The sequence below is a fragment of the Mytilus californianus genome, unplaced genomic scaffold (genome assembly GCF_021869535.1).
Source record: "Mytilus californianus isolate M0D057914Y unplaced genomic scaffold, xbMytCali1.0.p SCAF_4, whole genome shotgun sequence".
Lineage (NCBI taxonomy): Eukaryota > Metazoa > Mollusca > Bivalvia > Mytilida > Mytilidae > Mytilus > Mytilus californianus.
The window spans coordinates 81656444-81789108 of NW_026262690.1; the positions used below are offsets into that span (position 1 = coordinate 81656444).

A 132665-nucleotide genomic window follows, 5' to 3' on the forward strand; every position below is an offset into this window, starting at 1 on the left:
ACACCTAAGATGTGCATTATCCAGATTATAGCATAGTTAGAAACAAAGAGATTTTGCCCATGTCATGTGTTAATTCAAGTTGATGTTTTCAAGGACAATGTAATTCAAAGGGTTGTTAAAAAGAGCGATAAGTTGAAATCGTTCAGACCTAGAATATTCAATCAATATATGAATGCTATTAACCCCCTCAAAACAATGGATCTATTGGTCTACATCGGGTTATCTATATGTATAAATAGCTCATCTTTACCGAAATGTTTTTGCATGACTCTTGTAAAAAAGATAATCAAAATATGTAGTTAATCAGAAAATGTTTTTAAAAACTGTTTTGATTTTAAATTCTTAAGATGTAAGTTTTCAAGTGCTAAAAATAATTTAGCGTCATATCTATAGTCAATATCATTAAGCAGAGAATAACATTACGATTACTTAATTCGTTATTTCACTTAGGTTTCACTTGAATAAAATGAATAATACAATTTTTCAAAAGGAAATTCTTTTACATTTGTAGAACTTTTACTACAATGCAGGAAGTTCCATTTGAAATTATTACCTGGAAAGAAAAGTTCACACCCAAAACTAAATACAAGGTTCTGTAGCATTTTGTCATCATTCATTGCCTTACAACCTAAGCTTATACTAAAAACTTATACTTCCCCTTCGTTTTCTCTGAGTCGTCCTGATAATTTGTTTTGATCTCTTTTCAATTGAATTTATTCGGGTAAAAATCACATTTGTGAAAGAGTTATATTTGTAAAGTGCAGTTACTGATTGCAAATAAAAAGCAAAACGAAATTTTAATCTAAAATGTGAATGAAATAAAATTGATTGCTCATCTGGTCAAGAGGGCCATAATAAAGCAGACTCATCATTATTATTAATCAGTCGACACATTGAATCTATTAAAAATGGTTAATTCATGACAGACTTGCTTTGATTTGAAGTTTTTGCATGATTTCATATCACCTGGATGCGAGTATTCTTTAAAACAGTATAATTTCCTCTACAAATTAAAAATAATTTTTACTTTCTTTGGCTTTCATGTTTTTCTTATTCTTAACGCAAGTAAATTCTCAAAGTTATTCAAAGACAGCATTACCATAGGGCTCATATTAGGGAGCATTTAGTCTTGAGAAAGATACATATAGTATTCATTTTGATAAATGATCAGATAAAACATTACAAGAAGTTTTTAAATACAACACTCATTTTATTCAAGTGTTACCTACGTGAAATAGAATGAAGTAATCATTATTTTTTCCTCTGCTTAATGATATTAGATATGATGCTAAAATCCATTCAGCACTTGAAAACTTACATCTTAAGAATCTAAAATCAAAACATTCTTTAAAAACATTTTCTGATTAACTACATATTTTGATTATCTTTTTTACAATAGTCGTGCAAGCAAAACATTTCGGTAAATAATCAACCGAATCGGTATATGTTAATTTACTGCACATCTCGGTTACTTTTTGAGCCGAATTCTGAGGTCCTTCGATTCAAGTAGAGTTGTCTAAAGTGTGCAGTAAAACTAACATATTCCGACTTGATTGCTCAATTACTATTTTCTCATAATTTTTGTTTACAAGGAAAACACATTGTGTGCTATTTTCTTTCCGGAAAGTGGCAGCTTTCCAACTAAGAAGGACCGTGCAAAGCTCCCACATACCTGGATATTATTTTGATTCTACCCAGGAGAGGTGTAAAAGATTTACATATGGAGGATGTAAAATAAATTCAAACAATTTCAAAACAATAAAGCAATGCAATAAGGCATGCAAATAGTCAGGTACGATTTTCCGTAGTAACACTTTTTGGAATGAGTAACACAATTTTCAATGCGTTGTACCTCGGATATGGCAGAGGTATTTATAAATATCATTTCAGCTGAGAACCCATGAACGATTACTGTATGAACTAAATAAGTCATTTGGAACATGTTGCATTATATGATATAGATATATGCTCATTTATGAAGCTGAACATGTGCAAAAACTTTTCGCTGTGTGTAAACGATCGGTAGAAAAATGTGTCTTCGATCGATAAAAATGTCAGAATTCTAAATTAAACACAGCGCAGCAAACTAAGGGTTTAGTAACAAGAACCATAATTAAAAGGGACAATGATGTGTTCAAAAGTCAAATATGTTTTGCTGCAGATCAGTAAATTTCATATAGGTGGAGACAAAAAAAAATCCATTTTCAAAAGTCTAAGCATAATACGACATTTTTAACCCCAAACATGTAACCTGAATTTGAAACAAACAATCAATTAATCCCATTTACATACAAACAAAACAAACTTTAAGTAATAGAAACCTAAACAAAGTAATCTCTCCTTTAACAAACATGTTACTAGTATCTCAAATCTAGCGTCAAAGAATAACAATATTTTGCCATGATAAAAACTTTCAAGTTATCAAAATAATACATAGAAATATTTGTCAAAATAACAAACTAAAAGCTGGAAAACAAACATCTGCAATTTTTTTTTCCTTTTAACTTCGGGACAACATGCTTTCTCCAAATTCTTACATTCATTAAAATTATATGAAAAACATCAAATTTAATAAACACTTTTATTGGCATCTAATTGAATATCTGTATGTAGCATAATATTAGCACGGATAAAAAATCAAACAAAAATAGAAACATTGTATAGGTAAACATGTAAATACTTCAATATTTAATTCTATTATTTCTCTGTCTAATGGGACGTGTGTATTTAAATTTGACATAATTTGCTTTGGAAAACAATGAAAAATATTTCAACTATAAATTCCAAGTCAGATATTCCATTGAATTAAATATTTGATTGATACTAGTTACGAAAAAGGAAAATACAATCTTAATCTGAATGGACAAAGTATGAGAAGACATCAACTCGGCCTCTTGAATTCAAAAATCAAAAAGTATAGTAAATCTACCAAATAACATTCTTTAGATGACCATAAGACGTTATAAACATTATACGGTTTATATTTTTAAATTTTGTGTTACATATTTGCATTAGGACTCCAAACCTGCTGCATTTATTGCACAACTGCAAAAACTGCCGACATAGCCTCATTAGAGATCTTGTCTTTCATATTTAAATATAAGCCAAGGCTTCACCCAGAACAGATATTTTACTACATTTGATGTATTTTACAAAGATGTTAGTGTAGTATCTTTTATTTTGAAATATTATCAATTCAGTTTCAAATTTTATGTTTTCAATCATATGAAAATTTTTCTAAAAACTTAAAAAATTAAACCAACTATGCAGATACCTTATATTGCAATGAACCAACTCAAAAAGGTAACTATATCCATCTAAATAATTCTACATTCTCAAAATCACATAAAGCATAACGTGAAAAATGAGGACGTTCCATAATTCGAACCTTTTCAAACATGATCCATTATATATGCCTAACCTGAGATCACCCCAAGTTTTTGGTGGAGTTCGTGGTGCTCAGTCTTTAGTTTTCTATGTTGTGTTTTGTGTACTATTGTTTGTCTGTTGGTCTTTTTCTTTTTTTAGTCATGGCGTTGTCAGTTTATTTTCGACTTATGAGTTTGAATGTCCCTTTGGTATCTTTCGCCTCTCTTAGCAGCGAAGCAAATACGTGTACAGAAAAATTTAAACCAAAGCATTCGAGGCTTTTTTATTATAAGCTATCTTAATGATTTCAACATCAGCTGATAAAAAAAATAATTGTAACACCCGTTCACAGTATCTGAACTTGTCAAGCTGACGTTGAATTGGCCAAGCTGACTTTCCTGGTAATTAATTCTTAATAAACATCATAAAAAGTTGATTTCTGACAATTTTGTTTAGCATTGTTTCTATTGAAATTTACGTTTGTTTGTGTTTGTTTAGTCATAGAATACATTTAAGAAGGTCTTAATTTAAACATCGACATTTTCAAGTTTTTATTTGTCGAACGCAAAAAAAAAAAAAAAAAAAAAAAAAAAAAAAAATTTCAATAGGAACAATGTTAAAAATATTGTCAGAACAATCAACTATTAATGTTTGAATCTGTATTTATATTGAACAGATTGATACTATATCACTGATATTAAATAAATACACACATGCAGTTGTGTTAGTTTATACATGTATTTTCATCTACTTAGAAGATAATTTTTATCTTCAGGTAAATTAATCAATGAGTAATGGATTTCTCTTAGGAGAAATTTAAAGGTCTCAGTGAAAAAAACTACACAGAGAACAATAGCTATTGTATTTATTCAATAAGAAAAAAGAACTAACAAAAGTTTAAATCGACAGATAAAAAGTAAAATAACAAAAATACCGAACTCCAAGGAAAATTCAAAACGGAAAGTCTCTAATCAAATGGCAAAATCAAAAGTTCAAACACATCAAACGAATGGATAACAATTGTCATATTCCTGACTTGGTAGAGGTATTTTCTTATGTAGAAAATGGTGGATTAAACCTGGTTTTATAGCTAGCTAAATCTCTCATTTGTATGGCTGTCGCATAAAATTCCATTTTATTGACAACAATGTGTGATAAACTGCAAATAATTTTGTGGAAAATTTCCATTTCTCTTGCAATAATATATCTTTAAAAACAAATTTGTTAACGTTTTTAAGAAACATATATGCTTTAGACTTTAAGAACACATGGTGCTAAAGGGATCTGTAAGTTGTAAGTGGGACTTTAAGAACAACAAGCAATGTTCAAACATGAAATGTTACATCAAACAAATGCTATAATCACCCCAGTATAACGTTCATAAGGAATCGTGCATAGCTATGAATTCCACTTTCGTCGATAAATTGGCTGGAACTGATGTTCAAACCAAACTTGAAAGCCATCCTAAGCGGAAAAAAACCTGCATGCGCAAGTGCATGTGATGATATTATGTCCTTTCCTACGATCTGTAGTGGATTGAGGGTACAGTAACAACTGACATCAATACTGTCCACCAGTAGGCGACCACTGTACGTCAATGGAGCATAAATTCCTCTTCCTTCTACCTTATGTATAGACGAAACAATAGCCATGGTTACTGTTTGACGGTTATCATAACTTGTGAAAAAGCTTAATTCATCTCCTGGTCTAAGATTGGAAGCATGTTGTGGGTTTCGACTCTTTCCCACAAATATGATATGCTCCGGAGTCAGTGTAATTATGCCAAGGTCATGAACAATCTGAAGAAATTTAAACTGACCGGTCTTTACTTGATGAATCCATGCAGTTACCTCGTCTTGTGCAAGTGTTCCATTGTTGTCCATGGTCAGGATCTTGTCACCAACTGAAAGATGTTTTATTCGTTTTAGCTTTCTATTATGGAGCATTACAAGAGAATCTTCATGGAAACAACCGCCACCATTGCTATTGGATGGAGCAGCGTTATTCCTATTATCAACTGTTGGTTGGGTATAAGTAAATTCACCCTTCAAAGCTAAGTTCATAGCCATCTGCATTTTTGTACCTTTTTCTGGACTAACTTCAGATACCAGATGATATAAAGGTACCAGGTCAAGAGAACTCCACAGAGGAACTGGGGAATACTCCAAAGACTCTACCCATGCAATCCAATCGTTTCGATCAATGTTTTCCAAAGACGTTTTATATGTTTTTCTGTTTCCACCGCTCCAATTTAAAGATAATGAATGAATGGTGGAAATATTTTTCTTGATGTTACTTTGTTCTTCTTCTTTTGAAAAATCCAACGCTGCATCGTTCTGAAGAAAAGACATTTTAATTGCCAATGCAGTTTGTGCGTCTTCAAAAGTGCTGTTGGCAGACTGCTCCTTCACTACCTTAACCTGACCAGTTAAAGATCCTCCTATGTATGCACCAGTAACGACATACATTCCCCACTTGTCAAAAAAAGCTTTCCACTTCGACAGATTGTTTTCATCTATTAGGTCATAGTCTGCAGGAAGAGCTTTGACATCAGCTTTAAAATTGTCAGTGGTTGTATACGGTTGCCGGACTTCTACTTGTTGAATTCTGTGTTCTACTAAGAATGATGACTTATCTAACGTTTGAGTTGCCGAATTGCTGGATACACTGCTTTCATTATACCCACTTCGAAGTTGTAAATTAAAGGATCCGAAATTGACGCCTCCTTCTGTATCTACATGTAACTCTCTTAATCGCTGGCTTACATAATCATTATTATCTTTAATCGATTCACATTTGATTTCAAATGAGGCACATTCTTTCAGCTTGACATTTGCAGGAAGTCCATATTGAATTTTGTCATTTTCTTGCATAACTAATGGTGAAAATTGAGTTGCTGAATCTTTAAAAATGTTGTAACCCTTTCCTACATGGTAATCAAAACCAGCACTCTGTTCGTAAGATAAACCAAAAACTTCTTCTAAAATTTTCTGCATCTCCTTGGTTATTCTGATTGGATACATTTTTGCCATTAAGTTATTCATTGACATGCTCTGCAGATCATCTGTTCTTGAAATACCAAGATCTCGAAATCTTACTTGGAGAATTAAGATACCATTATCAAGCGTCTTCACATTTTTCTGCTTTTTGTAATTCTCTAACATGCTACCTACCTCTGATGTCGAAACCATTACTACCGACTGGAGCAAAATTGTATGCATTGCTTGGGTATGTTCCGGTTTAACTGCTGAAGCAGAAACAATTTGTCCCGTCTTTACGCTCTTGTCCAAGCCTTTTCTAAAACAAACTGCGACAGCTTCATGTCCTATTTCATCTTTTGCTCTGTTTAATATTCTTTTACACGCTTGAAATAATATCTTTGGCTGTTTGTCACCGTTTGGCAGGAGATACCAATCACCATCAGGCTCTAGATCATTGTCTTCAGGTTGGTTTTCTTGTACCACAATCTCTGGATTAATTCCTAGATGAACTTGAACCATAGCTTGAACTTGTGCTTTCTTCAGTTCTACCTTTTCTTCCCAACGTTTTGGGTTTCGAGCAATAGAAGTAGCATGTGTAAGAACTACTACAACATTTGGATTGCGATTATCAATCGCATTGACATTACTGATGCCTTTTAACATTTTCGCAAAATTAGAGCTTTCTCCTTCTATTCTGTTGTCCTGGATGTTCAGTACTATCATGACCAAATTTGGATAACTCTTTCTAATATGCGGATGAGATTCCAGAAAATATTTTATAGACATGATATTTTTTGCATCTTGTTCAAGACCATCGGTGTCACAAAATCCAGGAGTATCTATAATAGATAGCTGAAGGTCTGGAATTCTCCATTCAGTTGATTTCATTTGCACTGTATATTCAATTGTTGAACGTGTCTCTGACCGGAGTTCGCTGGTTTCGGCAACATTTGTTTCGAAAAGGTAATTAACTGTGGAACTTTTCCCAGCACCGCTTAAACCAACAAGCAATACGAAAACTTGATTTGGCGATCGTTTCATCTTCATTGCAATATCAGCCATCTTCATAGCAGGATGACGCTTACCCCTTCGAAATAAATCATGTAATTGTTTTTCATTTACTGGCAACGACATCCACTCATCTTTCCTGAAATATGATCGTTAAAAATTAACTATTTTCTTAATCAATTTTCATAATCAATTTTCATAATCAATTTTCCATGCAACAATCAATCAACCAATCAATCAATTTCATCTACACTAAGAAGTCAAATGGTTCGGAATATCACTTGTATTGTATGTCATTACTGAACTTTCAATTCGATTCAAAATGAAAGAGGTAGGGCCATTTTCCCGTGAGTTTTTTTCATTTGATTAGCTAGGTAAATCATGTTTTTAAATAGCCCGATAGATGCTAATTATAGTATATGAAAACACGTCACATCATCTATTTTCATACCTTGAACAGGTATTCCTACAATAATCAAGGCCAAGACTATTGTTGTTTTTTTTGTTTATCAAAACCAATATTGATTTTGTTTGTTAGTGCCCTTGAGGAGCATTAAAATATGAATTATCAACTAATAGATATTCGAAATTAGTTTTGTATTAAAAAAACATGGTGCTTCAGTTAGCGTGTTAATGTTGGTAGGTGATTTGTAGCGTACATGTATTTCACAGCTTCGTTTAACTTAAAACTAACAAAATATTAAACAAGAATGTGTCCATAGTACACGGATGCCCCACTCGTACTATCATTTTCTATGTTCAGTGAACCGTGAAATTGGGGTAGTTTAGCATGAAAATGAGAAAGATCATATCATAGGGATCGTGTGTACTAAGTTTCAAGTTGGTTGGACTTCCACTTCATCAAAAACTACCTTGACCAAAAACTTAAACTTGAAACGGGACAGACGGACAAACGACGGGACGGACGGACGAACAAACAAACGAACGGACGCACAGACCGAAAACCGAATGCCCCTAAGTGGCGCCTAAAAAAGGGGGGACAGATTCAACACTTTCTTGATGTTTTACCTACAGTCACGATTGGTAGTGTAATTGATTTTTTCTGTGGTGTTGTTTCATTTTCTGATGACTTAGGTTCCGGTGTAGGGACGGTGGTACAATATAACAATGCCAGTACGTATCTACACAGTTGGTTAATTGGCGATAAAATTACTGTCTGCATTTGTTACATATCATACCATTTTCTAAAACGTTCTTGTTCAAGATTTAGAAAAAATATTTTTGTTGTTTTGAAATTTTTCTGATATGGCCTTTTTTCGTTATGTGTATAACACAAACAACATTTGGGCTTCATTGCTATATAATCAATTCTCGTGTTATTGGTTATGTACAAGCACCTACTTCAGTGTTACTCTTTGAATTAAACAAACATCCGAAAAAATGTGATAGAAACATAACATTTTAATATTTCAACATAAAAAATGAGAAAAATTAGCGTGAGATTTGAACCCATCTTAAAAACAATCCATTATTTACAGTTTTAAGCGCTACCGATGGAGCCACGGCGACGCTTGAAAATATAATTGATATTAAGCAGCTATATAGGTAAACTTTAGTGATGTTCCACTTTTTATTAAAAAAGTTGTTCTTTAGGTATTAAGGACACACTAAACCAATTTCATTTTTGAGGGGGAAAGTTGTATAAATTACAACAACAACAAAAAACATAACTTTGTTTTGGTTTGAAGTGTCCTCCTAGGGGGATTCCCTGTTTTTCCAACCTAAAACACGGTAAATTCCGCATATTTGACTTTCATCCTTTTTTGGAGGTTAAATTAACTATTTTCCACACATAACATAATACATAAAAATCGAGATATTGACCAAAAAACATTTTTATTTCTTGTTTTTATCGTAAACTTTATTCTTTCAGCACTTTTTGTAATTGGCCCTTCTGTGAAAAAAATTCAGGGGAAATTGGCTTTACCTCTTTAATGCGAAATAAAAATGAGTACATGTTTACAGGCTTGCTGAGCTAGAGACCGTGATTGAATGATTGACGGAAATAGTACAATCATTGTGTTGAATGAAAAGAAAAAACATAATGAGTTTGTTCAAGCCGTTGCTAATTGTGCGAGTATAGTGAGCTTTCTTTATCAAATACAAATCGATACAAAAGTGTCACATTAACATAAATGGAGTTATTACAGATAAGAAACGTAGTGTGTGTTTGGAAAACTTGTAACTCGAAAGGTAAAGCTAGCACGAGTCATAGTTACTCCATGCGAACCATTTAAACGATATTTAGACCTTCTGAAAGTTTTTGAACAGCAGTATACTACTGTTGCCTTTATTTGATATGATATAAGTTTTAAACAGACGACACCAGACACACTGGAGGAAACTTGAACCAGAAGCACTTTATCGGGTCAATCGCACAAGAGGCCCGTTAAATGGGTTATAATCAAGCCTTGATGTGAATATAGACTGGTTTACTTCCACTTGTTACACATGTCAAAAAAGTATATAATATATATAAAAAAATACAGTAAAGTATTTATGAAAGTACAAGTACAAACAGAAGAATAATATTAAAACCACAGCAAACACGCGTCGATGTAACGTAAACGAGCTCAAAACGCTTTATTAGTACTAAAAAATTGAGCAACTGGTTTTTGCATTTTGGCAAATGTGAAAAATTGTTTGAACTAGAACTATTTCCATTGATATTTCTGGAGAATATTAAGGCTAAATACAAATAAATCACTATATTTATAATTATATTAGTATCTTACTTCTTTTGTTCCATCTGGTCAATGCAACTATGTATTCAAAAGCTCCTTACCATTCAGCTTTCTACAAAAACATCAAACTTAAAATGATTACTACATGAATAGATTACAGTACTTACTTAATACAAAGTTATGGAATATATGTTTCAAAGTACTGACGGATATGTTCCACTCGTAGTAACCACAAACTCGTTTTTTCCTCGAATGTGACACATCGAATAAGACGTACCTTCGGGTTTGTACTCACATGAACAATCACGCGGATTCCACATGTGGGGTAGGACTTTTTACCCTTCCGGAGCACATGAGATCAACCCGGATATTGGGAGGGCTTGTGTTGCTGTTTAGTTTTTTGTTTTAAAAAACATATCAAACGAATGGAAAACAAGTGTCATATTCCTAAATTGTATTGTCCCTTCGGTATTTTACGCCTCTCTTTCATTCGACTGCATGAATATCTAATTTACAAGTAAGAAACTTTTGTATTTGCAGACTTGCAGCAGATCCATTTAAGGATGTTAATTATTGATGTCATAATATTGAAATATCATTTGAAAAAAAGGTTGCAAAACAGTTATATTAAACTCAATTTATATACCTATTAAAATTGCTGCAAGTTTTGTTTATTCGACATCGATGTTCGGATTTGAAAATATGGATTTAAGTTCGACCCTAACATATGTTTAGACTTTAACCATACGAAAGCCATCAAATCGTACTGGAAGTAGAATCCATGCTGAATGTAGTGTTTATGATATTATAATTGAACAGTGCCTTCTTTGATGCATCCTAGAAATACACGTAACTTTTTTCAAATATTTTTAAAAAGTAATGTCCAAGTCAATATGCAGGACCCTTGACACAAAAAGTATACTCTGATAACATATACCCATATTGGTCAATCAATTTTCCCCAAATTAAGTTAAAAAGGGGGTGTGGTCAGTGAAAAACTATGTGAATTAAGTTTTTTTTATCCTAAATTGAACTTTCGATGTCGTCCCTAAAGTCATATGAATATTCAATTAAAAAAAAAAAATTGAACAGATTTTATAATTTTGATCATGTTGAATGGCTAAGTATTATTATAAAACAAGTGTATTTGAACTTATTATTATAAAAATCTTCCTGAATGCACTGCTATTGAATTACTGTCTTCACGTACACTTATTCTCCAATATTTCCTCGTAAGCAGTGGCCTTAACTACGATAACTCTCGTTTGAACTTCGGCCTCTGCACAGCACAAGAGATAGGGGAAACCTCAGATAAAAGAATATAATATAAACAAATGTATAAGAAATAATAAAAGTAGTTATAGAAGTATTATTAAATGACGCAACCACAAATTCAAAAACAGGTAAGTCCGCCTAATATTTAGAAATTGAGGATGAGGGTTAATGGAGGACAAAATTTACGACATATCATCGAAAGTTGATTGATCGTTTATCTGTGTCAGACATCCCCAATTGTATTAGACACTATCCCGTATTCATTTTTCCGATTGTCACATTACCAAATGCTACTTATCTACGGTATTTGATTAGCATTGAAAACCAAATATTCGAAAAATTTGTGACAAATCTATTTGAGAACATTTATGCCTGGTGGTAGAAAAACCTTAGTATTTCGAATGATTTGAAAGTTTTATGAACAGTTAATTTACTAAAAATGACTAAAATAGTGATACCCTCTTGAACGCGACCTCCAAACAGAATATTTGCTTGTAGGAAATTATTGTGTAAGTTTGGTATTGAGGATAGTGAAGGCAAGTCCAGCTCTTCATCTTTAATGAAATTCCAAAGGAACATAAAACCAAACTTTGATTGTTCATGATTTCCTTTTAAGTAAGTATCGTAGGAGTAAATGTTGGGTTTCAGAGTTTGTTGCCAACACCTCATCCCTCTTCCGTCAGATACTATTATGTGATTTACGAACAATAAAGTTATTGTTTTCGGCTTTGTCTGCCGGGACAATATAATTTTTGATGTAGGTAGGACAAGTGCTTCGGATTATATACGAATCAAGAATTTGAACAGCTGCAATCGTGACGTTGTCGATTTTGAAATTCTACAACACATGTTTGCAGTTGAAAAAATTTAGGGTTGTTATGGGTATGATATTTGATTTGTACAGACTGATCTTTAAAGTAAGGAGGTATTTTAGATATCTCTGATTTCAGACGAAGGATATGGCTTAAGCGGATGCGATCACGTCCTTTATTTCGGAAAAGTCTGTGCTGAATAACATTCAAAATAGTAGCTGTGATTTTGTATGGACAGCAAATTCTCAACATTATATGTACCAAGAATTAAATTTTGAAAATGAAATAACAAATCACGACCATTAACGATTGGTCCAATTTGGGACAGACACATGCATGACGCGATTTAATGTAGTTCTCTAAACCTCCTTGTAATCTCGATCAGTAGAATAACGAAATAAAAAATAAAACATAAATGATTGATACAAGTACAGGAAAAACAGAATACCTTGAAATACAAGTATAATGGAAAAACAAAACCCACAAGTACCAGATTATCATATAAAACAATAGTGTATCAGACAATGCCTGCACATCCTGAAGGGAAGTGCCTAAGTACTTAATGAAAAAAATTACATTTTATAAATTAGATTATTTGTGCATTCGTTTGAAGTACTTTCTGTGATATTGTGTGATTGGTACAGAATAATCTTTGAAGTAAGGAGGTATTTTAATTACACTGATGTATGATGAATTAGAAAATAGTGTTAGACATCCAATTTGTTTCTGAACCCAAATATACAACTAAACAAACGCAAGCTGACACACCTTATCACCTCGTAAAGTAACTCTTTCATGTTGTATGTAAAATATTACTAGAGAAATCATCATTTTAGCACATCCCCATGAGTTTTTTAATCAAGAGAAATTATTGTTCTTACTTTTAGGATTGCCTGCTTTTTCAGGTGTGCGCTTGCAATTAATTTTTAACTTGGCTATTTACAACGATCAATCGTTCTTTAGGTATTTTGTAAACACTTTTACTGTGTTAATATTGATACACGTAGTAAAGGTTTTGCCTATTACAAGCTATAACCTACCTAAATGATAGGGAAAATATTGTCTTTGATATATCTTTCATCAGACGGATGGTAAATTTGTTCGTGGATGGTCTTTTTATGCATTTAAACCAAATCCTTGTTTTCTTTTTGGGAGTTGATATCATGAGAGGCCAGTTAAGTCATTGTCTTTTGTCTCAGTCAATTTGGCAAGAACTCATATTACTATCTTCCTGGCCGCTAAATCGACATTTCTTTAACATAAATATATAATATTTTGAATAAATAAGATACAAATATACAATACCTCCAAAAATCAAGTATACACAACACAAAAGGTCCTATATAAACATTGATAGTACACGTCACTCTTTATCTCTAAATAGGCTTGATAAACCTTATACAATAATCAATTATCATCGAAGTGAAATTTTATTTTAGTGCGAAAAGGACATAACTTAGGTCAGTTCATATCTTAGAAATCAACTTAGATTTAAATCTGATACGATGACAGTAAGTGTAAATGACATACTTTATTGAGAGAGACTGCTATATACCTCGCAAAACATCCTTTTTTGAAACTTTTATTTACGGCAGTAAGTTACTTAAGATCTGAGATATAAACTCAATAGCTAAACTTAATATAAATCTGTGAGGTGTAAAATATCTACATTTTGTGAGATTTTGTTATGCCGATATAGATGCATCTTTACACAAAGATTGATTAGAGGTGATTTATTATCTGATAATTGAATTCGAACATAAAACTTTATTTTACTTATTAGACGAAAAATGTAATCAATGCCACAGAACCATGGCAAATGGGTTATGTGACCTTCATTGTATCCCACAACGTCAGTCCCTCAAAGATTGCAATCAAACATCAAATTATTAACTTAATTTTAACACAAAGAATCAGACATAATATTCCATATAACGATGGAGAAGGTGTATCAAGTCTAGAAGAAAAGTATTTTAGAAGAAACTTTATCATAACGTATCAACTGAAATACGTATTTATTATACACAGGAAAAATTGTATGTTTATACTCAAGCATAGGAAATTGGCAATATGAAAACTAAAATAATCGAGTGCCACAGATACAAGTTTTGAGTTGTCAATCAATGTCCTTTTTAGAATAAGATATAAATACCTTCAGATGCAGCAGTGGTTAACCATGTTCAAATACCATACAAGATACAAATCACGGATAAAACAACCTTAAAACTGATGGAATCGCAAGAACTAAAAAAAAAAGTACAAGGCCTGATGCGTTAACGGAGCAAGGGTCTCCTACTATACATAAGTCATCCCCCTTTCGAATCACAAAATGTCACAATTGGGATATGAAAAAAAATTGTAATCGACAAATTCAACGACTAATCTGGTATCTAAAAATCTATGACCGCGAAAACATTTTTCTACTGACCTGAAACACAGTCATATCGTATCGGTCATCCAATTCGAGATGGTGACTACAGGAAAACTGAAACATTGGCTATTGCCTTAGAAAAATTTCAGTGTTTAATCAAAGTTCATTTGTAAAAAAGATAAAGGTATAGATACGAAGAAGATTTATATTATATAAATTTTTCAAGTGATGTGAACTCACACTGAATTACTGCGAGATAAGACACCATTAAAATACACAGTTACATGTCGGCCAGAGGTTAGGAGAATCCACTTTGTGACGAAAAATTTTGAATAGTATTTGACTATTCATCAAAATGAAAAAAAATATTTTTAAAGAAGTAAGGATTATTATTATTATAGACACCAAAATACAGGTTTGTCAGTTATTTCAACAAATAACGCGCGGCTGGCGTCGAAATAATAAGCATCTATGGTATCTTAAATGTGTGTATAATACAAAATCTATCGTGTAATAAAATTGAGAATGGAAACGGGGAATGTGTCTAAAAGACAACAACCGGACCAAAGAGCAAAAACATCCCAAAGCCACCAAGGGGTGTTGTATGCTTACTAGCAGACAATATGAACTCTGTCATTGTACAAAGTTTTAATTTCTATTTTTTATACATTTTAATAGTAGTTAACGAATTACAGGTTATTTCATCAAACGATAAATATATATTACGAACTGAAAATAATGAGTATGCTAATATTATTTTGAACATGCAATATACTGTTTGAAATTTCACTGTACTTTATTGTTGCACAATGAGCAAATAGACGAAATTAATTGTTACGATCAAGGAAGAGGTTGCATAACAATAATGCTATCAAAAATTAAGTTTTAACTTTTAAGGCAGAGTTTTTTTCTTTCGATACAGTATTTAATATGTAAAGAGTTTTCTTGTTGTTTATTTTTACACTACCGTTATTGATAAACCCAAACTTATCATCTTGTACCTTCGTAAAACTAATTTAAAGTGAAAATAATGTTACGCGTAGGCAATATCTTTAATAATACATTCAGTTTTTGATTTAGTATTTGGTGTGTAAATTGCTTGATGTTAGATAAAAAGTATACCATATCAGATACTCATATTTATCTACCCTTGATGATCATAATATCATTTTAATTGTCATTATGGTTAAAAAAAGTCTTATTTTGTACTGATGATTCCGGAAACTGATCTGAAATCTTTGTATTGTTATCCAATTACTAAATTCGTATTTGTATTCCGTAGTTTTATATGCTGTTTTAACATTTGTTATTGATTATACAATTTGAAAAAGTAATGTTAAATAATATAATGTGGCTCTCAGAATTAATGAGAACTATTGGCCAATTTATGCATTTTATATATACGCATATATATCCACATTTGCAGCAAAATTAATTATTTCATGTGCTCTTTTCTTGGCAAATGGCAATGAATAGTGAGAATTAACTCTTTACTACATGTATGTCATTACAATATACAGTCAAACTAAAAAAAAAAAAAAAAAAAAAAACAGCTAAGTGTGGAAAATAATTAGGTTTTATGCTTATTTGATAAAAAATACACTTTATTAATTCCTTGCGTCTTTATACGTCTGTATACGTAGTGCTTATTTGATATTTACTTTCATTTTCACTAGGATATGTCAAAATACCATCTTTGGACATGTATAAGTCATTAAATACCACCGAAAACCATGACCCAGGATGATACCGCAAATTTCTGTAATCGCAGACAATCGTAAGTTATTGTTTTCACTCCTATGATCTCTAGACTTTGTTTTTTTTTTCTCTCAAAATAGTAGGTTTCAAGAAATGGATCGTACTAAAGGCTTTTGGAAACGATATGAAAATACATAATTCGAAGTTATACAAAGACAGAAAGCAAATATTTATATAAAAAAGTCAATGTTATTTTTGCATTGTTTTATAAATCTTATATTTATATAACTTTTTTCAGACACATTGAATTTAAGACATTTAGCACGTGAACAGACATTTCTCAGTTCACAGTAAAAACAAAGATATATAATTTTGGGTATGGAACGTTTAACCAGTATGGTTACATAAGTAAAAAAAAAAGATCAAGGACAGTTTTATTAGTCTTATAATGAGCTGTTTTTCTTTTTAGTGGACTAAAACAGTCATTCCTCTCACGTAACAATAAAGAAAATCATACGAGGGGAAAGGAGTTTGATTACTTCTGCAGTTTGAAAAAAAAACCCAGCGAACTTTACACTGAAACGAATTTTATCTGCAAATTAACTTTCAAAATTCAACAGAACCTTGAACAAAGTTAAACATTAAAATTTAGCATGTTTATGGATGTAACATTCATGTATAATTCTATAAAAATATTATAAAAATAAAAGTTATCGACTCACCATTAAGCGAAAACAAAAATGATTCACTACACACATTCGTCACGACTATGCCATTATTTTCATAAGTGTTTTATCTATCTGTATCATAAATACACATATGGTCACACTTGCGCAATACGATGTACTTAAATAGAAATTACCGTGTAAACTTGTATTCTGAAAATCCGTATTAGCCCTACGAGGACATTACTAACTTTAACAGTTTTAATTTTTGAACACTATTTCAATCGACGTGCATTTAACAACTAAATGTAAAATAGAAATGAGGAGATGTGGTAAGATTGCCAATTAAACAACTATACACCAGAGACCAATTTCAAAGACGAAGACTTAAACAAATACAGGCCAATTAGGAAACCCCGCAGCGTATAATAAGCTTTTAAGGGCCACAGCATGAAAATATTTGAACTATTTAAAAGAGAAAACCAACGACAATCACTGGATTACAGACTCCTGTCTTTGGACACGGACATCAAGAATACGGTTGTGTCAAATATGTTAAATATATATTCAACTGTACATCATTAGAACAAATGGTAAAAACAGTTCGAAAAGTATTCAATATCAGATAGGCACGAAACAGGTCATTAAATGCCTTTATTCGCATGCCATCTCATCAGTTTAACACTAGCCTACTTTAAGCAAGATGTTGCAAGATAAACCCTTCATATTGAAACGGGTTTACTGAATATCGGCGACGAAAAGAAGAAAATAGGTTTATTAGTTTACATTTACTTTTTAAAGGAAACTGAAACCTCCACCTTGCCTATCTACAAAATAAATGCAAAAACGTTGTAACACATATTATGAAATATATAATATACCGTACGCAGGACACGTTTTTCTAAAATACCCTTGAACAGGTTTGCTCGATACCAATAGAGTTGATAACCAAATTAATGGGAACAAATGAGAGCAAAAGGACCAAAATTGTTTTAAAAAATAACCCAAAACAGTTTTTGGTAAATTTGGCCTGAGAGAATTGCAACGTTATTAATTATATAATATATAAACTAGAAGTGTACAGATAAATGAAACCAGTAAAATACAACTATCAACAAGACAATGATAATACCAACCTACATAAGAAATCAGAGACTGCACATACTAGGAAAAGCGGGGTCAATATGTACTAGCTATTATTCCTTTCATTTAGAGGGCAGTCATATTGTTCCTTGATAACCTATTCCAGAAGCAAATAGGTCTTGCATTTTAAAACCTGAACAAGTTGACAAGTAATAAACAGGTTATTCAAGATTAAAAAGTGAAAGAACCCTATCGGGTATTCACACAAAAATAAATGAGATAATTTGAAGGGCTGGCATACTGACCAGGTTTTAAATGGCACAACTGCAAAAGCAAAATAACACTAAAAGTAGACATTGGCACTTCTGCTCTCGCTTAATAAAGTTGAACACTCCTAATTCCCATTCGAACAAAATTTTAAGACAAATTGAAAAAAAGGTCACTTTTAAATATTTATTACTTTTATCAAGCCATTGAATTTTTTTTTATGTCATGCGTTTTTCTCTCAGTCGAAAACATTGACTTCTTAGTGGAAGATGGTGAAAGATTAGACCTTATATTTAAACTGATTTTACTGAATGTCGGTTATGAAAAGGAAATTAGTTAATCTAATTCACAAATGCACTTTATTTTCTTTCAAAACATATAAATTTGACAACTTTATATTTTCTTCCAAAACATTTAATGGGTTTTGAATTGCGTTTATAGTAGCTTTTACTATATTTTTTGATGTCATGCTCTTTTCTCTGAGTTGAAATTATTGACCTCTTATTGGAAGATGGTGAAAGGTTAGCCCTTATATTGGAACTGATTTTACTGAATGTCTGTTATGAAGGGAAATCAGTTAATCTAATATACAATATGCACTTTATTTTATTCCAAAGCATGATTTTGACAAGCAGTTATTAAGTTCGGAAATGTCATGAGATTCACTACTTAAGTTATAAGTTCAAGTTATGTATTTTCATCTGAATAATTGGGTCTTGCAGTCCTTCTTTTGATTGGCAAACAATAGTTCAAGTTTTCAATATATCATCAGCCAACATTATTTTACTCCTTTTTCACCAAACGAATGTTTGTATGGAGTCTTTTCCAAATATATAAACCTTAAATGGGTTTTGAATTGGGTTTATTGTAGCTTTTTTAATATATTGCATAAATATCAATATTTATTGATTTGAAACATACAATGTATTTAATCATTCAATACGACAGTTTAATTAACAATTGTTAATGAAACATGTATGGTGATACATTAAAATGATTCAGTTGAAAATAATACATTTATTTAGAATGCAAGACTATCTATCAAACTTTATTTATAATGAATTCAAAAGAGATGGAAAAAATAGTATTTTAGATTAATACAACTAAACAGGTGACTTGATAAATATAATTCAAAGTTGTTACTTAGTAAGTTAGAGTGTACTTAATTAAAGCTTTCCTTGTATTTTTGTTTTCTAAAAATCAATTACACCGACTTCAAAAATAGTATCACTATGTTTAATCAACAGTATTATCAAAATTCATGTATTCATTATTTGAATTACCGGATAGGAAGTGAGGATGTGAAGAACATATTTGATTGAAAATAGAACTTGTACAAAATGATATGATTTTGCGTTAAAGGGGAATTAGCTACGAGATATACAAAAACAAAATAAAAATATGATTTTATTTTATTCATTTATTAAAGAAAGTGAAATAGCGAATTAAAAATTCGCTTTCAGCAGCCAGTTTGGTTCAATTTTGTCAGAATAAGCTAAGAAACATCGCTGATGAATTATTCACTTGCAAGTGAATAATTCGAACTCATTGCACCCGTACTCATGTGACCTTCTATTTAACCCCTTATCTAGAGATGGGTTACGTTCAGCTAGTAAAGGAAAAAGAATGTCAACATTGAAAGTGAAACACGGGTAAAACATTTGGTTGACTGATTCAATCCACAAAAACTAATTCTTATACAGGTACATATTTGTTTAACCTATAATATAAAAAACCAAACAGACCTAGAAAAATCCAATTACACGTGTTTGCTATCTATTTATATCTATATTTATGTTTATAGCAGATTATACGATCGTCCGCAGTCTTCGGAGATCACCTCGATGGTTAATAAGATGGCTCCAAGACTAAAATACACACGAAAATTTGATACATATTATCGAGTCCATTCATCGTTAGTTGTTTATTTTAGACTTATTTAGATTTTGAATATACGTTTTAGTATGTTATAAATCAAATATGAGAATTTGAGTCTAATCGGTGAACATGAATTTGAAGCTAATGTCCCTTTAATATGGCTGAAACGTATCTATAAAGTTTGACTGTATACCTTTAATGAGAAAAACGGTGTCACTTGTGTGAAAGGAACTGCTTACCCGTTCAAGTACTTGAGTTTGGTCCCAGTTTTTTGCGGGTTTTACGGTGCTCAATAGTTTTAGTTTTCAGTATAGTTTTTGTAACTCTTTGTATCCTTCCGTCCTTTTTCTGTTTGACATGAGGTTGTCAATTTTTCTCCGACTTTTAAAAAAAATAATTTATATATTCATAAGCTCATGATTCGTATGTGTTTCAGTACTTACATGATTCATAACATGCTTTTCTTAAATTCTCCGTTGTTATACTAAGGAATTGTTCAGGATTTAAGGTTTCATCCCCCCAGGAAGAGTTGACCTTGGCTATGATTTGCGCTTCAACTTAGTACTTTATGTTACCTTTTAAAGGAGTTGATTCACTAACTCACAATTTTGGCCCTGAAAATCTGAAAATTTTCATTGTGATAATGTAGTGAACATTTGATTAAAACATATGTTAAAATGTCCAATTGTTCAGTTAAAACATATTTTCACCAATTGCGTCATTAATGACGTATTTATGACGTCATAATGAAAAAACGAATTTCGTAAAAACCTGATTTTTTGCAGAATTCTGCAATATTTATGACAGTTTTCTGAAAAATTAACAGTGGCGCCAGACTTCGACAACAAATATTTTTGCTGAAATATTTTCTATAAAGCATATTCATTTCTTTTCAACAAAAAAATTCAATGGGGTGGCCCCACATACAAAATCATGAAAAAAGGTGCAAATAGTTGACAAATTTGTAGAAAATTTGTCGAAAATGAAATCTATTCCTATTTCCGGCTCATATATTTATAATAATGAAGCAGATATACAATTTTCGTATTATACCTTTGAATATCATACATTTAGCAATACATACTAATCAGATTTACTTTGATAATCAAAGTTAATAAAAAAAAAACTTTTTCATGGCCTTTTTTGGGTTTTTTGGCTCTGCTCCTTTGTCTTATTTGAACGTCGCTGATGAGTCTTTTATGGTCGAAACGCGCATTTGGTGTACATATTTGTAAACCTGGTATCATTGATGAGTGTTTTTGGTCTGTTAAGGTCTCTTTGTAGTCATATACAAATGTAGCTCCTCATCTATTTAAGTACTACTATATCCTGCGCCTTCAAATTTTTAAGTTTGAGCTTTCTTGATGAAGGTAAATGCAGACTAGCGCTGCTGACGTACGACATATATAAAGTGTTACTTTTACTTACACTGAAAAGTTGAGATAACAAGTTGAGATATATACCTTGTTTATTATTTTTTAATAGGTTTCACATAAAATTTTAAGTTAAAGAAAATAAAGTCAAATGCAAAGTATATTTAATCAGATGTTTTTAAAATCAATATCGAATTTTCAAATGGCTGTTCTGTCTAATTATGAGGCTTACTAAACTTCCCAAATCACCAAGAACATGCAGTATAGCTTAAAGTATTTCCTTACCTCTGGTTTAAATTTATATTGCACCCTGTAGACATTGTTGCATTTTCAATACAGAATAGAAGTACACAAACATAGATAAGAATGAGAAGTGAAGATAATCCATTTACTATATTTCTTAAAAAAGTATACGTAGCTCAACAAATTGAGACGATAGTAGAATAGTTCAAATTTCATAAATCGATTCAGACAATAAATCAATGTAACAAACACAAACTGAGGGAAAAACATGAATTTTGAAAGGAGCGAAATCAGGTGCGTCGACAGGGTAAGTGTCTCCTGCTTAACACGGTCCGTTTCCATTATTACCAAGAACAAACTTATTGCATGCGGTAATTTGCAGTTTTGGCAACAGAAGTATGTATTTTCATATATATATTTGATGATTGACTTCAACTTCAAAGTAAAAATCCTAAGAAAAAAACCCCGATAAAACAGAGTGTGCGTTTTTTCATACCTGATAAATATACATTTATTGAGATTTGGGGTATATGTCAATGAACAGAATCCCATGAAGCGGGTTAACAAAAGACATTAAGAGGTAAACTAAAGATGTTAGTAAACATGTTAAGCTCTAAATCATCGCGAATAGAAAGACGTTTTGAATTTACTTTAGATTCAATATCAACATTAATTATCATTGTATGACATTGAATTTGTTTATCCTACATGTATGTGAAATACATGTTCAATACACTAGTAAATAAATTTCAGTCCGAAACGGTCATTTTGAACTTAACATCATCTGAAAAGTCTGAACAATTAATTATTAAGTTATGTTCAGCCTTTCAGTAAATTGGCAGACTTATCTACTGCGTATTGTTCAGTAACTTTTCAGACAGTTCAGTATGTTGTTGATGTGTACAGGTGAATAACAACTACTGAACAATCCAAACATAGTCTGAGCAGATCTTGACTGCAAGCGTATTGTCTGAACAGTACTAAATTTACCTCGGTGAAAAAGTCTGACAATTTACTGAAAGACTGAAAATGACATGATAATAAATGATAGTTCAGTCTTTTAAGAGCTGTTTAGATCAAAATGACCGTTTCAGATAATAATTGGTTTACTATATATCATGAATTAGTTCGTTTGGATTTTTTTATACGAATCATAATACTATTTTCCGTCGCGGTTCAATGCAAACTATGTACCACTGAGACCACTGCCGTCAATCTATCAATTATAAATGATAATCGTTGAAAGGAGTCTCATAATCAATCATGTAGAGCTTCCAAACATTTGGCTCTGCAGTTTAAGTGAAGTGCATTGCGTCATGAGGTGTGTACGATCAGCTTCCCACGAAATTAATGTCCGCAAAATTAACGATGTTTACTCGCAAATGTGATGCACCAAGTTGAAGTTCATCCCACATCTCCTTTCATCCATACCGGTATTATTATGCATAATTAATAAAGTGTATAGCAATTATCATAAAAAACTTTTATAAAATGACTATAATCTAATTGGTAAAGACGTTGCGCTCGATGTTGGTACCAGTGAGCGTCACATGACGTTCTTTATGATACGTCGATTTTGACATTTGAAGCGTTCAAGCTCATATTTATTAAGCTTGATTAACCGTGATAAATTTGTTAATCTGATTTCGGTTTGTCGGAATAATACACATGTTTTAGTAATAAAACTTAAAATGGTCGTATATATATTTTCTCTCTCAGTTCTATGTGTTATCATTTCGCGATGCTTTCTTTGTTGCAAATTAAAAGATCTTGGCTAGTAAAATATTTGGAAGTCAAGTTTTTAACATTTTTCGTATTCACTTGATAAGGGACTTTCCGTTTTGAATTTTCCTTGGAGTTTCGGTATTTTTGTTGTTTTACTTTTTACCAATTTCGTAATCAGATGAACAAAAATCGAAAATTAAACTTATAATCTTATTTTCAATCCAGTGGGATAACCAGATTTTGTGTTAATATATTTAAGTTTGTATGAGCTAGGGAGTCCACAATGCAGAAAACAGTAGCTAGAAATTAAAATAGATTCGCTAAAATCTCATCAAAGATACCTAGCTTATTATCAGGTACGCCTGACGCGAATTCATGAGACTTGTCAATGGCGCTCAGATCAAATAATCAAATATTAAGTAGATGGGCATACGAAACTGAAATTTTGAAAGATGTGGATAATACCATAGCTTTTCGAATAATTCAACCTATAATCACAGATACCAGAATTAAAAAACAGCATTTTTACAGAAAAACGGAAACGAAATTATAATCCTTATCTATGTTTATACATTTAATCATTTTACACACATCACATACAATACCATAATGTATGCTAAGCTGTATTTTCCATAATTTTAAGTATAAATAATATCTTATAAGTACATTGACAATATAAGATAAATTTAATTCACATCGGATAAAAATACAAACATATGTTAAGTTAAGCCTCTTTATATTGTACTGAGATGTGTTACATTTATTTCACGTTATTTTTTTTGGAGTTTGAGAAAAGCAGAACATGTACGCCTTCGGTTTATTTGTTTTAACAACGATTATCTTAATTGAAGGCAGCACTAAGACAGTAAGATCATGTTTAACTTTTCATTGTGTTTTCTCTTTTATTTTTTTTTTTTATTAGTTAAACCAAAAGAAAAACTTTTAATTCTAAATTCGTGTGAGTTTAGGGAATGATTCACAAGTTTCTTGAAATTTCACTTTCATTTATTTTACTCATTTCAAATGTAATACCATACCCGATTGATCGCTATACCTATTTTACATTTGATATCTTACATGTACCTGATTGATCATTTCGCTTACTTTATATTTGACACAGACAGATCCACTATTCGCTTTTGCTGGAGGTTTCCTGCTCGAGGGTATCACCAGCCCAATCAGCACATCTGTGTTGACATGAGTTATCATTGATACTGTCATATTTATGATTCAACTATTTACAAAGCTTTGAGTTGTTCGAAATACTTAGAATTTGATCTACGCAGTTTTTCTCAAAACCTTTAGGAAATTAAAATCCTAAATGCTCTTCAACTTCGTACTTTATTCGACCTTAAACTTTTTGTATTCGAACGATACTGATGAGTCTTGTGTAAACGGAACGCGCATCTGGCTTACAAAATTATATCTGTGATGATTTTTTCCCTCTTATTTCACATTTGATAACATACCAGAAACAGTGAATCCATTCATTTACGTGGACACAATTTTTCGTGGATTTAAGAAATCATTTACTTCCATGGATACTTGATTTCGTTTTTTTTTCACGAAGTCCTCAATATGTATATAGCAAATATGTAGTACGTTGAATATTTAGAATCCGGATTCACCATAAGCTACGAAATCCACAATTATTAGTACCCCCCCCCCCCCCACCCCGAATTCATGTAGATCTTCTTACTTTTTTCATATTGGATCTACTGGCCGGATTTTGCTATATCTTTGGTTCTTATGATTATATCAGTTGCTCGTTACCGTATCTTTCCACGAATATTACTGAAGAGAATACATTTTCGAAATGCAGTTCTGCTGCTGTAAAATGAGTTCCTTATAAAGTTATTTCTACCGCTAAGTTGATACCTCTGGTAAATATTACCAGCCCAGTAGCTGAGTACTTCAGTAATTGCATAAAAAAAACGGATACTGTATTATTAACATTTGTTCGTATAAATCCCAGAAAACAATTGGAAAATTAGGGATGGATCATTCTCATTCATAGCTCTGATTCCTTTCCAGGTTTGGTTTCTAGACGTGTTGGTTTTATATCAGCTTTCGGTTAATTTACGTTTGATCATTTACGAAAAAGAAGATTTAAGAAAATTACAAATCCGTCCTTTTCTTCTTTGGTATTAATTTTAAAAAAGTCGATGGAAATCTTGCGTCTTCATACAGGAAATATAACCTTCAAGAAAATCCGGATAAAGAACGATACAAGGCTTGTTGTCAAAATATTTGAATCATTTTTTTTTTCAAAGTTCGTACCACAGTTATTTCTACATTAAGTAATGGCCTTCAAAATATTGTATAAGATAAATTCAACACGCGATGTCAATTAGATGTGGACTTTTATAAATTCTAAAGATCTACTGCAAAATCTACAATTACAATCTTGTCAATTTTGCAGTTATATCAAAATATATGATTTTTCTACGCTTTACACTACTATTCCACATGCTCAATTGAAAGATCGAATACATCGTCTCATTAAATAGTGCCTGTTTTATAAAAATTGAAATCGTAGATAAACAATTATTGTTTCATGAAGGAAAAAAAATGGAAAACATAGTCCTTAAAGAGCAATAGCTCCAATAAGAAGTCGTCGGACGATTTCCTCTATATTGTCTCAATTGTAGATCTTGTCTTGTTGATCATTTTTGCTTTTTATAGGTTGCACTTTGTAAATACAGCTGTTTCGCAAACCACGCCTCCTTTGGGGAGATATATAATATTCATAGATAATTAATTCTGTTTACGTACTGGTTCCCAGATATGATCTCTATGTTTCATCTCGTAGAGACATAACTTGGGAATGTTACCAGTAAATATACATATGCATATCGGTCAAATTGAAATCTGTGGAAACCATAAAGTCAAGGTAGGGGTAGTAAAGAATTTTAGTGTAAGTTTAAACTCTTAGAAGTTCGGGGCATATAAACGTTGAAAATATGCCGCACAGCCCTATATTTTGACCTTTGAAAAAATAGTAGTGCATATGAACTTTCCATTCTAGGATATAATTTTTTTCAAAACTTCATAGTAAAAGTGGTATAGTTTTAGCCGTAAAAGGAGTTCCTATGGGAAATTGCATTGTCGATATTTACAGAAATGCAACCTTAAGTTTCTGTCTATCTAATACGTTACGCTCGTGTATATTCACACGTTACGGAATTCATAAGCAGGGGTGTGGTTCTTACACAAGATCTTCTTCAACGCATTTATGTGGTAGAACGATTGAAATCGACTCTACGTTATTGGACACCATCACTAATTGTTTGACCGAAACAATATATATGTGCCTTAACTATTAGTGCCATGTTTTTTCATTTTTTTTTTAATCTTTAGTTTCAAAAATAGTCGTCTAATCTAGAATTTTACATATCAGAAGCAAATCGGAAGATCTAAGTATAAACTATCATTCTTCATTTTGAAAAAAAAATCCGCTGTGAAATGACAAAAAAAAAAAACACACACACAAAAAAACCCCAAAACATCTCATTCCTACCATCAAAATATATTAATTGATCGTTACAACAACCTTGATTGTTAGTAAATAGTTTATGCTCTTGAACATTTACTGCTAAATGTACAGTCTTTATGGGCCTATCGCAAACATTGAACCAGTGTTCCAGTCGTTTTCGTTGATTGCTGTCTAACCATAAATGTCTTTGTTTTATGTTAAAAGCAGACATTAGGTCGTTTGGTTCCTCCGCTGAATTGTTTGTTTATAACAAATTTTGGTATTCTAGGGCCTTTTAAAGCTTACAAAACAGTATGGGTTTTGCGAATTGTTAAAGGCAATATAGTGACCTGTAGTTGTGTTATATGTAATCAAACAACATCACTTTAATTTCCTAAAATTTCTTGTTTTTCCCAATGAAGAAAATATAGTTGGTGCAATCGTTGTTGTCCGTAACACATTTCAATCGCATATTCGCAGTAACTTCCATTCATATTTCCTTAATATATAACACTTAGCTAGGCAATACCGTGTGAAACGCTTTCAGTATCTTAGATCTTAGGTTAACTTATTATCATTACGACTTTGTCGATACTTCTGTTGAACAATTGTTAATCATCGCTATATTGACCTACTGTTACAATTTACACGAGTCATTTGTCAATTTCTGTTGAAATGTTAATACAAAAATACTTATATGATTATAATTGCGATAAGACTTATGTGTTACCGGCTGTTGTCCTAATGAATAAGTGACTGTGTGAATATATGACAACTGCTGACATGAATTCCATCTTATGTGTAACTTTCAAGCGGACTTACTGTCCTCTTGGAATAGTTAGTTTGTTAGAATAAGAACTGTTAATAAGCATAAAATGTCAGTGGAAAATAATTTGTTTTAATTTGAAAACTAATTCATTTTAAAAATTGAGAAAAATCATGCTGAAATATCATTATTCGAATAAATTTGAGAGGAGTAAGATTAAACTTTCATATTAGATGACAACACATTAATTCGATGCAAACTCAAAACAGCTGATAGGATTGAATTAAAAGGAGTCTGTTTATAAGCAGTACTAATTGAAATGTGATCCTCGCGAATATGCAACACGACCAAGATCTGCTGTTAGGAGTATCAATAATCAAGTTAGCAGACAGATATCGAAATCCTCATAGAAAGAATACGTTTTTATCGGGTTGGGGGATATTTTGTTATAAATAGTTTCCAATTGAATAAAAGGAGATGAGAGGCAAAAGTCAACGAGAGAACAATCCAACCAATGACATGAAGACATTTCGAGGTTAACATTTAGTCTTCAACAAAAGACGTGTGTCTATATCATTTATCAAGCTTCAAATCTGAAAAAGTTGAAAATCATTCAACAGAGACTATCGAGGATCTGCAATCAACACCAAATTCTCTAAAAGCAAAAAAAAAAACAAAAAACAAAACAAAAACCAAAAAATAAAAAGAAATAAAGATATAAAAAAAAGACAAGGAATGGCGAGGTTTTCTTTTTTTATTAGATTTCACCCCTCTTTAACATGTTTACTTGTTTTTGTTTATATGTCTTTTTGATTGAGTTAAGCCATTTCAACTGATATTTTATAGTGTGTCTTTCTATGTTGTAATTTTACACTACTATTTCAGGTTAGGGTGAAGGTTGGCGACTGTTAAAACGTTTAAAGCCAATGCATTTGTTTGCACCTGTCCTAAGTCAGGAACCTGTTTTAGTGGTTGTCGTTTGTTGATGTGGTTTTTAAGTGTTTCTAGTTTCTCGTTTTTTATACAGATTAGACCGTTGGTTTTCCTGTTTGAATCGTTTTACACTATTCAATTTGAGGCCCTTTATAGCTTGCTGTTCGGTGTGAGCCAAGGCTCCGTGTTGAAGGCCGTACTTTAACCTATAATTGCTTACTTTTTACACATTGTGACTTGGATGGAGAGTTGTCTCATTAGCACTCATACCACATCTTCTTATTTCTAATTAATCTTGAAAGGGGTTACAATTAAAATTCATTAAACATGTTAAACACTATTCAAACTTTTTAACTCCGCATATCCATGTGCATGTCCTAAGTCAGAAACCTCGTCAGTGTTATTATATAAAATATCTTAAACTTTTTTTCCCGGATTCAATGACAATTTAATCAATTCTTAATTTGTCATTGTAAAACCTTTTTTTTCGCACTCAGCTTTCGAAAGGTTGTATACCTAACATCTTTGTGGTGCGTATTTCAATAACTTAAATCGAAATCATAAAGTCATGGAATAAAAAACAAATAACAGCAGTATACATACAATGATAAAATCGTGATCGAAAAGATTTACTATCAATGTATTATTGATAACTTTGTGGCTCTCTGTTCATGCCCCAAGGGTGACTGGGGAATAGAAATATGGTCACCATTGATCTTCCTCCAACCGACAGTTGAATCCTCGCCAAAGTGGGGCGTCCGTTTGGCTGTTAGGGATGTACAAGTACGCAGCCACTTGCAAGGCTAAATTTCTGTCCCTATCCAATATACCCTCATTTACCCGTGGCTGTCCAAAGTTCTACGTCCTTCATACTGGACTGCCTCTATTACAGGACCAACCTATTGTATTTTTTGTCTCGTCCTTAACATGCATGAAATATTTTCCACTGGACGTTAATCAACCAACAATCAATCAATCTCTGTTCAGGTTGTTGACAAGTGTTACTACAGACATATAAATTCAACCATTTAAGGTAGATTCATGGTATACCACCATCTTGAATTGTACAATCCCTGTACAAAATCGGTTTAGTTATTTGCTCAAATCTGAAAATTTGGAGACAGATTTGCAATTTACTGGTTAGACTGTTTATTTATATAAAGAAAACTTGGTGATTTTGTTGTATAACTCAAAATATTAAAACAAATATCAAATTTTGTGTTTTTAGAATCATTTTTTTCAAATAAACCATTTAAGGGGAGATAACTCTTTAAGAAAAAAATATATACTGGACTGATAGGGAAATTTTTAATTTTTACTTGTAGCAAGAAAACAAGTTCGGTGGCACCATTTTTTCTTTTTATTTTCTTAAAATGTATTATAAAACCTATCTTCTCACAATTTATTTCAAAATTCTATCTCATAGATTTTTTTTAATGCACACAAATGTGTTTTTTCATGAACAATCTAACCAAATTTAAGCAATTTTCAACGACTCATAGCTTGGAAAATAGCACGGTGACCTATACTTTTTATTATAATTTTGAAAAAAGCATAGTAAAATCTTCATTTTGCCAAAGTATAAGAAAATTCTATCTCAAGAAATATATACCTATGATCTACCTTAACGCGATAAATATTCAATTCATTTTTTCGAGTGCGTTCAATTGAATCCATTCAGTTGTCAAATTGGTAGGCATGAAAAAAAAAAATTGTAATCGCATTATCACCAAGAAACCCAATGGTCACATATTCGTAAGTAGAATTAATATCCTTGAATAATAAGTTTTGTCGGATGATTGATTAACAAATATAAGTGAAAAGTAACAAAATATTTCAAATATGTGTTTAGCACGATTAGAAAATTTTCTTTGTTTCACATTTTCTCATATACTTTGAATTCTAATATGAAATATAAAACAGTATAATATGACAAATAGTCAGGACGCTCGGGCTGTGAGATTAACAAAAATGTTTTTCTCATTAAGGAGTAATCGAATAAATCTTTGTTATGAATAGTCAAGTAGTTTCAAAAAGAAATGACAGACATCTATTTCATTTAAGAAGAAGGAATAAGACTTTCTAGCATTTAAAAAAAAACTTTATGCAGTTCATTTAGGAACACGTTTTAGCCTAATATTTGTCGATTTGGCATTGCATAATGTCATGCTTGTCTAAAACTGTTAATGACATAAAACCTATATAAAAAAAAAGAAGATGAGGTATGATTGTCAATGAGACAACTATCCACCAAAGTTCAAAAAGTGGATGTAAAAGGCCCCGACATGAAAAATATGAAACAATTCAATTGAGAAAACCAACGGCCTAATTTATAACAAAACAATTAACGAATACCAAATATGACAGACATGAACCAACGACAACCATTGAACTACAAGCTCCTGACTTAGGACAGGCACATAAAGATTGTGGCTGGGTTAAACATGTTTGTGAGCGCTCAACCCTCCCCCTATCCTCGGACAGTGTTGTTTCAGCACAACATAAGAACAAACTATAAAAATCAGTTGAAAAAGGCTTAACTCATCACATCGATACAAAGCAGAGAAACATCAAACATAAACGCAGACCGGACGTGGCAGGGTATTTATCCATCCCTCAACCCTAACAACAAAAAGGACACTAAGTACAGTTCTGAGAGTATTCACGGTTACTGACAGCTAGTTCAAAGTCAATAACAACTATTTAAAAAAATCATGTATCTAAGACTAAAATATCAATCAGTACACATCCAACATCCAATGGATTTAGAATAAAGACGTCATTAACAGTCAGAGACCATGACCTTGTGCAATGCTAAAATAAATGATCGACAGATTGTAGTACCGTTAAAGTGCATATGTGTATAACAAAATTATTAGTATGATTTTAATTTACTGATAACAAAATCAATATTTATTCCAATAAAAACAATATTCAAAGATCTAATTACAGTGTTGTATTGGTAAACTTTTAGAATAAGTTTATTTAAAGGATTGATAAGTTTACCCGGATCGTATATAAATTGACGGGCTCGGTAAACAACGTCACCGTAAAATTTAGGATGACATAAATACGTTTGATGTGTTCTGAATAAAATTTAATCTGGAAAACATGATTTATTAAAAAGTTTTGTTTGGCTTTGAACAAGTGATTAGAAATTTTGAGCACTCCTAGATTGTTAATTTGTATTGATCGGATGAGTCAGGCCTTTTAAACTTATTTACAGTTTTCTTTTCTTTTGTTTTATTTATATAAGGGGGAGAAAGGGGTGCTTTAAACCCACCAAGTTCTTAATAAGGTTGTTCCAAATCAGAAGCATGTAATTCAGTTGTTGCCGATGATTCCCTTCTGCCGAATATTGCAGTTGGTATATGGTTTTAGCAGTAATCAGGTCACTAGTTTTCTTTTTCAAATTGATTCATATTTTGCCTATTGACGGTCCAAGTTGACTCCTTAGACGATCCCAGATGTCTGCATAGACAGTCCGAGCTGTGTTTTAAATGCAAAGATTGTGTGCTTGTACCAAAACTTGACACTCCCTCGAGTGAAGTTGACTTGAGACGGTATTGGCTGTAGATTGTGGAACTTTTTGATATTTCTGCTCGCAAATATCTCCGTTATCAGATAATTTTTAAAAATGTATGTATCTTTGAATTTCCTGGAGATTAACAGACCACCTACAATAATCTTGTCCTAGTGATAGTTGTTCGTTTGTTGTGCTTTTCTTTTTTAACTTTCAGCAAGAAGATTATCAATAGAAACATTTGTAAGCCGATGAAAGGAACAAATGATTTGAACAATAATCTAACAAATAATATTGATCCCTTAATATATGCAACTGTCTCTTTTTAGAAGCCAGGATGTCGACCGGTTGATCCACGAATCATGTGTATTCATTTTGATGAAAGATGTAAATCGGATTCAGAGTGCAAACCAGGTAAAATACAAAAAAGACAGGAAATGTGCATTTATTTTTTTTTCTAAAATACAATGATAAACCAAAAGTAAACGAAAAATCCATGAGTTGCTGTTCTTCATCAAAAAGTGACAACGACATCTTCATCACGACACAAAACTTTCTCCCTTCACCTCAAAAGAATATTGATCAAAGAAAAAAAAATATAACAAAAATACCGAGCTCCAATTTAAATTCAACAACGGGAAAGTCTTAAAAACCGTCGAAATCAAAACATTAGACTTTCATCAACTTTTTTGCCCTTTGCAATAGAAAATTGAACATATTATAAACCTATCAAATTACATTTAGAGGCAATATTCTGTCAATTATTACCAGGAAAGAATAGATTTGTGAACTATCAAAGTTATTTCAATCTGAAATCTTTGTAATATTCGGGTTAAGTTTTGTCATTATGTATGCAAATAAGTTTGAGTTCATATCAAAGCATTGCGTAAACCCAAATACAGTCTTCTTTGGAATAAGTATTTTTTGCAAATTTCACAGTGGAAAACGGTATTAAAAATGCATAACCATTGTACAATAAATAAACACAATAATATAAAGAGCATGGTATTTGAAGTGAAATCTGAATAATGTGTTATTATCATTATCATATTATTATTATTATTATTATTATTATTATTATTATTATTATTATTATTATTATCATTATTATTATTATTATTATCATTATTATCATTATTATTATTATCATTATTATTATTATTATTATTATTATTATTATTTGCAGGACAGTTATGTTGTGGTATCTCTTGTGGAACGAAATGTATAGGTATGTATTTACGTGTCAAGAAATCCAGCCGGTTGACCAAAATCAATACGTGTACATTATGATGCATCCCGTGATTGAATAAGTCACGTGTCTGTTAGCTGTTTTCATTCCCAGAAAGTTCTCATTGAAATTGATAATCTGCATGCAACTGATCAGATTTATGATTAAACATAAACAAAAAACGAAGACACTTTTTAAGAAGATGTAATATCTTATAAAGAGGGATTGACACCATAAATATATTCATGATTAATTATATAAATTCAGTTTCATAGTTCTATTTATCAGTTATTTAATTGACATCCTTTCTTCTAGTAAAGACGGTTAGGTATTACACGTGATGTGTATGTGTTTTAGGAACGTTTGCTAATTGCTCTTTTTGTAAATGGGATGTTGTGTATTGTGTCTTATTTTTTTTTATATCGTATAATTCTATCTTAATATCTCTGTTGATCAATTTAGAAATTAATAAGGAGATAAAATTCCAACTCATTCATGCAGAACTGACCAATTGTGGCCCTGGCTATTCCTTTCTGGTCCCATTTTATCATAAAGCAGCTTCTCATGTATTCAAGTATAAATACATTCTTGGTTTTCATCTTTTTGGGTTTGAGCGATCTTGATACATTATTGTAAAACTAGAACATAGAATAAAAGGCGGAAGGACAGTAAACATTTACTCAGACAAAAATCAGCGCGTCGTGATCGAAATCATTTCATTCCTCATGAACAGACTGGTATATTCTTTATAACTTAAATTTCATTTTAGAATAAACAATAGTTTCAATAATTGTCATTTGTAACAATTCAAATATAAAGCAATTAAAGGTTCCACAAAATCAAGGATGACCAAAATTCAGCGGTCCCATTGCCGTCAAGGTCTTTTCTGTCAAAAGGTTTTATGTCGCTATTTCGGTTATTTTGGTATGACTTCAGAAATCGGGATCGTTTTTCTCTCTTTTGAAAGGTTGAGATATCAAACAAATTGTCCGAACCCGCAAAATTTTCATATATTTGTCCCATATCAAGAACCTTGTCAGTAGTTTTTGTATGTCATACAGAGGGAAATTTTATTCAAATGAATTTCAAGTGAATTTCACCTCAAACGAGCTTATACGTGAAACTCACGTGAAATCAGTTCATGTGAACTTCATGTGAATCTTATTTGAAACTCACATGAATTTCACGTGAAAATCACTTGAGTTTCACGTGAATTTTAAAAAATAACATCGAAATTTTAAAAATTTAATTAAAATCATGAAAAATACCATTTTTTTTTGCAAAGTTCATGTGAAATTCACGGGAAATTTTCACGTGAGATTCATGTGAATCTCAATTCAAGTGAGCAGAATTTGCCTGTGTTTTTCATAAGGACATTCGTTGTTTTTCTTTATTTGAATAATTGAGCGCTAATAGCAGATCTTTGATATTTGATGTTTCTGTTGTGTATTCTTAACAGTTTTTTTATACTTTACACGATTTTATAGAGATAGATAATTTTATGGAAATATGTTTGTTACTTTTCAGATGTATTTTTTTGTCGTTCCATTTCTGTCATATTGACGTATACTCAACATGTAATTGCATTCCTACAATAATTAATCATCTACAAATGAAACATTTCTGATTCTTTATTTGGGTTTGGCTGTACCTTCTAGATATGAACATCTGTTGCAGTAAAATTCCTATCTATATTATTATTAAAAATGTTTTAATGTAAACAGTTCTCATTTTTTTTATTCTAATATTCTAATATTTCTACAAATAGTGACCAAAAACCTGTGAAATGTCTATGCAATAAATTCTTTGGTTCATTTAGTAAAATTTACAAACAGGCGAACCGATGCATACCTATTATATATGACTAAAGATTTTTTCATGTAAACAGTTCTTATTTTTTTATTCTAATATTCTAATATTTCTACAAATAGTGACCAAAAACCTGTGCAATGTCTATGCAAATAAATTCTTTGGTTCATTTAGTAAAATTTACAAACAGGCGAACCGATGCATACCTATTATATATTTGTCCTTTATTGCAGTTTTACTATTTTAAAAAAGAAAAATGCTACTGACTGAATGTATGCAGCCTGATCAACCGTGTGCAACTTCAAATTTTTTATAATTTTTTTATAATCAACTATCTTAATAAAACAGATAACGCAGTTTCAGAATCAAATGCATTCTGGGTAATATTTTAAAATGTGTATACCAGAACGTTGTGATTGGCTAACAAAAGTCCTAAACAATGGAAATTCAACCAATGGAGTGACGTTGTTTTTATTTTGGGGTCAGAACAATGAAATTACCCATAGTTCTTTAGATTCTGAAACGGCGAAATTACCAGTTTCTCTTTGTATGAAATAAACCTCGTATGTAACTGTATTTTTCAAGATGTATGCCGGCTTACCAAAGATGAAGGACCCTGCGAAGCTCTCATACCTCGATACTATTTTGATTCCGACACTTACAAGTGTAGGAAATTTACCTATGGAGGATGTAAAGGAAATGCTAACAATTTCAAAACTAAAAAGGAATGCAATAAGGAATGCAAAAAGTCAGGTATGTTTCTCTATAGTAACGCTGTTATTGAGGAAAGCCACATTTTTATACATATGTATCTCAGCAGCACATGTATATTTGTATTTCATTTCATACAAACGTGTATCTAAAGAGCAGCACAGGTATATTTGCATATCTTTATAGTTTAGGAGCCGATGAATGTTGACGATATGAAGCAATATGTCAAGTGATTTGGGAACTTGGTACGTTGTATAATCTACAATGTTCCATCAAGTTGCTGAATATATGCAATAATTTTTTGAATGGATAATGGTGACTGGTAGAACACAATTAACCTCTCGTTGATATGGAGGTTTATTTCATGTTCAAACCGCAAAGTGTTACCAATGTCCAATTTTCAGTCTTCTCGGCCATCCGTCGTTCTCACATCATACGGTTGTAAGGACTATAGTTATGTCTGTAAACACCCATTTTATATTGGAACAAAACTGTTCAGTGTTTGGTACGTTCTCCCAGTTAAGAGAACGGACAGCTAAAGGGTTTATGTATAAATTGTTTTGATATGTTTCTAGGGAAAATATTTCTCGCGTACCGGCCTCACCTTATTTTTCTTTTGGCTGTTTACGTCACTGGAACACATCAAATACCCGTATATATATAACCAGCTTGCTCAGAGAGTGTGGAACAAATATCAACAAAGTCGACAAATAAGAAGCAACAAAGACTCTGATGAATTCAAATCAATTAGCAAATTTAAACGGATCTTAATCCGATAAAAACATTTAATGCAAATACGTCGAGCAAACCGCACATTTTTGTACAAAAATAAAGAAAACCACACTTTTATGTACAAAAACCATGATAACCGCACATTTATGTACAAAAATCAAGAAAACCACACGTTAATGTACAAAAATCAAGAAAAACGCACATTAATGTACAAAAATCAAGGAATCATACATTTATGTACAAAAATCAAGAAAAACGCACATTTATGTACAAAAATCAAGAAAACCACACATGTATGTAATAAAATCAAGAAAATCGATTCTAAATAATGCTTATAAAATAGCTGGACTTTTTAACGACTAATATGTTTTGTAAAAAAAATTCCTATTAGTATTTTTAACCTAAACAGACATATTTTTTTAATCGAAATATTTACACAAAAACAGTATTTTTCAAATGAAATTACAATGACAATCCACAAAACGAAGTTCTCTTTTGAAAAAAAGACTAGATTTCGGAAAACTGTACTTTGCTAAGAAATACACGAACACTCTACAAATAGGTGACTTGAAGTTAATTTTGTTTTAGATATATGTGCAATAAGAATAATATATTGAAGGACCTATTCTCTCTCTTGGAAATCACAAAGTCATAAGCGTTTTCACATATATTTCTCAATTGTGGCTATCTCACATGCAAATTTAAAATTGTTGTAAAAAGAGAAAGATAAGATACCAAGGGGGCATTAAAAAATCATAAGTTCATGAAAAACAGACAACACCTTATAAGTCTAATAATTGTTATCATTAAAAAGTTATTTCTTTTTTCAGTTTGTACATTAACAAAGGACCCTGGACCTTGCAAAGGAACATTCAGGAAATGGTACTATAACTTAGCAACCGGAAAATGTGAAAAATTTATTTATGGCGGTTGTAAAGGAAACGGGAACAGATTCAATCGTAGAAGAGGTTGCATGAAAATTTGCAGAGGAGTCAGTGTGTATATCTTAATTTTTTAATGATCATAAAATACTTAATAAAATGGTGATCTTTAAGTAATATTGCTTATCAACCATTATTCATAATTAGTTTGTTTTTGGAATACTTGATTTGCTCACAAGTAAAAAAAAAAGAATCAAAAAAGCGTCACAAATTTGCTTCCAAGGCATAGTTCTTTAACTTCGTTCACCATCAAGGATAAAAAATAAAGGTACAACAGTCAAAAATAAATGAACACATATGGAGCTATATAACCGAAAGTTCCATGAAAATATGGTTCATGTACAAAAAGTATGTGTCCTTACAGTATTTCGATTTTCAAGTATAGACAATTCATCAATGTCTTGTATTTAGTGTAGATTTGTCTGGAGCGGCGCACCTTGAGACAACCATTGACATTATTGCACCGGAATTAGTTAATTGAACAAACACGCATTGTGCGCAAACTTGTCGAGTCCCTTGTTTGGAATTTGTTTATGCGCATGCGTTTATGAATTGAAGGAGATTGAACATAACCACGTGGGACATATTGTATGAAGAAATTTGTTTCCTAATAGCCAATTTATACCTGTTAAATAGAACAATTTTGTCCTTCGATTCAGTAAATCATCAACCGTAGTAGTTAACCAATTATTCTTTAACCTGAAATATTGAGCATACAAGCTAATTTTACAACAGCTGATAGTCTTTGTTGATGCTCTTGAACCCTCAGGCTGTTCTATATTTGGCCTTTTAACTCTTTTGATTTGTACATCACGAATAATAAAATTGAGAATGGAAATGGGGAATGTGTCAAAGAGACAACAACCCGACCATAGAACAGACAACAACAGAAGGTCACCAACAGGTCTTCAATGCAGCGAGAAATTCCCGCACCCGGAGGCGTCCTTCAGCTGGCCCCTAAACAAATATATATACTAGTTCAGTGATAATGAACGCCATACTAAACTCCAAATTGTACACAAGAAACTAAAATTAAAAATAATACAAGACTAACAAAGGCTAGAGGCTCCTGACTTGGGAAAGGCGCAAAAATGCGGCGGGGTTAAACATGTTTATGAGATCTCAACCCTCCCCCTATACCTCTAGCCAATGTAGAAAAGTAAACGCATAACAATACACACATTAAAATTCAGTTCAAGAGAAGTCCGAGTCTGATGTCAGAAGATGTAACCAAAGAAAATAAACAAAATGACAATAATACATAAATGACAACAGACTACTAGCAGTTAACTGACATGCCAGCTCCAGACTTCAATTAAACTGATTGAAAGATTATGTCTTCATCATATGAATATCAGGCACAATCCTTCCCGTTAGGGGTTTAGTATCATACCATCATAACATATATGAGAAGAACATAACCCGTGTCATGCCAACAACTGGTTTTTAAATAAATGTGTTTAGTGCCGATGCAAAGACCCTATAAGTGAATCAATATTAACGCCAAAATATGCAATCTTTAATGACCTGACAACAGTATCGTAACTATATCCCTTCTTGATAAGTCTATTTAAAGGTTTTGTTAGTTTCAGAGGTGAATACTGACATTTTTGTGCTTTATAAAGAATATTTCCATAAAAAATTGGATGTGAAATACCTGAACGTATAAGAAGTCTGCATGTTGAGCTATATTTACGAATGATGTCCTTATACCGATGATAAAATTTAGTAAATGTTTTGACTAGTTTGTGATATTGAAAACCCTGGTGTAATAATTTTTCAGTAATACATAAATTTCTCTCGTTAAAATCTAAAACATTGTTACATACACGAGCGAATCGTACAAGTTGAGATATATAAACACCGTAAGATGGTGACAAGGGAACGTCACCATCTAAAAATGGATAATTAACGATAGGAAATGAAAAATCATCTCTTTTATCATATATTTTAGTATTAAGCTTTCCGTTAATGATATAGATATCAAGATCGAGGAAAGGGCAGTGGTCATTGTTAGTATTAGCTTTATTTAAAGTAAGTTCAACAGGATAAATTTCTTTAGTATACATACTGAAGTCGTCATTATTGAGAGCCAAAATATCATCCAAATATCTAAAAGTATTATTAAATTTGTGTATCAGATGTTGTTTCGATGGGTCTTTACTGATTTTTGTCATAAATTGTAACTCATAGCAATACAAAAAAAGGTCCGCAATAAGTGGTGCACAGTTAGTCCCCATTGGAATTCCGATAACCTGACGATATACGGAATCTCCAAAGCGAACAAAAATGTTATCTAGTAAAAATTCAAGGGCATATATAGTATCAAAGCATGTCCAATTGACATAGTTTTTTTGTTTATTGCTACTAAAAAATGACCTAAAAGAGTTTGAACATATATATTCACATTCTGACTTTTTAAATGCCCATTTAATTAAGTGTGTGAATTTTTTCTTAATGAGAATGTGAGGCAATGTGGTATATAGGGTAGAAAAATCAAAACTTTGAACAGATTCAAAATCACCAATATATGCATGCAATAAGTCTTTTATAGACGATACGCGCGCCTGGCGTACAAGATTAAAAGTCTGGTATCTTTGATGATTTTTTTCTGACATAATCAAAATAGTAACAAACGATATTGAAATTAAAGATATGATTGGAATATTTGATTTTATATTTCGCAGTTGATGATAGAATGTGCATGTTTGTGTTGACAAAACTGCATTTGCCCGTTTTGATTGATTGATTGAGTGTTACTTCATTAACCTTAATAGTTTACTGAATTGTATAACAACTTTCTTGATTGAGTCAAAACAAAAAATAAGACTTATCCGAAGCGTTTTCTGATTTTTTTTGTATTTTAGAACCACCACCACCACCATCACCATCACCACCACCGCCGCCACCACCAACTCACCCAAGTGAGTAAGATAATAACTCTACTGTCAATATGTACATGTATTTTCATGCACAATAGTTTCCTACGAGTGCAACCGACTGTATATCGGTCTTTATATGTTTATCAAAATGTAACGGTGAGTAAATTAGATTGTACACTTGTCAACAACAAAAAAAATCCACCAGATAATTTCTTAGATTCTTTTCTTTATTGTGATGCGTTGGTATTTTGTTTTTTATTGTGATGCGTTGGTATTCTTGTTTTTTATTGTGATGCGTTGGTAATCTTGTTTTTTATTGTGATGCGTTGGTATTCTTGTTTTTTTTATGTAATTTCTATTTTAAATGCTCTTTCGTTAATTTAGTTGCGGCGTTTTGTTGATCTAAAGATTTTTTTTATGGTGTCATACAATTAAGCATTCTTGCTAATTTGTATGTGTTTTATATTTATGTTTGTTTTCTTGAGGCCAGTTAACCTAACATCAGATTGAGGTTCATTGTAGGGCTTTATCATGTATATTGTGTTTTTTTGGTCAACTCATTCTTATGTAGCTACTTTTGGCTCCATTGTAGTTTCAAACTTGTGTTATGAGTAGAAACGATGTATATTAATATTTGAGACAGTTACCCAATAACAAAATTGTTGGTTCTTAATACAATTTTAATTCGTTATGTTTGGAAAATCTGCAAACTACAGCAACTATTGCCGCTTATCTATTTCTTTAAGGCGAATATTCGCAATTGTTGTATTGTTTTTTCAATCGTTTTATTTTTGATTTTGATCGTTTTACCATTAAAGTTACAGACATGTCGTTTATATTTGGTAAATTATTTAGAAGATATTTAAAAATCATTTTTATTTTTCAAGTTATGTTGGTGGTATTTCAAATGAAAATATCATATAGGATTACACATTCTAGTGTAAATGTTTCCATAAGGACTAACAGATATACTTATTGTTGAAAGATTAAAAAATAACACGGTATGTTCTCACTTTACAATTTGGTCAGATTCTTTTACTCATATGCATTTGCTTTGCAAATGAATGTTTTTCATTGAATAATTTAACAGTTTTTCCAATTTATTATATTTGATGATAAATTGGAGTTCAAACTTGTGTATCGTTACTTTTGTTGACTAGTATATTTCATTTTTGAAGGAAAATCAAAGCCTGGTTTGTGTCCAAAACCAAGCGGTGCTGGTATTTGTGTAGAAAGATGTAGCGGAGATTCTAATTGCCCAGGATTTCAGAAATGTTGTTCTAACGGATGCGGACACGTTTGTACCAATCCTTCAGGTATCTGATACTTTCTTGCAATCAAAGGCTTTACAAAAACTAGTTTGATAAAAAATTGTGCATCAATGTAACCAGTAGAACAAGAAAAGATCTTAATCTGATAATTACACGACCAATGTATGTTTTCCTTCACAATTCTCCTTAGTAACAGTTGCCAAGGTAAGTGTTAAGTAACAAAGGGAATTGAGAATACGTTTGAGCAAAGCAAATGAACAAATAAACAAAAAAAGAAAATTTAAACCTTTCAATTAGGTTTGCTATACAATTGGAAATGATTGACAAAATGGGAACTTGATTAATGTTCTATTCTTAAATACATAGAACGACGTTGATATTTTATCATTCCAGGAAAATCAAAGCCTGGTTTTTGTCCAAAACCAAGCGGTGCTGGTATTTGTGTAGAAAGATGTAGCGGAGATTCTAATTGCCCTGGATATCAGAAATGTTGTTCTAACGGATGCGGACACGTTTGTACCAATCCTTCAGGTATCTGATACTTTCTTGCAATCAAAGGCTTTAAATGTCATGTCCATGTGCAATTTGTAGATAGTATTTCGATTTAAGCTGGTGGAACGAAATGATAAATGTAAAAGATAAGATGAATTACATGTGATGAAACTGTATGTACATTAATATCAATATGAAAAACTAAGAAAAGATACCAGGCATATAATCTGGTACACCAGATGCGCGTCTCGGCCACACAAGACTCACCAGTGGCACTCGAAAGAAGACAGCTGGATGATCAAATCAAATATAAAGTAAAGTAGTTTTAAATATAGAAAATTAACAAAAATAATGTCTTTTCTAGATGTGGCTATTTATAGTCTACGATCAATACGACGTGATATATGCATTGCGAGATATTATTTTTCTGTGCACGCACATGGTCTCTTAATGTTTAAAGTTGACGTCATTCACTCATTCTATCCACGCGTGTGTCTGTTTTTACTAGGACTCACGACTTATAATTGCGATCGATATATTACCTTAAATTTTAGTTTTTTATGATCTTGTATAGAAAGATTATTTGAATATTGAACATTTATTTCAAATTTTTTTGATGAAAAGTCTTTGATTTTGATATTTTGATTCTGTTGTTTGATATCCAGCGTTTAGGATGTATAAAACTAGTTATAATATTTTTAGTTACGATTTTGTGAAAACAATTTTTAAAGTAATTAACATATTTTTCTGTATTTGCAGGACCATCTCCATCGCCTCCACCTCCCCCACCTCCACCACCACCGTTTCCGCCTCAATCAAGTGAGTGTGATCAATATAACAGAAAAAATATAAACACCAAGATTAAAATGTAAAGGTTGTTGCCAAATACCGATTAAGAATTTCTATTTTCTTTAAATAATGAGTCAAAGAATTGGTCAATTTAGATTTTTTTCATAATGAAGAACAATGAATTAGACTTGACACATTTGAGTGCAAACTCCCTTTTATCGGTTTCAAAAATATGTTTGCCGAATTTGAGAATGTTATAACGCTCAGCTAAGTATTAAGATATAATCATATTGTTATTCAGTCATCAAATATGTATATAAAAATAAGAAGATGTGGTATAAGCCAAGGACACAATTCTCTACCCGAGACCAAATGACATAGAAGTTAACAGCTATAGGACACCGTACGGCCTTCAACAATGAGCAAAAACCCATACCGCATAGTCAGCTATAAAAGCTATATAAACTTCTGTTCATGACAAAAGTAAAACAATTCATACGAGAAAACTAACGGCCTCATTTGTGTAAAAGCAATGAACGAAATACAAATATGATCTACAGCAACAAACGACATCAACTGAATTACAGGATCTTGACTCGGGACAGGCACATACAGAATATGGCGAGGATAAACATGTTAGCGGGCGCTCAACCCTCCCCTAACCTGGGACAGTGGTGTAACAGTACAACATATAAACAAACTATAAAAAGCAGTATGAAAGCGCTACAACTCATCAAATCGTTACAAAGCAGAAAAATAACAAAAACACAGACCTCACGTGACAAGGTATGCATCCAACAACAACAAAGACACTATGTATAGGTCTGAGGGTGCTCGCATTTTTTGACAGCTAGTTCAAAGCCATTAACAACAAGTAAAAAAATCAAATATCTACGACTAAAGAATCAATCAGCACACATCCAACATCCAATGGATTTAGTGTAAAGACGCCATTAACAGTCAGAGAAAAACATGACCTTGTACATTGCCAAAATACAGGTATCGACAGATTGAAAAATGTGAATGTGCATATGTATATGTATAGAACAATGATATTAGTTTGGTTTTATTTTACTCATAACAAAATTAATATTTATTCCAATAAAAACAATACTTAAAGATCTAATTACAGTGTCAAATTGGTAACCTTTAAAAATAATTTTATTCATACATGTTAAAGGATCGATTAGTCAACCTGGATCTTATCTCAGTTTCCGGGATCGCTAAACAACGTCTCCGTAAAAACAAGATGTGCTATCCCGTTTGAAATAAGTTTTCTACAGCCAAACTTACAAACAAAATATGTACATCTATGGAAGAATTTAGTAAATGTTTTGAGTTATTCATGGTACTGTAAATTCAGAAATTATTGCGTGTTTTTAATTAATGCGAATAATGCGACTGGGTGAGTTTAGCAATAATGATAATTCGCATTTTAATATTTGATACATATATCTGTATGCAACTTTTCCAGAAATCGCAATAATTTATATCGCGTTTTTTACCATTCTTCCAAAATCGCAATAATTTGTGAATTTACAATAACGAAATCCCTGACTAAATAATTTACCAGCAATACATAGATTACGTTCATTGAAAACCAAAACGTCACTGCAGACACGGACAAAGCGAACCAGATGTGAAATATAAAAACACTGTAAGATGCTGCCGTAGGATATTTCACTATCCACATATTTTTAATTTATTAGGTATTTAACTTATATATATGTAGAGCACGAAGGATGACTGAAACTCAATTTACTTATTTTTTCATAACAAATTTCACGTGAAAGTAAAAGATTTTATTGATATCATTTCATGATAATTATAAAAAATGAGCTTTTTTTGTTCGTTTTTCTTTGTGTAGTTTGTGAAAAAGGAACACCATTCCCTAACACCAACTGTGGATTAGGACCAGCCAGTAAAACATGCCCACGTGGTTATTACTGTAAAACCCACCCAACAGATCATTATGCAGTATGCTGCCAAAATCGTAAGTTAATTAACCTCTAAATAGGACTATAATCGCATAGAAAAATGTACATTGTTATGCTGTGTCGCCTATAAAATTATGAAAATATTTTTTAGCAAAAGCTTTATTTGTTTTACATATATGAGGTTCTAATACAAAGACTTTGTTTTAAAACATGAAGATATACATTTAAGCTTTTAAAAGTTACCATAATAGTACAGTTCGATAGCATTTGACAAGGTTTGAGTACAATTGTTTTGATGATGAAAAGAGTTGTTTATATTAAACTTGTCCTCATGTTTCCAGTAGTTTCTATTTAAAGCACTCTTTTTTTTGTCTCCTTACAACACAAACATCGTTATAGACCCATTCACCCATTTCAACAGACTGCAGGTTTTACAAACTGTCCATCGTTCCTGAAGTAATATTAATTTGGTATTTACGTCACATCTTAATTTGTGGAAACAATAATCGGGTATAAATGGAAATATAAACTAATGTAAGAAGTCTAGGCTTGTTTTACGCTAAGCAGGTATCTGGAAGGTATTTACGCTAATGAACTTAAATAACAAATACGTTCGTTTTCTATACACTCAGGAAAGGTAGTTATGGAGATACTTTTTAAGATTGTAATATCTTTGCACAAACAATTCCGTCGCAGAGTTTGATTCCCGTAATTGTAGTAGATAAGAATTTTTTTTATTCACAACTCAGGCTGTTCTTGGAACATAGCATTTGACGTTATAATCCTTTGAAGTTTAATTTAATTTGCGCTGAGCTAAATATAAGTTTGTAACTCTTTTATAAATTAAGAGACTGTAAGTACAGGGAATAATTATGCAATGCATGAAAACAAACATCACCAAGCCACCAATAATATTTTATCATATTGTCAAGTGCGACAGTAAGAACATTCTTCGCATGGGCTCTACCAAGTTTGTGATTAATTTGATAGTAGTAGTACTAATCATTGATCTATGACTCAAATGCAAATTACTGCCAACGTGAATAATGATATTTCTTATTGGTTCGTATTCATTTAACTCTGTTCATTCCTCCACTTTCTACTACAATACACAATTGAAATGTGGTTAAAGAATATGCCTAGGCGATGAATATAATGAAAATATGACATTAATTATAAAAATGTCACGTTTTTTTGATATATTAGAGCGCTGAATAAGAATCCTTACATAACAACCTTTTCTTTTAGAATTTTTCATTAAAAACTATTGTTTTGAAATATAAAATATTACATTTCCTTTAATATTGTAATAAATGAACAGGTTGCATTTTTGTAATGCGCTATTGCGAGCATAAGAACAAATTGTAGTTAAACATGTCACTCTTTGTTTTCTCTATTTTTACAGCCTGCTCATATGGAATACCACATTCAACGTTAAGTTGTGGAATGGTGATTGGATCTAACAAATGTCCTAATGGCTATTCCTGTGTAGCAGGTGCTGCTGATGAATTTTTTGCATGTTGTCCAACAAGTATGTTTCATAAACTTATGTCTCATCCCTCTTTCATATCAAATGAATAAGATATATTTAAACTAACAAGTGTGTTCGTTTGAAAACTTTTCAAATTAGGTAGAAATCAAGATCATGATGTGCAGAAATTACAATGTGAAAGATTTTTTTATTTTGTTGATTTTATTCCTAATTGTGCCCTTTTACCTTAGAAAGTTTGACTCTTACCAGAACTGACCTTGTGATCACAATTTCTCGTACATTATTATTCGTATTAAAATGAAACTTACTACATTCTACTAGATTCTTATTTTTAGATGTGCATGTGGGTAAGATATTCCGGTAAATTTAGTTTTTGTTAATTATGCACTTTCAAATTAGACTTTTTGACAAATCCGATATTGTCGTCACAACTACTTCTACATAGTTTATCGAATCAACAAAACGAAAGTTATTACATTGTTAGATCATAATATACAAATGTGCGTGTAGGTAGAATATTCAGCTCCGTTGAGTTGATTTTAGTATTGATGTTTCTTCGAACTTAGAAATGCAGAACCGACATTGTGATCATAACTCGTCATGGTTTATCCTATCGACAAATCACATTGTTAGATTCTTATATACAGATATGAATATGGGTAATATTTTCTGGTCGATCTATCGTTTAAATTTATGCCCCTTTCACCAAGAGAATCGGAAAATAGTGATATTCTAACTAATTTCTCGAAGAAAAACTGACAAGGCCATGGCAAAAAACGAAGTACCACTAAAAGACAAATAAGTTTACAAAACACAACAAAAGGGAAAAAAACTGAGCAATACTACACCAACCATCATCCTGAGAAACACAAACCCCACCGTACACTGACCAGATGAAATATATATTCCTTGTCAATAAACACAGCCATTCAGACTTCCAATGATACTTGGAGGTCTATAATCGTCTGCAGAGACAACATTAAACACAACAATACACGATGCGGGTGTATTTTTCTAGCTTAGTGAACAGTTCCAGTTAAATTTGATAACGAAAAGGACACTTTATGTATTTCAGAACCGTCACCATCACCGCCACCGCCACCAACTCTTCCAAGTGAGTACGATAAAAACTTTACGATAAAAACTTTACAACTAATATGAATGTAATGCAATCAGTTAACCATTTGTTAGACCAGAAGGTCATTAGATTTTTTAGTTAGGAACAGGCTAAACAAAGTGTAACGGTGAGTATGTACTTCCAAAATGCGCCTTTTAAACTTGTGCATAAAAATTCTACCAGATTATATCTCGAATCCTATTTTGTTTTTGGTTTTTTGGTTGATTGTATAATATCATTAAGCATTCTTGTTACCAGTGTCATCACAATATATGGTTCATTGTAGGTCCTTATTGTGGTGTTTCAGTTAGTTAAACTATTCTCATATAGCTACGTTTGGCTGTATTGAAGTTTGAGCCTTGTGTTATGAGTTAGAGGATATATAAATACTAGTATACGAGACAACAACCCAATAAGACAATTGCTGGTTTATATGCAACTTTATTTCGTTATGTTTAGAAAATCTATTTTCGTCAATCTATTTCTTCATGGCGAGTTTTCACGATTTTTGAGTTGTTGTTTTAAAGTTTTTAATGTTGATTTTGGTCTACTTATCCGTAAGTTTAGGATACACCGGTTGTTTTTGGTAAATACTGAATAAAGTATATTTGAAATATTTTACTTTTTTAAGTTTTGTTGGTGGTATATCATACTAAAATATTAACAGCGAGGATAACAAATTCTAGTGCGAATGCTTTCAGAAGGACACAGATATACTTATTTTTTATATCTTTAAAACAAAACGAAGAAGTGTTTCTATGTATACGAGCGAATTCTTATCAATTAATTTGTTCACTGAGATTACATTAATGGCATAAGGCGATAATAATCAAGTTTTTCGGTCAGCATTACGAATTGTTTGACAGAATGGTGTGTAGATGTCTCTTCTCACTAGGTACATGTTTTCGCGGTATTAGATCTTTAGATACCATACTAGTCATATGAACTCTAATTGTCCTTTTCCCGTTTATGACATGTTTTAAATGAGTGTGAATTCGCAAGGAGGGTGATGGAAGCATACCAGGGGAGACACTTAACCTATTGACACATCCGATTTTGCTCCTTATTGAGGTCATGCGATTTCCTCAGTTTTTGTTTGTCACCTTGATTTGTCTCTTCTTCATTGATTTACGCGTTATGAATGACGCTTAACTACTGTCGCCATAAACAGTCATGACTTTCATATTGGAGAGTTATAGATATTAGGAAAAAGTTCGACAAAATAACAAAAAGAGAACTAAGTGAATTAGGTCATAAAACCTTTTTTTTTTAACTTATACTAATTAATTTCCAAGGAAAACCAAAACCAGGTTCCTGTCCAAAACCGAAACCAGGAACGGCAGGTATTTGTCTTCAAAGATGCAATGGAGATTTTGATTGTCGAGGAGATGAAAAATGTTGTTCTAACGGCTGCGGAAATGAATGTTTGGATCCTGAAGGTAGCGATTGTTTGTAGTTTGATAATACCGTCAGGCTAAACTTGTATAATATTTTGTTTTACATCCCATTCCTTAATAATCTACACACAAAAAATACAGTTCATTTTATGTTAGATATTCCTTCAAAACAAAACCATTATATAGTTTTGCATAGTTTTCTAGGTACATCACAGAGCAAACATTATGTTAATATAAAGCAAAAATATAAAACTGTACTAGATACATGTATAAAGATAAGTAGATGTGGTATTATTGCTAACGATAAAACTATCCACCAGAGTTTTAAAAAAATGAATCAAAGTAATTATATGTCATTGTACGTGTAATTTGTGTTTTAAGTTTGTGTATCTTGTACTTTCTTGTTTGCGTATTTGTAAAAAGTTGAAAACAGCGATAAAATTAGATAAAACCGGACATGTTGTAAACATGTGTTCTTATCCATATAAAAATAGAGACACTCAAACTAATTAGTACAGCATATTTTGGACAGGCTGTCATACAAGTGAGGGGTTTAGCTAGCTATAAAACCAGGTTTAATCCACCATTTTCTACATAAGAAAATGCTTGTACCAAGTCAGGAATATGACATTTGTTATTCGTTCGTTTGATGTGTTTGAGCTTTTGATTTTGCCATTTGATTACGGACTTTCAGTTTTGAATTTTCCTCGGAGTTCGGTATTTTTGTTATTTTACTTTTCAAAATACACGCCGAAAGATGCTGTGAAAAAGCATTCAGGATGCTGTTTGAATTTAGACGTTCAGACATATCAAACAAACTTCAAATTTGGTTGTCTGTTTCTGCTTTAATAAATAATAATGAATAGATGATATGCTGTATACAAGTCAATAAAACAGCAAACCAACAACACAAATAACGAATTTACACAAGACAATATAAAATTTTCAACATGTTTACCTTTTCTGAGAGATTAATTAGGAACAGTTGTGTTAAAGGGATAGCATTCGTCATAGCACTAAAAGTAAAATAACAAAAATACCGATCTCCAAGGAAAATTAAAAACGGAAAGTCACTTATCAAATGGCAAAATCAAAAACTAAAACACGTCAAACATTTGAAAAAGTAACTGAGTCAGAAATTTACGTTTCCCTGGACAGTATCTTTGTTCACTTCATATAAAAGCTAAATTCTGATTAATATATATATATATATATATATAGAGTCTATAAGAATCTACCAACCAGTAAACTTAATAGGTATTGGATCATCAAAATTGACAATACTACACAAACAGTGTTTTCCATCTATTTATCGGTATTGTTACACAATCTTTTAGACTCATATATATATATTTCTCTAATTCTTCGTCAATTTATCTCTTTCTGCACCCATTGTATAAAAAAAATTTAATCAACGTGTGGTTCGTTTGATCTCAGTTCTTCATTGGTTAAAATCCGATTATGACGTCGAATTTTCTTGCTTTCCTCTGGATTTCCTATTGTGACGGCATGAAAAAAGGCGACCATGCCTGATGACGTCACATAGAAAGAACACATGTTTTTGCAAATCATTCGAAAAGAAGGAATAACTTCGCCTGCATATTGTTAGAAAATCATTAGAGAAACAGATTCCACCACCAAATCTCGTGTAATACGATATTTATCCACTCTCGACAGTTAAATTTTAAATATTTAAAACGCTCGGCGAGCCTCGCGTTTTAAATTTGAAAATTTAACTGTCTCGAGTGGATAAATATCGTATCACACTCGATGCAGTATATGATATATATGAACCACAACTATAGTAGATTTGTAATTTTTTATTATTCGACACAATCTCAACAATAACATCCAATCTGCTATATCTCATATTTTATTTATATAATATATGTAATAGTAATCATAAATATACAGTTTTTATGTAAAATCATGATCAACTAAATATAAGTGATAGATAAGAAAAACTGCTAAATATAAACATTGATAATATCAGATTTAAACTTTGTTAAATGTTTCTACCGGCTATTGTATTTTATTTCATCTTCTATTTTAGTTAGAGTAATACCATCATGTAAAGTAGGAGAACCTTTACCAAATATTTTCTGCGGACGTGGTCTGAATCGTAGGGATTGTCCAAAGGATTATTCCTGCAACATTGATCCAACTGATAGATTTGCTGTTTGTTGTCAAAATGGTAATTGTGTTGTTAGAGCTATTATCAACACTGAGAATAAATCTGTATTTATGACAAATTATTTAAAAACTTGTTTAAGTGTAATTACTATGTAGCCGTAGCCAAAACCTTTAAAATACTTTACAGAGATGGTAATACAAACTTACCCCGCCACATTTTGTATGTATGTGCAGGTCCAAAGTCAGGAGCCTGTAATTCAGTGGTTGTCGTTTGTTTGTTGCTGTGTTACATATTTGTTTTTCGTTTATTTCTTTGTACATAAATTAGGCCGTTAGTTTTCTCGTTTAAATTGTTTTACATTTGTCATTTCGGGGACTTTTATAGCTGAACTTTGCTCATTTGAGGACCTATAGTTGCTAACTTCTGTGTCATTTTGTCTCTTGTGTAGAGTTGTCTCATTGGCAATCATACCACATCTTCTTTTTTATATTAACTTGGTATTCAAAATTCTACAAACCTGACAGTGCTCGTCGCATCAAAAGACCTTTTTGCAGATAAAAGTGTGATCTTTCAGAGAAAAATATATATATATATATATTCTTATGTTAGAAATTGGCAAGCTTCTTCATCATTTGGTCTCTGTTGAAGAGTTGTCTCATTGGCAATCATACTTCATATTCTTATTTTTATATACATATATTTGTAGAACAATGTCATGTACGTACCATCTTTTCTGGTTTTTACAGGACCACCATCTTCAACTCAACTACCGCCACTTCCGAGTAATTCTGGTGAGTTTGATAAGTTACTAATAAACAAAATAAAATATACCATCTTAAACAGAGCAAACCCGAACTATAAAATTTCTATCTGTTAAACAAAAATATGTCATAGTTATAACTAAGAATTCATCGTTTTGTATAGGTTTTTATTATTATACGGATCAGCGAATTGAACGTTAACCCACTCTTGTTTAGATGCCAACTTCCTTTTATAATGAGAATATGATTACTTGTCTTGAAAATGTTATAGCGTTCAACATAATATATAGATATTTTCCTATTTTTCAAATTTTATCATTTTTCTTAGTTTGTTTCACCTTAAAAAAATGGATCTAAAAATATTATTCAATGTTAATTATGATAAGACATTGATTTCACTTTTTCTTTGGACAGTTTGTGAATGGGGAACACCATTACCTAACCTCAACTGTGGATTAAGACCATGCCCACGTGGTTATTATTGTAAAAATAACCCAATAGAACAATTAAGAGCATGCTGTCGAAATCGTAAGTTCATCTCAAAATGTAGCCGACAGTAGTTTGAGGTTGTTTATTTCATAAATCGATTACGAAGTGACAAATCAATGTAAAAACTAAAACCAAAAGGAATCGCATGACCAACAAAAGAAACGAACAAGGGTGCGTTGACAGGGTTAGCGTCTCCTGTTATGCAAATTTTAACTCAATCAAAATGTCACAGTTTGGAATAGGACACGACTATATTAAAAGTTTTGCCAAATTGTGCTAAGGTTATCTATTCCTGAGGTAGAAAAGCCTTAGTATTTAATTTGGTATCTACCATCTAAGACCGCGAAAAACTGTCGCAATAGATTTGAGAAATTAGGACTATAGAACTATAATCACACTCGAAATTTTATTTCTTTTGTTGTATTCTGTCACCTGAAAAATTGTACGTTCTCTCCCTTGTTTATCAAATGGCACCTTGTTTTACAAATGATCGAACAAATTTACATCAATTAAAAAAAATGAAATAAAATACCATCAAACCATAATACAATTTATTTGCTTTGTACTCCTTTTTTTTATGCAAAAATTATTTTTTATGTCTATATTTTCAAATACCTTCTTTGTGACAAAACCTTTACAAAATTGTCTTTTAGCGGAATGCCATTTTTATGTTTTAGACTGGCGGCATTTGTTAGTTATTATAATTTTCCTTTAATGACCAGGTTATGCCTACCGTTTGAAAACTCAGGAACCATGTATTTTTCTTGTGACTCATAATGTTCTATTTGAAAATGTTTTCCAATATTAGGGCTTGTCTCCGTGTGTTGTATTTTTTCTCAGCCTATTTCTTAAAAGTTAATTCATTTGGTACAACGGGTCATTATAATGTCTGGCGAGTTTATATTAACCCGTATTTCATAAATTTAAAAAGTTTCTTATGGTAATACATGATCTTTCAACCAATCAAAAACAATTTTTATTACATAATGACTTACCACCGATTGTAATGACCCATTAGAATTCAGCATGAGAATGGAAAAGTTGTCATTGGTGGAACAAATTTTTAAAAAATCATCAACTTAGCGCATGTTTCTAAATTAATTTCGATGTGGTATGTTTTCGTCTAATGTTGCCTATAAGTCTTTTTTATTTAGACTTAACGATGTAATTGTTTTTTTACTAATGACCCTTTACCCCCTTGTTTGTATTTTCTTTTATTCCTTTCTCTCCCTTTTTCCTTCGTCTCTTTACTAAAACGATTTACATGTAGCATGTATCTAATCCTTATGCTTTGCCGAAATCAAATATACGTATAGACAATTAAAAGCCTTGGTTTTTATTTTTGTCCTAGCATATAGAAAGAATATCATACACTTAATACAGAGAAACGTTTGGGAAAAAAAACCGAACAAGATAATAAATGATTGGAAAAAGGGAAATAAAGCATGATTGGTAAAGTCACTATCATTCAAACACTGATAATTCCTAATATTACACATGTTGCATCACTGATAAATAGATGCAAAAGAGAGGCGAAAAATACAAAAGGGATTTTTAAACTCATAAGTACAACAACAAACAGAACATGACATTGCAAAAAAACGAAAAACGACGAAAAGACAAACAACAGTACACAAAACATAACACAAATACTCAAGACTTAGCAACACTAACCCTACCCAAAGCCGGAATTAACAGACTTATTCAGAAGTGATATAGTTACGATATTGTTGTCAGGTAATTAAAGATGAAATTTTTTTAATTAATATTAATTCACTATTAGGGTCTTTGCATCGGAAATAAACAGATTTATTCTAAAACCTGTTGTTGGCATGATACGGGTTATGTTCTTCTCGTATATTGTATGATGGTATGATACAAAACGCCTAACGGTTTAATTGAGGTCTGGAGCTAGCATGTCAGTAACTGCCAGTAGTCCTTTTTAAATAAGTGCATCATTGTCATTTTGCTTAGTTTCTTCTGTTACCTATTCATGTTATTCTGACATCTGACTCAGACTTTTTTTAAACTGAGTTTTACTGTTCGTATTGCTTCGTGTTTGTTTATTCTACATTGGCTATAGGTATAGGGGGAGGGTTGAGATCTCTCAATTTTTTTTAAACCCGCCGCATTTTTTTGCTTGTCCAAAGTCAGGAGCCTCTGGTCTTTGTGAGTCTTGTATGTTGTTTTTTTTCAATTTTGTTCATTTATATGTTTCGGAGTTTAGTGTGACGCCATTTTCGCTGAACTAGTACACATTTTTTTTTGTTAGGAGCCAGCTAAAGCCCGCCTACGGGTGCGTGATTTTCTCGCTGTGTTGAAGACATTGGTGGCCTTGGGCTGTTTCCTTCTCTTTGGTCGGGTTGTTGTCTCTTTGACACATTCCCAGTGTCCATTCTTAAAGTTATCATATGCTCCGGAAGGGTAAGCAAATCCTGCTCCCCATATGGCACCCGTCTTAATCTAATATAAGTTTAAGAAAATCATATTTTTTTTCGGGAGGGAAGTAGCGGGAAAGTTAGGAAAAGATTATTTAAAAAATAGGTTAAAATGACGGATTGATTAATACATTGAAGCAATAAAAATAAATTGGATTAAAGACTAACTGGTGAAACTTAAGCAAACTTTGAAAATTATTCAAACCTACTATTCAGTGAGTTCGGGTGTAAAACTTGATATTTAGAAAGAATATGGGTTCTCATAAATTATTCGAAAAACTCAAAAAAATGCCCACTTTTTACTTAAAAATCTTTAATGGTTGGATGATAAAAGATAAAAGGGGAAAAATCTCTGCAGATTTAATAGATATTAAGAAACAAGTTATATGGGGTATTCTGTATATACATAAAGAGTCAAGGCAAAAATTTATATTTTAGTCATTGGGTCGAAGAAGATAAAGGTAAATCCAGAAAAGCGCTTTGGAGGCATGGAATTTATAACGTGTTGTTTTCATTTCTTACAGAACTATCAGTCCCCGATGGTATCTTCATTCCAGTAGTCAGAACTTCGGTACTGACAAGATTTACAACAAACCTTTCTAAAAAGGGAGAAAACAATTGCCTTTTCCTTGATTTCTTTTATGCACCAGAAATGGTTGATCATAATATTTTTAAAAACTTTACACATTTCTATCGTGTTTGAATTCTTTGAATAATGAGATATTATTAAAAAGACAATTCTAAACCTCTGGTTTCATTGGCAATCAACACTACATGGAATAACCTTAGTGTCATTGTTGTAGCGATAAGGGGGATTGCTCACAACTATTTTTTGACACAATAACTAATTTTTGAAGCTGGTTAAAAAAAAAACAATTAAATGTCACTTACACAACCATATTTGATTCACTCGAGAAACATTTATCAAGGTACGGTTGAATACATACATACCATTAAAACACGTCAACAGTTTATGTTTGTATTCATGTTGTTCAAGCGCTTTTAGAAATGTGTTTTTAATACATACATCAGGGGCGTAGCTGGCCTAAAATAAAGTGCAAGCATAAGTCTTGTATCGCCGAACGGAGCGAGGCGAAAAATATTTTGGGACCTTTTTATGCAGAAAATGATAATTTTTCGGTCATTTTCCAGGTATGCCATGCTTATGAAATTCACATTACTCCTTATTAACATGGTTGTTTTCAAATATAAAATAAATTTTATAAAACGGGAAGATCAGTCGACAAGTCAACCGAAGCGTTTATCAATAGAAGGGCAATCAACGGACACATGACCAACCCGGGAACAGATAAGACACAAAAGAACAAACAAAAACATTCAATATTGAAAACTAAATACAGAAAAAAACAACAAGAACCCCGAAAAAAAATGTGGCGACCTCCAGTGCTCCGGAAGGGTAAGCAAGTCCTGCTTCTTGCAAGACACCCGACCGTAGCGTTTCTCACTAAGGTCATTTTCGAATCAAAGGAGCCTGAGGTTTCTACGACAACGGTAGAAGGTCACTTGGGACACAGATACCCAAGGTGAATTAATAGTCTTTTGGACGAACGGACAATGGGAATACGAAATCAAACGGCGACTTTTAAGTCTTGACTTATAAGTGAGGGATATAAATCTTAGATGTTTTCAAGGTTATTGTATTGAGCCTGTATTATTAAATGTTAATACTCATGTAAGACTTAAAGTAAAGTTAATATCCAAAGTCCATATATCTATTTTTTGCCAAGGCAAAAGATCGCAGAACTCTCTCGGTGTCGATATTCATTTCTCTGTGAACATGTATGAGCGCCAACGAAGATAGTCTGTCCTATACCATGGTTGAACGGGGATAAGTTTTAAGTCGCCGTAATGCACTAAATGACCGTTCAGTAGTTGATGTAGTTACTGGCATTGTAACTAAGATTGACACGATTGCAAACTATTGAAGGATATAGTTTCTTTTTAGTCACTGCTAGAGACGACATCAGAGATTTGGGCTACTCTATAACATCTGGACCCGACCAGCGTCTCTGCCATCTCTTTACCTCAGAGTTGAAGGTTTCTTGATTGTCCGTCAAGTCGTGTCTAAATGTTTCATATATTTTGTCTATACACTCTGCTGTCAAAGATTCCAAACGTGCAGGTATTTAATTGAAATTAAGGTTCTGGCCTTGAAAACGATCAGAATTATCCAGTAAACGTCCTGTGAGTTCTTCAATGAAATAGTCAAGAAAGGAGAAATACAAGGCTCGCTTCCAATATTGACTTGGAGTGTCAGCTGGATAGTTAGCCCGGTTGACCTGTCTTCCTACTCATTCGTAATTTAATTTCAGAATTATTTTTTTTTGTGAAAAAAATGTGCAAGCAAATGATTTTTTGCGTAAAGGCAGCTACGCGCCTGTACATGCCATTAAAACTACGTCAACGGTTTATTGTGGTACCCATGTTGCTCAAGCGCTTTGAGAAATATGTTATTGGCTGTTGTTTGCCCTTAAGTCTTTTTTTTTTCTTCTGGCAAAGGTATTCTATGTCTTCGCCCGACTACACCCACTCTTCAAACTTCTAATTTCAATACTGATCTTTCATCTTTGGTGAGAGGATGATGCAAATATGGGTTATTAAAATATAATAAAAGTATATATTCATATTTTTATATATCCATCTAAGGCTGATTTGTTCTTCCAATATTGTAATACAAATGTATAACTCATTTCGGTTTTAAAATGGAATGTGTAGATGAATGTAATGACATCATGTAAAATTATGATGTTATTTGACATTTTAACACTTACGAAAATAATCTCTACATAAAGTTTATTTTTTGGTATGATTTTCCATTAAAATTGCAGTTAAGAAATAAAAAGTGTAATATGTTCTATAATATTATAATAAATGCATGTAGTATTAAGACCCTAAGAAAAAAATGGTAGTTGAACATATCCTTGTTTTATCTTATTTTTCACAGCCTGCTCATATGGAGTACCAAATACTACGTTAAAATGCGGAATAGTTGTTGGATCGAACAAATGTACAAATGGATATTCCTGTGTGCCAGGTCCTGCGGATGAACCTCCTGTATGTTGTCAAACGGGTACGTTTTTTAACCAATGATACATTCAGGCAAACACTCAAATATTTACAGAATAAATGTTCAATAAATGGTAATGATTTTTTTTTTGCTATGGTCCAACATATTTTTGTCACTTACTGTGTTAGCAGAGAATAATTAAATGGCTTAAACTCTAAGCCGTTTCAGAAATATTTAAAACATTGCGATCACAAGTTAACCAGCTTTGTCTAACTGTAATTAAAAACAGTAATGAAAAAGAGAGGCGACAGATACCAAAGGGACATTCAAACTCATAGGTAAAAAATAAACTGACAACACAATGGCAAAAAAAAAAAAGACCAAAAGACAAACAACATAATTCAAAACAAAACATTGTATATTCAAGACTAAGCAACACGAACCCCACCAAAAACTTGCACATTGTAGTGTTAAAGAAATTCGATAAAATAACCTGGAAAATATATCACAAGAGATGGAAGTGACTTAGGTCATATATAGTGTTACTATAATTAATACTATTTCATTTCCTAGGAAAAACAAAACCGGGCTCCTGTCCAAAACCCAAACCAGGAACGGCAGGTATTTGTCTTCAAAGATGCAATGGAGATTTTGATTGTCGAGGAAATAAAAAATGCTGTTCTAACGGCTGCGGAAATGAATGTTCTGATCCTGAAGGTAACATATTGATAAATGTTACAGTTTGAAACACCCGTGAAGCCAAATTGTTTTGCATCGGCTTTCTGGTCAGTTTTTAATGGTCTGAATACAAACAACGAAAAAAATTAGTAAATATTTCAATAAATCGGGAAATTGAGGAATTCAAATGTTAGTCGCGTTTATATGGTTCACTTCGCTTCCCTAAAATCAAAAGCATAGTTTACTGATGAGTAATATTAGTTTGTAAGATAAAATTAATGAACAAAAACAAATTATGCCAAAAAAAAGTATAATATACTCATCCTATATAAATATCAAATTATTATCTATAAAAGATGAATCATGATCTGATTTATTATTCTCAAAATTGATTTTGTCTTAAAGAGTTTTAAATCATACCATGGTAGGAAAGATAACCAAATGATTTGTTGATAACAGGTTATAAAAAAGGCATTCAAAATAGTGAATTTTTGCATTATACAATATTCTAAAAAATTTAAACCACAATTTGTTCATTAATCTTGGTATTCAGAGCATCCACAACCTCCGAGTTACAAACAATGTTTGAACCTTTGGTGCTCCTCGAAGAATGTAATTTATGGATACGACTTTGAATGAATGTTCACATTTTTATTGATTCAGACGCAATATTAAGGCAAAGAAAGATGATGAAAAAAATCATGAATGTAAAATTTTGAATAAGTGAAAAAATTAATCTAAGTTGACTTTGACTCATAACACACTGAATAAAGGTGTTGAATAAAATTACACTGCTTAAAACGGACAATAGTATTAAATCATTTCAACACGTGGTAAAATAGTTTTCCTAGTTATTGTTTTGATTACATCTTCCCTTTTTTAGTTATTGTAGGGTCATGCAAAGTAGGACAACCTCTACCTAACATTAACTGTGGACGAGGTCCAAATCGTCAGAATTGTCCAAAGCGATATTCCTGCAACGTTCATCCTACTGATAAATATGCTGTTTGTTGTCGAAATGGTAATAGATATGTAGAACTATTTTTTACGATTAATATATTATTTATGACAGAGACAGATATATATATATATTTATAATATCACTGCTTTCAACTGCTTCGGAGTCTCGTGGTAGTGTGCTTATTGCGAGTCATCGCCCGGGTCTTACCTAAATACTTAAAAATAAGTATTTGCTGCTTCTCCGCTAAGCATGGTCATATAGGAGAAAGAACAAAAAATGGTCCAAAGCGATATTCCTGCAACGTTCATCCTACTGATAAATATGCTGTTTGTTGTCGAAATGGTAATAGATATGTAGAACTATTTTTTACGATTAATATATTATTTATGACAGAGACAGATATATATATATATATTTATAATATCACTGCTTTCAACTGCTTCGGAGTCTCGTGGTAGTGTGCTTATTGCGAGTCATCGCCCGGGTCTTACCTAAATACTTAAAAATAAGTATTTGCTGCTTCTCCGCTAAGCATGGTCATATAGGAGAAAGAACAAAAAATGGTCGGTTCGGAGTTCAAATAATGTGTCCGGGTAGGGTGACTTCTTTGTAACAGTCAACCAATAAATACATTTATTTTTTAAGAGGAGGGCATACATATTTATCGCCTTACTACTTTTTATGTACATGAAGAAACCAAAAAAGCAATACTCATAATCGTCGACCCTTGTAAGGTTATCAATATATTGAAAAAAGGAGCAAACAAGTTGAATAGTGACATATTGCTCACTAAGGATTCACCTACAATAAGTTTTAAGTAAAGAGGTTGACGAAAAGACAAATGCAAGTGAAAATGCACCATAGGGTATATGATACTCATAAAATGATTCTAAAATGCGGCGTTCTCTGGTTCGTAGTTTCATTTCTTGTATGGTCATAATGCGTATGAATTTGTTATAAAATTGGTTAATATGAATATTGTGAGTGGTGAATGACAAAGCATGACACGGTTTACGAAGTTCCCACGATATATAATATGCTCATATGAAACCTGAAACCAAATTTCAGCAAGCTCTGATGTGTAAGTTTCGAAAAAATTGCACATGAACTTAATGGGAGGGAGGGTCAGAAGAACGGACGCGCGGACGGAATGATAATTCTAGCACATAATAATTTCTGACAGTCAATTCAAAAACAGTTCTATCCTAGAACAATTTCTGTCCGTTCTATCTCTAGAACGTTAACAGTCTTAGCTAGGTTTATTAATTCGTTTTAATTTTATAGTGATTATTACTAACAAAAAATGTTAAGATATAGTTGTAAACTAAATGATTATAAAGTTTTGTTCATTTTTATAAATATTTTTGTTAAGGTTAAGGACCTTTCCTGTAAGCCTGTATGTTACGAAATTTAAAAAAAAAGTTCTATGATATCAAAACAGCAAAAAATACAGAATAAAAGTGACGTGCCATTTTGTACATATACCAAATGAAAAGTCATTCAAAGCAATATTTTTATAGGTTCATTGCATTTAATAGAAAATTTGGATTTTGGGGCAAAGAAAATCATGCTTTTTGCAGAAATTTATAGACTTGATTACAGAGATGTTCGTTATAAAAGTTTAAACATAGATAACTTACTTGTTTGTCCATGATGTGCCAGCGTTTATTGTTTACAAAAAGTCAAAAACAACCTTTACAATCCAAAACACCTCCCTCAGAGTCACTTAAGTCGAGCGCACCTTAGAAGATGTAATTAAATAGGTCCATATTTATACTTGTTTTCACAAATATCTTCATTTATGAACTTGTGTTTGAGAAATCATTATTAGCCATAATCCTCTATCTGTTAAGCACCGAATTGTCAAATATGAGTGTACAAAAGGAAAGGGCTGTGTTGGGTTTTTTTTAATAAATTTTCTTTTGTTTAGTATTAAAAACACAAAAGTGTACTTATCCTTAATATTATTATTTATTGTGTAAGTTTTGTAACCTGTTTTTATTAGGGTATGTAAATATTTGTCTTCTCTCTTTTCATTGATTAACAATAAAGTCCTTTACTTTTGAAAAATGTTTTGTTTTATACCTTAAAGTTTGTGTTGCGGGAACTTACAGAGGTTATGTCGAAATGCTTAAAAACCTGTTTGATATCTTTGCGGCGCAGTTTTAAGTTTGATATATTATGTGTTTACCTTGTGACTATTCGTCGTCTTGCGTTTTTTGTATTGACGTTATCATAATAAAATAAGACGAGGTGGTATGGTTGCCAAAAAAACTCTCGACAAGAGACCTGACGACAAAGAAATTAACAACTATAGGTCAACGTACGGCCTTCAGCAATTAGCAAATCCATACCGCATAGTCAGCTGTAAAAGGCTCTAAAATGAAAAATGTAAAACATCTCAAACAAATAAACTAACGGCTTTTTTATGTACAAAGTGATAAACGAAAAAATATGTTGCATATATAGCAACAAACGAAGTACCAACCCTCTCCTAACCTGGGACGTTGGTGTAACAGTACAACTTATAGTTTATGCTTCATTAAGTTAGCTCTCGTTACTTATCTGGGTTTGAATCTACCGTTGATCCTTTTTTGTTTTATCATCACTTAAAGGTTTTGAACTTTTAAATATTTTAGCCTCCAACATCACTGTACAAGATATTATTTGTTATTAGATAACGCATCTGGTGCAGTTATATGGAGCCGTTAACATGATTTCATCCAAAATACCTTTGTAATCTAATTTTCAATTACTTTTCATTGTCAAAAAGAAAGAAAATATTGAATTCAAATTCATCGACAGATCAAATACTAATAAAATGTATAAAACCATGCAACTGTCATAAGTTGTTTTAAATGCTAGTAACATAGATTTACTTTTTTTCTATTTACAGTTTACAAGCTGAATGGATGATGTTGAAACATTTCAAAGTTATAATGTAATAAAACAAATTCAATTAACTCTTGTGTTTGTTTATTTTGTTTAACACTGTCGCCTCTTTAGAATAGTATAAACTTTGCATAGCTCAAAAAACAAAATTCACCGTTTAAATGAAAGTATTAATTAAAGAGTAAATCGAGCTTTTATAAAATGTCGAATTATTCAAGGTATTTTCAGATTTTTTAACTGTTTAATGTGTAATTTTTTTTTAATCTCTTTCTCTTTTTGCTATAGAAAGTAAAATCACCAAAATACTGAAATCCGAGGAAAATTCAAAACGGAAAGTCCCTAATCAAATGGCAAAATCAAAAGCTCATACACATCAAACGAATAACTACTGTCATATTCCGACTTGTACATGCATTTAACGCTTGAGGTTAAAAGAAACATGTACATACAAAAACACACAAACATATAAATATATAAACGTACATCGATGTATTGTCGCGTTTCGTTTGTGTTCTTCAGCTGTATTAGGAAATTTACCCCACGCAAGTTTGTCACCATCCCCGTTATAAAAGAGAAAATTGATCACGGCTAAGATTTAAAAGAGGGGCGAAAGAAACCAGAGGGCATTCATGCTCATATGTCGATTGATTGATTGATTTTATGTTGCTAAACATCCAGTGGAAAATATTTCATGCGTGTTCAGGACGAGAACAAGTTAACAATAAATACAATAGGTACATGTAGGTCTTGTAATAGATGCCATCCGGGATGATGGTCGGGGCCGACACTTTGGAATTCCCGTTTTAATATACATATCAAACACTTGTAAATACAAGTAAATTTTGCAGATTACATTATAGTTTCTATTTCTTACCATTCTGTCCTCTTCAAAGGTCTCGTGGTAACATTCTTGCCTTGATAATGTGGAGGTCGTTATTATCCTATATACAAATGGGACACCTACCACAATTCCGGACATAAACGAATTTACTCTTCTATATACCGGAAATGAGCTCATGTTCTTTCGATGGGTAAGCAGATTCTGCTCCACATGAGACAATTCTGTCTCCGTTGGGTCATGCTTATGAAGGTTTAGCTGTTTTGGGTCAATAAATAATCATGACAGAGCCTGTCAAGTGTAATTCATATACATGTATAGGCAAATACCCGTGCAGAAATCCTATAAAGATTTTTAGAGTAGGAGCCAAAAAGTAGAATATATGAAAGCAATACTGAATCTATTACATACATGGGTATATATGAATAATTTGAGTGTTTATCCAAACGAATATTTAGAACTGTTCCATTTAAACACACGTGTTAACCAAAACAAATATGCCTGTATACTTTCAGACACTTTGAGCTATAACTATAAGTACTCATGATCCTACATCTTGTTGGTACTGTTTACTAATATTTTGACATTGCAACATTCATTTTATTCTTGGAATCGACGAAGTATCGAAAAGTGATGCTTCGTATGACATGGAAATATATCAGATCAAAGAACATAAGCGAATAACACCATATGTTCAATGTTATGACGACACCATTATGTAATACTATGCGACTTTTAAAGAAAATGAAGAAAATGATGAATTGATGCAAAGAAACAACCACATATTTTTGATGAAGTGTTATTATCAATTTATTTACATAATCTCAACATATGTAAAGTTGTTTCATGAGTGCATACATACTATTATCAAAAAGTTGATTTTAAAAACATTTTTGGTTTGGCAAATATAAAGAAGCTTTTTATCGGCATATTTTCCCTACAATCTGTTGGAGGTGTTGCTTCTAAATTTTTTCTCAATTTCGAATATAATTGTTTTGACTTATTTCAAATGACTGTCATGAGAATTTTAAATGTGTCTAAAACATAAGGATATTTGGTATGATTGCCAATGAGACAACTTTCCACCAAAGTCATATGACGTTGATATAAGCAATTATAGAACACCATAAGGACATCAACAATGAGATAAACCCATATCGTATAGCTAGCCATAAAATGCCTCTTTCTGAAAAATGTGGCGTAATTCACACATGAAAATTAACGACATTTTTCATAACAATACATTCAAGAACGATAAACTCAGTGTGCTAGTGAGATAGTATCATTAAGTTATCGTCACTTTCTAACAACCACCCTAAAGCGTTTAGTATCTTTATAGCAGCCATATTTAACCTTCACCAACAGATGTCTGCATGATGTTTTTTTCTCAACTATTTTTTATTAAAAAATGAACTGTTATTCACTTGGGAGGGGAGTTGTTCACTTAAGGGGTACTGTGGTGGTTTTTAAATTTTAACCAAGTAGTATGAAAAATACTCTTGTTTAGACTTTTTACTGATTTAAAACCCAGTGCTTCTTAAATAAGCCCCTTCCAAAATGTCCTTCTCTTTGTTTAAACCATTGCATGCATGCCCACACCCTTGTACTATCTCCTTCCCTTGTTTTTAAAGTCAATATGCGACTTTTACCTAATTAACCTTCTATTTGTGTCACTTCAATATTTGTATACAGTACACCAGTAGGAAGTTCTTCCATTTTAATGTTTCTTCATTTTGTCCTTGTACTTTCTCTTCTAAAAAACTAATACCCATAAAGTCCTTATCAAAAGAAGCCATCATCATATAATACTACAGTACTCAAGTCTTTATAGTTATTTTTTTTTCAATTTTGTAGTACTTCTCTAAAATTCACAACGATTACTATATTCAAATTTCTACACCATTTTTTTTAAAAGTCTTAAAAAGGTTTAAAAATTTGGAGTTGTGGCAGAATCGGACTTTTTATATTACTCTCCGGACCACTTGAGTTCACTCTCTTTATTTTCATGGGTGTCTAGATGCGCAATTGCTTTTGATGTCTCTTTTTTTACGTCTGTTTTTCTTCTGTGCCTGGTTTTTCGTGTATCTTTTCGATTTAGTGTTTTGCATTAAAATGACATCGAAATAGAGATTTCGAAAATGTATTCTCTTGTGCGAGTCTATCACCAATTTAATTGGCTTGATATGCGCTACTCGGGGTTTAGACATTGGACACTCGTCGGATTATTTTAGTCATGCATATTTTTAAAAACATAACTTAAATGTTTATTAGACACTCTAATGAAGAATTTTTACAACTTACACAGAACATCAATGCTTAACAAATATTATCGTTAAAAATTGTCAACATTTACACTTTAAAAAAAATTGCTCACATAAATATTAGTTTGTACAGAGAGCACGTAAGTTGACGATTTAAATTCACGATTAATGAGTAAGTTTTACGTAACTATTAACTAACCCAAACGTCTTGTGTACATGTACATGCTACCTTTACTTAATATGTTAAGTCCAGTACAACTTCATTAACCATCTTGCGTAGCCATGAATCCCAGTTCTGTCATCATATTCATTATTATTGATGTCCAAACCAAATTTAAAAGCCATTCTGAACGGGAGGAAAGCCACATGTGCAAGTGCATGTGATGACATTACATCTTGACCCATGACTTGTAGATGGTCCAGGGTACTATAACAACTAACATCAACATTGTCAACTAATAGGCGTCCACTGAAGGTCAAGGGAGCATATACTCCTGTTCCATTCACTGTCTGTATTGATAACACAGTTACCAAAGAAACTGTTTTACTGTCATGTGAAGTCTTTAAAAAGCTAAGTTTATCTCCTGGACTGATAGTGGAGGCATGTTGTGGATTTCTGTTTTTTCCAACAAATATAACATGATCAGGTGTTAGTTTGATTTCTCCAAGGTCATGGGTTATTTTAAGAAATTTGAATATACCAGTTCTTAGGAGATGCAGCCATGCAATCATTTCATCTTGCACAAGATTACCTTTGTCGTCCAATGCGAGAACCCTATCACCTACTGTAAGGGTTTTTATACGTTTATCTCTCCCATTATTGAGCAGTATAACAGAATCTTCATGAAAACAATAACCAGATTTTTCTGATTTAGCAGTATTTTCCCTATTATCTTCTTCTGCTTTTGGATTTTCATAAATGAACTTGTCAACTAAAGCTATACTCATAGCCTTTTGCATCATTATACCTTTTTGTTCACTTATTTCTGATGCAATGTGATATATGGGATACAAATCAAGAGAATTCCATAGAGGAACAGGAGAATATTCTAATGATTCAATCCAGGCTTTCCAATCACTTTGATCTATTTTGTCTAAAGCTGTCTTGTGCGTTTCTCTGATACCACCGTTCCATTCTAATGACATTGAATGAACGGCAGATGAACCTTTGTGAAAACTACTTTCTTTGTCTGCTTTGGAATAATCTATTTCTTCATCTCTCATTAGAAATGAGAATTTTGTTTCCAACCCTATGTGAGTATCTTCAAAAGACTGTTCAGCTTCAATTTTGATCCGACCAGTTAAGGAGCCTCCTATGTATGCACCAGTCACGACATACATTCCCCACTTTTCGAAGAAAGCTCTCCACTTCATCACATTAATTTCATTATTTAGGGCATAGTCTTCAGGTAGAGCTCTTACATCATTTTTAAAATCTATTTTGATTTGAAATGGCTGTGTTACTGTTACTTTCCGATTTCTATGTTCAACTGCAAATGTTTTAATTTTTGAGCTTTCTTCACTGTAACCACTTCGAAGTTTTATGTTAAAGGCCTTAAAATTTATTAATCCACCAAGATTTATGTGTAATTCTCTTAGTCTTTCACTTATATATTCCTTGGTATCCTTTACAGAATCAAATATGATTTTGAACACCGAACATTCATTTACCTGTACATTAACGGGTAGTCCATACTGGTCGCTATGTTCTTCCATCACTACCGGTGACATCAGTGTCACTGAATCAGTCAAAATATTATAACCTTTCCCAACATGGTAGTCAATCCCTACTACTTGTTTATAATGCAAACCAAAAACATCTCCTAAGATCTTTTGCATCTCAGATGTGATTTTAAGTGGATGAAATTTCGACATTAATTGGTTCATTGTCATGGTCTGTAGATCACTGGTATTTGAAATATGAAGATCCCGAAATTTTACTTGAAGTATCAAGATATCGTTATCAAGAGCTATCATATTTTTCTTTTTCTTGTAATTCTCTAGCATGGTACCTACCTCAGAAGAAGAAGGTATCAGTACTATCGACTGAATTAAAATTGTACGCATTTCATCTGCATCTTTCGATGTAACCTCTGATGATGAAAACCTATATCCCTTAACAACACTTTTGTTCATACTATGCCTAAAGCCTATTGCAATGGCTTCATGTCCTATTTTGTCTCCCGCTCTATTGAAAATTCTTTTACATGCTTGATAGAGTATCTTTGGCTGCTTTTCGCCATTAGGTAACAGATGCCAATCGCCATCGCGTTCTAAATCGCTCTCTTCTGGCAAATTTTCTTGAACCACGATCTCTGGTTTAATCCCTAGATAAAGTCGAACAATTGCTCTAACTTCTTCTTTTTTCTTTTTTACTTTTTCTTCCCAAATTTTTGGATTCCGAGCAATGGATGTAGCATGCGTAAGAACAATTACAATATTTGGATTGTAATGGTCAATCGCGCCAATTTGGCTTAATCCTTTTAACATTTTAGCAAAGTTGGAGCTTTCTCCTTCTATTCGGTTGTCATTAATACTCTGTACTATCATCACCAAATTTGGATAACTATTTTGTCGCAAGTTTGGATGAGAGTTGAGAAAATATTTTATAGACATAATGTTTTTGGCATCTTGCTCAAAGCCATCGGTATCACCAAAACCCGGAGTATCTATTAGCGAAAGCGTAAGGTCTGGAATTCTCCATTCAGTTGATTTCAACTGTAATTTATATTCAGTTGTCGAGCGGGTTTCTGACTTGCTCCCGCCCGTTTTTGCAATATTTGTTTCGAACAGGTAATTAACTGTCGAACTTTTCCCAGAGCCACTTAACCCAACAAGCAAAAGAAACACTTGATTTGGTGATCTCTTCATTTTCATTGCAGCATCAGCCATCTCCATTGCAGGATGGCCTTTACCACTGCGAAACAAATCATATAATTGTTTTTCATTTTCTGGAAGCGACATCCATTCATTTGTCCTGTAACACATATAAGTCAAAATTAGCAAGTTTACTACGCTGAAGTAAACTATCCTTCACCGCTGTGTAAATAGCAAAAGGTAGAGGAATAGTCCAAAGTTGTAGAACAGAAACATAAATCACATTATTAAGTGAACTTCAAACTGTTGGTTGTTGCTGTTAACAAAAAAGTTGCGCATGGTGTTATTGTGATAAAATAATTGTTCTATTATAAATTTGAAAATACTTTGAACGATAAACGACAAATTTGTTTTGCTCGCGTGGTGGAATTGACCGTGTGTGGATTCTTGAAAATTCTAAAGAACTTCTGGACAATTTTAAATCTCGGTCTGTTTCTGAGGTTGGTTCTAACACAACTTTTGATTGTTTAACCCTGTGTGCCAACATTCCCCATGTGAAATTATAAAATTGTTTTGAATAAACATTGAATGACAAACTTTTTTCTTATGTGACGTTTACATTTTCTGACGTCAGACACGCGAAGCAATGAATGTGGTTTTTGGTTTGATGGATGCTTTTGTGCTTTTTTGTAAATAATTGTTTGTTTTGATATTGTAACACAGTGATGACTGCTGTACCCATATTTTGACTATTTTATTTATAATGTCTGTTTTGTTCACGCATCGTTGTAAATATAACGGAATTTGATAAGACTGTCGTACAAGTGAGAGGTTTAGCGCTATAAAACCAGGTTCAATCCACCATTTTCTACATTTGAAAATGCCTGTACCAAGTCAGGAATATGACAGTTGTTGTCCATTCGTTTGATGTGTTTTGTCATTTGATTTTGCCATGTGATTAGGGACTTTCCGATTGAATTTTCCTCGGAGTTCAGTATTTTTGTGATTTTACTTTATACCGATAAAGCAGTGTTTTAGATAGTAAATCAAGTAGTCAAAGTCACAGAATTTCTGTTTAAAAGTATGGAAGCTTTTTATCAAGGAGCCTTAGATGAGTCGTATTCTAAAGGTGTGATTTGGGTAAGATTGTCCAAAATATTTTCGTAACTCTCGACATATTGTAAAACAAAATGACCGTATAATTTGTTTAACAAAATATCATGACAAATAATCCAGCAATTTATGAGAACTTTCACTGTAGAAATGGTCGAAATTAGAATGACGGTATACTATGTTCAATATAAAATTAAGAAGATGTGGTATGATTGCAAATAAGACAACTATCCACCAACGTTCAAATGAAGTGGATTTTAGCAATAAAAGACAACCGTACGGGTTTCAACAATCTAAAAAATATCCCTCCGAAAAGTCTGCCAAAAAATGCCCGACCTGAAAAATATGAAATAATTCAATTCGGAAAATTTACTACCTCATTTGAAACAAAACTATTTACGAAAAACAAATATGACAGACTAATTTGAAACAAAACTATTTACGAAAAACAAATATGACAGACATGTTTCAAAGACCACTGCACTAAAGGTTTCTAACTTAGGCCTGGCACATGCAGAATGAGGCGGTGTTACACATGTATGTGAGCGTCCAAACTTTAACAAGGGATAGGGGTGTTGTTACAGTACAACATAAGAACAAAGTATAAAAATCAGTTGAAAGGGCTTAACTCATCATATCAATACAAAACAGTCAAATATCTTACGAAAAAAAACCGGATGTGGCAGGGTATTTATACATCCATAACAACAGAAGGACAAAAGGTATCACTACAAACCAGTAAAAGTCTGAAATGGCCTATATTTGTACTCGACTGTACTGATTTTTACTCGACCAGTCTGAATTGGTCTGAAATTTACTTGATAATACTCGACTGTAGTCTGAACCATACTTAACAGCCTGAACTTGTACTCGACCTTTACTCGACCAGTACTTAACCATTTTACCTTCGTCTGAACCATGCTCGACCTAGTCTGAACCGTGCTCGACCTAGTCTGAACCATACTCGACTTAGTCTGAACCATACTCGACCTAGTCTGAACCATACTCGACTAAGTCTTAACCAACATAGACCTAATTGTTGTATCTATCTATTGTATTTCATCAATTTAGGAACTGTTTTTAACAGCTATTTCCCCTGGCTAGAAATTTGAACAACAATTTGAAATTTAAAATGTATTCAATATGGCATTGAAACCAAAATTTCACAATAAACATAATATAAATTCAACACCATATTTATCAACACTTACATATATATCACCTTTAAAATAAAAATAAAACAAGCTGATCAAATAATCTCAAAACTGAATTGTGACTAATAGTTTCAATGTTATTAAATTTTTTTTGAATGTTTCAGATATATTTTATGGTTACTTGACAATTTTCACCATTTACTTAAGCCTTGTATAGATTTGTGGTGTCAGTTGATTTTAGTTAATAATGCAGTGAACATTTGTTTTATTAAAATATATTTAAAATAGTATATAAAGCAACTTAATAAATTAAAAAAATCACACCTTTGTTTTGTAAAACCAAGAATTTAATATAATCATGATAATAGAACTTCAATAGCAATCCTTGATAACCATTTAAAAAAGGAAATGTGTTCCAAAGTTGCAGAAAAAATTTATTTCAATTAAATTTAAATAACTTTTGTCAAGATTAAAGACATGGCATACAAGAAGCACTTTAATAAGGTTTATTTACCTCAGTACATGTGTGTTTTACAGGTAAAAAGAAAGCCCTTTTTTTCTTAAACTCGTGTATTACTTAACTAGTGAATTCAAAAGGCCTTGCGATTTAAGTTTTACAGGATGTTGCAATTTTTAATGAATGTTAATTAGAAATTAATACTCTCTGACCAGGTGTGATCTTTTTAATGAGTTTGCCCTAAGCAGGAGGTATTACTTTATACTTTACCACTAATCAGAAGAAAAAAATGTATCTATTTCTTTAATTTTTTTATCCCTTTTTGATATATATTATATATAATATATCCCAATTTATAATAAGAATAGATATATTTCTAATATAAGGTTAAACAATTTCAGTGATTTTTTGGCTGTTGTTACCTCATTAAAAAGATAATTATATAACTATTGTATGTAACCATGAAATCTATATAGTTTTTCTTTAGGAATTTAGGAAAGTTAAGTTTAAAAAAAAAAACAAAAAAAAAACAAATGCCAAACAAGAAGCACCTTAATAAGGTTTTATTACCCTCAGTAAAGGTGTGGTTTTTGATTAAAAGAAAATCTTTTTTTTTAACAAAACTCTTAAACTTTAAAATTAATATAATTAAATTATTATATAAGATAATTTAATTTAACTATCTCTATTTGATAAATCTGAGAATCATGTAAGGATGTAAAAATATGTTTTTATATATATCTTTATTTTATTGTGGCTGTTGTCATGTCAGAAAAAAAGAAATTAATTTTAACAGCTAAAATTAAAGAAAAGTATAGGTTTTTTGGTCAAGTATGGTTCAGACTGGTCGAGTATTGTTCAGACCTTTGGTCGAGTATGGTTTAGACTGAAAAAATTGGTCGAGTACAGGTCGAGAATGGGTTAAGATTGTTTCAGACTGGTCGAGTAATAGTTCAGACTATTTTCAATGGCAAAGATAAGGGTCAAGTACAAATCAGTACGATCGAGTATGGTTAAGACTGGGGTCGAGTAATGTCGAGTAAAGTTCAGACCAATTCAGACTGGTCGAGTAAAAATCAGTACAGTCGAGTACAGATATAGGCCATTTCAGACTTTTACTGGTTTGTAGTGTATAGATCAAAGAAGATATTGTGCAATGTATCAATTTCATATAAGGGCAACATAGATGACGACTGATATGTTTCAATCACGTCCACTTTTCTTGGAATGTGACCTTCCAAATTATACAATCATATTGCTTGCATTTACATAAGCAACACAACGGGATTCACATGTGGATCAGGATCTGCATTCTTTTCTGGATCAATTGAGATTACCCTCGATTTTTGGTTGGGTTCGTGTTGCTTTCTTTAGCTTTCTGTGTAGTGTATACTGTTGTTTGTCTTTCGATCGTATTTAGTTTTTGTCATGGCATTGTCAGTTTGTTTTCGACTAATGACTTTAAATGTCTCTTTTGTATCTTTCATCTCTCTTTTATATCAAGTTGCAAACACCAAGTGGCATTTTGGCACAAAAGTTCACACAAGTTGAAATGAGAGCTATTGCTCATTAATAATATCCCCACTACAAATGTTCGGTCAATAGGAAGTTCATTAGTGATAGATATAAACGTGCACCATATGATAAAGTATGCTCACGTGGCAGTTGTTTTACAAATTTCAGAAAGCCTTCATATGTAGTTAATTAAAGATGTTCACTCATCTGTTTAAAAATAACAAGCTTTTTTTTTTTATAAACGGTTATAAACTGATAGTATAGCGTATTTACCTGACGATATCAGGATATGGGTATTTAGTCGGATCTTAACAGAAAATTGTGATAATAATACAAAACAAACACGGATAAAAATAATAAACAATGTCAAAATGTTCAGGCGTTACTTGAATCTGTTTTTAGGTAAGTTAATGCAAGCATACGATCTGTATTGCGTCTTAAACTATGAGAGACGAAAAATCTTTATCTACTATGTTATATTATTGTGTAAACACGTTAATTATGAGCTATGAAAGTCAAGTAGTTCGAGTATTTTTCTGAGTAAGTTTTAAAAAATTTCAGACAAAAATTCTTGACTGTGGGTTAGCATTCATTAGTCGTCACTATTCTATAGATTAACAACTTTTAGTTATATTGATAATTAAGAATCTTCATTGAAGGTGAAACACGAATGCAAGATAATTAATTCTATTGATGAGTCATTTGTATGCAAGAGTGACATTCCTTTGTACTCTGTTCCAATTCGAAAAAGTCAATTGAAGTTATGCGAGTATTGTCTCCCTTGAACATGTTCATAATTTTATATTTACGTATAGTTATTTGATTCAATTCTAAATAATTACAATTTTTTTAAATTCAATAGATTTCGGTTTTTGTTATTGGTTGATTAAAGACATTGATGTATAAATATCATTTTATTAATTTGAAACGTCAAGATTATTATATACAAATATAAAGAACCTTTCATCATTTTTTTAAATATTTTTCAGTAACATACAAGAAATTGCAACACCGACCATGCAAGTCTTGCATGGGTAATCACGGTCGATCTTAACCCCCTCATTCACAAGATAGTTTGTTTACTGGGGCAAATTACTTTAACAGTGCATTTTCCTCAGACAGAACAGGTTATTGTCTATTTATAATATGAAGATATAGTTAAGATACTGTTGTCAAGTCATTAAGGATTGCATATTTTGGTATTACTATCGATTCACTCATAGGGTCTTTGCATCGGAAATAAACACATTTATTCTAAAACCAGTTGTTGGCATGATACGGGTTATGTTCTTCTCAGATATTTTATGATGGTATGATACTAAACCCCTAACGGGAGGGATTGTACTTGATTTTCATATGATGAAGACATAATCTTTCAATCAGTTTAATTGAGGTCTGGAGCTGGCATGTCAGTAACTGCTAGTAGTCCTTTGTTCATTTATGTATCATTGCCAATTTGCTTAGTTTCTTTTGTTACCTATTCTGACATCGGACTCGGACTTCTTTTGAACTGAGTTTTACTGTTCGTATTGCTATGTGCTTCTTTATTTTTCATTGGCTAGAGGTATATGGGGAGGGTTGAGATCTAACAAAACATGTTTAACCCCGTTGCATGTATGCTCCTGTCCCAAGGCAGGGGCCTCTGGCCTTTGTTGGTCTTGTGTTTTTTTTTAATTTAAGTTCATTTATATGTTTTGGAGTTTAGTGTGAAGTGTGAAGCCGTTGCTAAGAAAGAGAAAGACAAATAGACAAACAGTAGTACACAAAACACAACATAGAAAAACAAAAGGCTGAGCAACACGGAAAGTAGTTTCTATAAAAAAGAGATGTAGTAAGGTTGCTAATAATAAAAAATGATTAATGATATCTACCCTTCCTTCTCTTTGTATTTCAGCGACGGTTGTTCCGTTTTTCCAGTTCCATCACACTCGTCTTCATTGTTGGATCCCTTACTCTCATCATATCTGTCGTTGTTGCAATTTTCATTGGATAGGCTAGTCGTATGAGGAATGGTAATTAAGCACATGAACAATAACCACCTACTGATACAAACGAAAAAAATAATGAAAATGTGACAGATATATGTTTTATACATTTGAAGATAACGAGAATCCTAAACCTTAATAATGAATAATTTAAAAATGTCTTTCATGCATGTCTTTCTGTGGGTCGATATGTTTCTTCGAAACTTTATCATTTTGCATTTTTAATGTTTTATTTCAGGGAGTACTGATGAGAAGTTAATTTTCAAACTGCGCGTAAAGTCAAATAAAAAAAACCTACACAAAAATGCTCTGATAGGATAGGCAGTTGCAGATCTTCTACTGACACACAATTATTGCACATGGTAAGTTAGAATTCGGTGACAAATCAGTGCGTTGATGATACAATCGAAGAAAAATGGAGAGTGTTTTGACTCAGATAAGTAAAAGATATTTAAACAAATGTGACAAAATATTTCACAACGCTCGATTAAAGCATAAAGGCTTCAGTAAAATAGCTGGTACTGTTAATCTATATATTCAATCTCTATAACTGAATATTTCAAAACAGAATATGGAACTTTGTTTAATTTAGCTATGGTAGTTTATATTTTTGAATGATAATATTCACGTATACATATTGGCAGAAAGATTCATTTATAGTACAGTTAGGGAAAAGACCACATTATCAATTCTTACCTTAATATGATTGACATGTGTATACTGTAGGCTCTGTATTTTCTACAAACAAACAAATAAATAAATATTTTTTTTACATAAACACAACAAATACCATATGAAATTATAGGTATGCATCATTTGGGCCATGAAAGCCTACCTTCAAGTATTTATATCCATGATTGTTAAAATTGACGTAAATTGAAGGTTGTATTTCAATTTTTTATCCAAGATCTTGATTTTGTTAACCAAAATGTTAATCAAATTGTGCCTGATATAAATCTATTTAAAAGAAATCTCAATTATTGATTAATTAAATTTCGTTTGGTTTTGTCTTGGTTGATATATATTTGCACTTGTAAAGATTTGTATATTTTTTTCATATACTATAAGTTATATGGTTTGCTATTGACCCCCTACGGATCCATAGAATGTTAGTAAAATCCTATGGATTTCATTCACCCTCTATGGATCCGTAGGGGTCAATAAGGACCGTATAACGAATTTATCGCATGCGGGACTTTTTCTGCTGCGTCTTGTAGAAAAATAAACAATGAAACACAACAAAATTAATAGATGACGTCACCATTAACTGTAGACGTGACGTCATGAACCCCCTATGAAATTTACTAACCCCACCGGATCCATAGGGTGTCACCACGTGACGGAATTTAACCAATCACAACATGATTATTTACCCGCGGTGCGATAAATGTAATTATAATTCCATCAGCAGGGTTTGAACATATACATTTATGACCTATTTTAAATAACAAAAGACAATGTAAAAAGATAAGATCAAATCGAATGAATATATACACTCAAATGTAATATTAATCTACAAAGTACTAGCATATCAAATATTGAATATTTACCTGTTTTTACTTTTTAGTCTACCTTCTATGAGTAAAATGAAAACATGTATTGTATAACTTTTCCTTTTCGTTCCAAAATTAGAATTTTTATGTATAATTTGAATTCTCCGTTAATAAATTATGAAATTATGAAGAAATCAAGTTCCAACTCTTTCGTGCAAATTTGACCTTAGATGAATTGGCTTTTTTCAATGTCCCTTCTGATTATAAAGTATAAAAACGTTTTCACTTGTTTTTTCACATTGCTGGTTTTTATGTTATAAGGTTTGATAAGGGTAAATTCAGAAAAAAAAACCACTTCGGACGCTTCAACTTTAGAAAGTTAATTACATCACTAAGATATAAAACAATATAAGTTAGCAAATATAAAGAGCATTAGTTTTTTTTTTAATTTGCTGACTGTAAATGACGTGTTAACACTAAATCCATTTAGAGATATTTGATGTATACTGATTTATATTTTAGTCTTAGAGGTATGATATTTTTTATCAGTTGTTATTGGCTTTGAATAACCTGTCAGTAACTGCGAGTATTCTCAGATCTGTACTTTAGTGTCTTTTTGTTGTCAGGATGTTAAAGTATCCTGCCACGTTCACCCTTTGTTTTTCGTTAGGTGTATTTATATTGGTATCCATCTGATGAGTTAAGCCTTTTTAACCATTATTTATAGTTTTTTCTTATGTTGAAATGTTACACCACTATCCCAGTTTAAGGGAGGGTTGGCGCCTTTAAACTAGATTAACCCCGCCACCTTCTGTATGTGCCTGTCGAAAGTCAGGTACCTTTAATTCCGTGTCTGTCGTTTGTTACAGTGTATCGTATTTGTGTTCGTTATTTTAACATTAATTAGGTCGTTTGTTTTCTCGTTTTAATTGTTTTACATTTGTCATTTCGGGGCCTTTTATAGCTGACTATGCGGTTTGGGTTTTGCTCCTTGTTGAAGTCCGTACTGTGACCTATAGTTGGTAATTTTTGTGTAATTTTGTCACTTGTGGATAGTTTTCTCATTGGCAATCCTATTACAACCTCTTATTTTTATACTAATATACGAAGTGAAAAGAGAACACAATTATTATTATGTGTAAGTCAAAAAGATGTCAGTCCAAAAAAAAAAAAAAAAAAAAAAAAAAAAAAAAAAAACGAATTAAAAACAACGTACGTTTTTCAAGAATAGACATTTCCCCTTCAGCTAGGGTAATGCGATTAAATATAGCAAAGACCAGGCCATATCAATGATATGAACTAAACTTATACATGCCTGACAGAATTTAAAGAGTTTATGAAGAAAGATTGTTCAAGTTGTTGATCAGTATTGTACTTTTATATAAGACGTATAAAAAGAAACCTCTGAATATAAAAAAGCAAAAGAAAATTAGGGGCATGCAAACAGTGATCCTATTATATTGGCACCCTCAACGGAGTTGGGGTGACATATTGTTATTGTACCTTTCTTTTTTTTTCTTTTTATTATTATTATGGCACCCTCAACGGAGTTGGGGTGACATACTGTTATTCTACGTTTCTTTTTTTTCTTATTATTTTTCTTGCACAAATTTTGTCCGCGCGAGTTCTTGGAATCCAATGGACCAATGTTGATGGAACTCTACTATAATGAGGACCCCCATGTAAAGTTTTGCACCTTGCTATGGAATGGTAAAAAATGGCCGCCGTTTCCATGGAAACAGCAAAAATGCGAAACAAATCAAAGTGTTCCAAACTGGAAGAAACTCCACAGGAATGGTAACTGGCATGTGCTGATTTGCAGTTTGACTTTGGAATTTTCAAAATGGCTGCCGTTACCATGGAAACAGCTAAAATATCAAAAATTCTAACTCTTTCGTTATAAGACCCAACTGGATGAAACTTAATGAAAATGTTACCCAGTATGCCAAGATGCCAAGACGATATTTGGATACTCCAAAATGGCCGCCGTTGTCATAGAAACTTGGGGCAAGTTTAACATTGACCCTTTGGGAAAATGCATAAAATCAGCATTTTGTTAAAGAGTATTTCACCAAAGTAAATGAAACTTCATTGATATATAACATGACATGTGGCAATGAGATGTCTGCTTTTAGAATTTTAGAATTATCCCTTGAAACCATGGAAACAGCAAAAATGTCCAAAATTTCAAAATAATCAAAATGCTGCAAACTGGATGAAACTTTACAGAAATGGTAACTGGCATAGGCAGAGTTGCATTTTGAAGTTGGAATTTTCAAAATGGCCGCCGTAACCATGGAAACGGCAAACATGTCCAAAATTTCAAAATGCTCCAAACTTAATGAAACTTTACAAAAATGATAATTTGCATGTGTAGATGTACTCTTTGACTTTGGAATTTTCTAAATGGCTGCCGCTCGCCTGGCAATGGGGGAAGGGTGCCATCCGCTATTGCTTGCAATGGCAAATCTAGTTATTATTTTTATTCTTCCACACATTTTGTCCTGCTATTTCTCGGGATTGGTCAGACCCATGTTGATGGAACTATACCATAATATGAACCGCCATGTGAAGTTGTGCAAGAGACATTGGAATGGTTCAAAATGGCCGCTGTTACCATGGAAACTGCAAAAATGTAAAAAAAACTCAAAATTCTAAATCTTTCGTTATAAGAGGCAACCTCTTGAAAGTTTATGTAAATGTTGGCAGTGGTGCCCTGAGGTACTAACAGTACTTGGAATTTTCAAAATGGCTACCATTGCCATGGAAACTGGAGAAAAGTTTAACATTTATCCTATGGGAAAACCATCAAAGCAGCATTTTCTTAAGGAATATAAGATCAAACTGAAACAAGTTTCATGAATATAAAACATGGCATAAGTCAATGCTGAAACTGTTGTTGGAATTTTCGAAATGGACACCGTTACCATGGAAACAGCAAAAATGTAAATAAAATCTCAGAATGCTCCAAAATTATTGATACTCATTATAAATGGTAAATGACAAGTAAAGATAAGACTTTGGACTTCGCAATTTCCAAAATGGCCGCCGTTGCCATGGAACCTGCAAAAATGTGAAAAATTGAGAAATGCTCAAAACTTTCTGAAAATTTACAAACAAATATGTTGTAATGTATTTATGTGTAAATACTGTTTTCAAAATGGCTGTAGTTTAGTGGCAATGTGGGAAGGGTGCCATCCGCTATTGCTGGCAATGGCAAATCTTGTTTCAATTGTTTTTTTCATGTATTTTTTTTTTTTTTTTGCAAGAAACCTATATCTAATTAAGGGATTCAAATGAAAAGAGTATAACAAAGTATAACAAAAAACTAAGGTAAATTAAAAAGGGGAAGTCCTTAAAAACTGACAAATGAAATGTTATCAATCAACGAAACGATTGAAAACTACTGTTATTATCCTGATTTGATACAAGCATTTTCCGAAGAAAATGGTTGAAGTCATGTCGATGAAAGTTTTACAGGTGAGAACTGAGAGCCAATTCATATGCTGACCTTTTCTTATATATCTTGTTTTAAGAAAGAAACAAAAATGGTACAAAAGTGAAGATTGTAGAGCATAAATATTTTGGAAAGGCATCGAAAAGTACATCATAAACCATATGGAAGATCATTTAAGGCAACAGTGTTTTGTTTGTTTTGTTTGTATTGCGCCCGTTTGTTGATTGGTTTTTAAATGTCTTAGATTAGAAAAATTATGTCTAACAAAACTGTTGAAATTAACACAAAACATTATTTTTCAGGTGACATTTCAACTACCAGTATTAAATCCCAATGACAATTTGTAATAAATAAAAAACTTTATTAACATATGTGCAGTGTTTTGATTGAATGTTGAAACCAGGTTAGCTTTGACCTTTTGAAACACAACGACAAACTGTAAACCTTCAGTTTAGGATGTGCGATTCGTTGTTTTGTGTGAGTTTTTCATAGTAGCTGGTTGATAAGTTTTCACAACTTGAACTTGTATATAAAACATATTGTAAACCAGATTGTTAAACATATATAAAAGAGGGACGAAAGATACCAGAGGGACAGTCAAACTCATAGATCGAAAACAAACTGACAATGCCATGGCCAAAAATAAAAAGACAAACAGAAAAATAATAGTACAGATGACAGAACATAGAAAACTAAAGACTAAGCAACACGAACCCCACAAAAAACTGGGGGTGATCTCAAGTGCTCCGGAAGGGTAAGCAGATCCTGCTCTACATGTGGCACCCGTCACCGTTAAGCTTATTACTGATAGATGACTTGTTTATATTGTGCATAACGTGTCACATGGTGTTCATTTAAAAAACAAAAGAACTGGAGGTTGATTCGTACTGATTATCAGGTTGTCTGCATACTTATATCGTAAATTATCAGCTGCACGTCACAATATGAAGCTTTTAGAGGAGTGAGAGCAGCGAGCAATTGCATAAAGGCTTCATTTTGTGTCGAGCAGCTGATATTCTACAATACTAATATGCAGACAACCAGATAATCAGAGAAGAATATACAAATTTACCTTAGCACAATAATACAATGTACCGAGTTTTGTCGTCTAAATGAATTAATTGATCATCCATACACTTTTGTTGTCTCTTATTAACATATCTATGCATAAATCTTAGTTAAATATATTTCACGTTGCACATAGAATTAATTCAAAATATTACCTTTCGTTATCATTCACCATACGAATCGATAAGGTATAGATGCATATGAAGATGACTTTCTGAAAATGTCCGATGTGGGACACATGTTACAGGTTAACAATTCTACATTTAGACATATAATGATTATTTACCTGTATTGAAATTTGAACTTTTTAGAGTGCACTTAATGAGTAAAATAAATCATTTGTAATATTCTGTTCCAAAATCGGAAAAAGTCATTATCGTAATTTTTAAATCCTTCAATGTGATTAGTATGGGTTTTTGTTTGTTATGACATGCTTTTTTCTGTATACACATGTATTTTTAATTTAACGTGCAAATATTGATTAATCTTTAATTTGAAATTAGTTTGCTACAATTGTTCCCCTTTTACCCATTTGTATTAAATGTTCAAAGTTACTCACATGCTTAGTCGAAATCTAAGCTGTCTAATTGACCTTGACATACATCCACTTCTTATCAAGAACAACAGGTCAAGCAGATCATTTTTGGGAAATGCATTTAAATATTTATTACCATAGAATTTATCGTTAAAGACACGTTTAAAATTATCAATGTTGATATTTATCAGTTTATTACTTTAAACAAAATGTATTAATAATATTTAATGGAAAAACTCTGCAATTTATAGATTTATATACGACTAGTTATGATTAAAATCCAACAAAAGGACTAGACGATACAGAGAAATATCTGAATAAAGAAAGAAATTAAAAAAAATAGAAAAATAATATTTTCATTAAGTATGAACAGATTATTTCACGTTGTTTCGAAAGGAAAAATGCTTTGACTGTATGCGGAGTATTAACCATGAGATATCTTATATTAGTGTAAATTGGCCATTTAAGGATTTCTCGACATTTTATAGTGGGTGTTGATTAGATTGGTGAAAAAATTATGCAAAAGTATGAATTACACTTTGCATAACTTCATCACATCGAATTGCTCTATTTGCCCCTCCTATACAAAAAGCAATCAATGAATAGGACGTAAGATGACTATGGTTATTATAATAGAAGTTAAAAACTCGTTATGATTCATGTATGATTCAGCAAGTAGGTTGCTAGCAAGCAGTGATCAACAGAACCCTTCCCAACTATGCCAGTCATAGAACCAAAAATATTAAAATGTTTTCAATAATGGAAAGATAATATTGCGAAGATAATTTATCAAAGTAAAAATAACCTTAGCTGTATTTGGAAAAACCTTTTGGAATTTTGAGTCTTCAATGCTCTTCAACTTCATGGCCTTTTGAACTTTTTTTATTCGAGCGTCACTAATGAGTCTTTTGTAGATGAAACGCGCGTCTGGTATACACAATTTTAATCCTGGTATCTATGAAGAGTTTATCTGCTAAATGAAAATCGCTGCACATCATATCTCTGAAGAATTAGCGCAAAAGAAAACTTTATATATAGTATGTGCACACAATAAATGCCGTTACTGTTTAAAGCACATCAACAGTTCGAAGAGGAAAGAGCCAACTTGAGAAATAAACAAGTAGGTTTATAAATTAGATGTGGATTTACACTCAGAAAACAAGACTTAATGACACAAAAATAAATATGACTTCTTAAGGCATTCCAGCATATTACAAGAGAGTAACAATGAAAATGTCTAAAGACGCAAAATGTCCTTTAAAGATAGATTTTGTTTTCTTTTCGTAAAATAATATTTTTCTAGGGCACATCATATGGGAGGAAATGGCGAAATCAAACCTAGCTAATTTGATGGACAAAAGAATAATCAACTGTTTAATATCAAATACACCAGGATATTCCTATATCTTGGTAATTACTACTTGTTTTAAATGAAAGATTTCTCTAAAAAACAAATAAATATGACACGTTACAAGTTTCATGCTTCCAAAGCGTTTTTCTGTATTTACCTTCTTCAGGAACGCTATAAGCCGAATATTTGAAAGCCTAGAATGTATAATAACCTAAACAGTTGTAGAGCGATATGACCAAAAAGGTACAACTTGCCTCCATAGATAAAGTGAATTGGAAAAAAAATCATATGGTGGAGATAATGTATAATCAAAAATCTATGTGCAGCTAAAAAACATCTGTTTTTTTGTAAAATCATTTTGGCAGTAAATCTATGATATACTTGTCAATGATAATTGTTGTATAGACAAACAAAATGGTGTTCTGAAACAACAATTATAGTATAGGAAAGCCTAGTGAATCCAACGAATAACTACAGGTTGCACTTTGTAAATATAGCTGTTTCTCAAACCACGCCTCTTTTGGGGAGATATATAATATTCATAGATATGTTAATTTGTTAACGTACTGGTTCCCATTTATGATCTCTGTGTTTCATCTCATAGAGACATCACTTGGGAATGTAACCAGTATAGAAAAACATGGTAGCGCCTAAATTTTAATTCTTAGGAGGTCCAAAAATGGAGGTAAGGGTAGTATAGAATTTTAGTATAAGTTTAAACTCTTAGAAGTTCAGGGCATATAAATGTTGAAAATATGCCGCACAGCCCTATATTTTGACCTTTGAATAAAATAGTAGTGCATATAAACTTTCCGTTCTAGGATATTATTTTTCACGAAACTTCATAGTAAAAGTGTCACAGTTTTAGCCGCAAAGGGAGTTCCTATGGGAAATTGCATTGTCTATATTTACAGAATTGCAACCTATATAGGGTTAAAAATTAGAACATACAGAATTTCACAAAATCTTGTTTATCTCAGAGATTTTGAAGAATTTAACTCAAGTATGAAGTTTTCTAAATATTTCATGAAGATTGAGAAAATCCTGGGCCTTAACTATGATGAGTCAGCATAAATTCACAGTTTACAGTATGCATTGTTTACTTAAAGCCCTGCACTAAAAATAAATTCATAATATATGCCTATTTGTAATTTAAATTGTTTAGAAGTGCTTATATTTACCCTTCGCAGTCATTGCAACTAATTGATCCTTCTTAAATATTTTTGGTGGGGTGTTTTTGTCCTGTCGATAACCCAAAAGTAAGCCGTAACACCTAAATGTGTTTTTTTGTGACCGCGGCATAAAAAGTACAAGCTAGAATTACCAAAAGACCTCAGTAAAACTTACAATAGTGTGTTCTATCCAAAATATGTACTAAATATTCCACATTGCTAGAAACAGGGAAAAAATTTAGGAAATGTGAGGCCCCAGGGGCAAAAAAACAGAGAAAAATGCCTCCCCCTGGGTCATAAAACAGATAATTTAACTTCTAAATGCTATGATTTTATTAATTTAAAGGTCTTTTGTAAAGAAAACAATAACTGTGCTAGGAAGTTATGCAAAAATCAGATGTAAGCAGTAATTTCTATCAAACTTTTAGTGAATTTATGCACCAGACTGATATCTTCATAAATACAACTTTTGCAAATATGGCTTTGTTTAAACACTTCTAGTTCATATATTAACTAACTTATGTTAGATATATGGTTAGGGATGATACTGTTGTAACATGAATTCTAAACTGACCATTTGAGGCAGAAATTGTGAACTTTCATTGACAAATGGGCATACAGTAAGATGTGGACTGGAGACACAGGCAGGATTGGATACTTTGTATAATCTTGAATGTTGAAATGAGTAAGTACTTAGTATTACATTTATAGTATTTTAAAATGCTTTCAACTTGTTATCAGAATAGTTTCAAACAGGTTTTAGACAGTTCATGTCAGAAAACATGCACATAGGGTAAGCTGGCAATAATTAAAGTCTTGTTTTCAAATTCTTTAAAAAATTGAAACAGGGGTAGGGGTATAAAATGTACTGTAAAAGGATACTTAGAGTATATGCAGTGATTTCTTTAAGGCTATAATTCTGATAAATAAGTATTGTTGTGAGAAAAAGTGTTTTTAGAGAGTTTTCTATTTGAATAAATGTTTGTATATAGGGTTAAAAATTAGAACATACAGAATTTCACAAAATCTTGTTTATCTCAGAGATTTTGAAGAATTTAACTCAAATATGAAGTTTTCTAAATATTTCATGAAGATTGAGAAAATCCTGGGCCTTAACTATGATGAGTCAGCATAAATTCACAGTTTACGGTATGCTTTGTTTACTTAAAGCCCTGCACTAAAAATAAATTCATAATATATGCCTATTTGTAATTTAAATTGTTTAGAAGTGCTTATATTTACCCTTCGCAGTCATTGCAACTAATTGATCCTTCTTAAATATTTTTGGTGGGGTGTTTTTGTCCTGTCGATAACCCAAAAGTAAGCCGTAACACCTAAATGTGTTTTTTTGTGACCGCGGCATAAAAAGTACAAGCTAGAATTACCAAAAGACCTCAGTAAAACTTACAATAGTGTGTTCTATCCAAAATATGTACTAAATATTCCACATTGCTAGAAACAGGGAAAAAATTTAGGGAAATGTGAGGCCCCAGGGGCAAAAAAACAGAGAAAAATGCCTCCCCCTGGGTCATAAAACAGATAATTTAACTTCTAAATGCTATGATTTTATTATTTTAAAGGTCTTTTGTAAGGAAAACAATAACTGTGCTAGGAAGTTATGCAAAAATCAGATGTAAGCAGTAATTTCTATCAAACTTTTAGTGAATTTATGCACCAGACTGATATCTTCATAAATACAACTTTTGCAAATATGGCTTTGTTTAAACACTTCTAGTTCATATATTAACTAACTTATGTTAGATATATGGTTAGGGATGATACTGTTGTAACATGAATTCTAAACTGACCATTTGAGGCAGAAATTGTGAACTTTCATTGACAAATAGGCATACAGTAAGATGTGGACTGGAGACACAGGCAGGATTGGATACTTTGTATAATCTTGAATGTTGAAATGATTAAGTACTTAGTATTACATTTATAGTATTTTAAAATGCTTTCAATTTGTTATCAGAATAGTTTCAAACAGGTTTTAGACAGTTCATTCCAGAAAACATGCACATAGGGTAAGCTGGCAATAATTAAAGTCTTGTTTTCAAATTCTTTAAAAAATTGAAACAGGGGTAGGGGTATAAAATATACTGTAAAAGGATACTTAGAGTATATGCAGTGATTTCTTTAAGGCTATAATTCTGATAAATAAGTATTGTTGTGAGAAAAAGTGTTTTTAGAGAGTTTTCTATTTGAATAAATGTTTGTATATAGGGTTAAAAATTAGAACATACAGAATTTCACAAAATCTTGTTTATCTCAGAGATTTTGAAGAATTTAACTCAAATATGAAGTTTTCTAAATATTTCATGAAGATTGAGAAAATCCTGGGCCTTAACTATGATGAGTCAGCATAAATTCACAGTTTACAGTATGCATTGTTTACTTAAAGCCCTGCACTAAAAATAAATTCATAATATATGCCTATTCGTAATTTAAATTGTTTAGAAGTGCTTATATTTACCCTTCGCAGTCATTGCAACTAATTGATCCTTCTTAAATATTTTTGGTGGGGTGTTTTTGTCCTGTCGATAACCCAAAAGTAAGCCGTAACACCTAAATGTGTTTTTTTGTGACCGCGGCATAAAAAGTACAAGCTAGAATTACCAAAAGACCTCAGTAAAACTTACAATAGGGTGTTCTATCCAAAATATGTACTAAATATTCCACATTGCTAGAAACAGGGAAAAAATTTAGGAAATGTGAGGCCCCAGGGGCAAAAAAACAGAGAAAAATGCCTCCCCCTGGGTCATAAAACAGATAATTTAACTTCTAAATGCTATGATTTTATTATTTTAAAGGTCTTTTGTAAAGAAAACAATAACTGTGCTAGGAAGTTATGCAAAAATCAGATGTAAGCAGTAATTTCTATCAAACTTTTAGTGAATTTATGCACCAGACTGATATCTTCATAAATACAACTTTTGCAAATATGGCTTTGTTTAAACACTTCTAGTTCATATATTAACTAACTTATGTTAGATATATGGTTAGGGATGATACTGTTGTAACATGAATTCTAAACTGACCATTTGAGGCAGAAATTGTGAACTTTCATTGACAAATAGGCATACAGTAAGATGTGGACTGGAGACACAGGCAGGATTGGATACTTTGTATAATCTTGAATGTTGAAATGATTAAGTACTTAGTATTACATTTATAGTATTTTGAAATGCTTTCAATTTGTTATCAGAATAGTTTCAAACAGGTTTTAGACAGTTCATTCCAGAAAACATGCACATAGGGTAAGCTGGCAATAATTAAAGTCTTGTTTTCAAATTCTTTAAAAAATTGAAACAGGGGTAGGGGTATAAAATGTACTGTAAAAGGATACTTAGAGTATATGCAGTGATTTCTTTAAGGCTATAATTCTGATAAATAAGTATTGTTGTGAGAAAAAGTGTTTTTAGAGAGTTTTCTATTTGAATAAATGTTTGTATAGGTTGCACTTTGTAAATATAGCTGTTTCTCAAACCACGCCTCTTTTGGGGAGATATATAATATTCATAGATATGTTAATTTGTTAACGTACTGGTTCCCATTTATGATCTCTGTGTTTCATCTCATAGAAACATCACTTGGGAATGTAACCAGTATAGAAAAACATGGTAGCGCCTAAATTTTAATTCTTAGGAGGTCCAAAAATGGAGGTAAGGGTTGTATAGAATTTTAGTATAAGTTTAAACTCTTAGAAGTTCAGGGCATATAAATGTTGAAAATATGCCGCACAGCCCTATATTTTGACCTTTGAATAAAATAGTAGTGCATATAAACTTTCCGTTCTAGGATATTATTTTTCACGAAACTTCATAGTAAAAGTGTCACAGTTTTAGCCGCAAAGGGAGTTCCTATGGGAAATTGCATTGTCTATATTTACAGAATTGCAACCTATATAGGGTTAAAAATTAGAACATACAGAATTTCACAAAATCTTGTTTATCTCAGAGATTTTGAAGAATTTAACTCAAATATGAAGTTTTCTAAATATTTCATGAAGATTGAGAAAATCCTGGGCCTTAACTATGATGAGTCAGCATAAATTCACAGTTTACGGTATGCTTTGTTTACTTAAAGCCCTGCACTAAAAATAAATTCATAATATATGCCTATTTGTAATTTAAATTGTTTAGAAGTGCTTATATTTACCCTTCGCAGTCATTGCAACTAATTGATCCTTCTTAAATATTTTTGGTGGGGTGTTTTTGTCCTGTCGATAACCCAAAAGTAAGCCGTAACACCTAAATGTGTTTTTTTGTGACCGCGGCATAAAAAGTACAAGCTAGAATTACCAAAAGACCTCAGTAAAACTTACAATAGTGTGTTCTATCCAAAATATGTACTAAATATTCCACATTGCTAGAAACAGGGAAAAAATTTAGGAAATGTGAGGCCCCAGGGGCAAAAAAACAGAGAAAAATGCCTCCCCCTGGGTCATAAAACAGATAATTTAACTTCTAAATGCTATGATTTTATTATTTTAAAGGTCTTTTGTAAAGAAAACAATAACTGTGCTAGGAAGTTATGCAAAAATCAGATGTAAGCAGTAATTTCTATCAAACTTTTAGTGAATTTATGCACCAGACTGATATCTTCATAAATACAACTTTTGCAAATATGGCTTTGTTTAAACACTTCTAGTTCATATATTAACTAACCTATGTTAGATATATGGTAAGGGATGATGCTGTTGTAACATGAATTCTAAACTGACCATTTGAGGCAGAAATTGTGAACTTTCATTGACAAATAGGCATACAGTAAGATGTGGACTGGAGACACAGGCAGGATTGGATACTTTGTATAATCTTGAATGTTGAAATGATTAACTACTTAGTATTACATTTATAGTATTTTAAAATGCTTTCAATTTGTTATCAGAATAGTTTCAAACAGGTTTTAGACAGTTCATGTCAGAAAACATGCACATAGGGTAAGCTGGCAATAATTAAAGTCTTGTTTTCAAATTCTTTAAAAAAATGAAACAGGGGTAGGGGTATAAAATGTACTGTAAAAGGATACTTAGAGTATATGCAGTGATTTCTTTAAGGCTATAATTCTGATAAATAAGTATTGTTGTGAGAAAAAGTGTTTTTAGAGAGTTTTCTATTTGAATAAATGTTTGTATAGGTTGCACTTTGTAAATATAGCTGTTTCTCAAACCACGCCTCTTTTGGGGAGATATATAATATTCATAGATATGTTAATTTGTTAACGTACTGGTTCCCATTTATGATCTCTGTGTTTCATCTCATAGAGACATCACTTGGGAATGTAACCAGTATAGAAAAACATGGTAGCGCCTAAATTTTAATTCTTAGGAGGTTCAAAAATGGAGGTAAGGGTAGTATAGAATTTTAGTATAAGTTTAAACTCTTAGAAGTTCAGGGCATATAAATGTTGAAAATATGCCGCACAGCCCTATATTTTGACCTTTGAATAAAATAGTAGTGCATATAAACTTTCCGTTCTAGGATATTATTTTTCACTAAACTTCATAGTAAAAGTGTCACAGTTTTAGCCGCAAAGGGAGTTCCTATGGGAAATTGCATTGTCTATATTTACAGAATTGCAACCTGTAATACAACTGGCAAGTTTTAAAGTACTTGTCTGTATACCTGTAAAAGTCTTTTGACAATTCGTGAAAATAGAACCAAAGAAGGTTTTCACAGAACTGCCTAACGATTACTTGTCCGGAATTAGATTTACTTAGATCCGTTTTTTGTTTGTTTTATCCGCTTTTTAATGTTTGTATAAGGTTTTTGACTTTCGTATCCTCAAGTCAAGCATCATTGCAGACTAATAAGGAACCGTTAAAATTATTCGATGCTAAATACGTCTTTGTAATAAACAATATCATAGCAGTGGGAAGAAAGTTTTATAATGACGAAAATAGAAAGAAATCAACATTTTAATTAATAAGATCAATTGGAGAAAGATACCACATTTCAAGTCCCAAGTATAATGAATTTAAATCAACAATGCACACACTTTCAAATCAAGCTAATGCGAAAGCAGATTGCTTCAACTGAGCCTTTGGTAAGTTAAGTGCCTGTCTGAATGAAAATATATTTTTTTAACTAGGAAAAGGAAGGGACAATTTTCCCGTAAACCGTGTCATTACTTAGTTTATTGCTTGTCTGAATGAAATCATTTCAATCAGGAAAGAATTGGGGCTAATTTCTCCTGAATTTATTTCACAACGGGTCATTTTTTAAGATTTTCAATCGTTTCTGAAATACTTGAACACGTGATAATTTTAAAAGAATCTGGTCCATAAGTGCATTTTTTTTCAAATTCATATTACTTAACCCCAAATTGTATAAAGAGTTTCTATAACTGTACGTCTAGTCTAACTTGATATGGGGCACACGACTAAGGTAAAATCTAAATTGTCAATGTCAAAATAAAAATGGCTATGTTGGGACAATACCTGCAACGAATGGCATGCATACAATTTTGGATTGCATGTTATAGTCCTGACTTCGGGATTTCAATTTTGACTGTGCGGGTTGTACAGGTATTTCCAATAGTGCATACATTGGATATAGAAATACCGGTCATAAAACTTGTAGAAAAAAAAGTAAAATAACAAAAAAAACAGAACTCCGAGGAAAATTCAAACGGAAAATCCCTGATCAAATGGCAAAATCAAAAGCTCAAACACAACAAACGAATGGATAACAACTGTCATATTCCTGACTTGGTACAGGCATTTTCTTATGTAGAAAATGGTGGATTAAGCCTGGTTTTATAGCTAGCTAAACCTCTCACTTGTATGACAGTCGCATACAATTCCATCATATTGACAACAATGTGTGAACAAAACAAACCGACATAATAGGTAAAAATATCAAAAATTGTGGTACAGCAGTCAACATTGTGTTATAATCTTAATCACTATAAAACAAAATGCTTGTATAATTTTTTTACAGTATTCGTTCAATTTTATAAGTGATCTTTTAAGAGATTTTTATCAACAATTGTTTCATTTAGGTATTGCTTTTTTATGTTCAATTATCCTTGGAGTTGAGGACATTTTTAGGTCCTAATCGTAAATAAACATATTTAGTTAGTTTTCTCGTTTGATTTGTTTTACATTTGTCATTTCGGGGCCTTTTATAGCTGACTATGCGGTAAGGGTTTTGCTCATTGTTAAAGGCCGTACGGTGACCTATATTTGTTAACTTCTGTGTCATTTGGTCTCTTGTGGAGAGTTGTCTCAGTGGCAACCATACCACATCTTCTTATTTTTATATTGTTAAAGTTCAAACAATATCTATTAGAAGGGAATAAAACATATGATAGTAAGTACTGAGTCCTAATTCATAAAATGTGTCTAAATTTCGAGTTTAATGTATCCGCATTACACAGATTTAAAACACTGTAATATTTGAATATGATTCCGTTTACTGTTTTCATGATCATATTTTGATATTAAGGATTTGACATAACGATGTCAATCTCATAAAATCGGAAAACATCAAAATTAATTTAATAGACTTACGCTGATAATTTTACGTCTTTTGATTGATTTATTAATTTTGTTTTATACCAAGTTGAAAATATTTCATGAAACCAGAATGGTCATCTGCTCTATAAATCCTATTCCGATTGTGAAAATTTTGGGAGTGTGGATTGCAGAAAACATGTACCCTTCGACGCTCCATGTCGCGCTCCATTTTTAGTTCCATCGCCTCATTTAAGTATTTACTTTGATTTTCATCTTTTTAATGGAGTTGTCTCTTATCATGCATCACCAGGACGAAATTTCAATTTCAAAATCCGTCAATTTAAATGTTTTCTTTTTGCTTTTAAATTAAGAACAATTTCACGATATTATTGTTGATTTTTTTATCGCAATTGTGAGAGCACAACTATATTTTTTTTTCAGATTTAAATAAATCGACATTTATGTTTTTAAGGCCTCAACCTCTAGTGCTGCTAGAATATTTCACAAAATATTTATAAAAAAAAGTTGGTAATATTCATCGTGTTCATGATTGCATCTTTCCCATTAAATTTGTTATACTAATGAAATAACTAAATCGGCTTCATACCTAGACTCACACGATTCGCAAGGTCAGTTCAGTTTTGAATTGACGAAATAAGGCTAAACTTTCATTTTTACGATTGCTATTCCATTTTAAATCTTATTTATGTTCTCTTTTCTACGTAGAGACTTTGTATCTTTCAACTGACACGATTAAAGCATAGCTTGTGTTTCCTATTATACTTCGTAGGGTTGTTGCTTGCATTAATTCTTCTGAACATGTGCTTAAACAGACATCATTCTTTTGCAAAATTTACCATGACATGGTTGACTGTTTCAGAATGTTTTTGGGAAAGATAACTTATCATCGGATTTTCAGCGTCATGAACAACACTTTGATATCGTTTGGGAGCATCTGTATACATTTTGTGGGTTCGTGTTGATCATTTTTTTCTTTTTCTGTATAATGATTTTAAACATGTGTTTATCATATTCTATTTGCCATAGATATTGACTTTTTATTTTTGATTGTCACTTTGTTTCTTTTGAATTTAAGCAAGAAGAACGGAACCTCTTGTAGGGTCTAATTTTGATTCTTGCCAGCTAAAACACACTATTCAATAGAAAAAATATGGCAATACAATTAATGATGAAGATTCATAGAAAAAACTTCTGTAATAATAAGCATACCCCAACTCGTAGTCCAAATGACATAAACAGTACAAATTTTTCTGCATCAGATGCGCATTTCGACAATTAATGTCTCTTCAGTGACGCTAGTGGCCAACATGTTTGAAAATCCAAAATCTTATAAAAAAGGTAGAGAGCTTATAGACCAAAATGATAAAAAGTGTAGCAAAGCCAGGTGATAAATCAGAGCTTTGCATTAGGGAGATATATTCCTTAATTTAGAATAACTTTCAAAATTTATTAACATTAAAATAGCATGATATCCGTATGAGTATCGGCAAACAGGAAATATTGGTCTGACAGATCCTAAAAGTGTTCACACATTACAACTGATGATATAAAAAGAAGATGAGTATGATTGCCAATGAGACAACTCTCCACAAGATGCCAAATGACACAGAAATTAACAACTATAGGTCACCGTACGGCCTTCAACAATGAACAAAGCCCATACCGCATAGTCAGCTATGAAAGGACGCGAAATGACAAATGTAAAACAATTCAAACGAGAAAACTAACGGCCTAGTTCATGTACTAAATAATGAACGAAAAACAAATATGTTACACAGAAACAAACGACAATAACTGAATTACAGGTTCCTGAACTGATGAAGCTGCATACTAAAGGTGGAGTCATTTTGTTGAATACTATTTAAGAAAAATGCGATGTTAACATTTATTGGATAAATCGACTGACGGGCAAGGTGCTCCACTCCTTGATTTGGGGTATAATATGATTATCCAATCCGAATAATATTCACGAATAATAAAGATATAAGTCCATGGTATATAAAAAAAAACCACGCAAACACTAACAAGAAAACAATATAAATTTTCAAAAAGAAGCAAAACATTAAAAAAAAGGAAATTACCAAAAATACCAAAGTCCAAGGAAAGTTCAAAACGAAAAGTCCCTTATCAAATGGCAAAATTAAACGCCCAAACACATTGAGCGAATGGAAAACTATGGAACGCCAAAACTGTCGTAGTATGCCCATTGTCATTATATGTTGTGCATTTACCTTTATATGATGTGCACTTGTCTTTATATGATGTACATACACCTTTATATGGTGTCCGGATCCAGTTGACATTATATGATGTGCAATTATCCTTATATGAAATGCAAACATCCTTATATGATGTACAAACATACTTATATGATGTGCGAATATAATTATATGATGTGCAAAGATCATTATGTGATGTGCAAATATACTTATATGATGTGCAAATATACTTATATGATGTGCAAATGTACTTACATGATGTGCAAATGAACTTATATGATGTCCAAAGATCCTTATATGATGTGCAAATATACTTATATTATGTGCAAATATACTTATATGATGTGCAAATATACTTATATTATGTGCAAACATCTTTATATTATGTGGTTGTGTCATTATATTATGTGCTTGTAACATTATATGATGTGGTTCGGATTACTTCATTATATGATGTCAAAAATTACTTATATGATGTGCTTTCATCGTTGTTATGGTCAATAAACATGATCACGATTAGAACGATTACTCTCTACGTCATAACTGATTCCGATCTGCTTCTCCGGATTAATAAACTTGTATAAATCTGTAACTATTGTCTTTTGAAAATTGATGAGATTTTAAAAGATATAAACCTTTGCACGTTGCTACCTTGTTTTAAAGATGAAAAAATCACATCTGATATTCTTGGAAAATTGTTAAACTTTGAATTGCAATTTATCGATGGGTTTATTAAATAATAAACATACGGTTAAAGTAAATATATTATGACAATCTAATTAAAATATATACATTATTATTAGTTCTTTGATTTCGTTAAACAGCACGTGACTTAATATAGAATTGAATTTTAACAAGAAATGATTGTAACAGGATGCTGCTACGAAGTCTCCCAAACGAAGCTCCCATAATTCGTAATTCCCAGGGTCGCCTGACATTGGTCAAAGTCCAGTGAAAATTGGTTTGGTCCAGTAAAGTTATATGCATTAGTGATGCCTGGGGACTAACCCTGTATATCATTCAAATCATCTTGGCATGACAAACCAGAATATATATGGTTTAGGGGTGGGGATCTCAATCATTTACAAGATATTAGAACTTTCTCAAATGGCAGGGGGTCGGGATGACCCCTGGGGACTAACCCTGTATATCATTCAAACCATCTTAGCATGACAAACCAGAATATGTATGGTTTAGGGGTGGTGATCTTGACCACTTACAAGATATTAGAACTTTCTTAAATGGCAGGGGGTGGGGGTGACCCCTGGGGACTAACCCTGTATTTCATTTGATGTGCTTTATCAAGACAAACCAGAATATATATGGTTTAGGGGTGGGGATCTCTACCATTTACAAGATATTAGAACTTTCTCAAATGGCAGGGGGTCGGGATGACCCATGAGGACTAACCCTGTATATCATTCAAACCATCTTAGCATGACAAACCAGAATATGTAGGGTTTAGGGGTGGTGATCTTGACCACTTACAAGATATTAGAACTTTCTTAAATGGCAGGGGGTGGGGTGACCCCTGGGGACTAACCCTGTATTTCATTTGATGTGCTTTATCAAGACAAACCAGAATATATATGGTTTAGGGGTGGGGATCTTGACCACTTACAAGGTATTAGAACTTTTTTAAATGGCATGGGGTGGGGGTGACCCCTGGGGACTAACCCTGTATTTCATTTGATGTGCTTTATCATGACAAACCAGAATATATATGGTTTAGGAGTGGGGATCTTGACCATTTACAAGATATTAGAACTTTCTCAAATATCAGGGGGTCGGGATGATCCCTGGGGACTAACCCTGTATATCATTCAAACCATCTTAGCATGACAAACCAGAATATATATGGTTTAGGGGTGGGGATCTTGACCACTTACAAGATATTAGAACTTTCTTAAATGGCATGGGGTGGGGGTGACCCCTGGGGACTAACCCTGTATTACATTTGATGTGCTTTATCATGACAAACCAGAATATATATATGGTTTAGGGGTGGGGATCTCTACCATTTACAAGATATTAGAACTTTCTCAAATGGCAGGGGGTCGGGATAACCCCTGGGGACTAACCCTGTATATCATTCAAACCATCTTAGCATGACAAACCAAAATATATATGGTTTAGGGGTGGTGATCTTGACCACTTACAAGGTATTAGAACTTTTTTCAATGGCAGGGGGTGGGGGTGACCCCTGGGGACTAACCCTGTATTTTAATTAAATGGGCTTTATCATTTAGAACATTTTCAATTAAAAAGATTGTATCTATCACAAACGGTTTTCAATTTATACTCATTTGAAAATTTTTAAAAATAAAATCCCATAGGGTTCTATAGTAAAACCCTCTTTTCTTTTTGCCCCTCAAAGTACCCCTTTTTAAACCCCATTGCACAAACAAAACCCTGATTGCACCACTAGACATGATAGTCTAACATATAGTGAAACCCTAAGTTAGTCTGACAAGCGGTTTTGGAGAACGGGTGCGGACAAGTTCAAATTTAAAAGCGGCGGAAGAAGAAGAAGAAGAAGAAGAAGAAGAAGAAGAAGAAGAAGAAGAAGAAGAAGAAGAAGAAGAAGAAGAACTGAGCAAAAACAATAAGTCTTCCAAAACTTCGTTTGGGAGACTTAATAACACCAGAGGACTTTAAAGTACCAAACAACAACAAGCCACAGTATAAACATTCATTTTTCGTGGGAACAACTATTCACTGGAACCAACTACCAGATAAAGTTGTGCATGCAGGTTCTGTAGAGACATTTAAGACCGCTCTATAAGAACACCGCCCATAACAACGGCGCTCTTCTCCACCGTGTATAAAAGCCTTAACAGGATTCTATACGTACCACTACAGATACAGATACAGAGTTCCGCGCTGTCGGATATACTGAAACGGACCCGGACCTGCCGAGCAGTATTTTCAAAGGGGACCATCTTAGGATCATTGTGACTAGTTTGGTTTTTATTGGCCATGTAGTTTCAGAGGGAAAACTGTGAAAGGTTTCAAATAGGGTCCAATGTAAAACCATGTTAACTGCTGGTTGCCATCTTGGATCACACCCGGAGCTTTCGGACACAAGTATAAAAGGGGACCATCCAAAGACAAAGATTTGGAAAGATATTTTCAAAGGAAATATCTTTGAATGTTTCCCATAGGGTCCAATGTTTAAATATTTCCCGATGGCGGTCATCTTGGATGGTACCAGGACCTGCTGATATAACTATAAAGGGCACCATTAAAAGACCACAATGACCCATTTTGATCCCAATTGGCCAAGTAGTTTCAGAGGAAAAGATCCTTGAATGTTAAGGTCCTGTTAAGGTCCAGTGTTAAATTTAGATATGTTATGTTGTCAACCATTTTTAATTAGACCCGGACCTGCTGGACTCCCATTTTAAAGCAAGTCATCCAAGGACCATTGTGACAATGTTTGGTTACAATTTGACAAGAAGTTTCAGAGAAGATCTTTGAAGTATGTTTCCAGGTAAAGGTCCAGTGTTAAACTAAGTTCCATGGTGTCGGATATGTACTGGAACGGACCCTGACCTGCCGAACACAATTTTCAAAGGGGACCATTTAAGAATCGTTGTGACCAAGTTTGGTTCTAATTGGCCATTTAGTTTCAGACGGAAAAAATATGAAAGTTTTCCCATAGGTTTCAATGTTTAACTCTGTTAACTGCTGGTGGCCATCTTGGATCGGACCCGGACCTGTCGGGTACAATTATGAAAGGGGAAAATCCAAAGATGTAAAGATTACTGTGACAAAGTTTTGGTTCCAATTAGCAAGATAGTTACTATATATATAATAAAATATTAATTTTCACGAACCATTTAGGTCACAGAAATTCCAATAAATGGCATCAGTAAGGAGAGTTGTACAAATGATGTGAATACACAGAACCCGGATCCAAATTATCTTTTACTAAAAGTATTCATCATTTTCTGTTTTGTATGTACTAACAACATTTCATTTTTCTACAATTTCGATTAAAATATTATAAAACCTGCAGTTCAATAGGTCACATGCCCCAAATAAACATTCCCCGATTGGTCGAACTACTGTGGCCTCGGTGTAAAGCAACGCAAGCCTCGATGTAAAGATCACGCTTCCAAAAATAGAGGTATGTCCCAACTTAACATTCCCCGATTGGTTGAATTGCTGCTCGATGTAAAGCAACGGAAGCCTTGATGCAATGAAGAAAAGGGGTTGACAGGATAAACGTAATCGTTATAAATTTTAACTTCATGGTTCTTATGCAAGCAAATTTAATAAACAATGATTTTATACAGTTGTGTTATTATTTTCACCTTACATAGGGCTTTATTTCTGATCTTATTTCTGTGTACACAATTCTGAATCTACATATTTCACCTATATCAATATTAGGTAATCCGTTTGGACGATTCCATATACTATTATGTTTTAGGGTTTTTTAGCTTCAGTGTCGAGTTGGTGTATAGTATTGAGGGCTGTCTGCGAGAAATAAATCCTTTTTTCTGATAGATTAACTAAATTCGAAACCAATATAAAAATAGTTAACACATATATTTTATTTAACTGAGCAAAATTGATCGGAATGTGAATGATACATAAACCTAAAATTCGTTTTGGTCTATCCCAGTGATGACATTTGCGCGGGAATTTAGTCCATTGACATCGTAATATAATTTACCTTGGATTATAATTATCTTTAGATGTAATGTTACAGGATTTAATGTGAAATTATTTGTCTCTTCTTCTATAGTACACGAGTTTGAGGTCAGGTTTGTACACATGAAGTCTCTAGTCTAAAAAAAGCCAGTGACAGAACGATAAACAGATAAGCAACTGTCTAGGGCCAAGTAAGGGAGGTGAAAATGCCAGTATTACGCAGAACGATAAACAGTTACATATACGGATCCAGGGGGTGGGGGAAATTTGGTTGATTTTATAGGGAAGCAGGGGCGGATCCAGCCATTTTATAAAAGGGGGGTTCCCAACTCGGGACAAAGGGTGGGTAGGGGGGGGGGGGGGGTGTTCCAACTATGTGTCCCCATTCAAATGCATTGATCGTCCAAAAAAGGGGGGGTTCCAACCCTCGGAACCCTCCCTTCGGATCCGCCACTGGGGAAGCATGACGGGAGTGGGCAACCCTTAGGTCAGTCAGCGGCCACCCCCTTTTATGTAAAGTTGTGGATCCGCCACTGAGATTTACATAAGCAGGTTTTCTTTGTGTAGATACCTTAAAATATCACCAACTGTGACTGAGTACACAATTTGATTCATTTTAGCTCATTAGCTGGGCTCACTCGCTAAAAAGGTTCATTGCGGGCCTGCTCACTGGCTAACATTTTACGATATTCATGACTCGTGTAGAAAAGCCGATAATCTATACATGTGTGTGAGGAGTAGTTATCAAGCTTGCTTTCGTCTGTAAAAACTGTCTTAGGCCAAGTTAGGGAGGTGAAAAAGCCAGTAATAGAACAATAAACAGATGATCAGGTTTTCTTCATATAGATCCCTTAAAATATCCCCCACTGAGGACACAATTTGATTCATTTTAGCTCATTAGCTGCGCTCACTCGCCATAATAGGTTCATTGCGGCTTACTGGCTAATATGTGTAGAAAAGCTGATAACCTATACATACATGTATATGGTCAGATCATATGTTTTCGTACGTCATATGAATTTGTACTATGCATGCCTTTTCAATGAAAATTGTGACGACAGTATGCATTCTTAATAGCACGAAAAACGATGAGAAGAGGATACATATGTCAACCAAAATTTTTCAGCAACTTCAAAATATGTGAGGACACCCTATTAAGCTTGCGTTCATGTTGCGTTAAAACTGTTTTAGGAAGGTGAAAAATACCATCAATATAACAATAAATAGATAATCGATATTGTAAAATATCAATGTGTTGAAAAGCCAATGATCTACATATATACTTAAATATGTCAACCATAAAATAAAACTGATTTAATTTACACCACAACTGTTGAAAAAACCTTTATGTTTATATAACTTATCTCATTCTAGTCCATTCAACTGACAGAATCGGTGTACATTTCATGAACTCTTAACCATAATCATCATGGACTATTCTTTATAGCAATATCTGTTAGCCATTTAGGGGTCTTTTGCATTCAAAGTTTAGTTTTAGTGGGTTTATTTTGCGAAAAAGAACTCAATTTCCAGATCAAAGTTAACATTTTCTATATATTTTGCTGTGTCAAAATGACCTAATGAATATAAATACAGTACCCATATAGACCCAAAAATGGTATATCACATTGTACACATGACATTTTAGCAGGAAAGACTGCCATTGGAGTATATAACTTTTAACCTGTGTATATATATAATTAAAATATGATAATAAAATTCATGTCTTTTTCAGGACTTCTGATCGAACCATGTAGTATGGCATGTTTGTGAGATATGGTTTTGGTGGATAGGATGTTCATGAAGGACCTGTAGTACAAAGTATATCACTGGATTGAGCTCTTTGTCTAAGTGTATTATTAAAGTGCTTTGCTTTGAGCTCAGTTCATTGTTATGCAATTCATTCTTTGTGAAAGAAAGATTTGACAGACAACTCTCGTGTACAAGGATTTGTCAGGGTAGTATCCATTCTATGTACAATGTAAGTAATAAGGAGATAAAAGCATTTTATTATGATTTGAACCAAACATTTTTTGTCCATTAACCAAATTTTAAAAAAGAACAAATTTACCTAACAATGCTACACTCGCTACTAGCAATATGATGCTAGGTTGTTTTAATACATCTGTACTGCCTACTGATGACTCGGTCCTGAGTGTAAATGGTCATTCAGTATGTTAAAAAAAAAAAAAAAATTATAAGGCCTATCTGGCCTAATTGATTTCTAAAACTATATTTCATTGTACATGTTCAACATTTTTTATTCATGTGTTTATTTCTTAATTTGTGTGAATTAACATTGTTACAGTAAATGTTAATTACTACACTTTCATACCACAACAAATACTGTATTGGTATCACTTATATTTGTATCCATATAACAAAAAAAATTGAAAAGAGGATAATTTTGCAATACCTTTTTCATATTGAATACTATAACTTTTTTGATATTTAGACATATTAAGTAGATTTTCATAATACCCACTTGACATGCTTGAAATTCTATCAGGTTACTTTTGGAGCAGTTAACTTATGAGTCTTTGAAGCATGCTCACAAAAGTTTTTTTGTTGATATCATTTTCATATTGGTCAAAACCTTTTTTTGCTTCGGCCAGCTTTGGAGGAGATGTTATCAAAGAATTGATAAAAAACAACACAGAAGTTTACTTTCTAGCTCATCTAGCCCCAAGCATCATGTGTCAGGCATTGTCATTACTAAAAACCAATAAATGTCTTCTAATCTGAGAAACAATTTCGACATTTTAACAAAATATTATACTAATGATACTGACAATCCACCACAAAGTAATATAAATAGAACGATACAAATAGTGAGCAAATACATATAAAAAAGATGTGGTATGATTGCCAATGAGACAATTCTCCACAACAGACCAAAATGACACAGAAATTAACAACTACGGGTCACCATACAGCCTTCAACAATGAGCAAAGCCCATAACGCATAGTCATTTATGTTATTTATGTACACAAAATAAACGAAAAACAAATATTATGTTACACATAGACAAACGACAACCACTGAATAACAGCCTCCTGATATCATGTTCTCAGATATCATCTCCCATTTAAAAAAAAATCACATGAAAAAATGAACCTATTATGTGTTGCTCTCCTAGCTACAAAATGTATCCAAAATCAAAGATGTGGAAAATATTCTATCATAATCATTTGGTTATTAATGCAATTAGTGTCTCTTCCATGCCCTCTTGAACATTAATCTAAATATTAAATAAACAACACTCCTCATGCTCAGGTTGATTGTCATCGTGCAACACAGTTAATAACACCATATAGGAAAAACATAGAACTCCTTTTGTCATATAAAACACTGTCAAACATCCAAACATACTATCCACATTCATCTGTGTCCACACTTGTTTCAGAGGAAAATATCTTTGAATGTTTCCTATAGGGTCCAATGTTCTAATGTTTCCCTCTGGCGGTCATCTTGGATGGTACCAGAACCTGCTGACATGATTAATAAAGTGCTTCGCTGAGCGCAGCTATATACGCCCGCAGAGGTCCAACCCTGAACAATTGGCGCCAAAATGGACACAATATTCAAGCTTGATACAGGTCTGAATTTGGATTGTAATTAAATATTTGACATATTATAGGTTTCTGAATACATGTAGTCAAAGAACTTCAAATTGGTTATATGAATTGGATTTATATTCAATTAAAGATTTCTTGCTTAGTAAATCTGTTGTCAGACTATAAACAATTAAAGTTCAATTAATTCTCAATGTCATATTAGAAATTTATGAAAATGTAAAGGGAGCTTACATCAATAGATATAAACAATTCACCAAAGTTTCATGAGAATTGCTGACAGCATTTTTGAGTTTTTGTCCGAAAACTGGAAAATCACCTCTTTTTTAATGAATAAAACCCCATAACTCAGAAATGATAAATGAAAAATTTATAAAATTCTAAACGGAGCTTACATCAATATATATAAACAATCCACCAAAGTTTCATAAGAACTGCAGAAGTTTTTGTCCGAAAACTGGACAATCCCCCCTTTTTTTAATGAATCATGAAAACCCCATAACTCAGAAATGATAAATGAAAAATTTATAAAATTCTAAACGGAGCTTACATCAATAGATATAAACAATTCACCAAAGTTTCATGAGAACTGCTGAAAGCATTTTTGATTTTTTGTCCGAAAACTGGAAAATCCCCCTTTTTTATGAATAAAACCCTGTAACTCGGAAACGTAAAAATCTAAAATATATAAAAATCGACAGGAAGCTCATGTCAATAGATATAAACAATTCACCACAATTTCTTGCAAGTTGGTGAAAGCATTCTTGGGTTATTGTCCGAAAACTGGAAAATCCCCCTTTTTTTTAATGAATAAAACCCCACAACTCGGAAACGTAAAATCTAAAATTTATAAAAAACGAAAGGGAGCTCACGTCAATAGATATAAACAATTCACCAAAGTTTTATGCAAATTGGTTAAAGCGTTTTTGAGTTAATATCCGACATGTTGACGACGGACGGACAGATGGACAACGGTATACCATAATACGTTCCGTAAACGGGCGAATAAAAAAGGTTACCATCCAAGGACCACCATGACCAATTTTGATCCTAATTAGCCAAGTAGTTTCAGCGATCTTTGAATGTGTTTCCCTTTTAAGGTCCAATGTTAAATTAAGATCTGTGTCATGTTGTTAACCATCTTGGATCGGACCCGAACCTGCTGGACACCCATTTTAAAGCGAATCATCCAAGGACCATTGAGACCATGTTTGGTTGCAATTTGGCAAGTAGTTTCAAAGACTTACTTTAAATCCCAAAACAAAAATCATTTTGTTAAATTTCGACTCTTTTCATTAATATTTTCGATGAACATATAATCAAGGATCATCGGACTGATGAAGACATAAATATAATACCATCCCCGAGTAAAACTCTCAAACTTAAAGTTGGCAGTTTTTAAGATTGAAATTTAACGCATTTTTTTTGGAAAACAAGAAAACATATGATTCAAAAACAGTATTTGACATTTGAGAGGACAAAACATTATTATTGCGATACTGCATGCGAATTTTGTTGGGCAAATTCCAAACAGTTTTGTAAAAAAAAACTAAAAAATAAAAACATCATTTAAAGGGAAAACGGTACTATTACATTTTTCCAGCATTAGGTTGGCCTCTTGTGTACCCAAGGCAGGTGAAGGAAGTCAAATTAGGAACGCTGTGATAGGATGTAAGGGTACAATATATTGTTTTACTTATCTATGAATAACTGCAGTGTGTATATTTACAATATAAATTTTAAAACCTATTGAATATTTTGTAGAGAATATTCGGAAAGACTTCCAAAATGTCATAATTTGGTGTAAAATGACGGTGGGCATGGATAACACTCAGCAATGACATATAGTCTTAAAATGGTTTTCATCCTACTTTCCAGATATGCCGGACACAAATCAGAAACTTGGGGTCATTGATGTCTTGGTACCTTATACCTTACTCTCTATTGATTACAGCTACTTATTTTTGGTGCAGCTTTAGAAAAACTTAATGTATAGGCTGAACAAGTCTCAAAATGGAAGCAAAACAAAACAGTACTATACATATGAAATTCAATTTTATTGCAATAAAATTATTCCTAAGTAAAAAAACCAAAAGTAAATATCACAGTACTGCCTGTACATATCTCATATCATAACTAAGTTACAGTGTTCAATGGGCGTACAAAAACCCATATCTGAATCAAAACTACCATACTCAAATGTCTTTGTGGCTGGCGTACAAAAACCCATATCTGTATCAAAAGTACTACAATACTAAAATGCCATTCTGTGGCTGGCGTACAAAACCCATATTTGTATCAAAACTAAGATACTAAATGCCTTTCTGAGGCTAGCGTACAAAAACTCATTCCTGTATCAAACTACATAACTAAAATGCTTTTCTGTGGCTGGAGTACAAAAATCCACATCTGTATCAAAAATTACGATACTGAAAGGCCTTTCTGAGGCTAGCGTACACAAATTTGTATCTATATAAACTTCAATACCTTTCTTTTGGTTGTTTGCAATGAACAAGGCAACGGCCTACCGGTACATCCCCTTAAACAGAATTCAATCAAAAATACCATTGAAACAAGTGAGAACACTTTAGATAAATGATTGACAGAAAATGGTACAAATAAAGCAAATGCATACTTCATGTACTTGATGTACACGATGTAGGGAATAATCAAAGTTAGCAAAAATCAATAGGTTTCTAATTCTCCACAAGGAAAGTACATATTTCATGATGTTTAAAGGAGTGGAGAAAAATACAGTTTCTAAAGCGTTTACAAGAATTAAATTAGAATTATTAAGAAAATGTAAAATGATCTTGACCTAAACCAGAAGACAGATAATGCATAAAGCCCTACACAAATTAATGAGTGTATGTACCATCTAAATTAAAAATCAATACATTTCAGCGATCAGTCGCATAAAAGAACAATTCATCGAAAACTTTTCCTTTGTCTAAGAGTATATACATATGAAGAAAAAATAAACACACAATATACACTGCTAAAAATTAATCATGCAATTAAATTCTCCTTACAGGTAAAAATTAAACTAGATGTGTCTAACCGACATGAATGGCCCTGTCTCAAAAAGTTGGAAAATATGCAATTTCAACAACACATGTGGACACAAACATGATGGTAGTCTCACATATCAAAAATTTTGTCTAGGGTTACCTCATGTTATTGTTTGTAATATTGCAGATTTATTTGTCTGTCAGTTGTAATAATTAGACAATCTTAAAAAAGCAAGGAAATTTTATGTACTTAGAGATATACAAAAAAATATTTATATACAATTATATAAACAGTACAGTGGTCCATTTATTTTTTTAGATTGGCAATTTCTACATATTTCTACACTATTTCTCAAAACAAGCACTTTTAACTGAAAAAAAAACATTGTAGCACTTCTATTTAACAAAGTTGAAGCCTGTTGTGGAACTAAATAGTTTTGACTAACCTAAATACGGTAAAAGGTACAGTGGCAATATTTTTTTAATTCAAATTTACTTTAGATAGAAAATTTATTAAAAAAAAATTAACACTAACACACAGTGTAGATGCCAATTTTTCAATGAAGGTTTCTGTCTGACAAAAAAAATCCTTCCTATCTACACATCAACAAAAAATCTGGGTAGGGGTGAGTTGAAACAAAGATCTTTTAAAAAATTTTGGCCACAAAAAAATGTATTTCTGTTTCCTGCTACCTCATAAACCCTTTTTTTTTCACATCCGACCCTAAACATTTTATGACATTTCAGAAAATAAAGATAAATCAAAGCAAAGTTGATTCACTTGACGATTGGACTCTTACTTTGTTTATTAAAACTAGAGGCTCTCAAAAGCCTGTGTTTGTGTTGCTCACCTGTATCTACTGTGGTTTTAGAAATCATGTAAAATAAGGTTTAAATCATAATAAATACAATGTAGTATTAGATACTCTTAGTATGATTGGGGCCATGTTTGGTTTAATTTGGCCCAGTAGTTAAATTAATAGCAGGTCATCCCACTAGTAACTAAACTTACAATAGTTACTGAAGACCCCTAATATGGGCTATTTAAAAAAAATGATGCCGAAGTGTGACAAACATTAAGTCATTGCATATCTATCTATCATTCCACTTTAATCCAGAGACATTCAAGTTTACAAAACTACCATGGGTTAATGCAAAAAAATAAAAACAAAAAATTTAACAACATTTTACTGATATAAATTCATCTACTTTTCAAAGGAAACAACAACATACTATTATTAACTTACAAAAAAATAAGTATAAATATATCAATGTAATTTTTTTTTTTCTGCATTAAAGGTAATAGATGATTTACCTGCCATTTTTCCCTCATACAGGGATTTCTTTTTTAAATTCGTAAATTTAACCATTTTTTAGTGTATTTTTTAATATTTAATAACAAAAGTTTTTATATCTCTTTGCAATAGCTTAAACTTTATATAAACATTACAAGAAATCAAACATATATAATCTCATTACATCCTCTGAACATTTCACACCAATTGCTTCAGTCAATTTTCAGATTTTTTCATTTAAAAAATACAAACATATGTTTTTGATCCTTTTGTTACACTCCTGACATATCCTTTCAATAACTATAAGACTGTTTTAAATGGAATGTATAGAAAATCAATAGTGATATCAATTTTAAATTTACAATCTCAAAAAGAAATAAAACTATTAGTCACTTAATTGCACATTTTTTTTAATTTCTAAGCGAAAAGCAAACTTTTAATAACTATAAGACTGTATGTATGCATACTAAAGAAATTTATCCTGTTGAACTTACTTTAAATAAAGCTAATACTAACAATGACCACTGCCCTTTCCTCGATCTTGATATCTATATCATTAACGGAAAGCTTAATACTAAAATATATGATAAAAGAGATGATTTTTCATTTCCTATCGTTAATTATCCATTTTTAGATGGTGACGTTCCCTTGTCACCATCTTACGGTGTTTATATATCTCAACTTGTACGATTCGCTCGTGTATGTAACAATGTTTTAGATTTTAACGAGAGAAATTTATGTATTACTGAAAAATTATTACACCAGGATTTTCGATATCACAAACTAGTCAAAACATTTACTAAATTTTATCATCGGTATAAGGACATCATTCGTAAATATAGCTCAACATGCAGACTTCTTATACGTTCAGGTATTTCACATCCAATTTTTTATGGAAATATTCTTTATAAAGCACAAAAATGTCAGTATTCACCTCTGAAACTAACAAAACCTTTAAATAGACTTATTAAGAAGGGATATAGTTACGATACTGTTGTCAGGTCATTAAAGATTGCATATTTTGGCGTTTATATTGATTCACTTATAGGGTCTTTGCATCGGCACTAAACACATTTATTTAAAAACCAGTTGTTGGCATGACACGGGTTATGTTCTTCTCATATATGTTATGATGGTATGATACTAAACCCCTAACGGGAAGGATTGTGCCTGATATTCATATGATGAAGACATAATCTTTCAATCAGTTTAATTGAAGTCTGGAGCTGGCATGTCAGTTAACTGCTAGTAGTCTGTTGTTATTTATGTATTATTGTCATTTTGTTTATTTTCTTTGGTTACATCTTCTGACATCAGACTCGGACTTCTCTTGAACTGAATTTTAATGTGCGTATTGTTATGCGTTTACTTTTCTACATTGGCTAGAGGTATAGGGGGAGGGTTGAGATCTCATAAACATGTTTAACCCCGCCGCATTTTTGCGCCTGTCCCAAGTCAGGAGGCTCTAGCCTTTGTTAGTCTTGTATTATTTTTAATTTTAGTTTCTTGTGTACAATTTGGAGTTTAGTATGGCGTTCATTATCACTGAACTAGTATATATATTTGTTTAGGGACCAGCTGAAGGACGCCTCCGGGTGCGGGAATTTCTCGCTGCATTGAAGACCTGTTGGTGGCCTTCTGCTGTTGTCTGTTCTGTGGTCGGGTTGTTGTCTCTTTGACACATTCCCCATTTCCATTCTCAATTTTATTTTAACATGTTTAACGTGTATAAAGTTTAATTTTTTAAGAATCTTAGATAAAAAATGTCAAGAAAAAAATCTTTGCAAGACTGATAGACTATTCTCTGACTTGCTCTTTACATTGTTAAGATGTAACAATTATTGTTATAAGGAAATATGTTGAATTTTGTTTTAGATAAGCTACATGACAGAAACTCAATGTCAGGAGTGTAATTTGTTACACTCCAGACCAGAATTTATTGCTACAATATTTTACCTAAAACTGACCTGATATCATGTGGAGTCTTTATATTAAACATATAATGTTAGAGCACATTAAGAACAGGTTTGAAATTTTAAATATTTCTTACATATTTACCAATTTTGCTGATGGTCTATTTTAAAAAAAAAAGATGACTTTCCTTTAAACTTTTGTCAGTCTCTTGTTTGATACTATAATATATGCTGTTTTTATGTCCGATAATGTATTATGATAAGTTGATTCTTACTACTAAAGATGGTAATAGAATGTGCGCTGTATAAAAAAAACTGTCAAAAAATGTACCAAAAAATGTCAGGAGTACTGCAACGCTGTAAGTGTGATATTCGTGTTATTTTTTATAGAAACAATGTTGTTATTGTTGGTTTCTTTTCTTGAATTCGAGTGTGAACACCACCTGTTGCAGATCATTAGTAACACACATGGCATTATTGCCTTTATTGTTTTTGTATGCTGAATACTGGTACATCAGGAGTGTAACACATTTAAACTAGCTAGTTCAAAAATTTCCAAAGTAATAATGTATACTAAGTCTTGTCTTCTGTGTTCAGCTGAGGTGTAGTCATGTCATTTTTTACAATTATCAGCTTGTTTTTCTTCCAATAACATACCTTTGCTAATAACATTAAAATAAAGCATTTTTTTTGTGTTACACTCCTGACATAGAAGTATTGAGCATATAAAAGCAGTGAAGGCCATAATAATGGCATGCTTGTTTCTGATGAACTGCAACAGGTAATGTTCACTGAAATTCAAGAAAAAACAACAACTATCACAACATTGTTTCTAAAAAAAAAAACACATCTAAACTCAATTGTTACACTCCTGACAAACTTGGTAGTCTTTTATTGTACCATAGTATTCCAGTAGTAGAACTTCAGGGTCATATCATGGATGCACCTGTGCCAAGCTATAATACTAACCAAAAAATATAAACCATGCAGGATGTGCAGAAACATGTTAATTCACCTACAAAGCCATTTTCTAGCAACATTTTGACTTTTTCTATTTTTCTATTTTTTACACAGACTTATTTGACTTACTGTTCATAAAAATATAAATAGATGAAAGAACAAGAAATGATTGTAACAGGATGCTGTTACGAAGTCTCCCAAACGAAGCTCCCATAATTCGTAATTCCCAGGGTCGCCTGACATTGGGCAACGTCCAGTGAAAATTGGTTTGGTCCAGTAAAGTTATATGCATTAGTGATGCCTGGGGACTAACCTTGTATATCATTCAAATCATCTTGGCATGACAAACCAGAATATATATGGTTTAGGGGTGGGGATCTCGACCATTTACAAGATACTAGAACATTGGGGGTGGGGAGGAACCCCTGGGGACTGGCCCTATACGTCATTCAAATGTTCATTACATGATGAACAGGAATATATATAGTTTAGGGGTGGGGATCTCAGCCATTTACAAGATATTAGAACATTGAGGTGGGGGAACCCCTGGGGACTGACCGTATACGTCATTCAAATGTTCGAGACATGACAAATAGGAATATATATGGTTTAGGGGTGGGGATCTCAACCATTTACAAGATATTAGAACTTTTTCAAATGGCAGGGGGTCGGGATGACCCCTGGGGACTAACCCTGTATATCTTTCAAACCATCTTCGCATGACAAACCAGAATATATATGGTTTAGGGGTGGGGATCTTGACCACTTAGAAGATATTAGAACTTTCTTAAATGGCAGGGGGTAGGGTGACCCCTGGGGACTAACCCTGTATTTCATTTGATGTGCTTTATCATGACAAACCAGAATATATATAGTTTAGGGGTGGGGATCTCGACCATTTACAAGATATTAGAACTTTCTCAAATGGCAGGGGGTCGGGATGACCCCTGGGGACTAACCCTGTATATCATTCAAACCATCTTAGCATGACAAACCAAAATATATATGGTTTAGGGGTGGGGATCTTGACCACTTAGAAGATATTAGAACTTTCTTAAATGGCAGGGGGTGGGGTGACCCCTGGGGACTAACCCTGTATTTCATTTGATGTGCTTTATCATGACAAACCAGAATATATATGGTTTAGGGGATGGGATCTCGACCATTTACAAGATATTAGAACTTTTTCAAATGGCAGGGGGTCGGGATGACCCCTGGGGACTAACCCTGTATATCATTCAAACCATATTAACATGACAAACCAGAATATATATGGTTTAGGGGTGGGGATCTTGACTCCTTAGAAGATATTAGAACTTTCTTAAATGGCAGGGGGTGGGGGTGACCCCTGGGGACTAACCCTGTATTTCATTTGATGTGCTTTATCATGACAAACCAGAATATATATGGTTTAGGGGTTGGGATGTCGACCATTTACAAGATATTAGAACTTTCTCAAATGGCAGGGGGTCGGGATGACCCCTGGGGACTAACCCTGTATATCATTCAAACCATCTTAGCATAACAAACCAAAATATATATGGTTTAGGGGTGGGGATCTTGACCACTTACAAGGTGTTGGAACTTTCTTAAATGGCAGGGGGTGGGTGTGACCCTTGGGGACTAACCCTGTATTTCATTTAATGGGCTTTATCATTTAGAACATTTTCAATTAAAAAGATTGTGTCTATCACAAACGGTTTTCAATTTATAATCATTTGAAAATTTAAAAAAATAAAATCCCACAGGGTTCTATAGTAAAACCCTCTTTTCTTTTTGCCCCTCAAAGTACCCCTTTATAAACCCCATTGCACAAACAAAACCCTGATTGCACCACTAGACATGTTAGTCTAACATATTGTGAAACCCTAAGTTAATCTGACAAGCGGTTTTGGAGAATGGGTGCGGACAAGTTCAAATTTAAAAGCGGCGGAAGAAGAAGAAGAAGAAGAAGAAGAAGAAGAAGAAGAAGAAGAAGAAGAAGAACTGAGCAAAAACAATAAGTTAATCTGACAAGCGGTTTTGGAGAATGGGTGCGGACAAGTTCAAATTTAAAAGCGGCGGAAGAAGAAGAAGAAGAAGAAGAAGAAGAAGAAGAAGAACTGAGCAAAAACAATAAGTCTTCCCAAACTTCGTTTGGGAGACTTAATTAGATTGATATTATGGGTCCTCGACTGTACCTGGAGTTCAAATCTTTGATCTACCTGGGAATATTCTTCAGTTTTTGTGATGCCATTTTCCTGATTTAGCAGCTCCAGTCTCGTGTCAGCTTCCGAAAATGCAAGTTATAGAAAAAATGAGACAGCGCAATTCATAGAAAATTGAGAGAGTGCAATTTAACAAAAAATCAACGTTTCAAACATTTCGGAGAAAGAATTAGATCCATTAAAAAAAGAGCTAATTGAAAAATTTCCCTGCTGTGGCAAAAATATGATAAAAGAACTTTAGTTGTATTGCTATGCCAATTAAATCAAAGCCGTTTTTAATAGTATTTTATATTATAAGCTATAAACGTTTCTACGCATGCATAATTATACCGAGATGGATGAAAGGAGATATGGGATCAATTTCAACTCGGTGCATTACATTTGCACTTACATTTGCACGTAAAAATCATTACATTTGTGCGCAATTTTTGTAATTTCGTTTGCTCACATATTTATGACATCTTCAACTAGACAGCTACCCGAACACACAAGGATCTTCGTACACAAATCCAGAGGTCTTTGGGACTTAAATTTCGTGGGAAACTGCTTTTTACACACCTCCAGACTCAAGGCACCGAACTGTTAAAAGGGCTAAGATAACGACATAACGACCGTTAATCTTTCTTTTTTCTTTATTTGGGGGAAAGGGGGGGGGGGGGGGGGTAGGGGGGGTGGGGGGGGGAGAGAAGAGGCATGTTTTCTTTTTTTAATTGCTTTATTCTAAATTTCTTGAAAGAGACATTATTTATTTCAGCAGAAAGCGAAAAAATAGTTTGTTTCCATTGAATATTAGAGAAAAATTAAAACAACAATGTGAATAAAAAAAATAATCTTCTTGTTGAAAAAAATGTTAATTTTTTATTAAAGTCGATAAATATGTTTGTCCTGAGCACAAGAAAATACACATGTTCCCGCCAACAAAAGATTAATAGCCCGTGCTTAACCGATCTGATTAAAATACAGATCCTTTGTCTATGCTTTGCTTACACTCCATTTTACTTTCTGATCTGGTAATTATTACATTAGCCAAAGAAATTTAAGCCTTCAAATTTTTGAAGGGTGTGTATCAATACGACAAAACCAGAGAATCCGAAATGTTCTTTAAAAGATGAAGTAGAATGGAGCGTTTTCGGACCATTGTAAGCAAAGCTTGGACACACAGAATATGTATTTTAATCTGATTGGTGCCTAACGGAACATAAAAAACTGCATTAATTTATTGTTTACTGAGCCAAGCTGGCTGGACTTTACATCTCAAGACCATTAGTGCTTCATCGTTATTAAAGCTTGAGAATTAAGGATGTTAAAAATATCTCTTTTCAAATAAAGTAGAAAAACAAAGGATATGGGGTATCCATCCATGACACAAAATCAGTACATGCACAGCAAAAACACACAAAAAGCAAAGAAACAGCGCTTTCAGTCCGGTTTTCCAACAGTAACTGCTTTTGTCATGCAGGCCTGTAAGGCTATGTGAGCTATTCTCGTCATTAAGCATACGTCGTTCGTACACATTCAGATTTTCACCTTTTTCTCTGAAACAACTCAGCCAATTTTAATAAATCTTTGCAAGAATAATGTATCAACATTCCTATACAAAAAAAAACTCATTTAGTTCCGATTGGTAAAAAATAATACCACCAGAGTCAATCTTTGAATTTGACTGGGCAATTTCAAATAAATCCTCTTCACTGAAAATGCAAAGCTATATGTTTGGAAACTCTACATGATTGATGATTAGGAAACCCCTTTCAACGATTATTATTTACTATTGATAGGTTGCCGATACTGGTCACTGTGGCACATAGTTTCCTTTGAAACGCAATGGGAAATAATATTAATAAACCACCTTTTCATTAAAAAATGCGCAGAATGTCAAGGTATATTCCTACATGTACTTCCTATTTCCACCAAATTTATTCCGGCGATGAACCCTATATGAGTAATTGGCTTTAAATAATAGTTTTTGGATAGAAACTGTAATCAGTTGAAATGGTGAGCAATACACAATCTACAGCAATGCCCAAATAGTTAGCCCTAGCTTTTTCATATTGATTTTGGATAAAGACTCGAGTATCTTGTTATCATGAATTTTAGCACATTTTATACATTCAAGGAAAAAATAATGTTTTGTAAATATTTGTCCCTCCAAGCATACCAAAATTGTGATCACTTGAAATAGTTTTCATTTCTCGATAACGTTTCAGTTCGGGGAGATTCAGTTTGCAAGGGCGGCTTTTTTTTTGCGTTTATCTTGAAAACTACAATAGATTTAAAACAAAAGGGGGGCTGGGGGATAAATTTGGAAAATTTGGGCTCTTATGAGTTTTGTTGTTTTATTGCCTATTATCTTGATGACTTATTTAGAGAGAAACCTTCCTTGCAAAATGGTAGGCAAGAACAGATTTACAAATAAATAATTAAACATTACTGAAATTATAAATCGACTATCGAGGGACAGGTCATTTTCTTTCATTGGGGGGACCTGGGAGGAAACATTGGAATTTCTCCTATTTTTACAACTCCCCACCTTGAAGAAGGAAACTAAATTCAAGACCACCACCCCCTTTTTTCCAAAGACATAGAAATTTCAACACCCCACAAGCACACACATTTCTCAATACTTCTGGTCGTTATAACAAAAAATGAATAAACTTTCTATTATAATTATGAAATATTGCACCAGTAATGGATCTAGAACTTCAATTGTGGAAGTTGTTTGCGACTTCAAAAAACTTTATTTGGTTATGCCGGTTATGGTCTCATTAATATTTAACACACCTTCATTCAATTTTAGTTTCAGATGAAAAATTCTCTCCTGGAAGAACATGTTGAAACTTATGATTTTTATCTTAAAAATTGAGTTGAGCGGAGCAAGCCAAAAATAAATTGATGTCTTTCGAGCCAAACTTTATATTTCGTTTACCGTTCTTAATTTAGTTACTGTAGTGTTTTGTACAATAGTAAGGCAACCTTGTAAAAATAACGTAAATGAGTAGTTTACTGAATACCTATTCAAATATTAACATGATAAAATCTGAATATGATATCATTTTTTTTTTGTCAATGCTTGTGCAGTTCTGTCATTATTCAAACTATTTTTTGAATTGAAAAACCCCTTTGAAAGAATCAGAAAAAAATGCAACTAAATGGACAGCGCAGAGATAGTTTTTTGTTGACATTTAAAAATCGGGTACATATAAATTGACTGTTTACCTTGCATTTGGTAGCAGTTTTACACGCATTATCATTATAACTGGAAATTCTTTAAAAGATAATCAATAAGTATTAAGATGACAGCCATGTGTTTAAGCTACGGGTAGCACAGCATTTAAGACAATGTTTTATTTAAACACATACATATATTTATCATAGTCGTAAATGTATAAGAGGGTCGGTGATACTTTCAGATCCTTTAAAGACCTTAGAAAATGTACGATATTTTTTTATGAATTACATGTACACCATAGGCAATCTAGTCTTAATTCCGTTTTGTTAGTGCACGGCAATCAGAAACAAATCAACAATTAAAACCTGTCAATCATTTTCAAAGTCAATACAAGATTTTTATGTCTGTAATAAGTCAATGTTTTGATTAGAAAACGGACTATATACCACCACATTGCCGTTCGTAACTATGGTTAGGTCAAAAACATTGAACGGTCTGAAACCTTATACTTTTCAAGGTCAATGAACCAGTACTGAACGTTTGTACTGATGTTTGTATTGAATATACAACATACTTCCAAAAAGAGAAAAAAATTGAACACCACTATCAATTTTCAATTACTTCCTTAAACACCGGAAAAAATTAAAAAGAAACATAAAAATTATGAAACCTTTGCATACAGCTTTAATGAAGTCCCTATATGTTATTTATCAACTTTTAAGGACACTATAGTTTATGATATGTAGTGCCATGTAGAAGTGAATTCATTCGAAAATATCATAAAAAAGTATTTGAGGTAATTATAAGCTGAATAAATCATCCTACGACTCAACTACAATACAATATCAAATAATGTCTAGTACTAGTACTCATTTGAATATTAGAAAATGTAATAAACACTGTACAATTGTACAATATGAATTTTTGAATAGATATCATGATATTGAAATTAGACAAGAAATGTTTTTGAGTGCGACAATTATTTAATTTCAGTGTGGTAAAATGCTGAAATGACAGGACCCATTAAAAACATAAGATAAAGGTATGCGTGAGTTGTTTACATTCAGTTACATTTTTCCGAATTTACAATATAGTACACAATTGCAATTTAATTAATACAAATTCATAGTTTCAGTAGAATCAATAATAATAAAGTGTCAAGGACTTCTTTTAACTATACACATAATAAATAGTCGTTTTCCCAGTTCACTATATATATGAAAAAAAATTTAGATATCCAGTAATCACAACAATGATATGTAACTATAATATGGTAACATTTCTTTCTGCATAATTTTGTTATTAAATCTTAATAATTCCATTTTTTTTTATGTTTAATGTCATTTTCCTTTAGGCATATATGGTTTGATTGCAGGTTTTTTTTTTATTCCACCACCATGCGAAAGGAAACGGTGCTTTTATCAGTTAAAATTAGCATTGATCTTGTTTAGATTAACTTTGTGCACTCTTTGTCTTTAGTCATTTTGTTAGTTGTTTTATGTTGTTACGTCACTGTAACTAGTAATAAGTATGTTAAGCGCTTGTTCACATGTCTTATTCCGTAACATTATTTATGTGCTTGTCAATGCTTAGTACTCTAGTATTCTTGTTTTTGATGAGATCTCCAATTTTTTTTTTAAGCATAAAGCAAGCAGTTAAAAATTTTGATTTCACATTTTTACGTTTATGCGATTTTTATAGATACAATGTGGTAGTACAGGTTTTGTTCATAGTTGAAGACCGAGTGGTCCCTTTGATCTGTGGAAGAAAGATGTCTAATTGGCTATCATAATACACCCCTGTACATAACAATGATAAAACAGAAGATTTTGACACAATTAAACGTTAATATTGACAGCACATATTATTCTATTCATTTTTTGCTTAAAAATGACATTATTGTGAAAATAATTTTAATTAACCGCTCTTATAAAGCATCCTTCAATGTCTTTCGATTTTCTAAAAGCAGTTTTCTGACATAATTCCAAGATATTGTTATTACTTCTCGCTTTCACTGTCTGTGTCACTGTCGGGTAGAGGGTCAGCACTTTGCGTGAAATCTATTTCAACATAATTAGTTTTGTCGTCAAGTCCATGAATTGTAAACGGATAAACTGGTTTCTGATCAAAGAGAATTTCAACGTAGTTTAGTTCCCTTGATTCCTATGAAGAAAACATAATCATAATAATAAAAAAACATGTCTGACGAGCAGTGAATAGAAAATTGTGTAAACTAGAACATCGGTTACATATGATAAAAATGAATGTCTAATCACTAATCGTGTTGTATATATTAATTTCATATCAGCAAGTAATAACTTCAAACTAGCTGTCAGGAACTACATGCATTCTTTAACACGGTTATATTTTGTTTATTATTTTTTGGGGGTGTTAAACTGTTTTTGTAAGTCAAGCCTTATGTGCATGTTTTCGAAGTTTGTTGTGTATTCTTCTTATTACCTTTTCTTAGTCCATTTTGAGATAAAACAACGCAAATAGGAAATGCTGAGATCTTAACTCTAACCCTTTCATATATCTAAAGCCATTCATCTTTTTTCAGTTATTTGTCTTACGTCATATCTTAATAGGTAAATGTTTTCGTGGTTTTTTATTTTGTTTTGAGAATTCAATGTTATAAAATACGATGTAAAGCGTTGTTTGTTGAAAAAAACTATATGTTGTTTGAGGCTGTATTTTGACCTCTATATGTCATTTGGTTATTTGTATCAATGGAAAGATGTCTCATTATGTTAACGGTACATCTCATTTAATAAATATATATCAAAGGTTCGAGTTAGTCAATATCTAACAACACATATTATATATATTGGTGATAATATAAAAGGGTATCAATTTTTTGTTTGCATCAGATGCACATTTCGATGATTATTGTGTCTTCAGCGAAGCTTGATGCTAAAATATATGAAAAGAGATAAGTAATAACAAATTGTCGTCTCAAATCTTCAAAGACGGTTCTGTGTAATACAGGTTGTACTACAATTGACTATAATGTGATTGGATATCTTATAAGTCATTTGGATTACATGATTGCGAACGACAAAATATTAAATTTCTTTTTATCTATTTATTTTGTCTTCGATAGAATATGGCAAGTAACATATGACATGACTACGTAAACGAACCTTTTCTCCCCGTTCTATTTCTGACGGACATTTCATGGATGCAAACTTGCTCACTCTGTTGACATCCTTACCTATAAAGGGGAAGCCAATTTATAACAAGATATAGTTAGAATTTCAAATTATTGCAAACCATCCACCTACTTAATGTGTCTTATTGCATATTTATCAAAACGTCTATAATTCTGGAAGTCCGAAGTTGTTCATATAACCAGATTTGTTTTAATTATTCAATACTTAACATTTTGATATCTCTACTTTTAAGAATAATTTTAAACGTATGTCATACACTTATCCATGAATTACCCTTAACCCGGAAATTTACTTTTATCCATTACCCATAACCAGGAAAAAAACCTTTTCTAAAATATTTTTCAAGAAAGCAAAATATGTTATAGTAGGTCTTTTGATAGGATATATAGTAAAGTAATAAATATTTTTTGATGAGCAGAATTATGATAATTGGAATAAAATGCACAAATATTGAATTAATCCTTATTTGTAAAGGGAGAATTCATTAAAAATTTGTATTTAATGTAAAGGGAGACAACTGCAACGAATTACTTTTTAACTGAAACGTATTTAAACCATATCTAGAAAATACAATATGTAAATATTGAATGCACAGCTTTTAAGGAGTATAGCCATTATAAAAAATAAAACAAAACACATATTTCAACACAAAAATACACGTCAAAGATTAAATTAACTATATAATAAATATTTATAAATAAATGAAACCCAAATGTAATATTATTTCCTTCAACAATCTTACAGCTTTAAAGTTCGAAACTAATTTTATTATAGTATAATTAAACGGGAAGAAATAGTTGTACCTCCGCAAACAAAGTTTTGATGTGTATATACACGAATAACTCTGTCTGTCCGTCGGCTTATCTACCGGTGTGTATTGTAAGCGCAACTTGCCCCTAAACGGCTGTGCAGATATTTTATGAAAAATTCCAAAGTTGTATAACACTACCTGATGATGTGCAGAAAGGATTATTATCCCGGTCTAACATGTTAAAGTTGAAAAAATTAAATCTTCTTTCTTTTATATACAAATAGTATTGTACGGCAGGGTATCCTTTTTGGGTTCACTCACTCACAGATCCAGTCTTTATCGAAAAGTAATATATCGATATCCTTGAGTGATATATATTGCATCAAAAAAAAAAAATATCATGCATATAAGCGTATGACTGTTATTTGTTTTAACTCATATTAACATGGTTATTGTCATCACTTGGCTCGTGAGCGTCGTCGTCGTCGTCTTCGTACATTTGTTCGATAAGATTAAAAGATGTGTCGAAACTGTAAAATGATCAGCAATGAAAAAATATTTTTGACATGTGAGCTGTTCAGGCTCTTATGAGACACTTGTTCATTTTAGGCAGCTTGCAATTTTAGTTTGACGAAAAAAAAACTCTTATCCGAAAAATGCAGGAAAAATATTTTCTCTCGGAAATGAATGACAGACTAAATAGCTGCTTCTGAATATAGTGTAATATTCTACTCTATTCCAATACTCCTATCCTAGAAATATGAGTAAGTAGTCTTTTGACGGAAATTCAACCAACAGCTGGGTTTTTATTTTCAAAATTATAAAAAATGCAATTTCTCCGTCCCGCCAAACCCTCAGCCCCAAGGAAACGACTCACTATATAGAGATACACTAAAACTTATTAACACGTAACTAGATTACAGCTTCATCTGACAAATTAAGTTTGTAATATAAAAAAGTTTTTAATATTTAATTATGTGTGGATACTACGCTCAAATGATTTTACATTTTGAACAGCCAGTCATGCCGAGAGGTTAATTCTTTTAGAACTCAGTAATTTCTTTACGGCACATATTGATTAAGAGACACTAATTCATATAATGATACAACCATGCTATACTTATTTAGATTATATCTTATATTGATGCTTTCAGTTGTCTCTCCTTTCTGTTCAAATATGACACAATATTATTTCTTATATTCTTTGCAACTACTCACATCATAATTTTTGAATACTCAATAGTTCTAAACGGACATTCGTTTGGACGGGTTGATTCCTAAATACCATCAAATTCGTTTGCAAGGCATATACAAATACGTCACATTACACAGAAATACCGATAAAACAATGCAATATTTTTTGGATAATGCTTTTCTTTGGAAAAAGTCTGAAAATTGTATCCTTCGATTTAACTTTATATGTCATTACCCTTATCCCGGAAATACTCAGTGTTATACAGTGTAATACAGTGTTACTCATATTCTGAGAAAACTTGTCCTTTCTGAGACTTCTATAATATTTGTGTTATAGAGACTCAGTTCCTATATACGTTCAAACTTTACAAAACGTACAAAATGTATCCATACAACACAATTTGCAGAAATAACGATTAAACAATGTTATACTTATTTATATAAAAATAAGCAGATGTGGTATGGTTGCCAATGATACAACTCTCCACCAGAGACCAAATGACATAAAAGTTTACAACTAGGGGCCACCGAACGGCCTTCAACAATGAGCAAAACCCATACCGCATAGTCAGCTATAAAAGGCACCGAAATGACAGATGTAACAATTCAGACGAGAAAACTAACGACCTGTTTTATGTACAAATTAATGAACGAAAAACAAATATGATATACAGCAACAAACGACAACCAATGAATTAATTACAGTCTCCTGACTTAGGACAGGCACATACAGAATGTTAGCATGTTTAGAGTTTACCATTACCTGAATTAGTCTGAAATATTAAGACTAAAATTTTATTTTAAATGCCGGTACTCTTATTTTGGAAATATGTTATGAAGTTGTATATTTGTTGCAGAGAAAGTGGTTAGTAGGTGTGATGCTTTCAGTTATCTTCCCTTTCTTTTCAAAATGACACAGTATTGTTTTTATCTTCTGTGAAAACTGCTCAAAAGGAATAAAAAATCGTGATAAAGGATTAAACAGTGCTTGATAAGGATTTTAATTCGAATTCAACGTAGATTTAAGGAGGTCCATGGCTTCCGTAGTACATAGACTAAGTCTTTCCTTCAGTAATTTTAGGATTGTTTATACGAATGCTTAATACACAGCCGTCACTCGGTTAACCGAGAGATTGGTCGGTTAATCTACCTGAGTATGCGGCTATATGAACGGTTGGTCTGTTAATCGGGTTGGCTAAAGTCTGTTAATCAGGTGTTATCTGGAAAATCATTGCTAGGTCAGTATGTTTCATTGTATAACTTTTTAAATATATTTTTATCATAAAAACTATATTCATGTCTGCCAAAAGAATTCAGTGTAATGAATCCAGCGGTGTAATTATTTTTTTTCTAGCTTCGATAAACGATCTATAAAATGAAAAGGCGGGTTACTCATCAATAAATTTATACATATTTTACACACACAAAATGTACACAAAATGACAAGTTGGTTGAATTTACTTGCATGCAATATTTTGAACATCGAAAAAAGACAGGCATTATGTTTGTTAACCATATTAATATCATTATGTGAAAAATCTACACAAAAATCTGTATTTTGGTGACATAAATCAATTTTAATTAAAAACCTGGTCTGTTAATTGGTCGGATGTATAAAACCCGGTCTGTTAATTGGTCTGTTGGGAGTTATGAATGGCAATAAAAGTATAATTTGATTGCTATATGGGGTGTTATCGGAACAAATGGGTAGGCTCAAGACGAGTGGCAAAAATATACGGAAACAACACATGAACAATGAAACATAAATTTAGACAATGGAAATTGAAAATTTATAAAAATGGTTTCAAAAAGTGTACTATTAAAGTAATATTAATTTCATCCAAGAATGGTCGCATATATCATTTGGATTCTGTTTCATTGTTATGAATGACACCAATTTGTCATCTACATTGGTAACCAGTATATAAATCAGAGATAAACTTCGTAATGTAACTAAACATCAGTAAGTAAAATGTTTTTTAAAAATTTTAGCATGAAGAGAAAAAATAAAAATCACAGTAACAGAAAATGTAGATGGAAGAAATCTAAAGCTAATTCATCTGATGTTCCAGCTGATGACACCGTTCTTAAACTTATTGATGATGATGATGATAATGAAGAAGATGATAACGATGATGAAGATTATACTGATGCTGATGACTACGACGATAATGTTTTTGGATGATGATGATGATGATGATGATGATGATGATGATGATGATGATGATGATGATGATGATGATGATGATGATGATGATGATGATGATGATGATGATGATGATGATGATGATGATGATGATGATGATGATGATGATGATGATGATGATGATGGATTCAGAAGTCTTCACTTTTAAACATTTTTTATCAAATGGACTGAAATGTTTATAATTGCATACAAATTAAACAAACCTTTCAACATCAACCTTTCTCTAAACCACCTTGAACGTCACTCGATACAAAAACAAGCACGTTTGCGGACTGCTAGTCGGCTAAATAATTTACAATGGAAATACATCATTACTCGAAAAATAAAATTAATATAATGCATTTGTTGTGATTTCCAGGAAAATAAAATATTCTTTTTGTTACACATTAAAGTTAATCAGCACCCAACACAAATATTGATAGAAAAAAACTTACTAATGTCAATTTATAGTTTAGAACCACGTCTTACTAACGAATAGAAAACAACGGTCATATTCCTTACTTGGTACAGACATTTCCTTAGGCAGAAAATGACAATGATGACAAGGTAGAAAAGATAATATCGGAAAACGCATGGAATTTAACCAGCTGCATTGCAACACATGACAGATTCATAGATGTTGCAGACTTTGAACAGACAAAAAAAATAAGGCTAATTGAAAACGTTAACAATAAATTCATGCATATTCCAGCGGCCAATCCATATCACGCTATATTTAAGTGACACACCCTTCAATAAAATGCAAAGAAAGTCAAAATAAAAATGCTCTTACAAGAAGGATACTGTTGCACCGTATTGTCATTTTTTTACTCAAGTACATCTCATTCTTAACTTTTTCAATGGGAAAATATAAAGGTAGCAAAACTATTATCGTGGCTAAATAACTCTTAACTGACACAATTTAAATTGTCCAACCCATTTACAGACTTTGTTCCCCTAATATTCACTAAAATATGGTATTATTAATGTTATATTATAATTATGAAATATTTACTAGTGTCAATTTATTTTCTAGAACCAAAGTACTATTTTGTGTCCTTTAAATGATATCTAAAAATGTTTTTTCGCCTTTTATCCAAAAAATTGCTATGCGTATAAGCACAAGAGTGCACACGCTGAAATGTCTCGCCTTCTTTACTAATCATTGATATTATGTTGGTAGTCCTAAATATAAAGCTTTACTACAACTATCACATACACTTGACATGATCCAAGAAAATGAGGTCAAGGTCATATAAACCAAACAAGAAATAAATGTACACCTTACAATCATTCAATACACTAAATATAGTTGACCTATTGTTTATAGCTTCTAAGATACAGACTTATCCAAGAAAACTAAACATTGACCAATGAACCATGAAAATGACGCCAAGGTCAGATGAACCATGCCAGGCAGGCATGTACAGCTTGCAATCCTTCCATACAACAACCATAGTTGACCTATTGCTTATAGTATTAGAAAAACAGACCAAAACACAAAAACTTAACACTGAGCAATGAACCGTGAAAATGAGGTCAAGGTCAAATAAAACCTGCAAGACTGACATGTACATCATAAAATATTTCCATACACCAAATATAGATGACATATTGCATATAGTATTAGAAAATAAGACCAAAACTCAAAAACTTAACTTTAACCACTGAACCATGAAACTGAGATCTAGGTCAGAAGACACATGCCAGCTAGATATGTACACCTTACAATCATTCCATACACCAAATATAGTAGACCTATTGCATACAGTATAAAAAAAACAGACCAAAACACAAAAACTTAACTATAACCACTGAACCATGAAAATGAGGTCAAGGTCAGATGACACCTGCCAGTTGGACATATACACCTTACAGTCCTTCCATACACCGAATATGCTAGACCTATTGCTTCTAGTATCTGAGATATAGACTTGACCACCAAAACGTAACCTTGTTCACTGATCCATGATACGAGGTCGAGGTCAAGTGAAAACTGTCTGACGGGCATGAGGACCTTGCAAGGTACGCACATATAAAATATAGTTATCCTATTACTCATAATAAGAGAGAAATTAACATTACAAAAAATCTTAACTTTTTTTTCAAGTAGTCACTGAACCATGAAAATGAGGTCAAGGACAATGGACATGTGACAGATGGAAACTTCGTAACATAAGGCATATATATACAAAGTATGAAGCATCCAGGTCTTCCACCTTCTAAAATATAAAGCTTTTAAGAAGTTAGCTAACGCCGCCGCCGCTGCCGCCGCAGCCGCCGCCGCCGGATCAATATCCCTATGTCGAGCTTTCTGCGACAAAAGTCGCAGGCTCGACAATAAATACCACATACTTGTGCGACGCCTTTTAGTTTTACTGAAAACTGCGTGGACTTTGAAATGTTTTTACAGGTGGAAAATGTTCTATGATAGATATCATTTTGGCAGACACTTTTCTTTTTTTGATTTGGTTCTTATAATATGCCAAAAATCTGTATATTTAACAGAGTTTAACATTAAATTGTGCGTTTTACTCTTAACAGACTATAACCGACCCGATTAACAGACCAGCCGCCCATATAGCCGTATACTCAGGTAGATTAACCGACCAATCTCTCGGTTAACCGAGTGACGGCCGTGAATATGGGATAAAAAGTAATTAAAGTAAGTAAACTACTCGATTCAGTTCCTCCGTGATAAAGTTTACCGATAAATAAGTAATTTACCATATAAACATGCAAACCATTCAGATGCAAACTTTTGCTAATGTTGAATGACTCACTATGACTTTGAGACTTAGAAAACAATGATTTTATATCTCGAATTAATATTCAATATCCTTTCTCTTTCATCATTAAAAACCTATCAATTTTAGGATATCATAGGAGTAAAAAATGTTGAGCATCAAATATTTTTAATATCATATTTAACAAAGAACTACGCCATAAGCGCATGATACACCCTTCGCCCTTTTAGTTTGGATGATTTTCCAACGAATACAGTTCTATAACTCCGCAGTGTCATATCAGAAATTTATATAAAAAAAAAAAACAGAAGGGAACTTTTATCAATAGATATAAACAAGTCACCATAGTTTCATGACAACTGCTCAAAGCATTGTTGAGTTATTGTCTGAAAACTGGAAAGTCCCCCCTTTTTTATGAATAAAATTTGTTACTCGGAAACGTAAAATCTAAAATTTATTAAAATCAAAAGGGGGCTTACGTCAACGGATATAAACAATTCACCAAAGTTTCATGAAAATTGGTTAAAGCGTTCTTGAGTTATTGTCCGAAGTGTTGACGACGAACGGGAGGACGGACGGACGGACATACGGACAACGGTATACCATAATACTTCCAGTCTTAGACCGGCGTATAAAAATTCATTATTTTTCTAAATATAACAATAAACAAACTATGATCGTACCAAAGAAAATCAACCAAAAGACGCAATTCATTGAAAATTTATTCCTGCAACTTTGTAAATTGTCATTTTAAAAGTGTTTTTTTTTAAACGAGATATTATATGTTGCTAAACTTTTTTACTCGGTATATCATAAAATAAAAAATATTTATATATTTATACTATTCAATGGCATTTTTGCTTAAAAAATCGTGGAAAATTAGTCTATAAAGTGAATTGAAAAATTTATACAGATAAATAAGCATTACACAGTACATTCAGAAGTTTTATACGGCATGTCCGATGACTGTAAGTAATAGCATATGATTTTATGATTTATATAAATACATCGTATATGAACTTGACACCTGTTAGAACTTTTCGGAACGCAAAGGGTGTACAGTTTACATCAGATGATAACCTTTGTGTTGGAAACGAGATGCTAGATTATAAAGTCGTTCATGGCTCTTCCTTCACTTTTATTTGTTTAAATGCTACATTAGCAATGACTGAATGGGAACAGATTTATTTGGTTCAGTTGCACATACGTCTTATTTCGATACATAACAACAAAAGAAGGGGGTTAAGAGTTGCGGCTAACAAAATAATTGAATATTTTGAGTTTCTGTTATATCAGTAATATTTTAATTTGGTTTGTGATAATGTTCGTGTAGTTGTACAGTGTTTGAAATTGAGGTTGCCCATTTAAGATTTAAAATCACTGATCCCAGACAAGTTTTATTACATCTAAAGAAAGGTATTATAGGATCGCTTGTCTTAGATTTGTTAATTAATTCACCTTTTTTAGGCTATAAATGTATGCACAACATATTCTCTTATCCACATGTGATATTTATTATCAATTCCTTATTACATTGATTTAATTTATTCGATATATATTTTATGAATAAAAGTACTTATTTAAAAAATCATCAACAACCCCCCCTCCCAAATTCATTTTGAAATTGAAAACGGTCTTCGAAAAAAACTGCAAATGTGAGCTGGTTCCTATTTTGATTTTTTCTTAGGGGCAACAGACACACGGGAGATATTATTTTAGATTTCGATAGCTACTATTCTTATTGCAGTATGAGTTCAATGAAAAGATGACTAAATTTTTAAAAATACGTAAAAAATGATAATTCATCAATATAATTTACCATCTCAAATAAAAGATCTGCTTATTGATATTTGTTGACATATTTACTTCATGAAATTGAAATTTCTAGGATAAGAGTATTTCGTAAGAGTAAATTATCGGCATAAAGGTAATTCCCGGATAAGTGTATAACAAACGTTGTCAATTTTGCTGCATTATGAAAATGAATAATACTACCAAATAAAGGCAACAGTAGTATACTACTGTTCAAAAGTCATAAATCGATTGAGAGAAAACAAATCCGGGTTACAAACTAAAACCGAGGGAAACACATCAACTATGAGAGGAAAATAACGAAACAACAGAAACACTGAAGTGCAACAAAAACAAACGACAATGCAACATACATAGAAACGAACTATTATATAACAACTGCCATATTCCTGACTTGGTTCAGGACATTTCAAGAAAACATGGTTGGTTGAACCTGGTTTTGTGGCTAGCCAAACCTCGCGCTTTATGGCAATGTTAAATATACCGCTAAAATGACAACATTACATGACAGGAATACAGTACAAATAAATGCAAGAACACTCAGGACAGAGAAATACATAAATAAATAATATAATAGTACATTTCGACATGTTAACCACAGAATATCTGCGAATACCTAAAATAATCTAGGACAGTACACAAAAACGGCATAATAGAATTACGAACTGTGCGTCACACGAATGTACCAACGCCACAACATCTTCCCAAGTTATGTGCTTTTATATAAATGATCAAGTAAACGATCATTATGTTGGTCAATTTACTGTAAAGAATGTTTTTTTTTTGCATTAAATGTGTTTCGACGTATGGTCTAGATAGGCTTATTAAGGTTTGTAAACCCCTACAAATTTTATAAGCCCATAACAGTATGTACCACATTAAGCAATATATATTAGGTGTTGTAAGATTTTTGTTCTTATCTTTTTTCGGAATAGTCGAGTGTTGGTGGATTGAAGGGATTTTTGCACTCTTTATATGCTTTTTTTTCTATTTTCTTATTTAGATATTATTTGAAAATATTGTTGCCCCGATATTGCTCGGCATGAGTATTTAATCGTAGGAAATAGAGTTTTTGCTGGCAAAGAAGTTATATTGATTGAACCAATGGTTCTAATATAAAAATAAAATGTAAGCAACTGAACGTCATCGCTCGGACTTCAGTATAGAGTAAAACCATACCGTACAGATACAAATAAAGAGATTCATTAAATAATTTTAATTGCAAGTTCGAAGCCAATTTATAGTTATAAATGTAAAATAGCAAAAACACCGAACTCTAAGGAAAATTCAAACCGGAAAGCATTTTATAAAATGGCAAAATCAAAAGATCAAACAAATCAAACGCTGTAAAACAACTGTCATATTCATGATTTGGTACAGGCATTTTCGTATGTAGATAAATTTGGATTAAACCTAACATAGCGAGCTAAACCTCTCGCTTGTATAACAAGATAAACGAAACACAAATAAGACATACAACAATCTTTTACAATCACTAAATATCAAACTCTGGATTTTGGAGAGGCTATATTAAATCAAACGATCGCTTAAATTTATTATAGATGCTCCTTTTTTAAAGAGTTCCCTTTTAATTACCACATAGCAGTTTTCTTTGTTTAGACCACGAAAAATCCTATTTGGGGAAGATCCACATTGATTCCTACGACAAAAACATCTAAACAAAAATATCCAAATTACTGAACATAAAGTTCAGACAAAGTTGACCTTATATAAATTTGTGTATTCTGTTTAGGTCCTCTTTGGTCATACAGCTTTTTTTAGTGCGTCGGTTCTTATAATCCTTGGTTTTGAAAGTTCCTTATCATTGTAAATTCAGAAAAGCTTTTTTTAGGATTCATAAAGTGTTGTTTTGATTTTTATTCCTGGCTCTCAAATGTTTGATCGTTCTGATGATGTTTTATTCAGAAAAGCTATTCGCAAGTGCGGATTTTAGAGTGTTTTTTTTCCATTTAAATCACAGCATTGCTGTTACGTTTGTTCGGTTGATATTCAGATATGAAAATAAAGAGTGTCAGACATTCGAAATATTTTATTTTACACAGCTCAGTGTGTTTGTATTGTAATTATTCTGAAATTAGACGCACTCGATTAGTTATATTAAGTGGAAAATATCCATTGATTCGATTCTTCAAATTTATATGTAATTTGATTTTATATCTGACTTCATGCTAATATAATAATTGGTTAATGTCAGATATATGTAATGTTCATTCATGTGTATATTTATGTATGTATTGGAGGAGACGTTACTAAGTTGAAAAACTTGTGTCTAATCCATTTGTCATTTTTTAACAATAAAATATGTTTAAACTATTCAACATTTCAATTTTTAAAGAAAAAAAAAAAACAGATGTCCTTTTTCTATACAATCCACTTTTCCAGTGAGAGCATGTTCCTTCCTTTAGCAATTACATAATAAACATAATTATGAAACAGTAAAATTCAGATCTACAGCATATTATGTTTCGATGAAAATAATGAAAGATGGAGAGCTGAAATCTATGATTTCAGACTTCCTATAGTCTTCACTTATAATTGATTTTTCAACATATAACCTAAATTTCTGATAGAACCTTGCCTGATTGTTCCCTTATGTACAAATAAACTGACATATGAACATGTCTTCTGTTCAAACAAAAGTATCAAATCAATGTGCGGAGAAAAACTACTTTAATCATCACTTTAAACTTTGATCGTTACAATGTCTCCTTTTTGATATGTTTGTGACACCTTTATACTTTCGTTGATTACATATATCCCTAACAATTGAAACTGACTTCTGTTGGATATGATAAGAATCGACACGATTAGATTAGATCATAATGAATTTCAAATTTTGAGGAATCACTAGGTATTTTTTTTCTCTCTTTTATTGTAACGATCAGAAATCCTTTTTATAAATATTAAAACCATATTTATCATTGATAAGCAACAAAACAGGGGTCTGCTCCTTTCACAAAAACTACGCCAACTGAGTTAAAAGGATGAATGATCAAAATAGACACTGCATAAGCTTTCCGGCCATAATGTCGAATTGATTCTCCGATACGATTTGTCGGCTTATCAACTCACTAGCGACATGTTTTTTTTTCGGTCTAAGATATTTAGAACCCAGTGAAGTCGTCTTAACTGATACTTTACCGTGTCCGTTTTGCACTTGACTAAGTGAAAGTACGTATGCCGGGTGCAATAAAATTTAAAGATTCGCTACGAGTTTCTTATTCTTAAGATCAGAAATCTTATTTATAAATATTCATACCATATTTATCATTTATAATCAAAATAACGATATTTTTTCGTTACCTGTTTGATGGCCAAATTTAAGAGGATTTGTTATGCACTTTTGATCAACAGTGTACGCAGCAGTTTGATGTAAACGAAGATTGTGTCTTTTGTCAATAGATGAGTATACAGGTATCTCAGCAGCACTATCACTATGTGTATGTAAACCATTCTGAATTTCGTCCATATCATTTCCAATAGCTCTTGCATTGGCTACATAAAATATAACAGTATAGATAAGTAAAACAATTTTCTAATTTCTTTCACTTCATTATAGAATCATGTGCAAAACAGTGTAGGCGAGACCATTGATTGGCGCGCTAAAATGTCCCATTGACTGGGTCAGATTAGGTGAACGTTCGTCTGTAACGCCCACAACTCACGACGTATTTATTATAAACATTTAAACTGTGGGGTTGCCAAAGGGTTTCAGTATATATACGAACTACAGTGCACAGTATATTATATACATATTTTATTTGCGATCATAAAATGTACGAAGTCGTCCATTACTATGTAAATTGGGTCGATTAAAAAAAAAGCTGAAAATGTTTCTGTTGCCAAGGGTTTTTCACAAGTATAGTAGTTAGCAGAAAAGTTCACCAAACTATACATTTTACCTATTCAAAAACGTAAATGCAAATTCCACAAGGCTTGATCCAAATAGCCTTTTTATTGTCTAATAACTTGCAAGTACGAAAAAGACAGGACAGAAGTATATTTTGTCTATATGTTTTGTGAACGCACACTTTTTAAAGTTGATCATGCATTCGTTCTAAAATAAAATTTTGACCAGATAAAAGTTAAAAGATGACATAATTGGACATGCAACCGCAATTGTTAAATCGCTTTGACGTCCGAAAAAAAAAGATAATAATCAACACATGCATTGTAACTTTTAAAGCCAGTTAAATCCTTTTTTTTTGTTGAAAGAACGTGCGATGTCATAAAAATTGATTATCAAATCATAACGAAAACACAAGTAAAGAACGTTTACACTGAAATGCAGTCAAGTTTAGCGATTGATAGTTCATTGATAACATTCTGGCGTATCACAAACAAACAACTTGTAACGTCTCACTTCATTGGCCGAAAGATTTAAATACAACAACAATTGTTGTGTGCACGTGAATTGACACAGGTGACCGACAATGGAATGTACTACGTTACTACGAACGTAAAAAACAATGATTTTTGGTCGAAATAATTAAATAAGTATTTTGTGAATTTCAAATAGTGGGGTCGAAATATTATACTAATAATTTGTGTTAAGTAATATTCTTTATGCATGCAGCACTTGTACCGCACTATGAAAAATGTAAGGATAAAATAAAATACATGTGCCGCTTTTATACGGATGAATGTATGAACCACTTTAATTTCTTTCATATTGACGCTAGGTTATTATCCAGACACTGTCGTAGTTACTTATAATAAGGATCTCATAATACTGATCCATTTCAAATTTATGATGGGTTGCACATTCCTCTTTTATTGTTTTCATGCTATAAAACGAAAATAAAGAAGCTAAGCGTTTGTTCTTCAGAAATGACGTGTCATAAACGAGCAAATTGTCCCCGAAAGATCGTACCATGTGTGCACGTGAATATAGATGTACTATGCAATGTACTATCATGGTCACCACGAAATTCAAATGTATTCAGTGAAGGCATGTTGGTGTAAAAAGGTTTGAAATGTTTCATCGGCGAAGATTTTATTTTTGCATGTGTGGAACTAAAAAATAAATAAATACTTGTGAGAAATGTCGTAGTTTATAAGGAACTATATAAATGTACTGTTTTCGATTTTGATTGGTTGAAAATTTATCCTTTAATTTCATACCGTAAGAATAGAGCTTTGCATAACATTGTTGAACAATCCGCCAAAGTAACGTGTGGCATGCGTGCGTATTAAAATGAAATACAAAATCATACATGTATGATAAACTTATAAACGAAATATTAAGAAATTAAGGATGACTACTGTAAAAGTATGTACAAAAATGGAGTCACCTTTTATCAATACATTTAGTGAATAACCACACTGTTTAAAACTGATTGTTTTCTATGCAACTATTTAAATATTTACAATATATAATTTTCAACCGAGGATAGCAAAACAGTTAATTATAAATTAAGAAAGTATATCGCTGGAGTTTATAAAGTACATTTCCTTCCACTGTGCCATGGTTTGCCATCTCCATTTTTTCTCTAAACAAAGCATGGCTGGTTACATGTTCTGAATTTACTTAGAATTTCGGGATTTTTTTTTCAAAATCAAGTAAACTAAATCAGAAAAAAAATCACACTATCCTAAAACTTATGAAAGAATATGAATAATGAACATGACAGTTTATAACACAAACCCATTTACTATAAAAATCGAGCAATATCTTTAGTATGTAATTTGGTTATTTTTGTAGTTAAGTACGGTTTCATTTCAAGTACAACGTTAATTCATCAAGTCCATTGAATAAAAGATAAGGCAGGGTAAGCAACTTGACAAAAAAAGGCAGGATGACGATTTATGTAAAAAATCAGGAAAAACGAATAAATATAGTCAGGACCTAACAGACTGAAAAATAGAAAGACAGGACAGAGATAACAACTAAAAAAAATGAAGGACAAAATGTTTCATCCAAGTCCTTCACCCCCAATCAAAATAAAATGGTAGCTCCCTAATCCAGGACCAATTGAGAGAAGACAGTTGAATTAAATATTTCGACGTGACTGTTAAGATTAAAGTTTAAAATTTTACATGCACATGTATAAAAGCTAGAATTGCCATGCGATAATCAAGAACACAATCATGTTCGGGAATACGACGATGGAAGTTTTTAACGACCTTGACCGGCTACGTGAATACTGATTAGTCCATTCAGCTTTATAGTACGCGTGTTCTATTTTCGCAGGTGTGAGGTCGAAGGTTTGAATTGACCAATGAAAACGATCGTTCCTTAACGAGTTAATCTAATAAAGTTTGTTTGACTGATTATGTTGCACGACCTTTCGCTAAGCTTGACCGCAGTTCAGTGTAAGTATTCAATATAAATCAAAACACAAAGGTTATTCCTGATTAGCACATACTTACAACTTCTCGTCCAATCAAATTGCGTATATTGGCCTTCTAATTTTCATAGTACATACTTTTCCTGTGTACTAAGTAACTACGCATGAATGACCACAAGGGTAAGATTTCATTGTATCGTAATCAAGATATTTAAAACAAAAATTGCCACTGGCTATTTTGAAATAAAATGCTGTGTTCCAAATTAAATTAAATAGTTTGTAATTAGTTTTCACGTTGATTTTTAAATATCCTGCTATTAAAATCTTTGGATCTAAAAAATGTTTTTGACAATTGCAAATTTTATCATTTAAATAAAGGGTAATACCTATGGTTCTTTATATCTTGATTAGAGTACAACGATATCTTAAAATTATGATAATGTATCATC

General features: G+C 32.2%; 4 protein-coding genes and 1 long non-coding RNA gene across 5 annotated transcripts; 2 read left to right on the plus strand and 3 right to left on the minus strand.

Annotated features, from left to right (window-relative positions):
- Positions 1–4217: 4217 nt before the first annotated feature.
- Positions 4218–17011, minus strand: LOC127738684 (uncharacterized). Its single transcript, XM_052250018.1, has 3 exons — positions 16942–17011; positions 10115–10175; positions 4218–7497 (listed from the first exon to the last, which is right to left on the minus strand). Exons 2-3 carry the CDS (start codon positions 10126–10128, stop codon positions 4731–4733), a joined length of 2781 nt encoding a protein of 926 aa, XP_052105978.1. The 5' UTR covers positions 10129–10175; positions 16942–17011; the 3' UTR covers positions 4218–4730.
- A 1734-nt stretch (positions 17012–18745) lies between these two features.
- Positions 18746–44751, plus strand: LOC127737101 (uncharacterized). The gene is made up of 6 exons (XM_052247634.1): positions 18746–18755; positions 40439–40495; positions 41632–41769; positions 42118–42255; positions 42976–43035; positions 44738–44751. Exons 1-6 carry the CDS (start codon positions 18746–18748, stop codon positions 44749–44751), a joined length of 417 nt encoding a protein of 138 aa, XP_052103594.1.
- Positions 44752–44878: 127 nt separating this feature from the next.
- On the plus strand, positions 44879–59574 carry LOC127737102 (probable spore coat protein DDB_G0283555). Its single transcript, XM_052247635.1, has 9 exons — positions 44879–44998; positions 46348–46473; positions 47510–47548; positions 51002–51142; positions 51829–51873; positions 52258–52371; positions 57736–57861; positions 58372–58515; positions 59360–59574. The coding sequence occupies exons 2-9, from the start codon at positions 46389–46391 to the stop codon at positions 59572–59574; spliced, it is 909 nt and encodes a 302-aa protein (XP_052103595.1). The 5' UTR covers positions 44879–44998; positions 46348–46388.
- Positions 59575–65405: 5831 nt separating this feature from the next.
- On the minus strand, positions 65406–75203 carry LOC127738685 (uncharacterized). The gene is made up of 3 exons (XM_052250020.1): positions 75166–75203; positions 74356–74526; positions 65406–68405 (listed from the first exon to the last, which is right to left on the minus strand). Exons 1-3 carry the CDS (start codon positions 75180–75182, stop codon positions 65672–65674), a joined length of 2922 nt encoding a protein of 973 aa, XP_052105980.1. The 5' UTR covers positions 75183–75203; the 3' UTR covers positions 65406–65671.
- A 38598-nt stretch (positions 75204–113801) lies between these two features.
- On the minus strand, positions 113802–129424 carry LOC127738686 (uncharacterized). Its single transcript, XR_008000139.1, has 3 exons — positions 129230–129424; positions 117187–117257; positions 113802–116206 (listed from the first exon to the last, which is right to left on the minus strand). It is a non-coding gene; the product is annotated as an uncharacterized LOC127738686 (long non-coding RNA).
- Between the last annotated feature and the right edge of the window lie 3241 nt (positions 129425–132665).

What these genes read in the sequence shown, in the direction of transcription:
- LOC127737101 (XM_052247634.1), top strand. An exon ending in GCCACCACCAACTCACCCAA is followed by an intron (nt 40,496 to 41,631) that starts GTGAGTAAGATA and finishes TCATTTTTGAAG; the next exon opens with GAAAATCAAAGCCTGGTTTG. An exon ending in CGTTTGTACCAATCCTTCAG is followed by an intron (nt 41,770 to 42,117) that starts GTATCTGATACT and finishes TTATCATTCCAG; the next exon opens with GAAAATCAAAGCCTGGTTTT.
- LOC127737102 (XM_052247635.1), top strand. Translation starts at nt 46,389, where the DNA reads ATGGTGATTGGATCTAACAAATGTCCTAATGGCTATTCCTGTGTAGCA. An exon ending in TTTTGCATGTTGTCCAACAA is followed by an intron (nt 46,474 to 47,509) that starts GTATGTTTCATA and finishes TATGTATTTCAG; the next exon opens with AACCGTCACCATCACCGCCA. An exon ending in GCCACTTCCGAGTAATTCTG is followed by an intron (nt 51,874 to 52,257) that starts GTGAGTTTGATA and finishes TTCTTTGGACAG; the next exon opens with TTTGTGAATGGGGAACACCA.
- LOC127738685 (XM_052250020.1), bottom strand. An exon ending in AAATACAAAGAGAAGGAAGG is followed by an intron (nt 68,406 to 74,355) that starts GTAGATATCATT and finishes TATGTGTTACAG; the next exon opens with GACAAATGAATGGATGTCGC.